The following is a 126669-nucleotide window of genomic DNA, read 5'->3' as shown; positions in this document are numbered from 1 at the left end:
AATGAACCACTGACTTTCTATCGAGCCTTTCCATTCCTTTTCCGGCATGATCATATTTCTTGCTTCCCCAGAAAATATCTCCACCTCATGAATCATGAGCCATGGTACTGGAATATTAAAAGGGGGTCGATGTCCACAAAATATTGCCCTGCAAACGGGTATATAAGACTCCTTTTAGTCTGCGAGGTCGGGATTGGGAAATTGAAAAAGATTTATTTTTTGTAATACAGGTCATCAGAGTCAAGAGGGGGAGTGGTAGCTAGAATGCTGTCTTCTATACCCATGGCGATTCAATTCAATTCATGTTGCAATGTGGCACTGGACTGGAACACCATATGGGATTAAAGAAGTGGACTTAAAGGCACTGGGGTCGATTTCACAAAGATTTAGGACTACTCCTAACTTGAGACATGTCCTAAGAGATATTAAAAACGTGCGGCTAGTCCTAAGTTAAGAAGAGGAGTTACTTGTCAATAGTCAAGATACGACTAGTCTTAACTCCTTGTGAAATCCACCCCTGAACACCTTTTGTAACATTGTCAAAGATGGTGAATACCAACATAGGCCCTATAGATGCATAGAACAACAGGGTCCAATTTCATAGAGCTGCTAAGCACAAAAATCTGCTTAGCATTAAATTTTTGTCCTTGATAAAAACAGGATTACCAACCAAATTTCCACGTGATTTTCAGGATAAGCAAACAACATCTGCATACCAGTAACAAGCAATATGCAACAAATGGAAATTTGGTTGGTAGGCCCCTAATCCTTTTTTTTATTAAAGAAGAAATGTCATGCTAAGCAAATGTTCGTGCTAAGCAGCTCTATGAAATTGGGCCCAAATTTGTGTGCTATCAGCAGATGCATAGATAAGAAAGTCTTTTGTCAGATTCAAATATTTGAGTGAGAATGTGTCTTACCTCTTTCTCAAAAACTGTACTTCAGAGGGAGCAGTTTTTTTTACAATGTTTTATACTATCAACTGCTCTCCATTGCTTGTTACCAAGTAATTGTTATGCTAATAATTATTTTGAGTAATTACCAATAGCGTACTTTTGGTCTGTGGAATTCCTCCAAAATGTTGATGACTATAGGCAGTTAAACTAACCTGTAGCTACTACTTGTAACTCAGGTTGTGCAAGTCCCCCCCACCCCTCAGAACCCCTCCCCTCCCCAATGAAACTGTGGGGAAATGCACTGGTGAATGGTTTGATAAACTAAATGATGTTTTTGCCCCCTCTTGACCCCCCCCCCCCCACCCTAAAAAACATCTCCAGAATGTGGGTATAGCCCTTGTTATTTTTGTATGGTTTTTCACACTTCTTTTCAACCACCCATTTTCACACTACGATATTTCAGTTGACCCACATTGGAGCGCTCAATCAAGGTTGAAAACAAACCCTTCTCATGAGGTGGGTTTTGGAGGGTTTTTGAACCATGCTGTACGAAAAAGAAAGTAGCAAAAAAAGTTAATTTCACGCCAGGCAGTGAGAAAGCATTATGGATTTGAATTGTGTTGACATTCTATGAATTCAATAGATAGAACAGTGGGGCTTTGAATCAGCCCGAACCTTAATATAAAATGTCCTCTTGATGTAAATTCTCGGAATAGCAAATCAGGAAAACACATGAAGGTTGTTTTCATAATGCCTACAGTGTCATTATCTGTGGATTTTTCTTGGTCATGGCCAATGCATTGGGATTGAATCAGACTTGTTTTCCCGATATAGGCCTAAAGAGTCAACATAATGTAAAAAAGTTTGTTTTCAGAGAATTCAACAAACATGGTGCATTCTCAATTTCAAAGTGAATGCAAAACAAAATAACCAATCCCACAGCATGACTTTTCTAGCATCTCTATGGTTGCATGGAGTTTTACGATGGTCAAGTGGTAGACTTGATGACAAGTCGTTAGGCGCTGCCTATTTGTCTGTCGCTCATGCAACAGTCACAGTGCAATGGGAGACTTTCTGGGACGATAGAGGGCAGCAGACTTACCGGGTAAATCCATTGTTCTCAGAATTATGCGCAGGTTCAGAACTACGTAAACAATGGAAATTTACCCGGTATGTCTGCTGCCGCCTAGCGTTGAAAAGTCTCCTATTATACACATGCAACGGTCGTAGGTAGCGCGTGGCAGCTCTGACTCACACACACATACTGAGATCGAGGGTGAGTGTACTGTCCCCGTAGCTACACCGCGCTTAACAATTACTGTCTTGACTTCAAGACTAGTCAAGTGGTTGCAGTAGCTTTAAAAGCCGAGGGTGTTGTTAAGGGGTGGCGTTCTTGTTCAGAACCCTTGCCACAACCCTCTCCCTGAAATGATATGAAAAATGAAATGATATCAAGAAAAGCTCTGTCCTTTATTTAGAGGTTTATATTTTGACAATACAAAAGAAAACCGGAGTAAAAGAAGGACAATAAAACAAGCGAAATTAAGATGGGCTGGACAGACTGCCTCGAGAAATGACAATAGGTGGACAACAAGAATAATGGATTGGGAACCAAGGACAGGGAAAAGGAAAAGAGGTAGACAGAGAAGAAGAGGGAGAGATAACTTCTAGGAGTGCAGGTACAACATGGACAAAAACTGCAAGAAATAGAAAATGGCATTTACATGAGGAGGGCTACATACACTTGATGAGTCGAACACACTTGTGACTGCAGGACTTGCAATCACAAGGTTGTGGGTTCGAATCCCCCAGCTAACCGCTGATTTCACAATGACAAGAATAAATATTGTCGTCTAGTTACTGAACCACAATTTCTTGATCTTGTGCAATTCATAATCATAGATGTTAAACCAATGTTTGTATGAGAGAGATTGGTTGTTGCCAGCTTTGGTGTTTATATCCCCTTGTGGGAGTTTGCCGAGTTCCCTTGATGGGAAGATCATCTAAACAAACAAACACAGCCTAAATGACGATGATTTTGAAGATGTCACTCTATACATTAAGTTGTCTTAATGTTGTCTCTCAGATCTTGCCTGCAATAGTACATTAGTGTACCTTGACATTTAAAAGCAGCATCCCCTTCCAAATGACGTACCAATCTATCATGCAGGAACAGATAGTGTGATGACTGAGATGTTGCAATTATAGATGGCTCAATAAATAAACTGAACTACTGAACTGAACTGTTTCTTTTGAAGGATTATTCACAGCGTGAGTCCGTCCCGGGAAGAAGAAAAAGAAAGGAAGAGTGGCAGAGAGGCCACATTCCTCCCGAGATAATCTTAGATTGTAAAATCTCAATGTTGAATGATCAAATGTATAACATTTTGAGTCTTGCTCAGGATGGTGTAACACAATCTAAAGGTATTCGTTTGACATTTTGATATTTAGATATCAAAATACCAGCAATTTGAATACCAGATACATGTAAATGAATACAAATAGTAACAATACAACATATTTATAAAGCCCATAATTTAGGAGCCTCTATGCGCAATGAAATAAAATATTTAAAGCAATAGTTACCAAAATAAAGATTCAAACAAATGAGTCACTTTAAAATTCAAATAAATAACTGTATGAAATTAGGCTCCGAGTGCGTAGGCCCCGTCATGGGGGTTCAGTGTTTGTTGCAATTCACGTACCCCTCAACTTCCCAAGCGAACTTTTTTTTCTGAGTCTTTTGTTCCATTTTCAATCACTAGGCCTATATATATTACAACAAACATATCAGCAGTTTAGTTGACATAAAGTCAAAGATGCCAAAGAAGTACCGATAGCAAGTAAATTAATTGCAACTTAATGTGAAAGCAAGCTCCCATTGAAACTCGTATCCTCCGCTCAGCCACAAAAGGTCTACCGTGGATACGAGGTCCAAAGAGTTATTTGTCAAACACTTGGCCGTTACTTTTTATCAGCAAAATGTTATTTGCAGTCCTTGGGCACGCTTTCTTTGCTATCAGTTTCTGTTTGCGTTTGCTCTTTGGGTGAAAAATAGTTACTGACAAAAACTAATTTATAATAAGGACAAAACTTCTTTGCACCAGTAATCAATGGCCGTTAAGAATTGGAAGACTGTCTACCGCAATACTTTTAGTGGAGGGTTTTAATAAACTGTTTTGCTACAGGTTGAAAAAAGGGGCTTATTAAAATAATACTGAGTACAAAACTTCCTTTTTTTTTTGAACCAGTCTCTGCACCAGTCTCTACTGACCACTAGCGTCTCTCTTTACCATAGTTGACTTATTTGTCGTCCAAGCTTGCACTGGGTTCTCTCACATATACATATTACACAACACACGGGACCAACAGCTTTATGTCCCATCCAAAGGATGCATCAATAAGGGTTTAGTGTCTTGCTTAAGGATACAAGTGTCTTTATGACTGGGACTCGAACCCAGACTCCGCTGAACAGAAACACCAGAGCTTGAGTCCGATGTTCGAATCCGCTCGGCCATGGAACGCCACTGGGACAATGTCAGGGAAACAAATGATAACAATTCTCAGGAAGCTCTCATGGGCAACTTCTGTTTATAACGCCAAGTAACAAAAATACCAGTTGGTCGTCCACGTTTTTCCAAAAAGAGGAGGATAGGGCCCCATTTTTCTTTATTTCTTTCAAACTTGCCACCAATTCTTCAGTTTAAAGTCACCACTAGCTTTATGTAGTTACAAGTTCTTAAAAAATTAGTAAGTTTAATTAGAAATATACAGACAATTTGAAGGAAAAAAAGGTGAAATAAAAAAGAAAAGGATGAGGGAGGGGATCTGATTGATCGACTTGTTTTATTTTTTTATTTGGATTAAAATGCAAACACCATTTATGTCTCCCTGCCGGTCGGACTCCCTGCTCTTCTACTAGTCTGTTCTTGAGGAAGGTCGATCCACTCTAATCAAGAGATTATCCCTGGGTAATCCCATTGCTAACCCACCATTAGTTTAAAGACTGGACAAATGACTTCATAGTTTGGAGTATTGACGAATTAATCTCTTTCACCTTGCCTTACAGATTAAAGCATCTATTACTGAGTGTGTGTTGCCGCCGCTGCAGCATAATGGTCGCAGACTTTGTTAGCAGAAGTCAGTGAAAATGTCTCATGAAACTGAAGAAAGAGGTATGATGAAGTTAAGATTAATTTTTTATGGTTTCCCATCAGTTGCTTTTACAAACCATTGATTCCGGCTGATTACTTGTTTATAAATCACCTCGTTCCTCGAGATGCCTCTTAATAAGCCATTGTCATTAGATTAAATGTTTAATGATTTAAAAAAAAAATCAGAAGACTTTGACGTTGTGCATGTTCTCTCTTAATTGCTTATTTAAAAGGAAGTTAGGAAACAACTTTATTTTCACACTCATTGACATAATGTGGTGTTAAAACGTACTCAATGTTTGTAAATTTTTTAAAATGACCTTTGTGTGAAAAGAACTGCCATCTGTTTTGTGATATTAGCTACTTTATAACAACAGGAAACTTCAGTGCCTAAAACATAGAGAGTTAACTGGAGCATTTTTCTTACAAACTTCTGCTAAGCAAAAGTGTGCAGGAAACCAGTCAAAATTAAATTTGTGATGGTATTCTGGCTTGAAAACTTATTCTGGTAAGCAAACTGTTTTGTGCTAAGCTAAATTGGGCCCCTGCTCCTTGCTTTTAGCAAGAAGTTATACTATGTAGAAGCTCTGAACGTGCATTATGATAAACGGCCATTGCACCCGAGACCTGCTGTCAAGGTTACTCAATAAAGGCAAGGCCCAATGTCACAAAGCCTGTAAGCATACAAACTTGCTAAGCATAAACTGGTCACCAGCCATAATTCCTCAAAGTATACATTGTTGCATTTGGTGTCCCACAAATGTGTTGCTTAGCAAAGAAATTTGCTAAGCATTAATTTCTGCTTTATGGCAGTCTTATGAAATTTGGAACTGGTCTCTTGTGTGTTATCAAAGATCATGGAGTAATTGGGTGTAATGTGGTATTAGTAATACTACTACCATGGTTATAATAAAGCAAATTTCTTCTTTGTGTTGGGTTCAGCAATTTTGAAACTTTTATTACCTACCAACACTCCCAAATGTGAAAGATGCTATGTCAATTTTTGGCCGATTTGACCCAAAAATTTTGATTTAAAATTCATAAGGTATTTTGATGGGGGTCGAGAAAATTACAAGCTTTCATTTGAGCCATTGCTCGAAAAAGTCCGCCAATTATTAGTAGCAGTGAAATAAAGTGCTCACAATTAGTTTTTGTCGGGATCCCAACAAAATATCACGTGACCAATTCTGATGTGTTTAAGAAACGTTTTAAAGTTTTGTCATGGTTCCTGACCATTAAAAGTAAAAGCTAAACTTTGTTTCATTAGAGCGGGTGATACTCTTTGAAATACCATTCACTAAAAAAAAGTCTATGTGTTAATGTTTGGGGCAAAAAATCTGACATTGCATCTTTAAATCTTATGGATTATTTCAACTGGTTTCATTAAGGATACATGTATGAACCTGCAAAAGTTACCACAATTATCCCCAGACCGTCATTAAACAAAAATTCATTGTTTCACTTAACCATGACCTGCCTAATTTATTGCCATCTTCCTAAGTGGATGAGGTCATCATTTGGAATAAATTGACTCTTCCAAAAACAAATGAGTAAGTTTAACTTCTAATGGATGTGTGTCTAGATCCTTTGTCGACAGTTGATGATGAGGTCAAGAGATAAACTAACAGTGATGCATTCCTAGTGACGTACACAGAGTGCGCAAGAGGACACTTTGCGTTATAATAATATTATTTCCTACAAAACTAACCACTGGCTGCCGAGTGGTGGTCAAAAGTAATTTGATGATCAGAAGCAAAATTTGCGTGGTTTTCAAACCAGGTTCAAACTGATAAGGATGCAGTGCTAACATTAGTGTGCAATGATTCCAAATTATACGTACCAATTGTGAGATGTACTTAGGTTAGGAAAAAGGCCATGACTTACACAAAATGAACATTCTATATTAGAATTTCCTGATAGCGATTGCAATTTTTCTTTGCGAACTGGTGATATTGGTAAAAAAATTGCCAGTTGGTAACTGAAAGCGTGTGGTGTTTCTGACCAGCAGAGTGTGTTCAAGTCCTGGTCTTGACACGTGTGTCCTTAAGCAAGACACTTCACCAATACTGCTTCGTCCTTCAGTTTGGGCTTAAAGCCGTGGGGTGTTGTGTAATTAGTACGTAAAAGAACCCAGTGCACTTGTCCTTAAAGAGAAGGGGTCCGCCCGCTGTTTTGGGGTCCCAGTTGGCTGAAGATTGTGCCATAGCACCTTCAAAACTGTTGTTACAAGATGCTGTGGTCATACAATTAGGGTATACTGAAGCTTAATTTTCACATATCTTGTAGGTAAATATAATTATCACTCTGAGATGTCCTCGGGTGTGATAAAGTACTTGATATAAGAGTCGCCTATATTATTATTATTATTATTAATATTATTATTAATATTATTATTAAGTAGCTAGGTGTGCCACTTCACTTTTTGAATGGACAGAGAAAATGCTGATTTGTTTAATTGTTTACGTTGACCAAACTTGCTGGTTGTAATATCCTATTTGAAATGTAATCCATTGTCGCAATGATGTCAAGGATGGTCTTTCTTCATATCAGTCGATCGTTTCCTTGTAATAGAATGTCAGTTGCGGTTATAAAATATACCAAGAAAACATTAGTCAGTTTTAAATAAACTCTGCCTGACAATGACTAGTAATTATAAAATAAGTTGATTAGAATAACTTCAATATAAAAACGGTAGACTCGATAACGATAAAAATACTTAAAAACTACAATTTACCTACTCCTTTTTTTTTATAGGCACAAAATTTTAAACACATTACAAAAACGGAACAAGACAAGGCCCCAAAAAAGCAAATGGCACTTTTCTAAAACTCAACTGCTCAAAATTTATCATTTAAGTCCTGGGCTCAATTTCATAAAGCTGCTAAGCACAAAAATTTGCTTAGCATGACATTTCTTCCTTGATAACAACAGGATTACCAAACAAATTTCTATTTGTTGCATACTGCTTGTTACCCAGGTATTCAGCTGTTGTTTGCATATTCTGAAAATCACGTGGAAGTTTGGTTGGTATAATCCTGTGTTTTTACCAAGGAAGAAATTGCATGCTTAGCAAATTTTTGTGCTTAGCAGCTCTTTGAAATGTGGCCCTGATGTTACGATCACCTTTCATATACACAATGTTTGACATCATCAGGGGGGAAATGATGCATGTGGCTCTTCCAGGAAGTGTTTCGGAAATCTATGTCCCAACTATAGGGACATCCTTTAGGCTACCACAGAGCTGATTTAAAGGCATGGACACCTTTGGTAATGCAAAGACCGTTGTCTCACTTGGTGTGGTCCAACATATATGCATACAATAACTAATCCGTGAATTTTTTTACGTAATTGGTCAGCGAAGTTGCAAGAGAATAATGACTCAGATAAAACACCTTTGTTGCACAACATAATTTGTGTGCCAACAGATATCTTAAAAAGGCTTCAGGCTTGAAGTTGTTTTTAAATTTGAGTGAGAAGTTCCCTCCTTATATTAAAAACTTTGTTACTTCAGAGGAAGCCAGTTCTAAAAATGTTTTAAAAGTAAGTTTTTATGCTTACAGTATTTTGAGTTTACCAATGAGTGTCCACTGCCTTTAATATTCGATTCAACACCATTGAATGTCATTCGGTGATCTTAGTGGCCTACAAGCTTTTCCTGTCAACAAAACAGTCAAAGAATTTGTATCCTATTTTGGTTTGTATTGTAAAAAGGAAAACCGCTCACAGTTAATTGTGAAATATGTTCACAATAGATAATGACTTTCTCTTTTGTGGATTGGACTGAATTACTTCTCAGAAAATTATGTGAGAAATTAAGTTGATTATAAAAGTGCAACAGCTAGCTGATCAAAAAAAGCATATTGCAAACTCCGATGAACAAGGTTATTCTATTCATGGAAGATTGACTGTAAGTGTTTTTGATCCTGTTATATTCATAAATCAATTACTTGGTGTTCTTTGTAAAGAGCGGCAGCAGCACACACAACGTCTTTCAGTGCGTAGACAATTAAACAAATCAATCTTTTCAAATCAAGGCAATTGTCACACACACAATACGGGAGTGAGCTAAGCACTGGTAATAGCACATAAGGTGATATTGTGTAGTGTCTTGGTTATTACTTGGCCTTCAGAGCCAGTGGTGTCAAGTCATTCATGGGATTTTCTCTCTCTGATGAGCATAGTGAGTTGGTTTTCCCTGCGTGGTACTTCAACTGGCTTTGTAAATGCGAGTGCTTAATCACACATTGCTGGAGTTGTGTACACACAGGCTCGCAGTTGGCCGACTTCTGTAAACAATCTCAGGCAGAGAAATGGGCTAATTTCAGTATACACTATAATCATTATAGAATCATGGTACATAATTATTCATTCGGGAACTTGATGAGTGTGTGAGTGAGGATCGCAGGTTGGTGAGTTTATAACAAGCTTGTCTTTTTAACCTCCTTTTAAACTTTATTGAAGTGCTGGAATTTTGTGGATTTGGCTGAACTTTGGCTAATTTCAGTGTACACTATAATCATTATAGTTGGTCTGATAATCATGGCATAGTTATCCATTCACGAACTTGATGAGTGTGTGTGTGAGGATCGCTGGTGAGTTTGTACTATGCTTGTCGTCTTGACCTCCTTTTTAATTTTATTGAAGTGCTGGAATGCTTTTGTGGATTTGACCATGAAGGAAGAGAAATACTCCATGATTAAACTGAACTTTGGCTAGTTTCAGTGTATACACTATATAATCATTATAGTATTGTCTGATAATCATGGTATACAATTATTCATTCCGGGAATTTTGTGAGAGTGTGAGGATCGCAGGTGAGTCAGTTTGTAACATGCTTGTTTTGTGACCTCCTTATTGAAGTGCCTATGTCATTGATGCTCTTTTATATGTCCATGGTCCAACATTAGTGGAGAATGATTGATGTAAGTAACTTGTTTTTTGTAAAGAGGCTTTTAGTGGACTCTCTTTCATAGCTTTGTGGTTTTATAACGGCTTATCTGTTCGTCTTTGGACTTATGTACTCCTTGGCAATTAGAGCTTTGGTAATGAGCAAAAAACTGCCACTCTGTCGGCACGATTTAGTGCCATTCACATGACAGCTCTATTTAACTTGGGTCCCTTGCTTAATTTAAGCATGGTTGTAAAAGGTAGCAATGTTTGACAAGATTTTGCAAGAGAGCTTGGACAGTAGACAAAATTTTTGTCCTTTCACACGAGGTCAATTTGTAAGATTTAACAACCATGCTACAATTTAGCAAGGGACCCTTGCTATATAAATTGCTCTTGTGTGAAAGGGGCTTAGTCTCTATGGACGAGTGTATGCATGGAGCTAGATCCATGGTGTACGTTGACAAAACTTCTACTGCAGTGTTGTTTATCTTTCTTTGAATCAAGATATGGTACAACCTTGGAAATGTTGATAAAACTACTGCTACTGGTATTGGTATTTTAATACTCTCCTTGAATAAATATATGGTACAGCGTTGATAATGAAACATGCTACTGCTGGGTCATATGTATGTTTTTTATAATATTATAAGTTATCACACAAGCGCGAGTGAAATACGGAAAAATATAGCGCTTCTGCGTCCCATATGGAACGCAGACGCGCTATATTTTCTGTATTTCCACGAGCGCGCGTGTGATAACGTATTTATCTTCAATCAAACTTGGCGTGTGACATAGAACACACAATACGCATGGTAGTGATATTAGCCGTGCAATATAGGTTTTTATCACCACTCCATTCTGCGAATCTGATTGGAGGATTAGCGCGTACTTGAAGATTATATGTTATACAAGCCTATCATGGTAGGTACAGCCTTGGAAATGTCGACAAGTTTACTTGTTGAAATCTTGACTATATCGCGCTTTTGTATGACAACTAAAAAGGGTATTCCACAAAACTATTGTCAAATTAAAGGGTCTGTATATATTTGGTAATGACTCTGGCGATAAAAACTTTGGCCTCTACTTGATTAGAAGTACAACCACTCTGGATAGTACTAGAATGCATTTTGAGAAACTTTTCACTTCAAAGTAATTCTCTTTTTATTCCCCCAAAAAATTTAAAGGAACACGTTGCCTTGGATCGGACGAGTTGGTCTATAAAAAGCATTTCGTTTGTTGTAAAATGCATATGATTGGAAAGATGTTTTAAAAGTAGAGTACAATGATTCAAACAAATTTGCCTCGAAATTGAGTGGTTTTCCTTTTACTTTACAAACTGACATAGTCGGCCATTTACGGGAGTCAAAAGATTTTACTCCCATATATGGCCGACCGTGTTAGTCGACGAGGTAAAAGGAAAACCGTGCAATTTCGAGGCATGTTTGTGTGAATCAATTCTACTTTTACAACATCTTTCTAACCATGCATTTTATAACGGTTACAAACGGTTACAAACGCTTTTCAAAGACCAACTCGACCGATCCAAGGCAACGTGTTCCTTTAAGCTGAGAAACATAACTGCAGTAATGCTTCCCAGATTGTGTATTACAATAGCAGAGTATTTTTCCTGCTTGGGATATAACGGCTTCCTCAGATTTTTCTCGGCAATATCTCAGTCAAAAATGCTACTATACCGCCGTTAGAAATGAAATGTTCACAGGTTAGTTCTTTTGATTTTAAGTTCTATCCAACTATAGGGTCAAAACAAACAGTGGGTTAACAAATGAATAATTATAAAAATAATAATAATAATAGTAGAAAAAAACTATAAAGCGCACAAATCCACAAAATTGCTCTAAATACAAACAATAATCATACACTTAATACGATACTCATAAAAAAGGCCTAAGCTATAGCTTAAGGAAGAAATCTAGAAAACAAATGGTAGGGAAATACAACAACCAATACCACACATCATCCCTACATTTAAAGTGTGATAATTGAAGACATTTTCCTCTGGCAATGAACAACCAATGGTGCTTCAGGCATGCACTTGTCTTCGAATACAACCACAAAGTCCTATTCTTGTGTGTGTGTGTGTTTTGTTTTGAGTGTCTTAGTATGAGGAAATGGATTTGAAGGACTTGTTGTATCATGGAATTGTATGGCCATGGTATGGCAAAGGGGGTACCAAGAGTTACCTTCAGTTTTAAAGGAAAACTCTGCAGCTTTGCAATCAATTGTTAGATATGCTGCGGCTGTTAACATATGGAGCTCATTGTGAATAATGAAATCACTGGTAGTTGCATAACAGGGGGGGGGGGCAAATGTGGGCACTATTCTTTTAAGGGGTTCCAATTCCTTTAGACTTGCACATTATATGTTGTGGGAGAAGATTCCAGTCTCTCAAACAAGATTTTGAACTGTGGTGGATCTCAATAATAGTGGCATTGTACTGACGATAGTGGACCCCTCTTGGATGATTTTATGCGTGGTGGTATAGCCTAGTAGTACTTTTGGGACAAATAATTTGTGGTTCCCCCTACAATGTGGAAATCGGTGTTTGAGCAATGTTGTATTTTGGGATTTGAGGCATTGCATGGTGATGTATCAATATATTTGGTTTGCAGAACACCATGTGTGTATCTACTTGCCAGGTAGAGTTTTTTCTTTAGAGCACTGTAGCTATATATTCTACTACAGCGGAGTAAATTTTTCTGATTTTTTTTGGGGTACTCTGAAAACAACTGTCCTGCTTTTTAACTACTTCCGGGGCTGAAAGTAGAAAGTAGTGGCTGGGACTACTACTTTAGCTCACTATACATAGATGTAGGATCAGTATTAATTCTTGCAATTTTGAAGAAATAAAAAAAGTACTACTTTTGGCGGCGTACGTGTGGAGGGAGGAAAGTCCTCAAGTACTCTCTCAATAGGACATGTTACGACTTGTAACAAATGTTGAACTTTGGACTCGTTCAGTTCCCTTGAAGCAAAGTACATCTGGGCACAATTTAATGGCTCTGCTTACCGCCGAATTCTGCGCTTACGATCACGATTCCCCGCTTACGTGCGAGCGCCGAATATCTGCGCTAGCCTTGTAAGCGAAGAATGCCTAGTGAGGTGGAGTACGCACGCGCAGAAGTCAAAAATCGTCGCTAACTAGTGAAATACGCTTGCCGTAAGCACAGAATTCCGTAAGCGCCGATTCTGTGCTTAATGGTAAGCCATGGGTAAACAGAGCCATGAAATTGGGCCGTGCTCCACCTGTTAATTTGCCCACCTGTGTAATTTATACATCAGCTTACATCATTACTGCCCCATTATCACCACTTTTGCTTCACACCTCAGCAGTGTTTATATATACACACTTCCTAATTTGCTTAGGTTTAAATTTCCCTGGATTGTGTAAATGTTTGTGTTTTAACTCCTGTGGTTTCACTCATTAAATCTTGAACCAATAATGCCACTGTAAACAAATTAGTGTCTGGGGTAAACCTGGTCTGGGCTAGGTCTTGGGGAGGGGGGCTCTGGGGTTTTGATTTAGCAATGCAATGCCAGCTGTGTGCTCTTTTCATAAATGGGGAAACCTGGTTCATGGCTCAATTAAAGGCACTGGGCACTCTTTGTAATTGTCAAAGACCAGTCTTCTCACTTGGTGTATCTCAACATATGCATAAAATAACAAACCTGTGAAAATTTGAGCTCAATCGGTCGTCGAAGTTGCGAGATAATAATGAAAGAAAAAGCACCCTTGTCACACGAAGTTGTGTGCTTTCTGATGCTTGATTTAAGTCTAAATCTGAGGTCTCAAAATCAAATTCGTGGAAAATTACTTCTTTGTCGAAAACTACGTTACTTCAGCGGGAGCCGTTTCTCACAGTGTTTCATATACTATCAACTTCTCCCCATTACTCATACCCAAGTAAGTGTTTATGCTAAAAATTATTTTGACGTATTACATGTACCAGTGTCCGCTGCCTTTAAAGGCACTGGACAGTGGACACACTACTGGCAATAACTCAAACTAATTGTTGGTGTAAAAACTTACTTAGTAATAGAAGATGGAGAGCTGTTAATAGTGTAAAACACAGTGTAAGAAAAGGCTCCCTCGGAAGTAATGTAGTTTTTGAGAAAGAAGTAGTTTCTCACTTGGTCGCCTATTTCAGGGAGTCAAAAACTTGATTCGACAAAATGGCATTCCCGGCGTATAAAGGAAAACCATGCAATTTTGAAGCATGTTTGTGTGGATTATTTTATTCTACTTTTACAACATCTTTTTCACCATATGCATTTCATAAGAAACGGTTTCAAACGCTTTCCATGAACCACATCAACTGAATCAAGACAACTTTAAAAAGTTGCAGTGGTTTTTTCCCATAGCCTTAGGGATTATTAACACATCCCTGATTACTAATGTGATGTGTATATTGACCATTCATCCATAAAGTCAGGCACAGTATGTAGACCTTCACTGCCAACATCTTAGTTGGGTTCCCTGTATCCACAAAAGGTGTTCTTAAAGGCAGTGGACACTAATGGTAATTACTCAAAATAATTATCAGCGTAAAACCTCACTTGGTAACAAGTAATGGGGAGAGGTTGTATAAAACATTGTGAGAAACATCTCCCTCTGAAGTGACGTAGTTTTCAAGAAAGAAGTAATTTTCCACGTAGTTGATTTCGAGACCTCAAGTTTATAATTTGAGGTCTCGAAATCAAGCATCAAATTCTAAATCTGAGGTCTCGAAATCAAATTTTTGAAAAATTACTTCTTTCTCGAAAACTATGGCACTTCAGAAGGAGCCGTTTCTCACAATGTTTTTTACCATCAACCTCTCCCCATTACTCATCACCTAGAAAGGTTTTATGCCAATAATTATTTTGAGTAATTACCAATAATGTCCACTGCCTTTAAGACTACAAATGAAAGTGCCCTTTGCAAAATGGAATTGACCTAGCCCTCTCAAAGATGAAATTTCAGGTCTGTGAAATGATCCCATCCCTTATTTTAAACATGTGTTTTTCTGGCCTTGAGTTTTGTGCTACATCCTAAGAATGTTCTTTTTAAAAACATAATTTCCAAAAAGAATGTATCAGTTTAAGTTATCTGACTCAAGTTATTGTAATCAAAGTCACAAGAATTCACAAGGAATAAACTTGAATTGAATTAACAGAAAACATTTTTGAAATGTGATATTTATTTTTTGCTGTTGGTGTGTTATGTCTGAATAATGCTTTATTGGAATAGATGCTTAAAAAAAAGTTTTTTTATTCACCATTTACTTCAATATGAATAAATTTATTTTGTGTACAGATTTTTTTTTTTTTTTTTACAATTAGGTTTAGTTACAATTAGTTTGTGGGGCAATTGCTCTATGGTGTAGCCTGTTTTGTCACGTCATCATTGTATTCAAAGAAGTATGAGCTTTTGTCAGCCATCGAAAGGTTCCTCCTCAAAACAACAACAAAAGACTTCCAGCCGTCTTAAAAAGTCAACCCAAAAGGAATTCTCTGAAAGCCCCTAACTGAAATCCAGCTCTTCCTCTCAAAAGGTCTTTTCTTTTCTTGTAAGATGCTAATTGAGCCCGACCAGACGGAAAAAAGAATGATACATGTAGCAAAGATTACAGATGCTTATAAGACCTTCCCTGAAGACGATAATGACATCTCCTGAAAGCACCTGTCTGTATTAATATGTCAGGAATTAAGATCCGAAGGAAAGGGAAGCTCTGACAAAATATTTATCAACTGTGTCAGGGCATGCCCTCCATGCAGTTAATCTTCAGAATCAAGGCAAGCTTTTATGCAAGGGAGATTTAAAACAATGCTTGAGGTTAACTTTCTGTTTTCAATTCAATTCCCAAACTCAGATTTATTTCCATACCTCATGAAAATGTCAAAATAATGCATACTCCCATCAAAAGTAGGTCAGTCTATCTCTGGCATTCACAAACAGACCCTATAGAAATTTGAATTTCCAATAGTCACCTTCAGGCGTTTTTCAGAGATTCCAATTAACTTTGGCATACTTAACTGGTCATGATTTTCTACTCAATGTGACATTTCAGATGAATTAATTTTGCACTTAGCGGATACTAATACTAGCATTACTTACCTCTCTAACAAGTAGGTCTTCGGGGTCATTACCAAAGTAAGACTCTTCCTTTAACCTTCAGTCACAAAGCAAACCTCTTTAAAGGTACTGGATACTATTGGTAAATACCCAAAATAATTTTTAGCATAAAGACTTACTTGGTAACGAGCAATGGAGAGCGCATGTTGATAGTATAAAACATTGTGAGAAACGGCTCCCTCTGAGGTAACGTAGTTTTTGAGAAAGAGGTAATTTCTCACTCAAATGTTAAAAGACTTCAGCTGAAGCCTGTTATTATGCATCTGAGAGCACATCAAGTAATGCAACAAGGGTGTTTTTTCTTTCATTATTCTCTTGCAACTTGACCTATTGAGTCAAATTTCACAGATTTGTTGTTCTACGCATGTTGGGAAACCTTAAGAAAAACCTGGTCTTTGACAGTTACCAAACGTGCCTTTAAGATGAACGAGACAGTGAACGAAGATTATAATAAGATGCTTGGCTGGCATTCAGTCTGCTTTGAAATCAACCTCGCGGTATTAAAATAAAAAACCCAGACAGCCAAATGAAAATCCGTCTGCTTTTTTTATGATAAGTCGTTATTAAGTATCTTATATGACTAACAAATTTGGTTGCAGCTATATTTTCAAAGTCAACATCTTATCGTTGGGGAGGAGGAGCGATGGGATGAGAGAATGCAATGTGGAGAAGTTATTTTGTCAAGTTTGATAGGATCTATAAATCCATGTGGAGGAAATGGCTTTACGGTGGAGATGTGAGTAATGGAAATTTATTGACTGCTGTGTATAAATTCCCATTTGGTTTGAATAATGTGCCTGTAAATCTTCATGGTATGTAATTAAAGATGTAAAACTGTCATGGTCCAGCGTTGAAGTAACATGTTCTGTAAAGTCTGTCAATAATGAAGTACACGTGTTCTTTCTTTAATGGGAGGGTAATTTATACTATTGGTCATTACTCAACAAATTGGTGCCCATCAATAAGCTTAGCCATCAACACTTCGTATGTAAGAAGCACCACAGCTGTTCATTATGTATAACATTATGAAAAATGATTCCCTTTTAAGACACTGGACACCTTTGGTAATTGTCAAAGACCAGTTTTCTCACTTGGTGTATCTCAACATATGACAAACCTGTGAAAATTTGAGCTCAATTGGTCGGGAAAATCCAAGAAAAATACCCCTGTAAGAAAAATACCCTTGTCACACGAAGTTGTGTGCTTCCAGATGCTTGATTTTGAGACCTCAAAATCTAATTCTGAGGTCTCAAAATCAAATTCGTGGAAAATTACTTCTTTCTCAAAACCTATTTCAGAGGGAGCCGTTTCTCACAATGTTTTATACTATCAATAGCTCCCCATTACTCCCCTGATAATTATTTGGAGTAATTACCAATAGTGTCCACTGCCTTTGGAGAGAATAGTTCAGTTTTTGTTTCATTGTTTGCACATTCTATTCCCACCATTCTGCATTATGTGTACACATGTTTTTCATGAGCCAATTTGTTCTATGGTGGTCACGGCACTATTTGGTTTGGGTAAATTTGTCTGTAACCCAAATCAAACAGTGTTCTCCTATAGACAATGTGACCTGTGACGTCACATGTTTACAAAAGAGCCACAGAGCCTGGACTTCCTGCCGGCACGATTTGTACACAGCCTAATGGAAGAAAACATAAAATCTTATATTTTATGGAGATTGCACTGTCTTCTTAGTGTGATGAAAGGGGCACATCTCAAAACTTGTCCAGCTTTTACTTTCATAACTCTTGGATTTATGTGGAGATTATGACACAAAATGTCAACTTTCCAATATGACCAGTGCAGTATCTTGCCTGCCAGAATACTCAAAGAATGTACAAGGTCACACTTATTGTAAACAGAGTTCACATGGTCTATAGTGTCAATGTCCACCATATCTCAAAAAGTCTAATTATTACATGTACACAAACCCAAGGGCATCTGATTGGACAGAAGTTGGCCAGTGACCATGTGGACTGTTCCATTACGCCCAAAGGGTTTTGAGTAAGACGAGCCCTCTTACATTTACACAGGTGTAATCATTCATGGAAAACTACCTCTATTGTGTAATACAGTTCAGGTATTTGTAAACTTGGGGTGGGGGGTATAGTTCTCCAGAATGTGAAAAAAATAATTCCTGTGGCTGGAGCAAATACAAACTTAATAAGATCAGGACACCCCTCTACTGAACAATACACAACACCCTTTCTTCAGTCTAATTGATGGACAAAGAGTTAACAAATACAGATTGGTACAAGCCACTTATGGAACAAGGTGATAGGTGATTCTATTCCTGAAGAGGGGGAAGAGCAGGTTGTGATTATCAGAGCCAATAAGGAGGGACTTATTGTTTGTTCTGGCATTAGGGATGAGATGTTTCAAGGGGGAGTTTGTGTTCTTACAGTAGCTCAAGATCTTTGCCTCTTATGATGGAAAGGAAAGAGTTAGTGGGCCCGTCAAGGAGTAGGTCGCTGTGTTGTGTAAATACTAAGCGATTTGAAGGGTGAATTGTTTCTGATGTCCAAGGAGATTGGTCAGTCCGTTTTGCACATCGGATGCTTTGAATGAGGTTTGGTATGTGTACTGTTAGTTTATTTCAATGATATTTTTCCTACTTTATTAATAGTCTGATTTCCGAAACTCAAGGAAATTGTGAATATAGCCTGAAAAGGCTGTTAAAGCCTTAACTAATTGTACATAGGTTAGCCCATTTAGGCTTACTTGATAAAATTATTCTACTTTTTTTTCCAAGGGCAAGATATCATGCCTGGTATTTTTTGTATTTGTGTCTTTCACTATGTATTAATGAAAAGATGTGCTGAATTCTGTTTAAGATGGCTTCTTGGGCTATGAGTCTTTAAAGGGAGGGGGATGGATTGGGATGGGGAGGAATTTAAGTCCAGGTGGGAACGCCTGGGCCCAATTTCATAGAGCTGTTAAGCACAAAATTTTGCTTAAACAAAAAATTCATTGCTTAGTAAAATCAAATTACCGGCCAAGATACCACTCAATTGTTATGCTAAGTAAACAACAGCTAAATACTAGCCATAAGCAATGTATAGGGCATGAAATTTTGGCCAGTAACATGTGTAAAATAAGCGAGCTATTTTCGTGCTTAAGCAAATCTTTTGCTTAAGCAGCTCTATGAACTTGGCCCCTGGTAGTGCCTACAATTAAACCAAAGCAAGTCTCGTTAAACTTTCCACGTGGCAGCGAGAACAAAGTCTAGTGAGAATACGGATGTTTTTTGTCTCTATGGTTGTCTGACATTCACAACAATCGTAACAGTAAACAGTCGCCAGCCAATAAAACCTTGTTTGCTCTTTCTTTCTGCCAAAGGACCTTACAGTCAGTCCTAGCTAAGTAATTAAATCCACTCTCTATACCCACATCTCAGGTAACAAGTCCTTGAGTAATTCTAGAACAGTTTTTTGTTTTGGTCGGGGACCCTGAAATGGTGTAATGGAAGATGCCTTGAAGACGGGCTTGAAGTAACAGGTGATAACATCACAGTGTTTTGTAATCGTTCACGTTCCTAGATATTGCTTTTTTCCTGACTTTTATTACCGCGCCGCGGCGGCCGGCTAACATTAAAGGGAAGATAACAAAACTATTGATATTTTGTTTATGAATTGTCATTCTGCTTTTTGTGATAGCAGAAAATATTGTTTATAACTTTTCGGCTTATCAAAAATAAGCAGGAGTGCCTTGGACTTGGTGCTTGTAAAATTGTTTTTGGGGGCTGGTAACCATAATTTTGGTGAGCAGAAACTTGTTCATCTTGGCTGTTTTGTGTGTTTAAAGCTGCTCTGTTAACTTTGCCCCCCTGCTGAAAGCTGTGTAAACTGTTTTAAATATTGAGTCGTAATGTATTGATGTTTTAGCTGTAATTTTTAGTTCACAAAAATAGCACCATATAATGAGGGGGTTTTGTTTTTTACAAGCTGTTTTTAAGCTCTAACGGATGTACCAAGAAATTGTGTCCTCATTAGTGTTTAGGTGTTTGTGTTACTAATGGCGTGTCATGGTCGAGTGTGCGTACTCAAGAGTGTGGTTCGAGCCCTGGTCTTGACACCTGTGTCCAAGAGCAAGACACTTTAAGGGACACAGGTGCCTTGGATCAGGCGAGTTGGTCTATGAAAAGCGTTTGAAACCGTTTGTTATAAAATACATATGGTTAGAAAGATGTTTTTTAAGAGTAGACTATAACGATCATTCACACAAGCATGCCTAAAAATTGCATGGTTTTCCACATGCCTCGAAGCAGAATCCCTTTAATTAAGCATTTTGGCCTATTGTTACGTCCTTGGGATGGTACAGAAAAGTAAGGTCCTGTTTGTTCCATAGTGTAATGCAGGGAAAAGACTGAACCAAGCGCACTACTACAAGATAAGGGATTTGCCCTGGTGTGTTTTTCAAGCATATAGCTGGTTGTAGCTTGCACTGCATCACCTTGTAAGCCCATACAACAAGGGGTAATAATTATGCATGGGTCTGATAAAAAGGTACATCAAGGGGTCAAATAGTTCAATCTAGGCCTCGTGGAAATATTATGTTTGTTCACAAAAGGAAACTTCAGGGGTATTGTCCCCTGAATAATTGATACAATTTTATTGTACGTGTACTCTCAAATAAGTTGCCGCTATTCAGGCCCCCCCCCTTCCACACCCCCCTCCCTTCTCATTTCTCCTTTACCCTCTCCGGCCGCCTCCACAAACGTCTTACTTCTCCCCCTGGAATCTGAGCAAATTCACAGCTGAGTGCTCATCAGTTACGTGTCTGGACCACAAAGAAATCATGCCAAGTTCAAAACCTTACTCTCTGTTGCCGCCAAGCAATCCACTCAGTCCCAGCATGGAGCAATAAACTAGTTTATTGCTCCATGGTCCCAGACAGAATTACATGTTTTTTAGTTTTTTAATAACGACTCATTGCCTACAAACACACGCATGACTAACCCTAGTGCCTTGAGTTTCCCCCCTGTGAAGTGAAACTAAATATTTTTTTAATTAAAATAAAATTGAAAATTCAGACGTGTGCAAAATTGCTCACTTTAAGGGGGTGTAATATTAGTATGGGAGCAAACGTCATTGACCCAGTATGAAGTATTATTACAAAGAACAAGGATATAGGGTTGTTTTTACATTAAAGGCTCACGTACAATTGTACGATCTCGCTTCTTTGTGAAGTTGTTTACTAACGATAAGCAAACTTTTGTACTTTTCTGTAAGCGTGGCATAATTTTACTGTAAGCCATGCCCATCACCTCATACATCACCTCACACAACCTCAGGCTTCACTGATTTACCATAAGAAAAAGGATAGGGTTGTTTTTACATTAAAGGTACATGTTAAGTACCATCTCACTTCTCCGTGAAGTGTTGTTTACTAACGACGAGCAAACTTTTCTGTAAGCGTGGCATAATTTTACTGTAAGCCATGCCCATCACCTCACACAAACTGGCTCCACCGATTTACCACTAAGTAGGAGTTGCATTGCATTTGGGCTTGCAAGGGTCCTGGGTTCGAATCCCACCCCCCGAGTAACATGCTTGTGATATTTTTTTCCCATGACTTGGGGAAGTACTCAGTAGGCTATACGGTGCTAACATACATTGGTGTATGGGTTAAAAAAAAATTCCCAATCATGGACAAGTTCTACGTCTTTTGCTTGTCATAACCTCAACATGATCTTAAATTGTATCTTTCAAAATGTCAAGGACGACACCATCAAATTCATAACCAATTTATAGAACTTCTGTCTACAATTTTTTCCCTACCTCAGTAAAAAGATACACAGCCTCGCTGAAAAAGACAAGCGTTGAATTGTTTTGACATGTTCACGACGGCGCCATAATTTATTATAATCAAGAACTGCATCGATGGGCTCAAATTACAAAGTGCAGCATTTCTTTTTTTCTCTTCTTCTTATTTTCACAGAAAGGGAGATTCTGTAAAGTATAGTGTGACTTCAGTGAAAACACAAATGTTGATATTAGTTTTTCTTATAAAACCTTCCTTTTTTTTCCCCGCGACCCTAAAGTGCCCTTGTATCCACTCATGCAAATGTGATACTTTATACTGCCCATCAGAGTGGAAACTGAATACATCTCTGACAAGTTTGTTTTGTGTTTGTGCAGTCGGCTTGTTTGAGTTGACACTTTTACAGAATGGTCTGTTTGTGTTTAAACTGCAGCAACAATACTGTACACTACATGTAGAGGTTTGGGTTGGAAAAAAAACCTGTTATGCTTCTACTACTACAACTATTTATTTTTTAAGATTTTAGTAAAACTATTACTCAGAATGGTCACTTAAATTGTAACGTTCATATATCAATATCAGTTGATAAGAACTTTACAATTTTAATAGAAATGACAAATAAATTAGTATCTCGTAAATACTTTCAAAGTTTAGCGAAAAGCATTCAAGCATTCAGAGATCCCACAAATCTCTTTTGCTTATCACAATTGCAGCAATGAACACAAACAATATACAAATTTTCACAATCTGCGCTGTATAATTTACCATTTGTTGTTTTCACTGAAAACTTGTAGAATTTTTTGTACAGCTTAGCCGTGTGGTTTATTGAAAGCCAGGCTTAGAAAATGCAGCTGTTCTTCCCAAAACCAATTATGAAACTTAATTCTCAAAATCATGATTTTTGCACACCCAGATTTTTAGCAGTGTTTTTTTTCTTTTTTTTCGGGGGGGGGGGGGGGGGGGGCGGAGGGGGGGGGTCAAAGTTCTACAAGACTGACTGTCATGGTTGAAGTAACCCAAATCAATATACCATTCAAGTTGAAGGCCAGCATTGGAGCACAATTTGTAGAGCCTTGGTTTGTGCGTGTATGTTATGAATTCAAAGTTTATCAAAAAGAATCAAGTTTAAATAACCATTCAGATTTTCTGTTTGCAAATTACAAAGGCAGTCTGTATATTTATGTACTTCATTGTAAAAGTAAAAACCAAATTAGGATTTTAATGTTATGGCAATGCAGCTTACTAAACTGGTACAGTCTAAAAAACTTAAGTCTAAGAAATCCCAAATGCTTTTCATAACTGAATCTTTTGGAAACCTGTAGGCCCCTACTTGTCAATTCCAGATATGAATTACACTATAATTTCCAACTTGCCATTTCAACTTCTGAGAAAATTGTTACTTCATTGTGTCCGCTGTGAAATGAGGATCCAATTTTGGCAAGACATTTTGTTAAAATGAGGTTGTTATATCAACACATTGTAGTCTACTGTTTAAATATCTCTGCAAATTGTTTGCACATTGATAACAACACTCAGAAAACCTTTTGGAAAACATTCGAGGAACAAAAACCTATTTAGCGAAACTGCCATTCTCTGCTGGCCAAATGCCAGTTAGAAATTTGTTTTCTCCAAGTGGTCCGGCTGACTACTTTAGAGTTGAACAGCATCCCTTTTATGAGAATATAAAGTATGGACTAGCGAACAAGCTGACGGACTAGTGAAATGACAAGCTGAATAGTCTGGCTGGCCAGGTCACCGAAAGAGAAGATAAGGAGCAAACAATGGCAACCTTCTTGAACCAGTTTATAATGAGTCTTGTCTGCCTGTTTGTACTTTTCTTTCAGGGATTGAGGTAAGACTGAGCAGCAGGGGTCCAAACAACCCAAGCACCATGTTTATTTGTCAATGGCCCGGAGTTATCCTTCAACTCTGGTAGCCAGAGGCTTCACTGATCAACAAAACACCTTTTTTATCCCTCCACCATGAGTGGGTGATTTTGTTGGTGGCACGGAGAACAGATTCCCTATCAGAAGAACTTGACATCTTCTTCAACTATCTACCATTATAGTTTGTTGACATTACTTTTGGAGGAAGTTTCCCTTGGCGCTGGAAGTAACGCATGGATGAAATTGTGTGTTTATTTAAGGCAAAACAGCAGTGAAGGAGGTGTCAACAACAACTGTGGAACAAATTCGCAGGCATTTACCATATTCAGCTCAAACTTTTGGAATAATAGAAATTGTTTACCTCAACCCCATCGTGGGTATAAAGAACAAGATGGCTGAGGGTGGGAGGAGCCAATCAGTGATAACCTCTCACAAAGACGAGCCAATCAGACGCTCAGAAAGTGAAAGAACTAGAAGTGAACGAACTTTGGTGTCGTTTGAGAGCTTTGAGTCAACAACTATGTTACCGGACTGTCGTGGATGGCTAATGGAAACTGAGAGTCGGAAACAGTTCTGGTGTGTTGCCGCAAGTAGAATGCTCGGGCTTTTTAGTTCGTCTGAAGCGGATGAACCCATAAAAGTTCTGACATTAACCAACTTTCAAGTGGAGACTTTTGTTAACGATGTTGACACGTCGATAAATGGCGCTGATTACTCGGTGAGTATTGATAAACATGGTTCTAGTATCGCTGCTTCAATACCCAGGAAGCAGGAGTACGCTATCGCTTTGAAACCGCTCTGCAAGGGAGTCGAGCAACACTTGTTTCTGGTCCCATCAGAGGAAGAGCATTTACTGTGGAGGAAAGCTCTTCGAGCTTCTTGTCCTAGCAAAGTACCGACGTTCTCACGGAGGGACAAAATGCTCAAACAAAAAAAGATCAGCTTCGAGGAACCCTGTCGAACTGACAGTGGGTTGGGGGACGACTTAGAGCCTCCGCTAGACCACAGGAAAAGCGAATCTGGAGACTCAAAGATTCAAGAGCCGACGAGTTTTATAAATGGAGCTCTTGATTATGAGAACAGGAGTGATCACGTGAGTAGCAGAGGAAGTTCTTTTGTGTCGTCAGTGGCGACTCTTGACGACTTGGCGGACTCAAACTCCACCAGCGACAGCAGCACATCAGTCGGTAACAACAGCGCCGTGAATATCTCCGAGTTTGACTTCCCAGACATTGAGACGAGCTCCTGCGGGAGGCAATCCCTGAATGACAGTGTCTTCCTTGGCATGTCTCAAGAACTTGATCTGAATCAGTGGAGTGACTCAAAGGACACGGACTGCTTCACTAGCGATGGGGATTCCCTCCCAAACTCCCCACATCCGCGGCCGACTTCATCCAGCATGAGCTCCGCCGGGGACCCTACCGATGGGCCTTGTCGCCCACCGTCTGACCAATCCAAAACCATGATAAGCAAAGTCTCAAAACTCGTTCAACGTGTTGCTCATATGCGACGACCGCGTTCAAACTCAAGTTTGACCCTCGCTCAAATACCCGATTCTAAGATGTCGGGACCGATGCGCAAAAAGGGAAAGTTGCGCTGGTACGTCTTAAGTGGAACCTCCTTATACTGCTTCAAGAGCAACTCAAAAGACGAGGAATCGGAAGTGATTTACGATCTATCCTCGTACACTGTTGCCTTGGCAACAGAAGAAAAAGAAGACAATCGGTCCATTTGCGTACTTAAACTCACCCACTCATCAGGGAAAAAAGTTCTCTTTACAATAAATAACATGGAAACTGCCCAACTGTGGTTTAAGTATACACAGGATGCTATAGAGACAAGTACATCCAAATCAAGGTCGGATAGTCAGAGGTCGACATCCTCCAATCCCGAATCCCAAGGTCTTGGACGGAATCGCTTGTCGCGTCAGAGCTTTGAGGATGGTTATGGCTTCTTCGAACGTCAGAGCTCCTTGCGATGTGTGAAGGATGCTCTACAGAATGCTGTGGCCGAATCACCCAAGGTTACAAAACAGGTAAATTTATCGCTTTAATTAACAAATTTATTTTGTGGGTGGCTTTTTTTTTTTAGTTTTTCAAACTACTTCTTAGATGAAAACACAAAATTACCTCAGTATGTCTTTCAACATATAAAAGCATACCTTTGTTAAGATCTTTACATTTTAAATGGCTCAATCAGACCATTACCAATTTCACAAAAAAATTTCCCAACTATGAAATGTTGTTTGATATCAAGTAATAGATCGCAAGGGGAAACTGACTGGATAAATTTGAGTTCATATTTGGGTAGAACAAAGGACATTTGCCTGGAGCTGGATATGAACCATCAGTGAACTCCTGACTGAATAATGTCCCAACTGAGCTATCAGCACTGAAACTAGTAACATTTTGTGACTGGTATTCTGCTCATTTCTGCTTAGCAGCAAATTCTAAACAACATTATGAGTTTCTTAATGTTTTTTTTCCGTATCTATATTAGGATTCAAGTTCAGGAAGCTCAGGATGTAATGAGGAGAACCGGGAAGGAGGTTCACTGTCTGACCATGTAAGTAATACTGTAAACTAATGCAACCTTGTTCCCAAGGGGTGATTGATGCCTTGTACCGATATTTCCATAAACCCCCTGGCATTGGTTTATTTATGGCCCCTCCGTCCCCTCTCCCCAGAATAAGGTTACCAGCTAATGTCATATGTACGATGTGACTGGTGCCCTGCTAGATTTTGCTTAATATGATTAAGCATCATTCTCTGCTTAAAAGGAAGACATTTGATAAATCACTCTTTGAAAAATAATGGTAATAAAAACTTTTGGTAAAAGGGATTAGGTACACGTTTGGTAATTACTCAATTCAAAACAAATATTAACTTAAAAACTTGGTAACAAGCATTAGAGAGCTGTTGATAGGTTAAAACATTGTGAGAAACGACTCCCTCTGAAGTAAGGTAGTTTTTGAGAAAGAGGTATTTTCTCACTAAAATAATAAAAGACTTCTAGCTAGAAGTCTTTTATTCCTATCTGAAAGCACACAAATTCGTTCAACAAGGGTGTTTTTTCTTTCATCATTTTCTCGCAACTTCATTGACCGATCGAGCCCAAGTTTTCACCGGCTTGTTAGTTTATGCTTTGATGGGATACACCAAGAGAGAACACTGATCTTTGACAAACCTGTACAGTGCCTTTAAAAAAAAAAAAAACCTTTTGGTATTATAAAGCATTTGAATAATATTTCACTTTGAAGTAAAGTGGTTCATGTCAAAGACTTTTTCACTAGTCCACATTTGAAACTAGATGGGGGCAGAGTGCTTTTTAATACTTAACTAGCCAGCCTGACCACTTGAAGACACTTTTGTCTTGTCCTCATGTGTTTTAACTAGCATCAGCGGACCATTGTTAAGGGAGACCGCTGTTGTAATTATGTGGCGTGCATCCTTTAAGTGTTGTCTTATAATAATGTCAATTTCATTTCCTTGTACTGTGTAGTTTATATGTATGAAGTCATTTTGTTAAAGGGATGCCTTTTTGTTCAGTTCGACCTTCAAACAGTACACAGTACAATGTGCATGCCTTCCAATAATGTTTTAAAGTGGACTAATAATGAACACAACTTGTAAACTGACTTTTTTTTCACTGGGCTTTAGAATTTGTTTGCACTTTTATCGGAGGATTTTAATCAATGTTTACCTGTATGTGACATTTTATATTAAAGACACTGGACACCTTTGGTAACTGTCTCAAAGACCAATCTCCTCACTTTGTGTATCTCAACGTATGCAGAAAATAACAAACCTGTGAAAATTTGAACTCAATTGGTGGTCGATTGCGAAAGAATGGAAGAAAGAACGCCCTTGTCGCACAAATTGTTCAGATGCTTGATTTCGAGACCTCAAAATTTAATTCTGAGGTCTAGAAATCAAATTTGTGGAAAACTACTTCTTTCTCGAAAAATTGAGCCGTTTCTCACAATGTTTTATACTATCAACTTCTCCCCGTTACCCGTTACCAAGTAAGGTTTTATGCTGATAAAAAATTTGAGTAATTACCAATAGTGTCCAGTGCCTTTAAAAGACAGATTTCAAGAAACATTAGTTATTTATTATTAAGATATACTTAAATAACAAACATTCAAAAATTAGTTGTTTATATAAAATGTATCAATTGCAGTATTTCCAATCATAATTTTTATTCAAGACTTTTAGACCTTTAACTTATAGATCTGATGGACTATATATTGGTATTTTGTTATCAACAACAATGACTTAACAAATAACAGCGTTTGAGGTCTGCAAACAACAAAAGTGTATCAATCCACAATGTGCATGTGTAGGCCATTCATTCTCTCGCCCCCCCCCCCCCAACCCCAAAGAAAGGGTCAAAATAGAAGTGAATTTCAAGAACTCAAAGTCCTGAATTGAAAAGTAATTATGCTGAAAGTTAAGGGGAAATCCCCTTTTGTAATGAAAACACGACTCAATTGAATAGATGGATACAGACATGTATGTATGTAGGTTGGTTCATCTGAATATGGTTTTATATGAAAACTTGAGCAGGTTGCAATTGGGTACAAAAGGCAAACAATATTGAATGTTTGTATGAATTCGTTTCGTTCGTGACAACACACTGAAGTGACGTGGGCAAAATGTACTTTTGTAGAGCTGAGTGGTTGTTAGTATCTGTTCCTCATTAGAGTGATGATCTAGACAAGCGAATAACTTCGTCTCTGATGTGTTTTTGGAATTCTTGGACTTCCTGTTTCCTTTGGATAATCACACCAATTTAAAAGCATGGTATACATTTTCATATTAATACGTTCACCCTGCCTTTTTGAGGACACATATTCATTTGCTAACTTATGTACCTCTGAGTACTTCGTTATTCCATTGATACATTTCAAATTTGAGACGTTTTGGAACCAATTTGCCAACTTTAACCGGACTATAACAAAGACTGGAGTCATGATTTCCATGGAGGTTTGAATCTAGAACTACGTCTGTTTTCTTCGTCACGGAGCAACAACGAGGACCCTCTTTATTGTTGGAGCCTGTTTATAGAGCAAGTGGACGCTCTGATGAAGTGAACAAATGTATGGTCTCGTCGAAGAACAAGTAGAACTAAACGCAGACCTGATCTGCACCTTCGGTGGCTTTGACTGACAGCTCGTCTGTAGCCAATGACCATTGCCGTAGCCGAAATCACTTCAATAAGACACGGCTTATCAAGCAATTGACTAAGTGCTAAAGTTTGTCATCTTTGATTTTGGGAAAACTGTCACAAACAGGCTCCCCTACTGTCTGTTACTTTGTTACAGGGATCAAATTTGGGGAGAAAATCCTCATGACCTGCAGTGCTTGTAACTCAAAATATTTGTGCACTGGACCAGACATTCTTTTACAAGCAAAGATTCAAAACGAATCTTGTAGAGAAGACAATGAAGAAATTTCAGTTTTAGACGATGGAGGAAAACCCCTGTAGGGAATAATCACGCAGTCGGGTACATGTTTGGATTGAAAAACCAAATGCACTATGCAAGGCTCTCGTCTAATATAGGCTCCTTCCAATCGGGGTCCACAGAAGTGAAAGGCCTGAAGAGAAAGCACTGAGCCAACCTGACCAACAAGATCTTCGATAAGTAGATGATTATTATTTTCAATTTCATTTTTTTGTGTTTTTTACAGGAGAGCGTCACCCCACCAGCGACCCACTGGGCCTCTTCGGAAGATCTCTCGTCGTCGGTGGAGTTCACCGAGAAGAAGAGTCACCCAGCAATCCGCTTCATCATGAAACGCTCCAGTAAATCTCAGCTTCTGAGTAAACGCTCCCTCCGACAGATGCCAATCCCGGCAGCTGATATTGTAGACCCTACCATGACGGGACTACTGAGTGTTTACGTGCAGAACAAAGGCTCATGGAAAAAGTAAGTCAGGGCTCTGTGTGATTTTGTTTGATTTTTTTTCCCCTTGATTTTTCTTAAATGGCAGTGGACACTATTGGTAATTACTCATATTAATTTTTAGCATAAAAACTTACTTGGAAACAAGCAATGGAGAGCTGTTGATAGTATAAAACATTGTGAGAAACAGCTCCCTCTGAAGTAACATAGTTTTCGAGAAGGAAGTCATTTTCCACAAATTTGATCTCAAGACCTCAGAATTAGATTTTGAGGTCCTGAAATCAACCATCTGAAAGCACACAACTTTGTGTGACAAGGGTGTTTTTTCTTCCATCATTATCTCGGCAACTTCGACGACCAATTGAGTTCAAATTTTCACTGGTTTGTTTTTATGCATATGTTGAGATACACCAAGTGAGAAGACTTGTCTTTGACATTTACCAATAGTGTCCCGTGTCTTTAAGAATCTTCCTGTAGCCATGGAGGTTGTGAATGAATGTTCATTTCTTAATATTTCTTGGAAACTAAAGGATTGGATTGAAAGCCAATGACAATCACTTTTAAACACATGGATAATTTACCATAATGTTTATAGCAAACTTGAGAATTGCACTGCACTCTTCCAAACTCCAATGCTGTATCTGTACCCTTATGATTTGTCTGCTAAAAACCGAAGGATCAACTTCAAAAATGACGAGTCATTTCTCTGCAATGCACTTTGATCAACTTAAAGACACTGGACACTATTGGTAATTGTCAAAGACCAGTCTTCTCACTTGGTGTATCTCAACATATGCATAAAATAACAAACCTGTGGAAATTTGAGCTCAATTGGTTGTCGAAGTTGTGAGACAATAATGAAAGAAAAAAACACCCTTGTCACATGAAGTTGTGTGCTTTCCAGATGCTTGATTTCGGGACCTCAAAATCTAATTCTGATGTCTCAAAATCAAATTCAAATATTTTAGTAGAAAATTACTTCTTTCTCAAACACTATGTTACTTTCAGAAGGACTGTTTCTCACAATGTCTTATACTATCAACAGCTCTCCATTGCTTGTTAAATATGATTGTTGCATCACTAATAATAATAATAATAATAATAATAATAAGCATTTATATTGCGCCATCTATAGAAAACTAATCAGAGGCGCTGGAGAGGAAAAGAAACCAAAACAAAGAAGTTTATACAAAGAAAAGGATCAAAAGAGTGCGTAATTACAGTGACTTAGGAAACAAATAGGTTTTTAGTTGCAATTTAAATGTGTCTAATGAAGAAGCTGTGCGAATGGCTATTGGTAGAGTACTCCAGAGGGTTGGTGCTGCATATGAAAAAGCCCTATTACCATAAGAGGTGTGTGTCCTCGGTGTCACAAGAAGACACTTGTTTGATGATCTGAGCATAGAGTAAGGATCTGAGGCTGCGTTGAGGGAAGGTATTGTGAAATAAGTTCATTGAGATAGCCTGGAGGAATGCACTAGAGGAATGGAATAATGTTTCAGTTTATATTTGACCATATTCATTCAGCTTAACCTTTCTGCTAATGGCCTTTTGTTCTGTGTAAGGTCAAAGTACAACAAAAGATCCTCTACTTTACAAAAGAACCAGTAAGTGTTAGGCATTGTCTGAATTACAATAGAGCTATCTGTATGGTGGATCAACTGGGATAATCTATAATCAATGATAGGTTTGTCCTGATCCTCAGCACACAGATCAATGGTACCTGTTTGTAATATAGGGACAAATGAAAGATGTCCTGGATTGGATTTGTGTACCAATAAGGCCATTTAAAAAAAAATACCAGTTGATCGTCCGCGGGGTTTCCAAAAAGAGGATGAGGGCCTTTTTTTTTTTTTTTTTCTTTCAAAGGTGGCTGCCAAGCATTTTGATTCAAATTGCCCACCAATTCTTCAGTTTAAAGTCACCACTTACTTTATGTAGTTATAAGTTCTCAAAAGATTAGTAAGATAAATGAGAAATACACGAAAAAGTTAAAGTTACATATAATGTAAAATAAAAAATTGTAAAAAAAGGATGCGGCCTCAAAAAAGGATGCGGGAGGGTACAATCATTTTTTTTTTTTTTGGGGGGGGGGCCTTATGTGGATCAGTAGGGACTTATGCTTTAAGGATGTCCCAGTGTTTGTTGGGCTCTGGTGTCTGCTTAAAGGCTATTTTAAACATGTAGCATAAAATCAATGTTGTGTGCGTGCGTCAGAGGTGGATGTTGACTTCAGAGAATGTGTCTAAACTGAACAGAATAATAATACATAGATCAAGCTACTGGGAATGAAGTGTACGCCATACAGCCATTGGTGTACAGAAACATACAGCAACCCAACTGCATTCAGTACATGTATGTAGTGAGTAATGCGAGTATGTTGATGGAAAGAACTGAATAACTACACAAGTGGAACTGCTGGAGTTATATTTATGTTGTGATCCGTAACTTCAACAACGACCTAGACGATGGAATACTTGGTTGACCTCAAAGTCTCTCTATCATAGAGTCTCACTTTGAATGGATGTTTGAGGAGGGTCATCAGCTTTGCAAAGAATTAGACCAAACCTTGGAAGTTTTCTCTTACACTGTACTTGGTGTATAATGTTAGGTTTGCGGTAACACCATTGTGATATCTACTTTGCTACGTTGTTGTTGTAAAGAAGTGTTTGGCTATCCACATCTACTATCTCGGAGTAGAAAAGGAGAATATCAATGGAACGTCTACTTTCTTGTAAGAAGTATCCACAGTTATTTTGTCTGCTATCTCATAGTGGAATAAGATAATACCAAGGAACTTCTACTCTCCTGTAAGAAGTATCCACAGTTATTTTGTCTGCTATCTCATAGTGGAATAAGATAATACCAAGGAACTTCTACTCTCCTGTAAGAAGTATACACAGCTATTTGTCTGATCTCAGAGTAGGTTCAGAGAATATCAAGGAACTCCTACTTTCTACAATTGTTTGTGACAAGAAGTGTCCAAACAATCCTCATTTTGAAGGAACATTATCATAATGGAACTGGAGTTGTAAAAAAGAATTTGTTTTGACTTGTGCATTATATACAAGCTGAGGTCTCGATTTCAAGCATCTGAAAGCATGCACATAACTTGCGCGACGAGGGTGTTTTTTCTTCCATTATTCTCTCGCAACTTTGACGACCAATTGAGTTCAACTTTTCACAAGTTTGTTATGTTACGCATGTTACCAAAAGTGTACAGTGCCTTTAAATTCCATGTATAAATCATTCTCTTTAACTTCATCATATCTCCGTATCGTTGTCATGACAATTAGCAACAGATGGTCATACTCTCCACCCCCCCCCCCCAATAATTTTGTATCACAAACAACCGTAGACAAAGATCCATTACAATTTGAAATAATCCACTGTAAATCCAGTTAATACGTTCCCTCTTCATGCATAAGTAATTTTCCATTGTAATTCTAGCTGTGAATATACGCACCTACAGATGATATGCAAAGAACAAAACAACCTTGACTGCATGGGATTCAATTGAATATGGCAAATATTTTTTCTGAAGGACCGTCCGAGCGTTTAGTTAGAGAGTTAAACAGCAAAGGATTGACCATAACACTGTACGGATTTGTAGAACTCGAACGTTCAAAGTGAACATGCATGTTGACTGCAGAAGAAGCCAAAAAGTTATTCCGATGATGTCATTTTTTATGATGGTTGTAGCTGTATGAGTGAGTACATAACATCAGCAACAAACTGAAATTGTTTGTGGATTTTAATTCAATCCAATCCAATGTTGCATTTAACATATTGTGGGGCTAAAAAGCTACTTTAGGCAGTGCACAGATTTACAAATAACTTACAGGGTTTAAAGAAGGTAATGGTGAAAGACTTCTCTTGAAATATTAGTCCATGAAATGCTTTACTTTTTGAGAAAACGGTAAAACAATATAAATTCTCGTTAGCGAGAATTACGGATTTGTTATAAACACATGTCATGAAACGCGCGAAAACAGGAGTGGGTTTTCCCGTTATTTTCTCCCGACTCCGATGTCCAATTGAGCCTAAATTTCCACAGGATTGTTATTTTATATATAAGTTGTGATACACGAAGTGTGGGACTTGGACAATACTGAAAGTGTATAATGGCTTTAAGTTGGTGCGAATTAATTAACAATTAGACCATAGCGTCCAGTAGCGACTTGCACTGAAACGCCTATGGCGGCCGCAAACTTTGATGACTAATCCAAAATGTTTAGAGGTTTGTTATAATTATGCATAGGGAAACACCATGTGAGGATTCTGGTCTTTGACAATTCCAAATGTATACCCAGCCTTTAAGCTTCATTATGAAGCTCATGACATCGGAGTTGAAAATCTACATCTACATGTTGTACCATCAATCGATGTTTAAAGTAGAACACATATTGACTTTCATTATGAAGGATCTCAACTTGTCTGTTTTGTCACCCGATGCCAGGAGTATAATGTTGACCCTCCTCCTATTAATGAATTGATTCGACCTCCTTAACTAATAGGGCTGTCAATTTGCTCTTGTCTGCTTTATTATGTTAGTACAGGGTGTCCCTGTTCGTGAAGACGGCATACTGTAAAAAAAAATAAAAAAATTGCAGAGCTTTTCAGTAGCTGCTTCCAAGTCTATCTTTCATATCTCAAGCCATCAGGGCAAAATTTCATCGCTCACTGCTTGGGGAAGCAGGGAATTTTTCTTGTAGGCTCGGGAACTCCAGGTTACTAGACATTCTCGCTACATGATAGCGCAGAAGTTTGGCGCTTGCAAGGTAAGCGGAGAATGGTGATCGTAAGCGCAGAATTCGACAGTAAGCAGAGTCATGAATGCGGGCTCTCTACAGGGTGCGTTCGTTTAGCTTCCCTGGGTCTATACCTTGCGGTGCTCACTCTAATGAGCCCCTGACAAGAGCTAAAAGAACGACCTCTCACAGCTCTCGTAGTGACGTCGTTTACCTGGGGCCAGCCCCCAAGTGACCCACTCCACAAGCAGGGCACTGGGGGCTGAACTGGGTGAGCCCCTGGAATGACGTCAAAAGCTATTCCAACGCACCGGGGCAGACAGGGGATGACCCAGGGAAGCTAAACGAACGCACCCACAGTGATTTTAGCTTTTGCCCCACTCCAACAAGCACTGCTAAGTAGGGTTTTAAGTTACGGTAGTCCTTGGGGAAAACAAAAGTTGCAGGCCTTTTGGGTATAGGGGTAAGAACCCAAGACTTTTAACGTTCTAGTTGTTGGTCTTTGAAGTTTAAAAGAAACATTTCAATTCTAAAATGAAATGTTTGTAATTATTCTTTAGATATTGGACGGTCCTGAAAGATGACTGGTTGTATTTTTACAAGCGTCCAACGGATTCATCAACCAGTGATATAATTGAAATACCCCGCTATACGATTCAACGAGAACGAAGGATGGCCGACAGCGCACCTCTCACGCAGCAGAGATTCATCTTCAGCGTGACGGATGAAGACGTAAGTATTATTTCTTTTAAAGATGTAAGCCTGTTTCTTTTAGAATATACTGCCCCCCCCCCCCCCCCGCCCTGTAAAAAACATCAGCCCTTGTGCCTGATGTGGCGACATGAAAATCTTTAATCGGTCCCCATATGTAAATTTGTTGACCTTTCCTAGCTGCATGATTACAGCAAATGCAGAGAAAAAATCTGAAATTTGCCAGAGTGGGTCTCAAATACCAGTAGTCATAACAGCAGTGCAAATACTACCCAAGGTCAACAATGATTTGTGTACACTGTCAACAGATAATTCACCAAACTAAATACGCTTTCAGTAATAATAATAATAATAATAATGATGTTGAACATTTCTAGTGCGCCATGTCTGTCAACGATGGCACTCCTGGCGTAAAAAGCAAGAACTCTGCCAATAGAATTAGAATTATAATATTTTAGTGTCCGCATCATAAATATACAGAACTTTAGTTTCCTTTGGCACATTAGAATAACATTATTTTTATTTAAAAGCAAGACATCAAAAGTTTGAAGGCTATGGTTTCTTGGATGAATTTTGAATTGGGAACCAGTATCTGCTTTTCTGAGTAAACCCTATTACTACATTTGGTTTTCCTTTGTGAATTCATACAGGGATCCGATCGTGCCATTTTGATGGCCGATACAGAGAAAGACACCCGAGCCTGGATGAACAAGCTCAAGTCTCAAGCCAAACAACGTCGGAGTACAACGCTGGATGGTCTTAACCTGGAAAGTGGACAGTCCTCTTTGCTACATACATCAGGTGAGTTCGATGAGCAATGTTAAAAAAACAGCTTAAATACTCGTTTATTTTTACACTTTTTGTTTTACTTAATTCATTTTCTTTTATGCTATAAGCTAAGCTACATGTATTATAACTTGTGTTCAATCGTAGATACTATATAAAGCGGTTTGTAACTTTTGTAAAAAGGCACTTTATAAATATGAATTATTATTATTGTTATTATTATTATTAAAAAAATGGAAAATATATCTGTACAGTTGGCATGGAGGTTAGAACCAGGCCAGGAATAACATGCACACTATGTACTCAATTGCTTCTGGCCGTGGCCTTGGTGCCCCATCAAAAGGTACCTGTACCGACTTTTGGCGGGGAAGTTTAAGGCTCCAATAAACATAATCAAATTGTTTCCTGTGATTTTGCCAATTTGCCTGCAATCTGAAATTGTTGTGTTCTCTTGCCAAAACTACAAATTTGTGTTCACAGATTCCCGCAGTACACCTAAAAAATGGCAGACAAACCAAGCTGAGATTCACAAGCAGAGATTACTGCATGAATTAGTCCTTCAGCAGAACCAGGGTGGACAACAGAGGGCAGCAGACCCTTCTAAGGTAAGCTCTATTCTAAATCTAATAAGATCAAACGAACTGTGATTTTCAGCATTTCAATTAAATTTCCTCCCTACTGTGAGTGTTTCTCTAGACAACCAACTAGTGCCTCACTATGCAACAACAGTTTCATTTTGAACAGATTGTCCTAAGAATAATGTTTTGTACCCTTACACCTATGATGAGCACTGTAAAGACGATGTGACCTATGTTTATATTCAAATTGCCCTCTGTTGACAAAACACTGTATACGTCATGTTTCGCCGGGCAAAAAGATGCGTAGTCATGGTAAGATTGCATACACTTTCTAGCTGGCTGCCAAAACACAAAGGTTTTACCCGGCGGTATGCACTCGCGAATCATGTTATGGTTTTCGAGTGACGTCAGAGGTCACATCGTCTTTTATACTCGGTACTTTCCCAGAGGCAAATCACTAAGAAGGGATTTGAAGTCACAATCTTTGCATTGCTAGAGCAGATGTCTAACCACTAGACCACCAAGATACTCATGCTCATCCAAGGCATTTTTAAAACCTGCAGTCAATAAATTCAAATTTGTTTATGTTTCAGTCCGAGTTGGAGAACCCAGAAGTAACCAAGAAGAGAGCTGAGATCCTTACCAAGTACCAGAAGGCCAACGATAACGAAGAGGAGGAACAAGTGCGCCTGATGACTCTTCTCAATCGACGCCGGATGTCTGCACAGGTCAAGAAGGACGTCTTGGAGAGGACGATGGCGAGTAGAGCCAAGAAGAGGATGGAGAGGATCGGGAGCGTCGAGGAAGCCTCCATGGAGGAACAGATCAGGACCTTGAATGCGAGACTCTCTGGGATTGAGGCGGAGATGCATGCCAAGAGCTTCCAGAAGAGGAGCCGCGTTCAAGCCCTGAAGGATAAGGAAGACTTGGAGCTGCAGCTGCTGGAGCAGAAGGAGAGGCTGTCCCGCTATCGACTGAAAACTCACGACGCTCTGCAGAGCACCTCGGATCTCAACAGCACTCTCGACGAGATGGATGAGGATACTGCTGATTGTGGTGAGGATTCAGCAGAATCCCCAAAGAGGCGGGAATCACCATCGTTGCTGGAGGGAAAAGACGATACAACAGATTGTAGAGACCGATCACTGGGGGAGAAAGTCAGCCAGAGGTTGTCACCATCTGTGCAGAGGAAAAATGCAGATGATGACTCACAAACTGATAAATCGCCAAATACTCGCCGCAGAAGACTTCTGCCTGTGCTGCCTGATAAAGCAGAGCCTAAACTAAACTCAGCTGGGGGAAAGGGTGACGTACCCGGCAGGTCAAGCCATCAACAAGAAATACTCAGTAGAACTTGGGAGAAATCGCCCAGTGTCAATCGTAAATCGCTGTCAGAGCTTGACTATTTGCGGCAGCGAAGTTTGAGTGATGTCTTGGAACGGAAGTCTCCAAGTCCGATACACAGTAGAAAGATCAGCGTGGAAGGGCGGTTATTGCCACACACGAATAATGTAACCACCTCGAAACTAAAGGCAAACCACAGGAGCGACTCGGTGCCCCATCTGCCACAAACCTCCCCGGAGGTTAGTAGGGGACTGAGGACAATGAAACACTCGATATCCAGCTCAGACATGAGCCACGCAATCACGAAGAGTCCAGGCCAGAGAAGGGGTAAGGAGCATCACGGCACCGGTGCCCAGAGCTCGCCGAAACCCCGCCGTAAAATCAGCGTCCCGATCAGGATGCCTTCTATGGACAACTTCTTCAGCTCCTCCTCAACGAAAGGAAACAAGGACAAAATGCGGAAGATCAGCTCTCACAGCAGCTTATCCAACATAACCAGAGGGACACACAAAGTGCTGCCTCAAAACGGCGACACCAGGAGCCTTTCCAGCTCTTCATCGTCAATCCACTTGAGTACACCTACTTCCAGCGGCTCGCCAGATATCAACGGGAACGTGCATCACCGTGGTAAAGGTCATGGAGGTCAAGTAGAGGAAATAGATCCAGAAGTCTTACGGGACATTGAGGTAGGTTAACATGATATACAGAATTAGGGGTAGAGCTATTAAACAAAATAGTCACAGACAATGTTTTGTGTGATTAGCCATTGTACATGTTGTGTAATTGAAGTATCAAACATTTTGGAATTTGGACTTAATCCGTTTTGCGAGTCAGGATAAAAGTAGTGACAAAAACATGCACAAAGAGGAGCATGTAAAAATATCCTTAATTTTTGTTTATTAATTGACATCAGCTGTTAAAGTTTTCTCTATTTGTGTTTACAGAGAGTATTTGTATTTGATTTTACATCCAAATACCACATATCCTTTTAAGCCGCACAACAAATTTCCCTTAATTTCCCTGCAGCATTTATTTTTTAAAGGTATTTGATAAACAGCTGTCCAAATGGTGTGAATTTGATGGTAATTGCTTCTTATCTTTGTAGGAGTTTGAAATGATGGCACGCAAGGCACTTAGGGATGCTGGATGGACCTTCAGACTGTAAGCACGCAAGACACTAAGGGATGCTGGATGGACCTTCAGACTGTAAGCACGCAAGTCACTAAGGGATGCTGGATGGACCTTCAGACTGTAAGCACGCAAGTCACTAAGGGATGCTGGATGGACCTTCAGACTGTAAGCACGCAAGTCACTAAGGGATGTTGGATGGACCTTCAGACTGTAAGCACGCAAGTCACTAAGGGATGCTGGATGGACCTTCAGACTGTAAGCACGCAAGTCACTAAGGGATGCTGGATGGACCTTCAGACTGTAGTAAGAGGGCCTGTTCAGACGAAGTCTTGATTGGGGATTTTGTATTGGTCACTGGCAGAGTGCGCAACATTGACTGTTTGGAATGGGAGACTCGGAGGGACTGGGCAAGTCTATATACCTAGATTGAAACAGCTCTGGATAGGCCTACTTATCTCCAGTAATTTGTGTTGCGGACAGTAATTTGTGTTGCAATATCGGCGACTACATTGGCAGAGTGCGCAACATTGACTGTTTGGAATGGGAGACTCGGAGGGACTGGGCAAGTCTATATACCTAGATCGAAACAGTTCTGGATAGGCCTACTTATCTCCAGTAATTTGTGTTGCGGACAGTAATTCGTGTTGCAATATCGGCGACTACATTGGCAGAGTGCGCAACATTGACTGTTTGGAATGGGAGACTCGGAGGGACTGGGCAAGTCTATATACCTGGATAAAAACAGCCAGGTTTTTTTATTTCCAGTGATTTGTGTTGCGGCCGGTAATTCGAGTTGCGATATCGGCGACTACATTTTGTTTACAAAATGAACATCCTCAAGACTCGTTCAGATGCTTCTTTAATTTCAATTTGTGATGTCGTCCTGAATTGAAAATTTTGATGCAAAAGAGAATGTACATTCTTTTCTAAGGAAAAGTATCCAACTTTGTTTTATACTCATCATAACTGCTTCAGTGGTGTATGAAATATTCTGTCACGAAGAAGCGTTCAGTGTTATAACATATTAAATTTATTTTCATCGCAAGGCTAAATACATGTATGTAGTGAACAGAATTCTATGGAAAACAAGAAATACTCTTGCTATCTTTTATCCATTATCTTTGGGTTTTGTGTCACTTTCCTCTTTAAGAAACTGTCTTAAATTGTTCACTACTTTTTATATGTGAGGTTCAAGTATAATCAAAGCTCAATCACGGTTCTGCAAACGAGACGGAATTTGTAGTGGTAGAATGTTCTATGTGTTATTGCGCTTTCAGGAAGTCAACCCCCAAAAAATTTGGATTGATTAATTTTATTTCTTACTTTTTAAGTTATTGCAAGACAATGTTTCAGAAGCATATTTTGGAGACTTTATTATCTTACAACTTTTTACGGTCAGAGATTGTTAAGTGGCGTGTCTTGGGCTTATACATGGGTTAGAGGTAAGAACATTTTATCACAGGTATGGCAGTTGTAGATGTAGTTGCTTCATAAACAGTTATGTAGGTATAGTGCATTCTGCTCTGCCAGCCACACTCCTAATAGTGGATACCCATGCCTACATCCTTACGGACTGTGAAGGGGGTTTATAACTCTGTTTAAAGGAACACGTTGCCTTGGACCGGTCGAGTTGGTTTTTGAAAAGCGTTTGTATTCGTTTGCTATAAAAATGCATATGGTTAGAAAGATGTTTTAAAAGTAGAATACAATGATCCACACAAACAATCCTCGAAATTGCACGGTTTTCCTTTTACCTCGTCGACTAACACGGTCGGCCATTTATGGGAGTCAAATTTTTGACTCCCATAAATGGCCGATCGTGTTAGTTTGCAAAGTAAAAGGAAATTAAACCACGTAATTTCGAGGCAAATTTTTGTGGATCATTTTATTCTACTTTTAAAACATCTTTCCAACCATATGCATTTTATAACAAACGGTTATAAACGCTTTTCAAAGACCAACTCATCCGATCCAAGGCAACGTGTTCCTTTAAGTCCACGGAGGTGGCAATGTGCCCCTAGTGACAGTTGATTTAGGTCAACAGCCCAAATTAGTTACTATAGCCCTCGACTTTGAGTGCTGGCCTCGTGGTGTCAGGCAACGTCTCATTACAACACATTTTTGTTAAGATTTGCACTTTTGTATAATAATGGGCCAAATATTTAGGTACCATTGCAAAATGAGAGACCTCCCCCGACGCGCCACTGTATTGATGTTCTTCTTCTTTAAAATCATATAGAAATTTTATTACTAACTATTGCCTCTTTTCTCTCTATTATCTGTAATCTACATTGTAAAAAATATAAATATGTAATTATTGCCAAATCCTTATATTATTATTGTGCTATTTTTATAAGGTGTTCCTTGGTTGAGTGTTTCACCTGAATGGCAGATTGTAACAGCTAATTCTTAATTTAAGATGTTTTAAGAAATCTGGAGTAAACCGCCATCTTGAAATGTTATTTCATTATCACATGAGTCAGCAGTAGCTGGTATGATTAAACGGGAAACACATACAAAGTTCATTTGTCCATGACTTCACTTAATTTTCCTGGATATGATCGACAAAGTCAAAAGGGTTTGGTCTACATGTAGATCTCTATCCTGTCTGCAAGTGTGATGTAATTCCACTGTAAGCCACGCCTACTTCTCACAAACTGCCTCCACTTATTACCGGAAGCCCGTAGCAGTTGCATTGAGCTCAGTTTTCTTTCATGGGCAAGACAATTTAGACCTTATTGCAAAATCGAGAAGCTATTGCAAAATCAAGACCTTTGCAAATATGAGACCTTATTGCAAATCGATGACCTTTGCAAATATGAGACCTTATTGCAAATTGATGACCTTTGCAAATATGAGACCTTATTGCAAATCGATGACCTTTGCAAATATGAGACCTTATTGCAAATCGATGACCTTTGCAAATATGAGACCTTATTGCAAATCGATGACCTTTGCAAATATGAGACCTTATTGCAAAATCGAGACCCTATTGCAAAATCAGGACCTTATTGCAAAATTTAGACCTTGTAAAATCGAGACCTTATTGTAAAATCGAGACCTTATTGTACAATCGAAATCTTATTGTACAATCGAGATCTTATTGTCTAATCGAGACAGTGTGCACTGATGCAACAATGGTACATGTACAAATTGGACTGGTCTTATGAAATAAAAAAACACACACAAACGACTGATTTATATAAAAGCTTTAGTACCATATAATACAATGACTTTCCATTCATTATAAAAACTTGCTATATAATTACACATTCCAAAGAGGCATTAAATAAACCACATTGCTACGAAAGACATCACATTTAAAATTCTTAAACATAAATGCTATAAAATGACGATTATACATGTACATTGTTCAAATAATATAGTTCCCTTTTGACGTCGGCCATCTTCACAGAAAAGCAAATGTTTTTTTGAACTGGCAACTATAAGCAAGTTCAGTGTGCACCATGGTTAACTTAAGGTTGACTTTTTTTTTACCTGAACCCAGGCTGGTCGACCATTGGTTGACTACTGTGGCTGACCAGTTGGAACCAGCCTCTGTACAATGGTTCCTTCCATGGTCCCGATAGCCTGTTCTATGCTAACATGATTGGGTAAAAGCGCAGAAGGGAACCAGTGACACTCTAGCGGTAAGAAGGCAATGGAGTGTTAAAATACTTTGGTATCGATAGTTTAATAGGCTTCCAAATGAGGCGTTTGAGTGCGTGCGTCACTGCGCTTTTACATTGCTGGTCAGTGAGTGGTCAATCACGGGTCAACTAAATGTGATGGGCACTCGAACTCAGTGCACTGTGGGTTATGCGTAAATACTGTACATGTACATGTAGATTCCAGAAATGTTGTGGTATTCTGTGGACCACTTGGCTGTGTAGGAATATTAAAGGAACATGTTGCCTTGAAACGGACGAGTTGGTCTATAAAAAGCGTTTGTAACCGTTTTTTTTATATAAAATGCATACGGGTTGGAAAGATGTTTTAAAAGTACATGTAGAATACAACGATCCACACAAATTTGCCTCGAAATTGCGTGGTTTTCCTTTTACTCTGCTAACTAACACGGTCGGCCATTTTAAAAATTTGACCGTGTTGGTCAACGAGGTAAAAGGAAAACCGTGCAATTTGAGGCATGTTTGTGTGGATCATTTTATTCTACTTTATTAACATCTTTCTACACATATGCATTTCATAACAAACGGTTAAAAATGCTTTTCAAAGACCAACTCGACCAAAACCCAAGTTGCCTGTAAAAATGACGTCTATTCAGGATTCTTTTCCTAACCACAAGCTCACCAACAACAAAGTCTGTGTCGTTGTGTCCCTGCCATTTTCTCTTCAACTTCTGAAACATTTGAAATGTGTTTTTTTGGCACAGTACATGTAGCTTAGAAACCTCATAATTGAAGTGAAAGTCGAGGTTCAAAAATTGCCCCCAAGTAGCTTTACGATTGAGTGTTTTTTATTACATAGCGTACATGTATGGTTGGTTCATTATCTTCAGGCCCCATGGAAACCGTCCACAAATAAACAATATTTTGCTTTTAAAAAGGCAGCAATTAAATCTATACACCAACATACACATAGTAATTCCATATACATTTGAAGAACAAAAAAGAGATTAAGGCCAGATTTTCATTAAATAAAAAAAAATTACTCTTCATAATTGTATTGGACTGGATTTTGTTAAAAACAAATCACCAGTCTGGAACCAAAGATGCTTAGTAGTACTTACTAGTCTGTATAAAACAGGGGTACTGACTAGACTCAATGGGAAATTGGTAGCTGTGACCTCATTTGACCTTTAACAAATACTGCACAGAGCTACAAGTAGAACTAACATTTTGCTTAAAAAATGTCTGCTAAGCACAAAATGAGCGGGATACCAGTCAATGACCGTATTTGTCACAGGGTATTTTGGCAGGTAACCTTAATCTAAGCATAATATAAACTTTGCAAATTATGATTGACCCAAATTATTGAGGTCAAGTTAGGTCACAGCTACTAGTTGACTTTTAGAGTTTCGGTACGAAGTAAATAATTATTGTTCAGCCAGGATGAACTGTCACTGATATTGCCAGAGCCAAATTTCCAAGAGCTCCTCCTGAAGTAGGACAAATGTTGTCTAACAATTTTCTTCTAAGCACAAATGAGCAGGATACCAGTCATAGACAGTACTCGGAAAAGCTATTGGCTGGTAACCTTATCTTGGTAAGCATAATTGTTTTGTGCTTAACTACCGTTTGCTCTTAAGCAGCTCTATAAAATGAAGTCAGAGCCACTTTTTCATGGAGCAGTAAATAGTGCTTAAAAATTTTTTTCTTGGCGAAAGTAACCAGAATACCAGCAGCAATATAGTACATGAGACATGCTTTTTTTGGAGGCATGGTAACTTTATTCTGGTAAGCATTATTTTGTTGTGCTTGGCAACTTTTTGTGCTTAATAAGCTCTATGAAATAAGGCCCTGCAGATAGATCTGTGTTTATAGACCATGCATGGCATGTACACATATGTACACATTACATAAACAATCACCAACACAAAGATTGTGTTTAGAATTTACATCTACACTTAGCCATACATAATAATTATCAAAAGATGTGCTGTACAACAAGTAAATTTAATAATTTAACCGGAAAAATCTCCCTGTACAATAATCCCCCTCATCTGTTGCCCTTCTTAATTCTTCAAATAAATTAACCCCTTTAAGCCTGGCACCTAATAAATACCTAAAACAAAAGCCTGTCCTCTCGGTCACGCTTTAATAATGGACCATGTCTTCCAAGCAGGCTCAAGGAGGACGGAGCTCTGCTATCTCCCAGGAGCAATCTCCTACGAAGGCCTCCAACTCAATTTTGCCAGGTTTCGAGAAGACCGTCTTTGCACCAAGTCCAGGCCTTGTCCAAGGCCCCCCCCCCCAAAAAAAAAAAAACCCCAACATTTTACAAGCAATTGTACTCAATTGTAGGGTCAAGCATTGGTATTTGACAATAAAATGCTGATCGAGTCTACATGTACTTGTTTGGTGAGAAAAAAAGCAACAAATTGGCCTGGTGTTTTCATCAAGATCTTCATCCATGTTTTACGAGGCTCTACAATACATAACAATAATATAAATCATGCTCTCTTTAACATTCTCATCAGTTCACTACATAATAGGCAACAATTTTGTTTGTTCTAAACACGTGTAATTTCATAAAAACAATTTAAACAGTCAGACATAATTATACAGAAAATATTAAAAATCAAAGTAAGAATTATACACCGCTCTACAAAATAATTACACAAATAATGACATCCGAGTAAAAAATAAAAGAACTTCCGTAAAATATATATAAAACAAAATCACTGACTTTAAAACAAATTTTATTTACAACAAAAGATTTCAAAGTAAAAAAAACGAAAGCGAAAAGAAACTGAGAAGTACTTGGAATTTTGTTGAGAAGAACCCCTGAAAATCGGAATGGAACTTTGAAACAAGGATAAGTTCTTGGATTGGTTAAGTTGGCACTCAGTGACTTTGTGCTGGACCCATAGAGCTATATATATTGACTAGAGCGCTAACTTGCTCTGCGTTTTAAACCCACCCTGGGCGCAGACATGTTTGATGTGTTGCGTGAATTCGGAATTTTAAGAGAACACACAAGTACACATTGCCGCGATTATTTTACATTCGGCGTGTGCGCTTACGTACGCAACTGTCCACTCGTGTACGTCCGCACTACGAAAATTGTAACTTCGACTTGATTGCCGTACTAACAAAATTAAACGCGCCTTTTAATCATGACGCACATGACGCTCGCAGTTTGTGCGCTGATCAGCAGATTGTGCGTTCAGATTTACTGCATTTTTTGCTTCGATGGCACATAAAAAAGAACAAACGCACTATCATGCAAATAGCCGTACAATTGCCGTACAAAATTTCAAGCTTTTGTATTGGTTTGTACATAAACATGGATGCGCCCACACGGCTTCAAAACCTTAGTGCGTGTATAATGGGGTGTTAGCGCTCTAGTCAATATATATAGCTCTATGGCTGGACCTTAAATGTACAATGTATTAAACAGGACCATTTGGATAACCCTGACCAAAGAAGTGTTTGCAACTTTTAAAAACATTACACTGTAGTTAAGAGTTGGCGCCAAAGTTGTGAAATTTCTTAAAATAGTACATAATATATATATATTTTACTTAATCTTTACCCCAACCTACCTTGTAGAACAAAAAAGATCCTGAATATTTTTTTATTTTGTTCTTATTAAAACACAATTTCAGAAAAATCAATTACTGCTCCTTGAGCACCCAGCAGGGTGGATTATTATTATTATTATTATTATTATTATTATTATTATTATTATTATTATTATTATTATTATTATTATTATTATTATTATTATTATTATTATTATTATTATTATTATTATTATTATTATTATTATTATTATTATTACTGTCTGGTGTGTATTGCAGCTTAAATAAACCTTTGGAACCTCTTAGAGAGTAATACGAGCGTGGATGACCTAAGCAAAGTCATAATACAGGCACATAATACTCAGTGCGATACAAACATTCACACACAGTGTACAGTACATGTACGCATGGGGTTGAGTCGTTTACGACCTTTTCGGAGCGAAAATTGCGACTGCTTTGAGCAAGGCTTGTCTATATCTGCTCACATCCAGGATATATATGTATACTGAGCCATTGTGATTCTTAATTTAAAGTTTTTAGGGATGCCACAAAAGCCCAAGCAATCATGCGAGAATAAATAGAAGTTCTTGATCCACCAAGTTAAATATAAAAAAACGTGTGAACTCAATTGTGAAATAAATTCAAAAGATTAACCATTGATGTATGCAATGGCAAAAGTACTGCAATTGTCGATGATCTCACTTGAAGATGATTTAATTTGGGAGGCTATAATCATCCTTACTCACAGCTAAGAGCTGAATTGCGAAGGACGCGGTTCGAGAAACACGCATGCAAGGGCGTCTTTGGCAGCCAGCCACGTCAACCCATTATGACCACGGAGCACAGCCAGAGATCAAAAGTGTATGATTTTTCCCAAGGGAGGAAAACCAGACGGTCTGGAAAACCCCCGTGGCACAGCAGAGAATGAAGGCACAACTGAACCCACATCCCTGGCCGGGTATCGAACCAGGATCATCTTCGTGAGAGGCGAGCGCTTCACGCACAAGCAAAACCATGCCCCTGTGATAATGGCTTAATGAGTCTTCTACATTTGATAGTTCCAACAGGGAGTGAGCATCATTGCTGACAAGAAAGTCTTAAACTGGGATCCAAATTTTAGAAAGGTTAGTTGTCTCCTGGGATTCAGACTTAGGAAAGGTTCTTTACACAAGAGAAGAAGAAATAAGAGCGGAGTTTCTTTATGCATGGAAACAAACAAAAACAGCTGATTGTCTTCACACCACGCAGACTTGAAAAGTCTGAAATTCAGATAAAAGTCTGAAATTTCTCATCCCTGTCAATTAAGAAATTTTCTGTTTACCTTTAAGCTGCAAAAATGTCATTTGGAATGTCATTACGATTAAAACAGTCTTTATACAATTCATACATGTGTATACATGTATAAATTCATTACAAAACTCTCGTTTGCTTATAACCTTTGACCTTCATTAAAAGGTCCCACCATGATTGTCCTGTAAAACGAATGGTATTCAAATCTTATACATCTTCAATTACATTCGTTGTGACTTAAAAAATAAGTTAACTGGGAACCATACCAAAATATTGGCAGTGTCACAATGATCAAATTAGTCTGGCCCCAGAGCCTCTTTTAAGCATTTTGAGGTAACTTTTAAATGTAAATGTTCAAAAGTTACTTTAAAAAGTTACGCAGTTCTTGACCCAATTTTCATGGCCCTTCTTACCAAAAGCAAAGAAATGAGGTTTACTGAAGCGTAATCCATGGGTAAGCGGGGAATTTTAGCTTGTGCGTATATGTACTCCACGTTACTAAGCATTATTCACTTACACAGCTAGCGCAGTAATTAGTAAAGAATGGAAATCGCAAGCGCAAAACTACTTCTTTTGAAACGCAGACGCCACGTTGCCACTCCAATAAAAAAAAATTGCATTGCTTAGCAGGAATAATAAGCTTCTCTATCAGGTAGACTCGTCTCTTTTACCTATAGAGTGGAAAGATGGCAGCATGACATGTTGAAATGGTGAAGTAATAGTTGCCGACATCATAACGGAATGCGGGGGAATTTAACTTACTAAACGAACTAAACTTCCTACACATGTTTTTAAAAAGTTTTAAAATACTGAGTGCATTGCATAAACCAAAACAACAATCTGGCAATCACTGATTGTTCTCTGGCCGAACCGAATAAAAAAAAAAAACTCATACAAAACAAGCATTTACTTTTGGATATGGCGTTGTATGGAAGCTTTAAGACAGAGTTATAGTTGGTCGCGCGATGGAAATTATTGACGCGCGATAAAAAAAAAAAGATACAGTTTTTAGGCCTCAGCGATGACTATAAACAGTGTTTTTTAGGATCGCGCGTCAAGATTTCCATCACACGACCGTCCCAAGACCGACTATCAACCGGCCTTTATACAAAAATATCACCTTACTACTTTGCAAAGGCGTGGACACGATGACCTCTATTTACTGTTCATCTGCTGGAACATCTAGAAAACAAAAGAGAAAGGAGAGTCACGGTGTTGTTTACTTGTTGTTGTTGACAGTGTTGTGGTTGACTTAGACTCGAGTCAGACTCGAGCCGCCAATTTCATTGACTTCTGACTTTATTTTGGGGCAAAAAAAGGCTTGTTCTTTTCTTGACTTGAGCATAAAATAGTAAACCTGTGAAAAATTTAAGCTCAATTGGTCGCCGAAGTTGCACGATAATAATGAAAGTAAAAACACCCTTGTCACACGAAGTTGTGTGCTTTTAGATGGTTGACTTCGAGACATCAAATTCTAAATCTGAGGTCTCGAAATCAAATTCGTGGAAAATTACTTCTTTCTCGAAAACTAAGTCACTTCAGAGGGAGCCAATTCTCACATTGTTTTATACTATCAACCTCTCCCCATTACTCGTTAACAATTAAGGTTTTATGCTAATAATTATTTTGAGTAATTACTAATAGTGTCCAGTGTCTTTAAAAGCCGGCCAAAATAGCACTCCATAAAAAAATTTTGTTTCTCGTCCAAAAATGAAATGTGAATTAAGCTTGGGTGATACCAAGATATTATCGAATATCGTGATACTAATTTGGAAACGATTTCGATATCGGATCGATTTGGTTTTAATCGAAATATCGATATATTGCGATATATCGTGATATCGATTAAGCATCGCAATAACGCGGTGTATTTCCTAGCTGTTCAACATCTTGCACCCCATAGGTTGGGAGTAAAACCAGAAGAATAGATCATTAGAACACCTCTCCTATGCTATGACCGTCTCTTCTACAACTTTCACTGGGAGTTTGAAGACTGATGATGTCAAATTTAATTAATCGCGTTTGTATCGTATATCGCGAAATGTTGTCAGCGATATATCGTGATTAAAATAAATCAATATCGCCCAAGCTTAATGTGAATTGTTTCTCACCTTGAGTTTATTTTGCACATTACCAGCCGACTTTGACATAACCTCCATGCCAGGGGAGATCGTTGCCGAATCTTTCTTTGCCGATTCCGATATCCCATTTTTGGCCATCTCTGCTGAGGCAGTATCCTGGGAAAGATAGATGAAGAAAAAACAAACGGGGGGGAAAAAATGCATTAGTTTTTAGAACCGATTGTGTTATTATGGATGACGATAGAAGTTTGTCTTCTAAAGATGTATTATGAAATGACAAACTACAATTTTTTTTTAACTAAAAATGATTCATGAAATTACAAATAATAACAAATGGTTAGTTTGGTCAATGTAGGAAACTAATATCTAATTAACACTATTAATTAAATAATATTCTAAAACAAGTACACAGTAAGAACAAACAATCATAATTATATCAACCATGTCAACTGAAATAATATACATTTTTTAGCATGCTACTGTACATGCAACTAACAGCACACTTCTTAATAAGGGTACATTTAGGATGCATTTATCATTAAATAACTAAATACGTTGTACATGTAGATATTGTATCAATAAGAGGACTGTATGACACAATACATTTACGAACAGAAAAAAAAATACACGATAAACCCATCTAAAATTAAGGTTTTCATTTTACATTTTAAAGGCAGTGGACACTATTGGTAATTTCCTTCAAATAATTATTAGCATAAAACCTTTCTTGGTAACGAGTAATGGGGAGAGGTTAACGGTATAAAACATTGTGAGAAACGGCTCCCTTTGAAGTGCCATAGTTTTCGAGAAGGAGGTAATTTTCCACGAATTTGATTTCGAGACCTCAGATTTAGAACTTGAGGTCTCGAAATCAACCATCTAAAAGCACACAACTTCGTGTGACAAGGGTGTTTTTTTCTTTCATTATTATCTCGCAAATTCGATGACCGATTGAGCTCAAATTTTCACAGGTTTGTTATCTTATGCATATGTTGAGATACACCAACTGTGAAGGCTAGTCATTGACAATTACCAATAGTGTCCACTGCCTTTAAAAACAAAAACAAAAAACATTATCATCTTCTCTTCAGAATATAAATGTAATGAAAGAAGTAAATGGATTGAAATGTTGAAACAATGTAAACAATTTCAATAAAAATATAAAATGAGATTACGATACAGCCTGGAAAACAAAAGTCATACTCAAGTTGAGGTGAAATAATTTGTGAAACAAAAGCAGCTTCAACTCTCTCTTTTAAAGACATCCAAAGATGTCGTCAGACTCATGTGATAATGGATGTTGGTTTACATGCAAAACTACACACAAACATGAAAGCGTTACAGGAGTGAATAAAAAAGTTATCCACCAAAATTCACAACATGCACACATTATTTTACAAACTACACGTACATGTACCCAGAAATACACCACTTAGAGCTTCAATGCACCAGAAAAATAAAATCCACAAACTTTGACACAGAGAACGCAAATAAAAATTTGAAAAAAGTTGTTCTCTGTTTGGTTTTTCGAGAGTGAACTTACTAAACTCCAGCTTTTCATCGCGCAGAGGGACAGACGATCTCTGCTTCGTCTGTTAAACGCGGGCTCCTTAAACGACAGTTCCCGTACCATTGACATGCGGAATTGCTACATGGAGGGTTAAACCATGGCAACATGAGTCCAGAATGGTACGATGCAAGACACAAGATAGATTGCTGTTAGTCATTTATAATCATTCATCAGACATTTAATTTAAGTGGTTATTCAGGTTAACATGGTAAAGCATTCAAAACAAACATGTTTCAGAATGAAATGAACATACATCAATAAGGAATTAACAACAATTATAGCCTACTCAGTGAATTAGAAAATGACAAAATACATCTCTGTAGCTGTTAAACTTGGCGTGCGTCCGTGAAAACTACCGACAGTCACAGTTATGAAGCACCTTTTCATTCATCACAGAACGAACAAAGAACCAAGAGCAGGTTCTGATGCCCACTCTTCGTAAATTTGCAATTTATCTTTTGTCTATTTTTCGAAAAGAAGAGACCAGGGCCCAATTTCATGACTCTGCTTACCGCCGAATTCTGCGCTTACAATCACGATTCCTTGGTTACGTGCAAGCGCCAAATTTCTGCGCTAGCCTTGTAAGCGTAGAATGCCTAGTAACGTGGAGTACGCACGCGCAGAAGCCAAAATTCACCGCTAACCCATGAAATACGCTTGCCGTAAGCACAGAATTCCCTGCTTCCGTAAGCGTCGATTGTGTGCTTAGGGTAGGCAGAGCCATGAAATTGGGCCCAGGTCTCTTTGGTCACATGGTTCCTGGGCGCCCTTTCCGTTCCAAATGCAGCACAACCCAACGCTCAGTCTAGTTTGGCAACCTGTGTGTTCACACATGCACAGTTTTGACCAACAATGCTTGTCATGACAAGTTGTCATAACTCCGACAATACCATGCATGATATTTGGTCCTTGCAAAGGAGTAGGAATTTGTGTGAGCGTATGAGGGATGACCTGCAAATGTCCATATTATGGTGCAGGGTTGAATACTTTTCAGGCCATTCAATCCACAGTTTTTCCTATGTTTTCCAGGGCAAAAATTAAAAAATATGAAAATCAGACTTAAGTCGGGAAGAACATCATAGACCTTTTTCGCAAATACCATTGCGCAAGCAGGGCAAACTGTTGAATGAGGTGCATCGTGGGATAGCTATGGATCAAATTTGATTACCAGCTAGACCACAATGCACCTAATTCCTAGCCTTACGCGCGCGTCGGAGTATTTGCGAAAAGGTCTATGCCTGCGATAAACAATTCTGGAAACTAGCCGTTCTATAAGCGCCCTCTTAGCCTTGTTGAGGTATGGCGGATACTATCATAGGAGTGCACCATGTATAATACAGACAGATTTCCCCCAAACCTAATAATGTCGTAGCATTGTATCCGCCATATCTCAAAAAGGCTTATTGGGTCACACATTACCTGTTTCTCTTCAATCCTCATGTTAGCTTCGCCTCCTTTAGTGAATCGTTCAATCTCCATGTTGATGAAAGCGAGACGGTTGCTGCACTCACTCCAAGACTGTTGAGCTTTCTTCAGCTCTCCCTCGATTAACTCCTTCTGCTTGGGATCCGTTGATTCCATCTTTTGAGATCTAATAACGAGAAATGAAAAAAATCATCTCAGATCAGGGTGAAATTTCATAGGGAAAAAAAAAAATGTTAAAACCACTCCATGTTGGTATTTTTAAAAACATTTGGGTTAGGAAAGGGATTTTACAAGGCATGTTTTCGGGGGGGCATGGTTGGCTTGTACATGGACGTAAAGCACTCGCCCTCTCACCAAGGTGACCCTGGTTCGATACTCGGTCAGAGCCATATGTGAGTTGAGTTGTGTGTTGGTTCTCTGCTGTGCCAGACCATCCAGTTTTTCCTCTCTCGGGAAAAATCAAACACTCTCTCAGGTTGTGCTCCGTGGTCATAATGGGCCAACTCGCCCTTGCATGCCTCCTTCTCGAACACGTTGTAGCTGCGTCCTTCACAATTCAGCTCTTAGCTGCAAGTAACACCCGTTTCAGACAGGCGCTCCAGGGTCGCGCCGAACCAAATTCTGAATACAGTTCATGAAAAGTTTGACGTCTGAAACAGTTTAGGAGCGACTGAACGCCCTAAAAGTCGAAAGATCGACTGTTGCAGTCGGTTCGGAACGACTCTGGAGCGCCTTGGTTTCAGACGTTGATCTCGTCATGAGCTGAACCTAGTTAAATGTTAGGTTAAGTTCGCCTGTATAAAACCAACATTTAATTGGGTCAACCCAGAGTCTCTCCTAATCTATTTGGTTCGGCGCTCCTCTGTGGCTCCTCTGTGGCTCCTTCTGTCTGAACCGGGTGGTGTAAAGATGATTAGCCTCCCAAATTATTAATTTTATTATTATGTTTTTCTAAACCTTGCAAGGTAACCTCCATGTGGGTCAAAACACTGGCAAAATAAACTGGTTGAAAATTCGATGGCGTCGTGTAAGACTCACCTCAGATCGATCTTCCTCTTGGTCACTTCTCGTTTCTTGCCCTCCACTTCTTTCCGCTCTATTTCCAGGCGGTCCACATCCAAGAGGTGTTTCTTGTCAGATTTCTCAAACTTGTTGATGACTGCAAGATAAAAACAGATGATAGAGAATCAGCATCTGGGAGAAACCCTTGTCGTTTATACACATACAGTACCTGTACATGCTGCACTTAAATACATCCTGTACTTACATATGTTGTGAATGGCGCTATTATAGCAACATTCGGATATATAATTACCGGATAGGTGAGTCGCACCGCTCTGAAGCCTAGGGGGTTTGGAGGAGCTCTAAGAGACACACAAGCAGACGGGTTGGTTTCAGGAATACATTGTATGACTGGCGTGGCCAGGGCTTGCATGGTGCTTGGTGCACGCCCCGGTCACGCCTGACTGGTTTATTGCATAACCTCAGTGGTGCAATCGCACATTACAGCACATACATACATACTGTACATCAGGCATTTGTATGGCACCCATAGAGATGGGAGCTCTTGAAAAAAGATCACACAGAAATAAATACAAACAAAGAATGTATTGATACAGGCATGACAGGGGTCGATTTCACAAAGAGTTAGGACTAGTCCTAACTTAGGACTAGTCCTAGGAGATAAACAAATTGCATGGATAGTCCTAAGTTAGGACAGGTAACTGGTCCTAACTCGAGATAAGACTAGTCCTAACTCTTTGTGAAATCCACCCCTGGAAATACAAAAACTACTGTATTGACCCAATTCACCTGACGGCATCATCATGTTCAGAATAATCTTGGATAAGCCATTTTGGTGTCAATGTCAAGGAGTGTTATTCAGAGAAGTGAGCATTTTAGGCGAATGCAGCGTTAACACGTAAACCTATCGACCACCAACATGGTGAGCGTCTGGCATCAGTCGCTGCATGTGAAGCGCGTGCAAGGAGTCAATACAAGTTCAATATTACATGAACAATGAATGGGTTTTGAGTCTAATATTGAAAAGCCGAAGTGTGTTGGCTTGTTACAGGGAAGGCAATTCCAGAGCCGAGGAGCAAGGGCTTGAAACATCTCTCTTTGGTTACTGCTCTCCTTCTTTCAAGAAAGTCTGAAAGCTGTATGAGATTTTGAGGAAATCTTGACACCGGTGTGGCGGCCTGAGAGCTCCGGCGTACTCAGAGCTCCGGGTGACATCACCGGGCATTTCTGCACGCAGTAATCACAGTCTAAGATCTCTGGCGTGCCAAGCTCTCCGGGATGACGTAGCATGCTGTCGTTGCGGGCGTGAGTCTCCGTTGCTCTGCTATACGATACCAACCTATCGCTTGCTGTGCCCAGGCACGGCAAGACGTAATACTACCGTATTGGGTAATCTGGAACTCTGAGTACCTGGAGCTCCGAGACCGCCACATCGGGAATTTAAAGCCTCTATATTCTTAGTGGGACAGGAAACCATGGTCCATATTAAAGGCAGTGGACACTATTGGTAATTACTCAAAATAATTATTAGCATAAAACCTCACTTGGTAACGATTAATGGGGAGAGGTTGATAGTATAAAACATTCCATGAAACAGCTCCCTCTGAGGTGACGTACACATTGAGTTTTCGAGAAAGAAGTAATTTTCCACAAATTTGATTTCGAGACCTCAGATTTAGAATTTGAGGTCTCGAAATCAAGCATCTGAAAGCACACAACTTCGTGTGACAAGGGTGTTTTTTTATAGTTATCTCGCAATCTAGACGACCACTCGAGCTCAAATTTTCACAGGTTTGTTATTTTATGCATACATGTATGTTGAGAAGACTGGTCTTTGACAGGTACCAATAGTGTCCAGTGTCTTTAAGTCCTTGATTTATACAGTTCAGGTTCATGATGATCTTTTGTTCAGCAGCTTCCCTTTCAAATCTGTCTGCCATAATTCATATAAGACAAACCTCAAGTACACAAAACCCGTCCAAGACTGTTTTTTTTCTTCTCCTTACCCGATTGTCTCTTCACAATCTTCTTAGCAGCCTCAACCCTGGCCACTTCCTCCTCTTCTTCTTTAGCCTCTTCCTTCGCAATCTCCTCTTCCTTCTCTTTGCTCTTCTTATCCTTCTTGCCCTTGTCTTTCTTCTTCGCCTTCTTGTCTTTCTTACTCTCAGCCTCTTCGCTGTCCTTCTTGGTCAGCTTCGGGGAGGAGGGCATTTTCTTTTTGCCAGCTTGTTGGACAGCCTGTGATTTTGACGAGAGGGGATTAAAGAATGACAACAAATAATGAGAAGAGGAGGAGATGGTCCAGGGGCGGACTTCACAAAGAGCTGAGATTTATTTTAACTGTGTATAATCTTAATTGCTAAGCAATGTTTGAAGTCACATCTCACAAAGTTTATACTGACAACTCATCTTCAGATGAATCTTAGTGCTTTGTGAAATCAAGCCCAGGATCACTGACTTTTAAGACTAAGTGTAACTGATGATTGAACTTGTGACCTCTAGATTGGTGGGTTTATGCTCTGTCTCCTTTTCAAACTAGAAGACAAGTGATCGTGGAAGTTGGGGATTAGGGATGAACCCATGGCATTGACAAATCAGGGAAAATCATTGATGAAACGAGAACAAATCTTATTTCGTGTTGAGCAATGAAAAGGCAAACAAAAACGGTTCTCTTCCACACAAAAATGTCACAATGGATGATGAATGGATATGAACCCAGGACCCCTGTATTTCTTCACTTGTACTCTACCATACCTTTTCTGATGACAATGGAAATATGGAATTTTTCCTAACTTAAGCCCGGTTCACACCTTCCTGCAAATGCGAATGCGATGCAAATTTTCCTGCCACAAAGTTGGGCTGATGTGCTCAACTCTTGCAAAACATTCACAGTGAAAAAAAAGGAGCTGTGAGGTCAGCTTCGCTTCGCATAAAGCATTCGCAGGAAGTAAGAACCTGGATTTAGGCTTCCTTCAAGAAATGTCCCATTTGAATTTTAACAATCGCTCATCTGACAAGGAAAAAACATTCCAAACAAAAGTGGAGACTTGAGCAAACAGACATCCACAAGTGATTACACATACTGCTATGTGGTATACAGGTTCTTGTATCACATTACAGATAAAATACAATATTGTTTAGCTCATTTCTAAAAGTTAAGTATTAAAATATGAGTGAAATAGATATTATATAGTGTGTAAGTTAATGATTGTGTTAAATTTAAAAGAGGTAAGCGATTAAACTACTTTCTAAGTTATAAAGTTTGAACTTTTAATTAAAGCTGCTTTCATTAGTATGTTATGAAGCCAATGGTGATCAAGACTGCTGATTGGAATGAAAATAGGAAGACAATTACAATGTATTACGTTAAAGTATGATTGCAAATGAGTGGTCTTTAATCATGGACTAAAGTGGACTCTAAGGCAATGAGGACATCAAGACGCAACAAAACAAACAACAGAGTACACAATCTTCTGTCTGGTCATGATTCAATGGGAGACTTTTGAGACAATGGTGGCAGCAGACATAACTGTCCTGCGGCTCTGAGCGTGCGTCTACATGCTAAGTATTGTGTGGGGAGGTCTGAGCACGTGCACTTTGAAAAGGGACTCTCCATAAGTCTCCCATTCCTTCGGCATTGATGTGTGGGCTGGAACAAGTTCCTCGCCGTGAGTGTGACATATTTTGGAAGAACTTGGCCCAATTTCATAAAGCCTGTAAGCACAAAAACTTGCTAAGCACAAACATATCCAAAACAAGCTACCAAAAATTGCTTAGCCAAGTCGTTTGCTATTCTGCTTAACAGCTTTATGAAATTTGGCCCTGTTGTACTGTTAAAGCACAACATACAGCACTTACTAGGTTGGCAAAAACTGTCTTAAATTCACAGAGTTTTTGTGTAATCAACTGAAACGTTGGCTTTTTGGCTAACGTGTGTACAGCATCCATCCAAGTTAGTTATCCTATTAGAGAAAACAGTATAGCTACAAGCTGCTTGCAACTTCTTTGCTCTCTAGCAAGTTTAAGCAACTGATAAAACAAACAAAACCTTTTGGCGTGAAAATTTTGTGGGTTGCGACATTCTGTTTTTGCGCTGAAACAACAAAACTATTGTGTAAAATAGCCAGCAAAAACATGCACAAACAAACGTAAAAGGACAAAAACAATTACAAACATCCAAACCAAAACATATTTTCATAAACTAGCGAACAGTATAAACAGACAATCAACCAATCAAAGTTGACTCTAGACACAAAGATGAAAACAGCAATTCTGATTGGATGGAAACTCTGTCGAATTCTACGTTGATTATGAAATGTTGTCTGGTAGCCATGAGAGAGCTACACCAAACTCACTTTCAAGAAATTATGTTTTTTCTTTTCAGGCTTAGGGGACAATGGCGGAGAAAACACAGCGTCGTCTAATAACTCCAGGTACAGATCTTCATCAATGACTTTGACAGCATTGGTGAACTAAAGCATGCAACAAGCAAAAGGAGTAGCGACAGAAACAACCAAATAAGAGCTTTTAAACAGTTACAAGCATTTTGAACACAAAAGCAGGCCCTAATTTCATGGCTTTGCTTACCTTAAGCAAAGAATCAGCGGTACTGTAAGCAGGGAACTCCTTGCTTACAACATGAACAACTAGCAGGGAACTTTTGCTTGTACGTACTCCACGTTACAAGGCATTCCTCTAATACACAGCTAGCACAGAAATTCAGCGCTTGCACAGCAAGCAGAGAATGGTGATCGCAACAAAATTCGGCGGTAAGCAGAGCCATGAAAATTGGGCATAGATAACATGCAAAGCAATTGTATGGTGCATGTAAATGAACATACAAGACTCCAGTAAAAGGGACCACTGTCACTGGGTTGTTCACAGGTCCACTGTCTGGGTCCCTCATAAAATCCTAATTAAAGGCAGTGGACACTATTGGTAATTACTCAAAATAATTATTAGCATAAAACCTTTCTTGGTGCCGAGTAATGTGGAGAGGTTGATGGTATAAAACATTGTGAGAAAGGGCTCCCTCTGAAGTGCCATAGTTTTCGAGAAAGAAGTAATTTTCCACAAATTTGATTTCGAGATCTCAGATTTAGAACTTGAGGTCTCGAAATCAACCATCTAAACGCACACAACTTCGTATGACAAGGGCGTTTTTTTCTTTCATTATTATCTCGCAACTTCAATGACCGATTGAACTCAAATTTTCACAGGTTAGTTATTTTAAGCATATGTTCAGATACACCAAATGTGAAGGCTATAGTCTTTGACAATTACCAATAGTGTCCACTGTCTTTAAGAGACATAACTGTAGTGACTAGGTTAGCCCTAGAACGGATTTAAAAAGGTGCCTCTGCAAAAAGAAACTTAAACAAAAACCTTTCCATTCACTGCAAACAAATTGATTAAAATATTATTAAAATTAACATAAAATACAGGCCGAAAAAGGTTGTACAAAATCATACTTGACATACATTAAGTCATACAATATGTTTTCTAATAAACACTTTTCAATAACTTTTTTTAAATAATAGCCACTTTGAATTCCCATGCCAAGAATGCAAGGGCTTCAAAATGACTAACAAGAGTCTAAGCCAGAGAGGCTACATTTAATATAAATGGCCATTTCCGAACTAGTGGCTGTGGCTAGTGCTAATTGGGTTGTTGTAAAGAACAGTCTTAAGCCAGGTTCATACTTTCTTTGCGGATGCGAATGCGTCACAAAGTCGGAAAAAAAAGTTTAAAGTGCTCAACTCGTGCATTCGCTGCAAAAACAGGGCTGTGTCAAAATTTGTATCGCATTTGCATTCGAAGTATGAACTATGCTTTATGCTTCAATGTACATGTATGTTAACATGGTGGTTGGTTTGGGTGGTCAGGTAGGCGCTGTGGTATCTTTGCTCGCCTTCCACCTCTAGGGCCCAGGTTTGAATCACACATGGGGGCACTGCATTTGGGAATTGGGTTTTCAGTCCTTTCCTGACTGCATGGGTTTTCCCTGAAGTATTTCCACATCTAAACTAAAACTTCCTTCTTTGTCTTCTCTCCATTGGGTTCTTGGATAGTACAGCAATTAAGTTTGCTTTTCTGACAGTCCTTGGCGAAATCACAACCCGAATAAATGAAATGAAATCCAGCCACAGTTGCTAATTCAAAATTGGCCTAAAAACTCAAAGAACGAATAGGTAATCTGCCATGCTGTTACAGGTTTTTTCTATTGATCACGCCAACTCATTTATTTTCTAAAACGCTGTCTGTAATGTTATTGGTCAACTCAGCTTTGCATGCAATGCTCTTTGTTTGCATTATTATGATTTCAGCTTCTACTATTGGTCAATGTTTAAACTCTAGAATGATGTGATTGGTCAAACAGCTGTGCATGCATTATTTTTCAGAAAAGGTGGATAAAGTTTTTCAAAAACCATCCTTGGAAAATGTTCACACCTCGGAAGTTACATGTAGCTCCTAATTTGACCAATATCTTAATTAATTTGATCTTATTTTGGTTGATTTTTTGTTGCAATGACCAAACATTTATAATAATTAAAAAGGGGTTAATTTTTACTTGTTTCACATTGCGTAAAATTGGTCCAAACATGTACCCATGCAGTCAAAAATACTTCAAACTGTCAATGGACAATGATATCCTGCTAATTTTTTGTTGATGTTTTTTTTCCGCTAATGAAACAAATCTGCTAAGTAAGAATTTCTGCTGTGGGTAAGCTTTATAAAATTGTTCCCTGAAGCTAAGGCAGACAAAATCAATGAATCTGAGATTTTGCCAAGACGAGAAGTTCAGAAGAGGCAGATTGTCCTGGATCTTGCTTCTTGCCAGCCTTGAAGTAACCATTAAGCTTTTGTTAAAACTCAAACTTGATTATAGCTACATTAGTAAACAGAACTCATGCAATCTTTTCTAGTAAATTTGTTTTTTTCTGTTAATATTTTGTGAGTCGCAAAATGCAAAGAGGCTCCATCAATGTGGAGTTTAAAAAAACAAAACTCACAACTTTGAAGTTTTGATAAATTGATGGTGCTGAAACTTTTTTCCCGGTCGGAACTTGTAAGTGTTCCTCTACTGGTACGCAGTTTTGATATTCGGCATAGTCGTAAATATCTTCCTTCGGGATATCTTCCTTGTGTTTTGGCCGCTAAAACCAGAAAAATTACCTTTATTTTATTTACATTAAAGGCAGTGGACACTATTGGTAATTACTCATAAGATTTATTAGCATAAAACCTTACTTGGTAACGAGTAATGGGGAGAGGTTGGTAGAATAAAACATTGTGAGAAATGGCTCACTCTGAAGCGGAGTAGTTTTCGAGAAAGAAGTAATTTTCCACGAATTTGATCTTCAGACCTTTCAGATTTATAATTTGAGGTCTCGGAATCAAGCATCTGAAAGCACACAACTTTGTGTGACAAGGGTGTTTTTTATTTCATTATTATCTCGCAACTTTGACTACCGATTGAGCTCAAATTTTCACAGGTTTGTTATTTTATGCATATGTTGAGATACAGCAAGTGAGAAGACTGGTCTTGGACAATAACCAATAGTGTCCAGTGTCTTTAATTTGTTTACCGGGTACTTACTTGTCTGTTCTACTTATATATGCTGTTAAAGAGTCTGTACATTGGTAATAACTCTGAAAATTAGTGTTGATAAAAAATGACTTGGTAAAGTATAGCAGCTTTGGATAATATACAGTGTAATGCATTGTTGAGAAACATTTCACTTCAAAGTACTGCAGTTAATGGCAAAATGCATGTACGTGTACGTGATCCCAACAAAATATATTATACACATAATGAATGTTTATGAGTGCAATGGTGCGAATATGTTCATGAGTTGAAAGATGGAATGTTCTATTCAATGAGGCGGAGCCGAGTTGAATGGAACATTCCAGCTTTCAACGAATGAACATTTTCGCACCATTGCACGAATGAAAAACATTCATTATTTGTTTTATATAACATCCAAGTAGATCTTTGTCATTTTGATTGAAAGATACAACTTTTAAAACAAACAAAGCGTAGGCCGACAATTTTTAATTGTAGAAGCCGAATGCTAGTAATGTTACTGATATGCCTTGCAGTAACACTGCTGCGTTACCAAAGACACGCGCACGCAGTGATGTTTTTACTCAGCTTTTTCGTTCCATCCGAAAAGTACCGTTGCACGCTGGCAGCGTGCAATGGTACTTTTCGGATGGAACGAAAAAGCACGGTGAGTGACTCAGTGTGTATTGGTACTTTTATTTGCTATCACGTGACGGACAATCCTCCAATCAAATGGCAAGGATCTCTTGGGTGTTATATAAAAGAAACTATTTTTAGTTGATGTGTATTCCTATTCGGGATTATTCTTCCTGCGTGGACAAATTTAGTCTGGATTCTCAGCGATATCTCAAAAACACGACCAGCTTTTGAAATGAAGTTTTCATGGGTTATAGTTTAACCATATGTACATGTACATGTACATGTATAGTACATGTACATCTAGGATTGAAACATCTGAAGGGTTCCAAAATCCAAACGGATACAAACCCTTATCACAGCATTTTCACTTCTTTTTTTAGGTAGAAATTAAAACAAATTACAGACACAGAAATATATGCTCACCATAATAAAAACTAATTGCAGCATTTTTGGTTATACTGATCGTACGCAGCAGTGCTGATGAAAGAGATTTACAAGTTGGTGTTGCACAAACCACCCAAGAGGGTGCCACTACACTTGTACATGTAGATAAACAATTGCTACTTGTCTGGTCAAGTGGCGAATATGACCTACAATGTAGGCTTACACAGATTGGTATAATTTTGCTGAAAACAAAACGGTCATATTCATAATACATGTACTTCAAACCTGTAGTAGATCAGGGAAAAGAATCCCAATGAAATATAAATAATATTAAAAATAATAATAACAGGGGAAAATTTCATTCGGCAATTCTGCAAAACAAAATATTTCAATTGAACAGATTTTTGTGCACAGGAGTGAATGCTGATATTGAGTAGCAAATGATGATCTTTGAGTTGCAACTATCACATTTTGCGTAGCATTTTGCTCTGCTATACAGGGAAAACAATCACAAAAATATGACATTCTTGTAGAGCACATTTCAGTTCTAGGAGAACTCTCAATGACCTTCACAAACAAAATACAGGTAATCTACAAATTAGCTCAACCATTTGAAACTACATCAAATATTGTGAAAACAGGTAAGATTTGAGAAAGCTCAGTTGTAAAAATGAGTTAATCGAAGGCAATAAGGTGTTACAAATTTGCAGAAGCAATAATATGACTGCATTAGGTTTGAGTTATGTATGAACAAAATTGATCCTATGGAAAAAAAAAGGAAAAAAAAAACAGAAACCTTGTGCCCAAGCTAATTTTCTACAGCCTTAACAAATAAGCAGAGCGAAAGAACTTTGGGTTTGAAGTAGGCCTACAACTTTGCTAAGCGAAAATTTGCAGGAAACCAGTCACAATCCATGTCCACCACTTGTTTGACTGGTAACCCATCATGTATGTGCTTAGAAAACCTTTCTGTGCACTAAGCTGAATTTCAAAGAAACTTCAGACAATTTTAACCCTCCTACTGTCTGACCTATCAATACCATCCACTGCGGTCTTGAATGCTACATGAACTATGCCAGACAGTAATATCATGTGGTGAATTCATCTGTTCGGTACACAGTCAACCCTCCTACTATCTGACCGTTTAATATCATCCACTGCGGTTGTGAATGCTACATGAACTATGCCAGCCAGCAATATCATGTGGTGAATTCATCTGTACGGTACACAGTCAACCCTCCTACTGTCTGACTGTTCAATACCATCCACTGCGGTCGTGAATGCTACATGAACTATGCCAGACAGTAATATCATGTGGTGAATTCATCTGTTCGGTACAGTCAACCCTCCTACTGTCTGACCGCTCAATACCATCCACTGCAGTTGTAGTGAATGCTACATGAACTATACCAGCCAGCAATATCATGTGGTGAATTCATCTGTTCGGTACACAGTCAACCCTCCTACTGTCCGACCGTTCAATACCATCCACTGCATTCGTGAACGCTACATGAACTATGCCAGCCAGCAATATCATGTGGTGAATTCATCTGTTCGGTACACAGTCAACCCTCCTACTGTCTGACTGTTCAATACCATTCACTGCATTCGTGAACGCTACATGAACTATGCCAGCCAGCAATATCATGTGGTGATTTATCTGTTCTGTACACAGTCAACCCTCCTACTGTCTGACTGTTCAATACCATTCACTGCAGTTGTAGTGAACGCTAAATGAACTACATGTATGCCAGACAGTAATATCATGTGGTGAATTCATCTGTTCTGTACACAGTCAACCCTCCTACTGTCTGACCGTTCAATACCATCCACTGCTGTTGTAGTGAATGCTTAAATGAACTAACTTAATCTAGAAAATGCTAGATTGAAAGTAGTAGGAGGGCCATCTGAAATAAAGCATGAAGTATTTTGGAGAAACTTTACAGTATGATCAAGTTTGATTTATATAAAGCAAAACGTAACAAATTTGTTTTGGCAAAAAAAAACAAATTCCGTTTTAAAACAGAGGAACCACATCCCTGATGACATCAACAGAAGACCATCTTTTATGATTCAACCACTGCTGCAGATTTAGAGCTTTTACAGGTGATGTTAGCTTGATCAAGCGAACAAAACAAAAAAAACTGCTTTTCGCAATTTTCTTAAACAAACTCACAATTTTGAAGTTTTGATATATGGAACTGGATTCTGTTTTTGGTGACGCAGGTTCGGGAGAAAGTTGTACATCGTCGTAGAACTCATCCACTACTGGCTAGAGTTGGACATAAAACTCCATTTAAAATAACGTGCTAAACTTTAAAAGTTATACAAAAATTTTACAGGAGAAGAAAGATCATTTTGGAAACCCTGTCCATAACGGAATGGCCACTTGTACATTCCATGGCATCTCCCGGCAGGCAAGAGTTAGTCCTACAATACGTGCAGGAGAAATTTCACATTTCCTATAATTACTGTGTACAACATGAAATTAAGAACTGGGGTTAAAAAAAAGGGGTTAAATCGTGTTTTCTTAAACACAATCTAACAACTTGCAGCGTACAAATAGGAAACTCTAACAATAAAGTTGATCTTTCTCAGGCCCTGAATTTCATTCTTTAGAGGACAAGCCTGTTTCAACTATAAACACTTCCATTGTAAAATCTACAGAAAACCTTTTAAAGCCATTGGACCCTTTCGGTACAGAAAAAAATAAATAAAAGTTCACAGATTTACAAATAACTTACAGGGTTTACAGAAGGTAGTGGTGAAAGACTTCTCTTGAAATATTATTCCATGAAATGCTTTACTTTTTGAGAAAACAGTAAAACAATACGAATTCTCGTTAGCGAGAATTACAGATTTATTTTAAACACATGTCATGACACTGCGAAACGCGCGGATACAAGGGTGGGTTTCCCGTTATTTTCTCCCGACTCCGATGACCGATTGAGCCTAAATTTTCATAGGTTTGTTATTTGATATAGAAGTTGTGATACACGAAGTGTGGGCCCTGGACAATACTGTTTACCGAAAGGGTCCAATGGCTTTAAGGGGCACAAAGGCCAAGATCAGGGCAACCAAGGCTCTGTCCTCCAGTATTCTTAAACCAGAACTTTTTATTTTATTTTTTATTGTGATCAAGTAATGTGGTAGCTGAGTGAAAAACAAAACAACAATTATCTGTCCCCCTGTACTCTTAAACCAGATTTTTTTTTTTTTTCGAAAATTGTGATCAAGTTATGTGGTAGCTGAGTGAAAAACAAATCAACAATAATAAAGACAAGTGTTTTTGATACAGAAGAATGCATTATGTTTAAACTATTGTACCAACAACACACAATATATGTACATGTACTTGTACGTTCAAACAACAACATTCAATAAACATGCGCTGAATGGAGAAATTTCTTGGTGATTATCATTCACAATAGAATAGAATATTGAGATTATAACAAAAGAATGGATCTCCTTTTTTACCTGGTCTGCTGCGCCTTCGCCTCCCTGTTTCTCAAAGGCCTTCAAGATGTCCGAGACCATCCCTCGCTGTGCGGTGGATTCCTTCCGCTGGCCCTGGGTCATCTCCTCCATGAACTTCTTAAGAAGGTGGCCCATGTCTAGAGGATTCAAGGCCTAGAAGATAAGAAAAGGAGCAGTAGATAGGGTTATAGATCAATAACAAAAAATTAAAAAAGGATGACCCCAAAAAACTTACTTAAGAATAACAATAATAACAACTGTATTTCTATAGCGCCTAATAGCTCCAAAAGAAAGTCTCTAAGTGCTCAGAGGAACAAAATAATAATTATGTATATGATGAATTGAACAGAAATGTTTTTTAGAAGAGTCTTGAAACTTGAGATAGTAGTGGCTTGTTTGACGTGTAGTGGGAGATTGTTCAATAAATGAGGTGTAGAAAACTTGGTGAGAAGCAGTGCAGCTGTTGAAGGTATGAACTACTTTGAGAAAGAATTCCCGTTGAAGTAATAATGGGTTACATGTGTAAGTAATTTTTCACCCCGAAACATTTTGCTCTACAAAATGTACTTGCTACATGTAAGCAAACATCGGTGGGTATCCATTGCAACCCAATGTACGATACATTGAACTTTAGCTGGTAACCCAATCTCGCTTAGAAAGTTTTTTCTGCACTCAGCAGGGCCAAATTCATGGCTCTGCTTACCGCTAGCAAAAATATAAAAAATAACATTCATTTATCGACATATTTTACATATTAGCAGGGAATGATTACTCGTGCGCACACCATGTCACTAGGCATTTCGCTTGTACAGCTAGCGCATAAACTCAATGCCTGCAAATTAAGCAACGAATGGTGACCGTAAGCGCATAACTCAGTGTTAAGCAGAGTCATGAAGTTAGGCACAGTTTTTTGGGGGTGATAGAGTTTCACACATCTCCACTTCTCAAGCAATTACACTGGCTCCCAGTTGCCCAACGCATTCAATTCCGTACTACATGTATGGTCCACACATGTAAATCCCTCAATCACTGTGCCCGGATTATCTCTCCTCTCTCCCTTCACTCGAAACATGTTCTTATTCTCTTCTTCTGGTAAATCACTTTCAGTTCACAAAACCCATAAACTTGCAGGTGACAGGGTCTTTTCTATTGCTGCTCCCCAATTATGGAATTCTTTACCTATCTAAACCAGAAACTCCAACAGTGTCCCAGCCTTCACACATGCTCTCAAATCCCACCTTTTTCCCTCATCATAGCTGGCCGACTTTGTCTGTGTTCTGTCTTTTCCCCTTCTTTCTTCAGCGTCTTGTATCCTTTGGCAATTTGGCGCTTTACATGTACAAATACAGTTGTTATTAATATAGGTTTTCTCAGTCAATTTCGGAAAATGAGCAGCCAAATTAACCACCAAGCTATTCTATTTCGCGAATGCTACTCAGAAGGGTCATTCGATATCGTTTCACGATAAGTCCAATTTAATGTTGCATCATTCAATTTAACAAAATAATCATTCAATTTAACAATTTATCAAAGCAACATTCAAATTCGCAGACGCTTATTTAGGCGTGTGTGTCACGAAAAAGAATGAAGCTACGCTAAATTGAACACAGTGCTAAAGGAATTTGACTCGACTCAACACAAAATTGAATGGCAGAATTCTGAATTTGAAACTCAGTAAAAACATGAGAGGCAGAACAGCTTTAATTTGAACGCATGAACATTAAATTGACTGCTCATTTGCCGAATTTGACCGAGAAAACCTATAGTATTATTATTAATTAAAAAAAAAGTTACCTCAATATAAATGAGAACCTCGCCGTCTTTCATGATTTTCATGGATCCTTTTCTCTTTGCCTCCTTCTGTCCAGCCAGCATCATCTCTCGTCCCTCCAGCGGAAACTTAAACTGCGAGACGTCTCCGTCCTCCGTGTAGCACGTCAGATAACCTTTCTCGATTGTGATGAACTTCTTCCGCCATTTTGACTCGCCGTATTTTGCTCCCATCACATTGATGTAACCTGTGAGAAGTGGATAATTGTTGTTTAAAAATAAAATGGGTAATTCCACGTAAACACAGAGATCGCACACGCCTGCATATTACATTGTAACTACTCCTACTTTTTGGAAGCACACACTCATTACCACTTTTATGCTTCTTCACTGCGCTCCTCGTTTGGTTTACTACGCCAGAACAGTAAATGACACAACGAACAAAGGATATATGCTTTTCACGGATCAGACTTTTGAGTCATCGCTGGAGTTTGTCTGTGGAGAACATCTTCCTTGACACCAAGGGTTTGCTTATTATTATTAATTTTTATGCTTCTCGAGATTAGTAATGATATTTTATTCAGACAGCATGGGATGTAGACTTGCATGCACGAGGAATGCACTAAATAAAGTGGCTACGCCATGAAAGAATGTCTTCCTTCTGTGCAAAACAAAACTGGATTTTCTCAATTTTTTTTACAAGTCTCAAATTTATTTGAACATTTTGGGGACCACCTTTGTTCCACATGCATTGCTTTAACGCGAGAAGAAAACGGGTCCCAATGTTCCAATATGCACAAGACTTACACAGCCTATCGTATTGACCCAAGTTTTTAATAAAAGATTATTTTACACTAACCTGATAGGTAGCCTTTGTCATCAATGCTGAGCTGTGGAGACATATCTTTGCCCTTTTTCTCTCTCTTGAAGAAATTTGCAACCGTTCCAACAACTGTCAAGAATGAAACTTGTGATATTTATACATTTTAAAAACATTTTAAGGCCGTGTACGAATTGGCGACTTTGGCTACAGCTACAGCTAGGGCGCGCGCGTCTGCTGTTCTTCAACACTGATGACTGAGAGACGCGCTGATCTAGCCGTAGCTGTAGCCAAAGTCGCAAATTCGGACACGGCCTTCCTTGAATAATGTTAAACATCATTCAAGTTCATAGTTGGCCTCGCGGCCAAGACTTTTTTTAATTTCGTAACCTGAACGGGTCAGAAAAGTTAGTCTGGAAAATTTAAGCATGGTGCTTCACTTCATGAAGGACTATAGTTTCATAGAGCTGCTTAAGCAGAAAATATTGCTGAACATTTGTCTGCTTAGCAAAAAAGAGCAAGATACCAGTCACAAACTGTACTTAAGCGACGTGGTGTTTTGGCTGGTAAGCTTAATCTGGTAAGCATAATTTTGTTGTGCTTAGCTACTTTTTGTGCTGAAGCAGCTCTCTGAATGGTGTTTGAAGCTTTGCATGGTGTGGAGAATAAGAGTAACTATAAATATAAATAATATGCTCGTCTTCAGGAGAAAGCAGAGTATACTGTTTGAAACGCCGAGATCAAACTGGCTCTTTTCAGAGCCACCACTCCTTCAAAAGAAAAACTCATGGTTGTACCCGCGAATTTACTATTCATATTTATCATTATAGTTACTCTTATCCAGCTCTATGAAATAGGGCCCTGGCGTGAAGCAATAACAAAAAAGAAGAACGAGTCTTCGAGGACCACTTCTTGTTTTTTTGTTCTTTTTTTTCAGGGCGAGTCTCACCTTTGGCTGTGAGATCTTCGCTGGTGGTGCGTGTCGACGTTTCGCTTTTCTCTACGTACCCCGTCGATGGGACAAGCTCGTTCCCCATGGTAGCATAGTTCTTCAAAACCTAGAAAATGACCGAATGAAATAATAAAACAATAACAGAGTCTTACATGTATCAACCAATAAGGTAACCTAGGCAGTTGGACAGAGAAAATTATTTTCAAGATCCGTTTTGAAACTGTTGAATTATGATGAGACCGATTCATGTATCAGCTTATAAGGACGTTAAAGGGAAAGTACACAGTTGGTAGTTACTCAAAACAAATATTACCTTAAAAACTTTCTTGGTAACGAGCATTGGAGAGCTTTTGATAGTGTAAAACATTGTGTGAAACGACTTTCACTGAAGTAACGTAGTTTTTGAGAAAGAGGTAATTTCTCACTAAAATAATAAAATACTTCTAGCTAGAAGTGGTGGTTTGAACATCAGCTGGCGAAGCCTAGAGCATAAGCCAGAGCCCAAGCCGAGGTTTAGGAAGGCCCCAGAGCGCTTGACCACTCTGCTACAACTAGCAAAATATTAGTAAATCAACAGTTATACATTGTAATGTGGAGCAATCCAATAAGACACGCCCACTACAACAACTGCCTTTCAACACAGTTCCATGGATGGTTCCATCCCATCGTTCATGAACAGCGCACTCCACAACGCATCTGGTTTGCTTTTTTTTATGAATTGAAAAAAAAACACGTAAGTATTTATCGGTTTGACGAGTTTGCTCTGAAGTGTTAACTCTGGGCCTAGTGATCTCCAAACGCTTATTAGAGCCGCTACCACGTCGCCCTCTTGTGACCCCTATAAACAAACAAACCTCGATCCATTTATCGGCATCCTCCTTGGATTCGGCACTGAACAGCTCCGTCCCTCGGTTGGGATGGTTGAGACTGAACACATTCTTCCTCTTCCCTTCCTGTCCGACGAACGACACGTCAAATCCGAACAGAACCATGTCCAGAGCATGTTTCTTGGAGTCGTAATTCTTGTAGCCTAACAGATGCATGTCCTTAGCGAGACAGTACCGTTTGTCCCACTGCCCGAAGGATTTCTTGGAGATGGTTTTCCCTTTCCCTTGACTGTACAATATTCCGAGATGGTCCACTTTGGGGTCCTTTTCATATTGCTGCTTAAATATGTCAAACTTGTCCTTCTTCTTTTTGGCGTTGGCGTTGGCATCAACACTACAAAATACAAACATAAACAAATTGGGGTAACAACATTATGAGTCATACAGACCTGAGTCACACAGACTGTTTTGTACATACACGGTGCTCGGCTACTGTGGTAGTAGAAACATCCTACAGTTGCATTCAGTCCTACTTCCCTTTTATCCACTGCTTCTTGTCCTCAGCGAGTACCCTTATAGCTCCTTAAATTTCTTTTTAAATTGTTTGTGGTTGACGCATGCATTTGATTCATACATTTTGTGCTGTGAATTGTACCTTACATGTACATGCTTTAAAAAAAAGTTTTTGCCTGGTTTGGTTTGTATAAATTTCTAATCTTTTAAAGACACTGGACACTATTGGTAATTGTCAAAAACCAGTCTTCTCACTTGGTGTATCTCAACATATGCACAAAATAACAAACCTGTGAAAATTTGAACTCAATTGGTCGTCAAAGTTGCGAGATAATAATGGAAGGAAAAAACACCCTGCACACGAAGTTGTGTGCTTTCTAATGCTTGATTTGGGTACCTCAAAATCTAATTCTGAGGTCTTGAACTTCCAATTCAAAGAAAATTACTTTTTTCTTGAAAACTATACTTCAGAGGAAGTCGTTTCTCACAATGTTTTATACTATGAACATTGCTTGTTATACCAAGTAAGTTTTTATGCTAACAGTTAATTTGAGTAATTACCAATAGTGTCCACTGCCTTAAAACTATTTCTGATTTGGGGTTGAACAAAAAAAAATGACTGGATGAGCAGGAGTTGAGTAGTTATTTTTCAGGGATGCGGTTGCCATGGCTACACTTACTCTACTGTTTGATTCCTCTGGATTTCATCTTCATCGTAATCTTCGTAATCAGTGGATCCCCAACTGTCTTCTTCATCTCGGACTACAGAGGAAAAAACACAACAATCAAATTGTCTATAGCAGAAGCTAAATTTGCAAAGGGGATAAATAAGTTTTTTTTTTGGGGGGGGGGGGGGGCTGTGTGTGTTTACCCTTACACCAATGTGTGTAAGCACTGTATACTCGGTACTTTCCCGAGTCCTGTGAATTAAAATTGTTGTAAGTGGTGTTTGAAGCTTTATATGATAAGAAAATAATGTTTTAGAAAGATGTTTTAAAAGTAGAATACAAGGATCCACACAAATTTGCCTCGAAATTGCGCGGTTTAGCTATTAATTTGCGAACTACATGTAACACGATCTGCCATTCATGGGAGTCAATGGCCGACCTTGTTAGTCGACGACGTAAAAGGAAAATCCACGCAATTTCGAGTGATACTTGTGTGGATCATTGTATTGTACTTTTAAAATATCTTTCTAATCATATGCATTTTATAACAAACGGTTATAAACGCTTTTCAAAGACCAACTCGTCGGATCCAAGGCAATGCGTTCCTTTAAGGCTGAGGACATGATTGAAAACAAAAAATTTTGATACTGTAACAGAAAATTAGTTGTTTGAGTCAAACACTTGAGGACAAATAAGTAGCTTACAATTCATATGATCGGGCATCATTTCATAATCGGACAGTTCTTCTTGCGGCTGAGACGACGAGCTAGAATTGAAGGAGATAAACGTCCCCCCACTGTCCGTTGCTTCTGGCTCGCTACTGGCTGGCATGGATAGGTGTGGCATGGTCGATGACTTCACACCATACTTCTTGACTGGCGCCTAGAGAAAATCAAATCAAAAAAAAAAAACTGTTGAAGATTAATTTCTTCTAAGGTACAAAAATCAGGCAAGTAGCAAAATTTGCTGACTGATTTGTATGTACACATGGTGTATGCTTCAATAGATTTTTAAGACAATTTCAATTCAATCAAAACTTTTCGTATTTTTCCCAAGAGCAAACAATATCAGAAATCAGACTAAAGTAGGAAGAATATTATGCTAGGAAAATATACATGTATGTTTTCTTTAAACCCATATCTGCATAACTACACGATTTCCCGTAGAACACACAACCGCTGTTAGCGCCCAACTTCAGGAAACTCTAAGATGAACAAGAAGTTAGTGTCTGTCTTTATTTCCTCATTATACTACCGGATATGAGATGGGCAAACTATATATCACATTATAAAGATAATAGACCCTTCCCATGAAGTATGCTACATGTAACTACATTCACGCATGCGTACAGACCCTATTGGTTGGCAAACGCCATAGAGTTGTGCACTAAGCAGACGGCCAATCGTGTCTGCTTCACGCACCCATTACCCGTATTCAAAACAGCCCTCATTTTGCCAACCAAAATGTTAGTGCGCACGCGCTATGTGCAATTTACATATTTCATAGAAAGGGTCTATTAGGCGCTCTTTCCATTTTAATGATATGTATGTGTATTTGCATCAGGTCACCTCAGTGGTTTCTTTCCCTACCTTTCACCTCTATGGAGCTCAGTTCGAGTCCCATCTCATACTGGAGACCTTGCATGTGGATTGGGTTTACAGTCACTACCTGTTTGCCTGGGTTTAGCCCCAATGGGATGATGGTCAAGGGTTTTGCTTAAGGACCAGGACTTGAACCCAAACTCAGCTGATCAGAAACACACGAGCCTGAGTCCAGTGCATTTCTTTGACCGCTTCAGCCAGGACAAGCCATTAATCGAAATTCTGACATGTATTTCTTTATTCTAGAGTTGCCTGATCTTAATCTTTCACCAAAAACTGTCAATTCACGGATGTAACCAAAAATTATCTACCAAGGGTGCACAATTCCTGTTCAACACTGTTTTAAATAAACCAAAAACACCACAAAGATAATAACTTGCAGGTTAGGATCATTGTCTACATCCTCAATTACGACATACGATGCAGAATAAAAATTTGCAAAAACATTCGGCTGAAAGTGAAACTTGACTGAAATGTTTGATTTTGATAGCAATACTTATTGGATTTGTAGGAGGATCAAAGAATATAAGTATCAAAGGTCTTGTCCCAAACACTTTCGCTTTTAAAGAAAACTATTCTTTTCCTCATAGGTTCTCACTTATCAACTGTTTTTTCATAGTTGGTCATGAAAAATCCTTCGGAGCACCACATCAGCTCGGGGCTGTTTTACTTCTCAGGGAGCTGAGAAAGATTAAAAAGGGATGTTAATGGCCCAATGATAAATTTTAACCATGCTAAAATTTGTCAAGGGACCCGGAAACTAAATTGCGCCGGTGTGAAATGGGCTTCAAAGTCTATGGAAGAACTTTTGAAGACTTTTGAAGACCAATGCCTCTGTGGCCTACATATATATTCCACGCCTGCTGATGTGGTTTTTAGTAGTCCATTTGGCAAATGCATGAAAATAGTGAAAAATTATCTCCAACTTCCAAGTGGAAAGCATCTCTACTTTAAGCCAGTGGACACTATTAGTAATTGTCAAAGACTAGTCTTCTCACTTGGTGTATCTCAACATACATGTATGCATGAAATAACAAACCTGTGAAAATTTGAGCTCAATTGGTCGTCGAAGTTGCGAGATAACTATGAAAGAAAAACAACCTTGTCACACGAAGTTGTGTGTTTCAGATGCTTGATTTGAGACCTCAAGTTCAAGACTTGAGGTCTCAAAATCAAATTCGTGGAAAAATTACTTCTTTCTCGAAAACTACATTACTTCAGAGGGAGCCGTTTCTCACAGTGTTTTAAACTATCAACAGCTCCCCATTAATCGTTACCAAGAAAGGTTTCATGCTACTAATTATTTTGAGTAATTACCAATAGTACTAGTGTCCACTGCCTTTAAAACACCTGAAAATAGTAATAGTGAAAATTGTTCTCCAAGTGGTCCGGCTGGCTGGTTTTGGAAAGCATCTCTACTTAAAATAAAAAATTGACTATAGTGAAGGAAGCCAACATAGAGTTAGATAGCTCAGTTGGTAGAGCGCCGGCACGTTAATCCGGAGGCCAACCCTGCTCTAGTAAATTTGTCTTTGTTCAGCCCCAAATCATTTAAAATTAACCCAGTCTCCATGGTCACTTTTGATAGTGAAAAAGCTGGTACTAGTGAAATAGTAACCTAACTTGTCCCCCTTGCTAGTAAAGCTAAGTAACCCTGTATTGAGGCATTGCATGGTGAGGTATCAATATATGTATTTGGTTTGCGGTAACACCATGTGTGCATGGTGAGGTATCAATATATGTATTTGGTTTGCGGTAACACCATGTGTGTATGGTGAGGTAATGACCCATTTCACCTGACGTCATCAGCAGAAAAATCTTGATTGCGCCATACTGGTGGGCGATTTCACTGTGCGTTTTCATATATAACTCTATGCTGCGCGTCATGCAGTAAAGTGTGCATTTTAGGCGACGCTGCGTTAATACACGTAAACCTAACTGCCAACCAATATGGTGAGCGTGGCATTGGTCGCCGCGCGTGATGCGCGTGCAAGGGGTCAATAGTTGTTTGGTTTGCAGTAACACCATGTGTGTATCTACTCCGCGGTAGTAGAATATAGAAAAGACAGTTCTCTACAGAACAAACTCTACCTGGCAAGTAGACACACACATGGTGTTACTGCAAACCAAATAAAGACAGCAAAAAAAGTAACGCGGCTGTTGTAAAAGCACCTATAATTTTAAAATTGTTACTCTTATTCTAAAAATGAAAATACCATGATTGATCTCTCCTGTGATTCAGCGTGAAGCTAATAGCGGGAATTTTGAAAAGCTGTTCTTGTCAACAGGAGTTACTGCAACAATGGAAATGGGCACTTGTCACCTGTAATCACTTACCGCGACAACAATACTCGACCAATTGTAACAACGAGGTGTCAAAATCACCGTAATTAAATTTTCCGTCTCCTGGTATTTTCAATTTTAGGATATGAGTAACAATTTTAAAATTCTAGGTGCTTTTACAACAGCCGCGTTACTTTTTTTGCTGTCTTTATATATTAATACAAATAACCTTCTGAAGCTACAAAAGATAAAGTTACTTTTACAGGTTTTTCTGGTACGAAATCATCCGGATCTTCGTACGCCTCCATATCATCTATGACTCTGATTGGCGGGCGTTTGGTGGTAGGCACAGGCGGTGTCTGTAACTTTGTTGGCGGCTCATAGAAGTTGTCGATCCTATAACGATAAAAGTACACACAAAATAAGATAACAGTTTTTTTCTCAAACAATGTGATTTTCGGTTCAAATTCATCCATTTATTCTCACTATATGGCAGTTTGATTTCAATTTTTTTAAACCAATGAAATATATTTGCTCTTCCAAAAAAAACAAAAAAACTTTCTTACATGACAGTATGAATAGAGACTTCAATTCCTAGTATACAAGAAATGCAAAATCGGGGTATACTGTAAAGGATGTCTATTTGGAGTAAACAAAACCAACATAAAAGGGAAACAAAATTGCATAATGTACATGAACATAGCATAAACTATACAATCAGGTACAGGCAATGCACGTTCTTGTATTGACCCCTTGCAGGAGACAGCAAAAACACCTTATTGTGATGATTACAGGTGAATTGGGTCAATACAAACGTATTTCAAACAATGCATGCATTGCAAATCACACAAACATTTTATCAATTAAGAACTGGGCCCAATTTCATAGAGCTGCTTAAGCAAACAATTTTGCTAAAGCAAAAAAATCCTTGCCTAGTAAAATCAGATTACCGGCCAAGACTCCACTCAATTGTTATGCTAAGTGAACAACAGCTAAATACCAGTCACAAGCAATGTATACATGTATGGCGTGACATTTTTGCCAGTAACATGTGAGCTATGCAGCTCTATGAAATTGGAACTTGGTTATAGTTAGAATTAAACACATGCACTTTGCTTTAACCATAAAATAAGTCAGTTTCATGACAGCTCTACATGTATAATGTACTTGCATGGGAAAATAAACAGTTAAGTCTTATACCAAAGTGCATTGATACAAAATAACAAACTGAGTACTGAGTAGAAATTAATACTGAGTAGAATTAATGATTGCCATTAGAAACCCATCGGAAAAACATCAGGCTAGATTTTCTCGTAGAAAAAAAGTTGAGCTAGTTTGTCTTTGTGGGTTATGTTCGAACAAAGTAGTTTTAATGATTGCCATTTTAGAAGCCCATTGGAAAATCATTTAGCTAGATTTTATTTGTGGATTTTTTAAATGGTTTCAAAATTAATTGCCAGATGTAAACTGAGCTGATTGCGAGAAGATTCACATAGGAGAATCAATGAGCTACATCTAGTTTTCTTTATGGGTTCATGTTCGTAGAACACAGTATTTTTTTTTTTCACTTTGCCTTTCACTATTGATTTGCAACGTCTCAGGATCCTCTCAGATATAGTCGTGTGGAAGTGTCCAAGCCGTGACACTTGTGTCCTTAACCAAGACACCATTGCTTCGTCCTTCGGATGGGACGTAAAGCCGTTGGTCCCATGTGTTGTGTAACGCATGTTAAAGAACCCAGTGCACTTGTTCGATGGTCTTTCCCAGGGCTTCTGAATGATAAAACCATACTCTCTTCTGTAAAAGGGTCAAAACCCCCCCTGTTTTGTCCGCCATACCACTCTTGCAAAGAGCCATATGGCCGACAACTCTTTTGAGTGAAAGAAGGGTATTTTCAACTCGATTTAGAGTGAAACTCGTTCCAATTTCACTAAAACGAGTGAAACTGGGAGCAAACCTCTTTTACAGAGATAGCCAAGGAAGAAAAATAATTCAAAAATTCTTCAAATTATTGACCTTTGGTCTGATCATATGATCATTTCTTTATAGTACGAAAGTACGAAAGTTTTACCAATAAGATCCAAAATAGAAAGAAATAGTTTAAATAGGGAGAAAACTGTTTTATCTCGCACTATGATGTTGATCGGTATCGATTTATAACACCAACAGGATTAACTTCAACAAGATTATGTCATAAAATCATGTAACACATTTCCAGCGCACATTCCCACTTCAGAGGAGTTTCATTTTTTGCCCAGATGGCATCCAAAGTATGAGCCTAATTTGTTACATGATTTTATCATCAAGGTGCCGGCCTGGCTGTTGGAACATGATCAGGAATGTTAACACAGCTGTAATATTATTTTTAGGTTTTTACCCATATACACCGATGTGTGTTAGCACTGTATACTCAGTACTTTCCCGAGTCCTGTGAAAAAACACAGCTGTAATGTTACTCAATGTACTGTCAGCCGCTTTATACTGTCCACCAACACTGTTAAAACATCTTTCAAACTATAGAGAGCCATTGCACACTGTCCGATGAACATTTGAGACTTAATTTGCATATTATTGATTACAGTTATACACACTGGGAGAAAAATGGCTTCCTCATCTTTATAATAGATTAAAAGATAAAACCAAGATACAGAAGAGTTTTTTTTTTTTTTTTTTGGGTGGGGGGGGGGGGGGCTGTGGGTGGGGGTGGCTGAGTTGAAAAAAATACCCCTCCTCTTCCAATGCCTTTATTTTTAATTTCTATAAGTAGTCTTGTTATATATGTATTTGGTGTCAGAACGGGGACTTGAACCCAAACTTTGCTGATCGGAAACACCAGAGCTTGAGTCCCATGCTCTTTATCGCTCATTCATGTGTACATGTATGTTCAACTTTCTCTTTTTCCCTTTTTAGTTTTAAAGGACACAAAAGGTAAACTTCACAAAACCAGACACCATAAACCGGAAACTTGTTCATTGTGAGGAGTTCAAGTGTGAGGCACAAAGGAAAAGGTAATGGTTTAACCATGGAGAAGGTCGACGACTTTCCTTGTATATTTAAACTGACGCATTCAAAGCGAAAACCACAGGAAATGACATACAAAAAAAATCCTTAAAAATGAAATAACATTTCCTCTTGGCGTGGAAATGAAGTTCCTTGATTCTGCCAAATGTCAACAGGTTTACAGACTCTACATCACTTCAATTAGATTTCTGCTTAAGGTCAAGGGTCAAATATGTTCATCTCTGTGATGGCAATTTTGGACTCTTTCAAGAAAATCTGATGGTGAAAGATTGAACAGTGAAAAATCCTGATATCAGGAAAAGTCCTGAGAAAACACATGCCAGATACTAATTTCAAAGAGGTGCTGCTCTCTAAATGTAAAAGAGTGAAAAACACCACTCTTTACATTTTGAGTTGTCCCTTGTAATATGGCTCTTTAAAAAATGTGGTGGTTATTTCACCGTCTTTTAAAGGGGTTTCACTCCAGGACAGAGTGAAAAATCACTCAAAAAATTGCAAACTTCAATCTAAAAGAGTGGAAGACCACTTGAAAAAGAGTTGTCCCTCGTATGGCTTTTCAAAGAGTGCGTTTTCACTCTTTTGCATTTAGAGAGTGCATATTTTCCTGCTCCTAGAAATTTCATTACAATGCTCAGCCAGTACAGTTTACCAGTCAAAATGCTACACAATGCCCATGGATTCCTCGAGACTGGTTCCCTTTGTTATCTTTTGCTAAGCAAATACCATCGTTAGCAACTTGGATTATCTGTCAGCTCAGTGGTATCAATATGAGAACAGAGGTCATCGCCTTGGTGAGATTCCAGTTTTAAGCAGAAAATACTGCATTCCTGCTTAGCGAAAATAAGCAGGACACCGGTCACAGCCAATACATGTGACAAGGTATTTTGGCTGGTAGCCTTATTCTGATCACATTATGTTCTTTTTCTTTGTTACTTTTAATGCTTAAAATACACTATATATGGCCCAGACCCTAGTTCAAAGTGCTATGAAGCACAACAAAAGTAGCTAAGTACAATAAAATTGTGCTTACCGGAATAATGCTACCAGCCGAACTAACATGCCACAAGTACAATTATCCTGCGGTATCCTGCTCATTTCTGCTTAGCAGAAAATTGTTAAGCGATATTTTCTGCTTAAGCAGCTCTATAAAATTGAGAACAGGTCTGTCTGTGGAGTTGTAGCAAACAAGCATGCAAGAACCAACAATGCAAAGACGAGGACAATTCTAACATGCATGCATTCACAAATTTCACCTGTCAATGGAACGCCCCCCCCCCCCCCCCCCCACCAATTGAAAAAAAGTTTTTGTTACAGTGGACAATAGTATGCCAGCCATAACAATGTAAGATTCGGATTGCTATTTATTGTAACTTTCCGACAAGACGAAGTACACAAGTTGCTTCCTTGTTTGTACAAGCTACAAATTCCCGCTCAAATACCTTTGTTCTGAGCTTCATTTTATTTCCGCACATTTCCTGGCCCACAGGGTGTGACTATCATCAACAACAAAAACCAGTAATGGTAAAAGCTTCATTTTCAGCCAAGGAATTAAAAAAAGATCTAGCGATTTTTGTTGAGGAAGTGTGAGGTGCTCCATTGTGCACCTTGCCAAAAGGGCTGATGCGAAAAGCTACACCATAAAAGAACAAGTACAAACTGTCCAACAGGGATGTTTTCCTATGTTATTTTCAATGAGTTTTCACTTTGTTTTACTTCAACTGCAGTGTAACTTTTTGTTACATTGCATGCGTATTTATCATTGTGTTCGGTTTGCAAAACCCGGCGGTAATTGAACGATTCTGAATAATGCAAGGATCTTCAATTGGGCACAAAATTGAAAATTGCAAGTCGTGTAAATTTGGTTGCCTGTATTTTGGCTTGGAAAAAGCTTTTAAAAAACATAATTCCGGCAAGAGGTAAATTTTGCATAAAAGTGTTTTTGTGTCCTTTAGTGGTACATGAGTAAATATTTGATACAAATAATATGGGGAAACTTTATCGACCATAAGCCCACTGACTAAAAGTTTTCCCCTTATGGAAAATTTGTTTTAATTTCTATCGGACCACTTCAAGTGGCACAAAATGAGTGACAAGAGGCAACGTAGGCAATTGCCACCGTTGTCTTTTTTTTTCTCAGGAATTTGGGGGAAGGGCGAGGGGCATCATGCATCATTGACTGTGAATTTCTAGAAAGAGGAAAGTCACTTCACTTAAAAGTTGTTCGTTCAACACGGAAACTCCTTGACCACCATTGTCTTAAGCCTTGCCTAGCGAGGGGGAAAAGTTGTTAGCAGTGAAAGAAAAGAGGAAAGAAGCTGTTATCACAACAACAGTGCACGGAATAAGGGCAGAGATGCTGAAGAAAATAGCAGTTAGTTGCAAGTCAACTATTTCCAGAACGTCACACTATTAAGGCAAGTATAACCAATTTAATACGTCATGAATTCATTCACTGCAGATTCGTAATAAATCTGCAGTGAACTGTTCAATCGCAAAAGTGCTTCTTATCTGAAAAAGGACACCTACACACAACAAAAAGTCTAATTTACTGTCTTATGTCATGGTTGTACATGTACATGTATGATGAATAAAATTTTTGCATAAAAAAATGGAAAACCATGAATTTTGATGAAAGTAGATGTACAAGTACTGTAGATCCCAATATGTACACCATCTTAGTTTAAGGGCTGTCTTTCGAAAAAATTATGTTTGAGTAAATATTTTTAACTTCAAGTCTTGCGGTTTTGTGGATTTTCTTCCCAAATTCCAGCGGCAAAAATCCCATTGGTTTTAAACACAAAAATTATGTTTGAGCAAATATTTTTAACTTCAAGTCTTGCGGTTTTGTGGATTTTCCTCCCAAATTCCAGCGGCAAAAATCCCATTGGTTTTAAACACAAGAGTTGTCAGTTGAGGTTTCCTAGCTGTACCATGTGTACTGTCCGAATATCGAAAAACAATAAAACAAACCAAAGCTTGTGCTCTAACTTACATACATGTACGAGAACTAAGACGTCACCATTGTGTCACTTGGATTTAAAAGCAAAGTATACCTTTGGTTTTTGGCAATGTTAGATTCGTTTTAATCCTAGATAATTGTAGAATACACTCACAATACTACCCTGTGAACCTTTCATTCCAAAAGGTTGAAGCGTTTTTGAGATATTGCCAACAATCTGGAGCAGTTAGTTTTTGGCAATGTTAGGTTGTTTTAATCCTAGATAATTGTAATGTAATCGCCTACAGTCACACTAACCTGTGAACATTTCATTTCAAAAGGTTGAAGAATTTTTGAGATATTGCCCAAAATCTGGAACGGGCGACTTTGAGGCGCTAGGTGGCAGCAGACTCACCAGGTAAATTTCCATTAATGACGTAGTTCTGAGCATGCGCACATTACCGAGAACAGTGGATTTCACCTGGTAAGTCTGCTGCCACCAAGCGTCCCAAAAGTTCCCCATTGCAATACACAATCTGAGCAATGTTTCATGCAGAAACATCTCTGAGATTGAAATGTTTTCGAATCCCTCTCTCCTCTGAAACCACATTCCATTAGTAGCTTAGGGGGGAATTGTTTCTTAAAGGCAGTAGACACTATTGAATAATTACTCAAAATAATTATTTGGTTTTAAACCTTTCTTGGTGACGAGTAATGGGGAGAGGTTGACGGTATAAAACATTGTGAGAAACGGCTCCCTCTGAAGTGCCATAGTTTTCGAGAAAGAAGTAATTCTCCACTAATTTGATTTCGAGACCTCAGATTTAGAACTTGAGGTCTCGAAATCAACCATCTTAACGCGCACAATGTCGTGTGACAAGGTTTTTTTTTCTTTCATTATTATCTCGCAACTTCGATGACCGATTGAGCTCAAATTTTCACAGGTTTGCTATTTTATGCATATGTTGAGATACACTAACTGTGGAGGCTAGTCTTTGACAATTACCAATAGTGTCCACTGCCTTTAAAATGTTACACAATGTACAACATCAGCAGCTGCAGTGCTTCTCACCAAGTACAATGTACGCGTTGTTATGATCATTAATTTGTTGAGCAATTACCAAAGGTATACCCTCCCTGTGTTTCAATTTTGTTGGTTCTACAAAAGTTGATGATTCTACAATGGCTAATGATATCGTACTAATTGCACATCAAAGATTTATAAAAAAAAATGCAGTGTGTAACAATGACTTACGATGCACTGTTGTCTGTTTCTGTAGTTTGTTGTCCAACTCTAACATTGTAGTAGCTGTCATCCTAAAACAAACAAGAATAAATGAAACAAAATTCAGAGGAAATTTGAGGTTTATTAATTTTGTCATCCTAAAACAAACAAGAATAAACCAAACAAAATTCAGAGCAAATTTGAGGTTTTGTATATTTAGGACAAAGCAACTATTGTCACGCAAATGTCTGGGGCTCAAACCCACACTCTGATGACCAGAAACACCAGATCTTGAGTTTGATGCTCTTTGAGGGACATGTTGCCTTAAATCGGGCGAGTTGGTCTATGAAAAGCGTTTGCAATCATTTGTTATAAAATGCATACAGTTTAAAAGTGTATGGTCACATGTATCGCTATACGTCGTGAACTACATTTCACAAGTTGTAAGTCAAGTTTTTGACTCCATAAAATGGCCGACTGTGTTAGTTCAACTCGCCCGATCCAAGGCAACGTGGCCCTTTAACCGCTCGGCCACAAAACGCCACAGTGTTTGACCTCAGCGATGGGGCCTGTGCAACTGGGCTCAATTTTAATGGGTTTAGTGCGGTTACAACTACAATGTACTTCATATGGCATAGTGGTCAAGGCAGCTTTAAAGACAGTGGACACTATTGGTAATTGTCAAAGACCAGTCTTCTCACTTGGTGTATCTCAACATATACACAAAATAACAAACCTGTGAAAATTTGAGCTCAATCGGTCGTCGAAGTTGCAAGATAATAATGAAAGAAAAAACACCCTTGTCACACGAAGTTGTGTGCTTTTAGATGGTTGATTTCTTGACCTCAAATTCTAAACTTGAGGTCTCGAAATCAAATTCGTGGAAAAGTACTTCTTTCTTGAAAACTAGGTCACTTCAGAGGGAGCTGTTTCTCACAATGTTTTATACCAATCAACCTCACTTCATTACTCGTCATCAAGAAAGGTTTTATGCTAATAATTATTTTGAGTAATTACCAATAGTGTCCACTGCCTTTAACATCCTTTGAAGTCATATAGAGTTTCTGACTCCAAACTAAACCTCAAATGAGTAATATTTTCACCCGATAAAAACATCATACATGTAGCTTCTGTCATGGAGTTTCTATCTCCTTGTAAAAACAAAACTAAATTTGTTTCAATGACCTGTCCGAATAATATTTACTCTAATAACAACATAACATTTCAATTGAAGTTGATATGGCATTTTTGGTCTTATGAATTTTGAACAGTGTTTTTTTCTCACACAACATTGGCAAAGGGAAACAAAATTCAAACAAAAACAAAACACTACAACACTTCAAAACAATAATGACATATCGTAAAGGCCATATCATCACAGTGAATGTACAAACGTAGTTCTTTTTCCCTATCCCAATTGAGGACTTCTCAAAGTATTTGCAAATAATGTTTTATAGTCAAAATATTGGTAGTCGTAAAAAGAAAGGCTTAATCTGCTATCCAAAAGCTCACAAATGTTTAAGTTCGCACATCATGCAGACAAATACAGTGTATTGTTTCCCTCTGAAAGTATAGTTTACTATCTCCCTGGAAGACCCCAGAAATCAGTTTCTTATTTTAATTGCCTCACATACACAAAAACAAAATCGCTTATTTGATGAAATTTTCACTAGTTTGGTTGTACCAGGTCTAGAAAAACACAGAGGCCACATAGGTCATCAATTGCCCCTATCTTGGCTAATTGCCCCTATCTTGGCTAGGTGCCCCTTCAAAAGTGTCCCATATACATGTACATGTACACTTTCAGATTTTACAATGGAAATGCTCTTTGCAAATTGAAAATGGCCTGTTATACATTTTTGAAGTTGGTTCACCAACTGCATTAAGACATTGAAATATGTATTTTGAAATACCCGTAATAAGCACTATAAGTACATGTAAACTAAATAGATTTTAATTTTGTTTTTTACCCTTGTACACCGATGTGTATTAGCACTGTATACTCAGTACTTACCCGAGTTCTGTGAAAAAAATCACAGACACATTACTCGGGTGGGATGCAAACCCACAACCTTATATAAATAGATTTTCACAGCTTATTGTACAATCTTTTTGAGCATGCACAAGGATTTTGAAGAATTTTGTTACTTGTGTTGGGAACAAATTTATCAAATCTGCTGACTTGAGCAGGTTGCATGCAAATTGATTACATCACACTTCACCGACCAATCAGATGACAGAGTTTACTCCACACAAGCGCATGCGGGGACTAGATAATTTATTCAAATCAAGACCTTGCTTACTGCACTGGTGGTGTGTGCTGATCTCGCCAACTCTCTCTGCTTAGCGATGAAATCATCACCGCTCTCCTTTTTTATCCCATTTGTTGCCGCTGCCACAAAATAAAGAAATAAATCGAGAAAGAAATTAATAATACATGTATTATTTGTGTTTAACCCATAATCAGATATAAAGTTTCCTCCCATGCACCATTTATTTTAATGATTATTTTTAAAACTTCACGAAGGCAACAAAGGTGATTGCCTCCATGCCCCCTGGTCATTGCCTCGGTGCCCTTGAAATTCTCCAGTAGAAATTTACCAAGGAGAAAATGCCTTGGTGCCCTTGCCCTTTTAAAAACAAAGCATACAGGCCTGCAAAGCTTGTGGGTCTACATCTACTTTCACAGGACTTGCCACTTCCCTGATTGCACCCATCTACTTGCTCCACAATTATTAGGGGCAACCGAATAACGAACTGTCCCCAGCCTTCCTTTTGGTAATTTTTTTTTACAGACACACACAAATGACCTTGGCTTTCCCAGTACTGCATATACATGTAGCAAACTCAAGACTGTTACTTCACGAAGGCAATGAAGGCAATTGCATCCATGCCCCCTGGTTTTGCTCCAGTAAAAATTAACCAAGGAGAAAATGCCTTGGTGCCCTTGCCCTTTCAAAACGAAGCATACAGGTCTGCAAAGCTTTGTTGGTCTACTTTCACAGGACTTGCCACTTCCCTGGGGCAACCGATAATGAATTGTCCCTACATGTAACCTTCCTTTTGGAAACGTAGCAAAGCTTGTTGGTCTACATGTACTTTCACTGGACTTGCCCTTTCACTGGACTTGCCGCTTCACAGGACTTGCCTCCATGCCCCCTGGTCATTGCAATTTGCTCCAGTAGAAATTTACCAAAGGAGAACATGCCTTGGTACCCTTGCCCTTTCAAAAAACGAAGCCTACGAGCCTGCTGAAGCTAATTGTTGGTCTACGTTCACAGATTGCACCCATCTGTTTGCTCCACAATTTAGGGCCAACCAATATTGAACTGTCCCAAGCCTTTCTTTTGGCCTTGGCTTTCCAAGTACTGCATCATAGCATTAAAATTAGCAAGTTTTGTGGACTAGACATCTGCTCTAGAATGCAGAAGACTGTCTACTAAGATCCTCTAATGAACTGTCCCAATAGCCTTCGTTGTGCAGTTGGTCTATAGCAAGCTTTTTTGTCTACATTCTAAAGAAAAATGGCTTGCAGAACCACATCGCATGACTTGCCCCTTTGCACCCATGTTCCACAATAGGAGCAACCAATAATGATCGGTCCCTATAGCCTTCTTCTTTATTAAAGCCATTATACACTTTCGGTACAGAAAAGAAAGAAAAAAGTTCACGGAATTACAAAGAATTTACAGGGTTTACAGAAAGAAGGTAACGGTGAAAAATTGTTCCATGAAATGCTTTACTTTTTGAGAAAACATTAAAACAATATCAATTCTCGATAGTGAGAATTACGGATTTATTTTGAACACATGTCATGACACGGCGAAATGTGCGGAAACAAGAGTGGGTTTTCCCGTTATTTTCTCCCGACTCCGATGACCGATTGAGCCTAAATTTTCACAGGTTTGTTATTTTATATATAAGTTGTGATACACGAAGTGTGGGACTTGGACATACTGTTTACCGAAAGTGTATAATGGCTTTACCATACAGAAACATACAAATGACCTCGGCTTTCCAAAATTAGTAGGAAGTTTTGTGGTCTAGACATCCTGCTCTAGAATGTAGAAGACTGTCTATTATTTAAATCCTATAATGGATTCATGATTTCTCTCTTTGCAGAGTCAAGAATGACATCAAGTTTAGTATTCCCTGATGTTGATACAATGTATTAGCACCAGATGTATCTACTGTATATCCTGAACCCTAAACACTTCAGATACATTTTATCAGCCTCAGGCAGCAGCACAAGGTACTGGGCCAAATTTCATAGAGCTGCTAAGCACGAATAATTGCTTAGCACGAACATTCTTCCTTGATAAAAACAAGATTATCAACCAAATTTATATTTGTTGCACATTGCTTTTTATTGGTAATCAGCCGTTGTTTGCTTAAATCCTGAAAACCACGTGGAAATTTGGTTGGTAATCCTGTTTTTATCAAGGCAGAAATGTCATGCTTAACACATTTTTGTGCTTAGCAGCTCTTTGAAATTGGGCTCTGATAGCAAGGGTCCCTCATGACCAACTGACACAAGCAGTCGTTTTGTCAGAATGCAAAACATTTGCATGCCGAATTTAAATTGAGTATAACATGCAATGCGCCTGTGGCAGTTACAACAGGAGTCTATGGGGAGAAGAATAAATAAGCAGTAAGATCAAAGTTGTGATATCGGTATGAATTCAAATAATGGACAATGAATTTAACCCTCTGGCTTCTTAGATTGAGAATCTTGCAACTGCCTGGCTGGCTGCTGGATCCACTTGATGAGATTTTCCAACCACAATGTGTCGGCCTTTATCTAGTGTTGGTGAATTTAGACAATTCGCTGCGATCCAAAACTTGCTGGGATGCAAGCTGTCCTCCAACTTTAAAAATCAAAGGTTGGAGGGCTGTGGAGTGGGAATCACAAAGCCTTTACGGCGTTGGGTCAGGGTTCACCTTAACACTCGGAAATTCTAGAAAGTGACACAAGAAGGTTTTCTTGAAATAAGACATTTTATTCTTTCTCAAGGATACCTGTAATGCTTACATACAATGTACATGTAGTTGTCAGCATTTCATTCTGAAATCAATTTTCTCAAAATAAAAAAAATGACCTTGGAAGTTCAAAAAAAAAATTACAAAAAAAATGTGAAGTGGTATTTGATACCATAAGATACATTTGTACAAACCTGTGGGTGGTTCAGGAGGGGGCGATGAGGGTATGGTACAATGTTGCTCAATATAATCCTGTATGCTCTGGTTGTACTGATTGACCTGAGCTTCCAGGTCACTGGTTAACCTGATCGTGGTCAGGTCGGTTAGGAAGCGCTGAAACCCCGGTAGAAGGTCCTCCAAAGCTGCAAGAAAGAAAATCAAAATGACAACGTTACAATTTTATTACCAAAGATCCTCAGGAGTCACTCTAAAGGGTGGGTCTATGACTTTATTGTAGGAAAAAAAAAAAACAATGTCCACAGATTTACATTAAACTTACAGTTTAATACTAATGATAGGAGAAAGCTTCCCTGAAAATACTACTTGCCGAGGTGCTGTAATTTTGGACAAATGAGTAAAACAATGTCATGAAAATAATTTTCGTCTCAGTGATCATGAGACAAAAATAATTTTAGCATGTAAAAACGTATTTTCATGACATTGTTTTACTAATTTCTCAAAAACTACAGCACCCCAGCAACTAATATTTTAAGGTACGCTTTCTACAGTATCATTATCTTCAAACGGTGTAAGTTTGAGGTAAATCTGTGGACATTGTGTTTTGTGTTACAAAAAGAACCCAAAATCCTTTAAAAGAGAGCTACGTGTACACTTAAACACATACACAACAGGAGAGCAAATAATAGTTGCCTAGGCGAGGAAGTCCACCAATAAAGTTGCATTTTACCTCTAAAAGGCTATCAAACAAAAGTTTGTTTTATTAAAATGCAAATCAACTGAGCAATCGCAACAAATCAAAAAGTAGAGGCTCACATGTCAATGAAGTTCAAGTTATAATGTGTACACTTTACCTACATGTACATTAACAACCTTATGACAAATTGCTTTTACAATACCTGCGACTACAGATACTGTACAGTACATAGCCTCAACTTACTCCATTATTATCCTTGGATCAGTCGAGTTGGTCTATAAAAAGCGTTTGTAACCATTTATTACAAAATGCATAAGATGTTGTAAAAGTAGAATACAATGATCCACACAAACATGCCTCGAAATTGCACGGTTTTCCTTTTACCTTGTCGACTAGCACGGTCGGCTTATTAAATGGGAAATTCTTTAGTCCCATAAATGGCCGACTGTGTTAGTTCGCAAAGTAAAAGGAAAACCACACAATTTCGAGGCAAAATACTGTGTACATGTACGTATGTACTTTTGCTGGGTAGATTTTGTTCTTTGAGAACTTGTCTTGCTATTAATTTTCAAAACAATTTGTCTGCATTTATAACGACCATCATTTTCGGTTGGAAAGTTTACACAGCTACCACTAACTTTTATTCATACTTTAAACACATCACGTCTTGTTACTGAGCTCGGGGTCCTATTTCATGAAGCTAATTCAGCAGAAAAATCTGCTTAGCAAATTTCCTGGCTAAGCAAGAAATGAGTGGGGTACCATTTGCACCAATGGAAAGTGTTGGGCTGTGAACATATTTTGCTAAGCAAGAGATTTCTGTGCTTAGCAGATAATAATGCATTTCTGCTAAGCGAAAATAAGCAGGATATGTAAATACCAGTCAAGAATTGTACGATGTATGTGACATGGTACTTTGGCTGGTAAAGGTAACCTTATTTTGGTGAGCATGAATGTATTGTGGTAAGCATGAATGATGTGCTTAGCTACTTATGTGCTTTCAAAAGCAGCTCTATGAAAGTGAGCCCATCAGCTGCAACTGGTACATCACTGTATTGTACACCCTAACAATGTTGTACTGGTGTTTAACATTTCTGAATGCAAAAGTTAACAATGTAACAGCAGCAACACTGGATTGAGCTTGAGGAATTCCAGTTGTGTATAATTCTCTTGTGTCAGAGAAAGTCATTGTGCCAGAAATCAATACAATCTAAACTCGTAAATGTTGAAAGTTCACTCAGAAGAAAAAAAAAAGGAACAACAAATTAATCCTTGGAATTTAAACGAGGAAGTACATTGCGCACTGTAAATGGGTGTTAATGCCACGTAGTAAAACCACACGAGTTGATCAACCTGGGGTTTGGGGGGGGGGTGTTCAAAAAGAGGAGGATGGGCAATGGTGGGGGCCTTTTAATTTGATAGAAAATGTTTTTGAGGAAAGAGATAAACCATGATTAGTATTGTCCATAAAGGCCGGTTCATAGTCGATTGCGCAAAGGCCACACGATGAAAATTTTGACATGCAATCCTAAAAAACATAGTTTATAGTCATCGCTGAGGCCTAAAAACTGTGTTTTTAACGATCGCACGCCAGGAATTCCATCGCCCGACCATCGCGCGACAAACTATATAAACCGGCCTTTAGTACGCCAGTTACAAGCCTTGTAGTGAAGTTTCATCTTTTGAGCTGGCAAGGCTATTTTCATTCAGCAAAGAGCACTTCTGCCAAAAAATCTTGAAGTCAATGGAGAACTTTTGAAGGGGCACCGAGGCTCAGTGAACCTTTTTAGAGCCGTGTTATTTCACGAAAAAGCTCAACATTTGTTCCATCCCGGAAACGGAACCTTACGCCCAGAACGTCACCGCAGTCTTTATAAGAAAGTGACAATAAACTTCCTGGGGCTTAATAAAGAAAAAAACAGCAGACATCGGTTTGAAGCCGCTATCTTTCAATATGACCTATGACATTCAAGTTTGAATAGCCACCTTTTCAACGCGAGAATTACACACCTTTGTGTACATACAACACACACAAAAAATAGTTTCGTGGGAACAACTTTTTTTCAACGAGGAAGTAAAGGAAGTTATTTAAATAGTGTGTAAAATGTATTTTACCGTGAATAGTGTGGGACAGTGGCAAGGATTTTCGGTAATAAAATGTGTGGGTGGTTTTATACATTTATTTCACAATGTAAAATACATTCCTCATATTAATGTCAAATGCAGAAAAAAATATATGATTCCACAAAATGTTTCAAATGCGATTCAAAAATCACTACATGTATTTGCTACAAATACTAGCATTCAATGTGCACAAAAGATAAATCTAAATATTTCGCTGGGATGCAAAATTGCTGAATGAAATTGTTTCCTTGGGGAGTCCATAGTGTACGATCCCAAGCTGCCTTAAAGACACTGAACACTATTGGTTTGTCAGTCTTCTCACTTGGTGTATCTAAACATGCACAAAATAACAAACCTGTGAAAATTTTAGATTAATTGGTCGTTGAAGTTGCGAGATAATAATGAAAGAAAAAACACACTTGTCACACGGAGTTGGGTGCTTTCAGATGCTTGATTTCGAGACCTCAAATTTTAAGTCTAAGGTCCCGAAATCAAATTCGTGGAAAATTACTTCTTTCTCGGAAAATACTCCACTTCAGAGGGAGCCGTTTCTCACAATGTTCAACCTCTCCCCATTACTCATTACCAAGTAAGGTTTTATGCTAATGATTTTTTTGAGTAATTACCAATAGTGTCCACTGCCTTTAAGGGCAAGGTCAGGACCGGGGTATCATAGGTGCATCCATAGCATTTGTGTAACTCCAGGATAATTTTAAAACATCAAGTTTAAACTGCACCATTCAGAAAGTGTTTTTTTTTTCTCGAAAAAATGACTGCATTTAATACTTTCTAAATTGATAAACTGCTTTTGCTTTTGTTCGAAAACCAGGTTCATGAAAAATTATTAATATTATTTTTACATCACAAGAAAAAAATTAGTCAACCTGCAATGACTGCATTTAATACTTTCTAAATTGATAAACTGCTTTTGCTTTTGTTTAGCTTATGATAATATTATTATTAGGTCATCTGTACACAGGGAATACCCAACGTTAAGACACAGTACCTCATCAGTCATAGTAAGCTACAATCCACTGGTCGGACAGGCCTCTGTATGCTGTAATTAATGTACCTCTTTTTGTCACAGCGGTTTTAACGGGGCGCGCCGCGTCTTAACGAGATCACGTGCCAGGCATGAAACACAACACTGCATATTGAACCCACTGTCTCTAATATGAATACAATTTGAATAATTTATTGTTTCAAGAGCTCGGATTGTGTTCTCGAACGACTGGTTTGGGTTTTAATTTGACGAGTTAAATATTGCATTACAAATGATCAGCAGGGAAACCATGCATTCATGCATGCAGTCAATTTAATCAGAATATAAATTTCAAATACAGAAAGGGAGTAATATTTTGAGGGATCAAAGAAATATTTGGCTAGATCCCTTTTAAAATTATCTTCTGTTACGAAGCGACCATCGTCTAAATAAATAATTTCATAATAGATGTGAAATTTGCATCGGGGATAAAGAAAATTAATTTGGTTTTGTTTTTACCCATACACCGATGTGTGTTAGCACTGTATACTCAGTACTTTCCCCGAGTCCTGTGAAAAAATATCACAGGCATGTTACTCGGGTGGGACATGCCTGTGATATTTTTTTCACAGGACTCGGGGAAGTACTGAGTATACAGTGCTAACACACATCGGTGTATGGGTAAATAATTTCAGTTCCCAAAGCTTGGTGCAATGGAAACATACTGAGAATGTATAGGCCTACATTTTACATTCACACTTTTGAATGACAAATGGCTGCCAACGGCCATCTACCGAAAACCATCTAAAATAAACCAAAAATCCAATCATCTGAAAAATCCATCTGAAGAATGGCCACCTGATTGTGAAACATAATAAGGTTGAAATTTCAGTTTCATTTCAGTGAAATAACTCACAGCCATATGATATGTCTAAAAGCCCACAAATTTTATGTAATAATTTGTTAACATAATTTATGTGTAATCATTGTTTTCTAATAACTCACCCCATTTTTGTCTGCAATACGCAGGATGAAATTTCAATTTCAGTCAGTGAAATAATTCACAGCCATACAACAAAAATGTTGTCTCAAAAAGCAAAACAAATTTTATGTAATTTTTTGTAATTTTATTTTACAACTGTGTACTACTAGTCTTTTGTAAAAACGATTTCATCACATTTTCTTCTGCAATCTGCAGTTGAAATTTCAATTTCATGCAGTGAAATAATTCACAGTCATACTACAACTGTTCATCTCAGACACGTGCGCATAAAATGTACACAGAGTCTACGTGCACAGAATGTATGTCCCGCATCCACTACCCACTGGAAACAAAGACATCCTCGCTGGAGAACACCCCGCCAGCAGAGATGAGGCAAGCGATAAATTGCCTCAGGCCATGTGAAAAAGATTAATAGTTTCCTGTGCCGTGAGGGCACAAAACAAGGCACTTGAGCAAGATATTAATTAGGTGCACACTGTATACTCTTTGTAAACCCTTATAAGGTGCTAAATAATTGGGTCTCAAAATTCATCACTGCAATTACCTATCTTTCTGAAAGTTTGTATATATACTCAGTGCCTTGAGTACCTTGTTTGGTAGATAAGTGCGCTATATAAGACTTCGATATTATTATTATTATCATGGAGCCCTTGCTAATAGACCCTTCCCATGAAATATGTAAATTGCACATAGCGCGTGCGCACTAACGTTTTGGTTGGCAAAATGAGGGAAAATCGCGCTGTTTTGTACACGGCTAATGGGTGCGTGACGCAGATGCGGTGGCGCGTCTGCTTAGTGCACAACTCTATGGTGTTTGCTAACCAACAGGGTCTGTACGCATGCGTGAATGTAATTAGCATATTTCATGGGAAGGGTCCATTCAATAGGTCCTCTTTAGGTATACAATGCAATACTACATGTAGCACTCGAATTAGATGAACTTTTTCTCAAAATACCTACACTTGGTTCCAAGTCTGATCATGGCTTTTAGTCTACCCGAAAACCAATACATTATTGCCTGAAGTAGCGCCCTCTTGTTCCTTATATTTACAATTATGATATGGAAAGGTTTGCGGTAACACCATGTCATGACTATCTCTAAATGAGTTGTGTGGTTCTGAAAAAGAACTGGGCCCAATTTCATGGCTCTGCTTACCGCCGAATACTGCGCTTACGATCACGATTCCCCGCTTACGTGGAAGCGTCGAATTTCTGCGCTAGCCGAATTTCTGCGCTAGCCTTGTAAGCATAGAATGCCTAGTAACGCGGAGTGCGCACACGCAGAAGCCAAAATTCGCCGCTAGCCCGTGAAACACGCTTGCCGTAAGCACAGAATTCTCTGCTTCCGTAAGCGCCGATTCTGTGCTTACAGTAAGCAGAGCCATGAAATTGGGCCCTGTTGGTTTCAACTCAACGTTTCTATCTGTATGCTCTGATCTTCTTCTGGAAAAAGCAATTATTGTTACAATATTTAGGAATTTCTGAACATAAAAACAAGAAGTTCTCAAATGGCATTGTACATTTTGCAGAACGTAGGCCTGTTCCTAAAATCATATGTATAAAAGCAAACATTTTACGTGGAATTCTGAAAAGTGCGGGATACCCCTATTAGGCCTAGAATTTTAGTCTGATGCACAAGGGGCTCAGCCTCGACCTGCCATATTAGTGTATTCAGTACATCGAAATAGAAACCCGGAGAACGCCGAGTGTCTCCTTGTGCGTACGGTTTTGTTGTGAGACCATTTTTATGGACACGCGTACGCCATTTTTTACGCGTGTATGGCAAAATATTTTGCCATACAGTAGACGTCCCATTGACCAATGAAAACAGCAGAAACGGTCTATGTGCGATGCCATCTTGCCGTTTTGCCATACACGCATGTCACGGGGTGATCATTTTGCCATACACGCGATACACCGTTTGATCAATCATTTTTAAAACTACATGTAAAACAGGTGTAAAACAGATCACTGAACAAAAGTCAACCAAAATATTATCAACTTGTTTTTCAATTAAGAAAACACGAAACACAATTTACTATTTACAAGGTCAACTCTGAATGTTATTGAAATTGACTTGGATGGACAGACGGCTTATGGATTGATCATGGTTGATGATTGTGTGAAACATGATCCGAAGGAGACGGGATCTCTGCTCCGTATGGAACTGTTTCTGTGTGGTACGGTTCCAGATGGTGCAGTTGACCATTTCAAAAATAACTTCAAGAAAATTATTTCAAATTTAAAAATTAGTAATTGTACATTGTACATAATGTTCTTATGTTTGGAGTTTAAAATAGTCAGCCCTTAACTATTTTTCTTGTGTTTATACCCTCGGTCTTTTTGGTTGGTAAGTTGTTTGCAACAGCTAATTCTATTGTCTCATTTAAAATATATATAAGGAACCTGATTTTATTATGGTGTTTTGTTTTGTTTTTTCCCGGTTGAAATTTATCTCTGTCTGGTGACGTCCGCATAATTTTGTTTTACCATTATCGACTCACCTACTGTACTCTTGTTAGCGCTCATTTGGAAGTCAAATGCCCATATATACCAGCTGTGATTTATTTGCTCAGACCTTTACCTTGGCTCTTAGGCCGTGTCCAAAACGACGACTTCAGCTACAGCTACGTCTAGATCAGCGCGTCTGTCAGTGTTGAAGAATAGGCAGACGCGCGCGATCTAGCCGTACATAGCTGTAGCCGAAGTCGCCGTTTCGGACACGGCCTTACAATGTACAAATGTAAGGGCGCTGCTAGGAGACGTTGCGTGTCATGGCCAAGCGGTTAAGAGCACCGGATTCAAGCTCTGGTGTTTGATCAGCAGAGTGTGGGTTCAAAACCCGGTCGTGACACTTGCAACATAAAATTGGGGAGGTAGTGCTTTCTGCTCTACCGGCCAGGCTTCGGACTGATGATACCCAAGCCTACATCGGTATGGACTGTAAAAGGGGTAACCCTGGTTCAGCCCTAGGAGTAGGTGGCAACGGCCTCTGGAAAAAAATATTGTAGCCCACACCTTGGAGTGGCCTTCCGGCCTTGGTTTGTCTGGCGACTTGCAGAAATCAAATCAAATAAAAATAAAACACGTAAACTTGGGTTTGAGCCTTGCAGAGGGCACCACGGCAAAAGTGCAGGGCACTACATGTATATACAGCAATTGCTGTGGGGTGCCTGCTTGCTACCTTAAATGGAGACTGAGACAAAAACAGAAAAGGGAAAACGAAAAGTCTCCATTGACATCTGGGGTGCTCCACAAGGAATTTTGTGTACAAATTCTGTGGGAGGTTTTTACACAGGGCAAAGGAAAGAACAAAAGAGGTCTCCACAGGGATGTAAAGAGCAGAATGTGTTAGAGGTCTAAAGTGTGGAGCAAAGTTAAAGCCATTGGACCCTTTCGGTTCAGAAAAAAAAAAAAAGTTCACAGATTTACAAATAACTTACAGGGTTTACAGAAGGCAATGGTGAAAGACTTCTCTGGAAATATTATTCCATGAAATGCTTTACTTTTTGAGCAAACAGCAAAACAATATAATTTCTCGTTAACGAGAATTACGGATTTATTTTAAACATGTCATGACACGGCGAAACGCGCGTAAACAAGGGTGGGTTTTTCCGTTGTTTTCTCCCGACTCCGATGACCGATTGAGCCTAAATTTTCACAGGTTTGTTATTTGATATAGAAGTTGTGGTACACAAAGTGTGGGCCTTGGACAACACTGTTTACCGAAAGGGTCCAATGGCTTTAAGGTGATGCGGTGTTCACACACTTACCATACATTAATTTTTACGTTCAATTTTATTTCTCCCAGAATCATAAAAATGGCCTTGAATTTCACCTTCATTGAGAGGGCAAGGCCATTATGTTTTTAAAAATACAAAGGGCACCATTGTCAAATTGTCAAGTCAGCGGGAAAGTTTTTAAGGAGCACAAAGGCCAAGACCAGGGCAACAAAGGCCATATTGGGATAACCCTGTTCCAGCCCCAGGAGTAGGGTTACACGCCCCTGGTGACAGTTGCTTTGGGTCGATACCCCAAATCAGCTACTACAAAGTAAACGTGTAGCTCTCACCTTGAAGTGGCGATCAGGGGCCAATTTCATAGAGCTGCTTAAGCAAAAAATTTGCTTAAGCACGAAAATAGCTCGCTTATTTTACACATGTTACTGGCCAACATTTCATGCCATATACATTGCTTATGACTAGTATTTAGCTGTTGTTTACTTAGCATAACAATTGAGTGGAGTCTTGGCCGGTAATCTGATTTTACTAAGCAATGAATTTTTTGCTTAAGCAAAATTTTGTGCTTAAGCAGCTCTATGAAATTGGGCCATGGCATTGTGATGTTCGACGATTTCTCATTTTACAAACATGTTTGCTTACACGTATTTACAATTGAGTACATTCTGAAGTCTCGCTTCTGCTTTGTATTTCTATGTTTTGACGTCCTTTCATCAAAACGTTTGTGTAAATAAATTGAGGTAATTCAGCCAGCCCCAGCGATCTTGTTGTAGAACCATAACAAGAGTGGATTGTAAACATGCACATTGTACCGTACACAGTTGCTCTTAAATGCTTTTGTACACAGTGCAAGTGTATATGGACAGTTTCAGTCATGCTCAGAATCTTGAGTGCGATAGTCAAGTTGAGTCATTACATTATGTGGAGAGTCGGAGAAGTGATTTACACCAAGTTGAGTCACTATAAAAAGGGTTTTTTAATTCATGTCCTCACAGAAGATTTGAGTGAACAAAGAATTTTTTTTTTAATCCGCAATTGTTTGCACCTGGCTGATGGACGAAATCCTGACGATATATTTTGTTTTATTTTTTTTTAACTACCATATTTCATTTGTGGATTATTTTGTGTTCCATAACTGGAAGCTTCTAGGCCTTTAACTTTCTCAAATTTATAAAAATACATTGTAGCTAAAAACAATAATTAAATTCATTTTTGGGGTTCAGCCTACATCCATGGACCTGCACAATGTCACTTTATTAGAGGACCAGAATTAAACAGAGGCCATCCTCATTGCCCTGGTCTTGGCTTTGATGCCCCTTCAACCATTTACCTTTATTATCATTAAGATTCTCCATAAGGCTCTTTGCAAATTGAAAAATGGCCTTGCCTACTCAAAGATGAAATTCCGTTCCTGCTTCAGTGCATGTAAAATGTATCATGAATCTATACATAGCATTTAAAGGCAGTGGACACTTTTGGTAATTACTCAAAATAATTTTTATCATAAAAACTTACCTGGTTACAAGTATTGGATAGCTGTTGAGAGTATAACACATACATGTTGTGAGAAACGGCTCCCTCTGAAGTAACAAAGTTTTCAAGAAAGAAGTAATTTTCCACGAGTTTGATTTCAAGACCTCAGATTTAGATTTTGAGGTCTCGAAATCAAGCATCTGAAAGCACACAACTTTGTGTGTTAAGGGTGTTTTTTCTTTCATCTCGCAACTCCGACAACCAATCGAGCTCAACTTTTCACAGGTTTATGTATGTTATGCATGTGTTGAGATCCACCAAGTGAGAAGACTGGTCTTTGACAATTACCAATAGTGTCCAGTGTCTTTAAATCACCCAAACACACTCAATAATGTGTATCCATTAATGTACTGGTTTAAGTGTATTAACCCATACAATGTACATGTCCACTGGACTATTGTTAATTACTCAAAATAATTGTAATTACGTACTCAGTAACAAGCAATGGAGAGCTGTTAACAAAACATTGGGAGAAACAGCTCCCCCTGAAGTATTTGTAAAGTAGTTTTTTTTAGAAAGAGCTAATTTCTCATTCAAATATTAAAAAACTGCAGGCCCATGAAGCCTTTTGAAGGCAGACAGATTTGTGCAACAAGGTGTTTATTTTCTGTTAATATTCTATTGCAACTTTGATGACCAATGAAGTCCAAATCTTCACAGATTTGTTATTTTAAATGCTTACTTGTTTGGGATACCACCAAGTCAGAATACTGTTCTTTGACATTATTTTACCAAAGGTGTCCAGTGCCTATCAGGGTTCTGCTCAGGATTTCTTTGGTAGTGGTGAAAAAATGTTTCCCTGGAAACCATTGCAAGATGGATCAGTTACATGGTAGAGTATATAAATACTCAAGTCAAAGAAGTTCTCAAAATTAATGGTTTCGGATATACCATTTTTAATGTTAAATACACAATTTTGCATTTTGTTGAAAACCTAATGCAAGTAAATTGCAAGTGTAATTCAATTACAATTTTGGAAATGGTGGTCGGAAACCGAGGGAATTCTTCCAACGATGTTTGGGAGACTGGCACCGACCACTGTGGGCAAAACCATACATGTACAAAACCTTTAAAGGAACACGTTGCCTTGGATCGGTCGAGTTGGTCTTTGAAAAGCGTTCTGTAGCCCTTTGTTATAAAATGCATATAATGAGAAAGATATTGAAAAAGTAAAATACAATGATCTACACAAACATGCCTTGAAATTGCGCAGTTTTCTTTTTACCTCGTCGACAAACACGGTCGGCCATTTATGGGAGTCAAATTTTTGACTCCCATAAATGGCCGAACCGTGCAATTTTGAGTGATACTTGTGTGGATCATTATATTCTACTTTTAAAACATCTTTCCAACCATGTGCATTTCATAACAAACGGTTTCAAACGCTTTTTTATAGACGAACTCGTCCGATCCAAGGCAACGTGTTCCTTTAATGTAGGCCGCCTATACAGTGCAAAGTCTTTCTCTATGGCATGCGTATGTTAAGTAGTATGACATTATCATCAAAGACATACTTGCATTACACAGCATTACATGTTCACACAGGTGTAGGGCTACATGTACCTGTTCACCTTTCCTAATCCTGACAACACAGCTCTGTTTGCTCACTAGGGTCATTGCTCCATGGCTATGATGATGCACCCTTGGTCATATCGCTGATCGCTGATCGCCCGGCAGTAATCCTACTGCTGACAGGAATTCAATACATCCCTAAGTATTGCTCGTCCAACGAGTGATAAGATAGAATCTCTTCATTCCATTTGTTAAGAGGGGTGACCCCCGGCGCTAAGTAGTCATCAACGTGTTGCTATTTGATGTATAATGAGGGAACATGATGAACATAATGTAATGGTACACGTTGTGTACTTTAAAGATACAATTTACTAGTCACAAACATGTACACTACTTTGTACTGTCATCCTACAATTTTACTGATTCATAAACAAAAACATTTATCAGAGCTTTTAAAGGCACTGAACACTACAAACATGTATTGGTAATTACTCAAAACAATTGTTAGAAAAAAAGCTTGTTATTAATGAGCAATTGAGAGCTGTGAGAAAGGGCGCCCTATGAAGTAACGTAGTTTTTGAGAAATAAGTAATTACTCACTAAAATATTTGAATTTAACTCGAGACCTCAGCTGAGGTCTCGATTTTAAGCATCTGAAAGCACACAACTTGTGCGACAAGGGTGTTTTTTCTTCCACTATTCTCTCGCAACTTCCAACTGAGTTCAAATTTTCACAGGTTGGTTATTTTACGCATGTTGAGACACATGTACACCAAGTAAGAAGACTGGTCTTTGACAATTACCAAAGGTGTCCAGTGCCTTTAAGGGTTCTTTACCATGCATACACATGTAGTATCAATCCAAAGTCGATACAATTACAATTAGTCACTCATAATTCAGATCTTGTTTTTTTTCCTAAGGCAAGAAACTCACTGCCAGGGTTGCCCAAGGGGGGGAAAAGTTTCCCCTGGCAATGTGTCAATGGCTAAACAACATGATCAAGTCCTTAGAAATAGTATACTAGTGTAAAAAATGTAGGCCTAGCCCTAAGTTCTGAGGTCTCGAAATCAAATTCAAATATTTTAGTGGAAAACTAAATCTTTCTCAAAAACTACATTACTTCAGAGGGAGCCGTTTTTCACAATGTTTTATACTATAAACAGCTCTCCATTGCTTGTTAACAAGTAAGTTTTTATGCTAACAGTGATTACCAATAGTGTCCAGTGCCTTTAACATTTTTAAAACCAGAAAATTTATTAAATCATCTTCGTGCAGATGAACAAGTCCATGGCAGTCAACATCTGCTTTCTTAATCATCTAGCCTCCTATCCCAGGTCTTGGCGATTCTTTTCAACTCATGGAAAATGTTAACTCTTGGTTCCTAAGCAGCGCTATGAGGCTACTGAACCATATGGATTATTTTTCATTAAAAAAATATTGATCATCAAAGCAGAAAAAGTAAACAGCTTTGTGCTGAGATTTCAGATGACTTCATTGGTTTTTTAAGGGATGTTTTTACTATTTAGTGGTATAAATTTAGAGATAAATTTCTGGAAACAAAAATGAAAACAAGGAGTTCTCAAATGGCACCGTACATCTGCAGAAACGAGGTCTGCAAATTTTGCAGACCACGTTTGTAAAAGAAACCTGGATTTTAACACAAACCATAGTTGGCATGTTCGAATCCTGGTTGTGGCAGTTGTGTCCTTCAAGCCATTGGACACTTTCTGAACAGAATAAAAATTAAAAGTTCACAGATTTACAAATAACTTACAGGGTTTAAAGAAGGTAATGGTGAAAGACTTCACTTGGAATATTATTCCATGAAATGCTTTACTTTTTGAGAAAACACATGTCATGTGAGATATTCTTTCCACTAAGTTTATAGACTGATTTGTACTTGACACCCAAGGCTTTGAATTGATAATGTTAGAAATGTTGTTGGCTTTGTGCTCTGGATGTTATAACGTAAAAAGCAGTCAGTCACATTACACAAAAAGGACATGGTAAAAAACACACTTGTCACAATTCAAAAATTTCCTATATCAAAAAGCTTGCGAAAGTGTTACTATGTACCACACAACTCTTATTACACGAGTATCCAACAGGATACTTATTAATGGTCAGCAACTTCAACTTTAAGGTATACGTGTACATGGCAAAACCACGGTCAGTCGCATTACGGTCAGTCGCATTACAGTTTTCCAGACACTGTAGCCACGCCTACATGGAGCCCAAGCTGAGTTCTTATTTGGACAAATTTGGTTCATTCCTTGTCAACAACAAAAAATAAATTGGTTTCAAATGTTAGCTATAACTTGTAGGTGTAAAGAAAGTTGTGACAAAAACTTGATTTGTTGGTGTCCTGTCCATGTTTGCTTGGAATTGCCATGTACATTCCTGTGTACAATGTGCATCTAGTGATGATTGGTCTGTTGATTTTCGTGTACTCCTCCGAAATTTTGGAATTTAATACCTCATAATATTGGCCAATGTAACTCCCACTTCCCATTTCAAAAAGCATTAAGAGCTCACTTGTTTAACCCTGGTGTTTCTGGTCCACAGAGCAAGCACCACTGTTTACCTGGCAGTGTCATCAAGGTTTGTACAGTGAAAGTTCACTTATGGGACATCCTTGGTTTCAAATCATGCATACAATGTACACAAAATGTTTATACAATAAATCCCGTTGGGGAATCAAAGTGCATGGTACATAGGCCTATTTATATTAGCTCTGTAGGCTGAAAACTAAATAATCCGCAATAACATGTTTCCAGTTCTGAGTTGGGGTTTTGAACCAGGGTCAAAAGAGGTGACAGACAATTAAAGCCATTGGACACTTTCGGCAAACAGTAATGTCCAAAGGCTCAACTTCGTGTATCACAACATAACAAACTTGTGAAAATTTAGGCTCAATCGGTCTTCGGAGTCGGGAGAAAACAACGGGAAAACCCACCCTTGTTTCCGCACGTTTCGCCATGTCATGACACGTGTTTAAAATAAATCTGTAATTCTCGTTATCGAGAATTGATAATTGTTTTAATGTTTTCTCAAAAAGTAAAGCATTTCATGGAATAATATTACAAGAGAATTATTTCACCATTACTTTCTGTAAACACTATAAGTTATTTGTAAACCCAGGTGATTTTTTATTTTTTTTTCTGTCCCGAAGTGTATAATGGCTTTAAGGGAGATATCACTATTTCCTTCTAAAATGCAAGAGCTTTAGCAACAACTTTACATATTATGCCATTCAATCTATAGGCTATTACATCACGCACACTGAAATCTGCTAAAATATGTTGAATGTCATGTAAGTCCACCCATAGAGCTTAGTCCTTGCTCTATGGTCCACTTATTTCAGCTTGTTAGTGAGACAATTTTTTTTCAAAATATGTCATAGTAACAAAATAATTTATGGACACTAACGGTTTCCATAAGCTGTCATAAACCCCAATCAATTTTGATTTAAAATACTAGGTTCGCATCCTAGTGTTTTAAATCAAAATTGATTGGGCTTTATGACAGCTTGAGGAAACCGTTTATCCTGAAATGATGAGTGTCTGTTTAAAAATATCACTAGTAGGCTTATTCAGTTTGTTGGAAAAGTGTGTTAATCACTTATAATCCCTCTGAATGTCAAATGGTGCTTGAAAAATAGAGTGTGCCAAATAGCAAAGAAACTATTACAAGTGTTCTTCAGGTAAAGTGCAGTCTACTGGCTATGAAGTAAAAAACACCAAAGGGCTGGCAGTCTTAATTCCCTCCATCAGCCTGGTGACAGTTCAGTGCGCAAAAGCGTCTTTAAAAACATAAAATATGGACTTGAAAAGTGAAAAAAAAACTGGCAGAGAACAGTCCAGCCGTCGATTTCACCAAACTCTCCTAACTTTGGATTAATGTTAGGACTTAGGAAGAGTTTTAAGTTCTGTATTCATAGACGTTATGGCACATTGAACCCATCCTACTAAGTTAGAACGGGTTGCTCGTCCTGACTCAAGGTAGGATTAATCCTAGCGTTTTGTGAAATCGGCTGCAGGCATGCCAGGGGCACCAGAGTAGTGAAATGAAGCTATAATCCCCAGGCCTGATACTTCGTAGAGGCCACCCAATTGCCTCAATTGCCCCCTGGTCATTTATTTATTTTATTTTATTTATTTTAATTCTTCGGACAAAACAAAAGCAAAACAATAAAACAAGCACAGGCCGTCCAGGGAAGGGCAAAAGTCCAAAAACTGTCATCAAAAAAGATGTGCTCTCCCAGATCTAGTGCCCTTGAAATGATCCAGTATAAATTTTCAGTTTCCTCAAGCGTGCCCTAGTTACCAAGGAGAAAATGCCTTGGTGCCCTTGCCCTTTCAAAAACGGGGCATACCAACCTGATCTTTTATTCATGCATGGTGTAACCTGGTCCTGCTGGATAGTCAGCGAACAAGTTTAAGGGCAAACCCTGACTGTCAACAGCTTTGATTCAACAGTAATTTTAGCTGGTAATTCAAATACTCAACACAGAGTATTTTGGGTTTTTTTATTAGTGTTTAAAAATACATGTACATGTATACGTGTATGTATGTAGATCTAAATTAATGACCATGTGCACACCCATGGCTAGTCTTGGAAGCAAGTCGGTAGATGTTAAGTGCGGTGTAGTTACGGGGATGGTACACACAGCCTCGATCCCAGAATGTGTGTGAGGCAGTGGCAAAAAGCTACCACGCGCTACCTATGTACATGTACGACCGTTGCATGAACGATAATCGCACTGTGACTGTTGCATAAACGGCAGAATGCGTGTTTGGGGCAGCGTAACGAATTGTCATCAAGTCTAACCCCATGGCTCGATACTCAGTATTAAGATCAATACCAACGACAGTTTATAGTTTGACTTCCCGCTTCCTGCAATATAACACTGACAATAACAAAGTTTTGTTTTTATAGTAGCAGGACTTTACACTACCTTAAATGTTTCAAAATATCACCTTACAGAGGAATGATTTTTGACAAAGGTGAAAATTCATGGAAAATGGCTTGTGGACCTGGGTTCCCAGGAGTTTTGAAGCCAAGGTCCCAGGGGCTTTGAACCCAGGTCTGCAGAGTGACTAGTCTCTGTACATCACTACAAATCTTTTGGGAAATGTATTTCACAGGTTCGTTCATCTACATAATACTATTTGTAGCAGTGGAGTGCAGGAATTCTTCACATTCTGTAAAACATCACAGCTAAGTTTTTTTGACAAGCCGACATCATCTGAGTTCAAAGTTGTATTTTTTTTTTTTAAAGTCTGCAACTCTGAACTTACAAGGAAATGTCTGAAATTGATCATCCCCCCCCCCCCAAAAAAAAAAATAAATAAAAAAATATTTGACTGATCAATTTCAACACGGCTGAGTCCTCCATATTTCATGGAGTTGGGTTTGCCAGCAAAGCACAACGTAAACAAATAGAAAACCAAGAGTGTATTTAACAACAGCATAATGTATGACATTCAAAGAATAACAACAAAAGGCTTAAACAGTCTGCAGAAAAAGTGACCTCACTAAACATGTGCGCTAGTACTTTTCTCCCTTTTTGCAGTGAGATCATTTGTTGGTGAACTGAGGCGGATGCACAGTTCATTTCCCTTGAACTTAGGGCATCACCAAATTCATAGCTGTTTTGACTGTTTTTTCTTCACCCAAGCAGCAACAATGTAAACTTTATTAAGGTGAAAATCCATTGGTGCCCTTGCCCTTGCCTCCAGGGCCCAATTTTATAGAGCTGCTTAAGCATAAAATTTTGCTGAAGCAAAAAAATCCTTGCTTAATAGTAAAATCAGATTACCGGCCAAGACTCCACTCATTTGGTATGCTAAGTAAACAACAGCTAAATACCAGTCACAAGCAATGTATTTTGCATGAAATTTTTGCCAGTAACATGTAAAATAAGCGAGCTATTTTCGTGCGTAAGCAACATTTTTGCTTAAGCAGCTCTATGAAATTGGCCCCAGTAGTGAGCACACTGACATGACTGAAGAGTGAGCAGTGTCTGTATAGCCTCGAACAGACCATCATAACTCAGTAGTTGCTAATGGAAGCATAGGGGCAGCAGGTATGAGGAGATGACCCTTTGCGCAAGGAATGAAATGTTCTTCATCCATGGTTTGCCACTCTCCACAGTCACAGGTGTTGAGACTAGTTACTATATATAGTCTGATTACCCCTTTGTGGTCCACACCCTGCGGTTAGGGCGAGGGTTAGGGTTAGCGTAGGGGCTTGGATTAGATTAGGACGCATACCTTTTTCAGGGGTGTCGATCTGTCGGAACATAGCTACATTGTACTCTGTAACCACAGTTCAGTGAAGACTGGGTTGGAAGGCTTCAAGTTCTCACATCAACAATGTTTTTAAAGTCGAATTCAAGTTATCCATCACCATGCAGGGCCTAATGTCATGGGTCTGCTTACCGTATTAAAGCAAAGAATCGTCACTTACGGAAGCAAGGAAATCTGTGCCTTAAGGGTTAGCGGGGAACTTTGGCTTGTGCACATGCGTACTCCGAGATACTAGGCATTCTACGTTTACACAGCTAGTGCAGAAATTCGGCGCTTACGGGTAAGCGGCGAATGGTGATCGTAAGCGTAGAATTCGGCAGTAAGCAGAGCCATGAAATTGGGCCCTGATCACCTGTATGCATACAGTGTGTTGTTGAGATTCAAAACAATACCAAAAGGCGTTTTAATAAGCGCGAAGTTGTCCTACATCAAGAAAACCACCAGACCCCTGCACACTGTTTTTCAAAGCATGAAAAGGGTTTTCATTTGAAGTAAAACAAAATCTGGGAAGCTTCCATTTTAAAAGGTTTTCATTTTACACAGTTGTCTTACATGTATATGATCGTGATATTAACACACTGTAAGCAATCTCTTTTGATACACCACAACTCCTAAAAGATATAGATTACAACTGCAAGCCTTTCCTTTTTAAAGACAGACAGATTGTGTTCATACCACTGATTATAGCACCTTGTAAACCCTTAAATGGTGCTAAATAATTGGGTCTCAGAATTCATCACTGCAATCTTTCTAAAAGTTTGAATATATACTCAGCGCCTTGAGTACCTTGTTTGGTAGATACGTGCGCTATATAAGGCTTCGATATTATTATTATTATTATTATTATTATTATTATTATTATTATTATTATTATTATTATTATTATCTCTGAAGACGGGACACCTTTGGTTATCGCCAAAGACCAGTCTTTTCACTTGATCTCAACTCAACATTTATGCATAAATAACAAACCTGTGAAAATTTGAGCTCAATATTGGTCGTTGAAGTTGCAAGAGAATAATGAAAGAAAAAACACCCTTGTCGCACAAGTTGTGTGCTTTCAGATGCTTTCATATTTTAGTAAAAAATTACTTCTTTCCCAAAAGTCTAAAACTACGTTACTTCAGAGGGAGTCGTTTCTCACCATGGTTTTTATCAACAGCTCTCCATTGCTCGTAACTTAGTAAGTTTTATGCTAACAATTGTTTTGAGTAATTACAAATAGTGTTTATAGGGCTAGTGGTTTAAAAAAAATTACAATGCAGTCGACTCTCATAACTTACTTTGTCATAGTTATTTTGAGGTTGGTTGAACAACAGAAAGGATTGGAAAGAATATTTTTACTCTATAAAAAAAAAAACCTTGACACATGTATGGCAGGATGGCAATGACGAGACAAGTTTTATTTTATTTCATTACCATGCCTAACCCAACTTTAAGTTTTAACCTCATCCTGTTTAAAAAATCACAAATTTATGTTTCGTTTGTGTAAAAGACAGGATATGAAATCACTTTATCAGGGCTTTAAAAATACATTGTCATAACTGAACCTGGGGAGCAGTCAGTAATTGTATGAGGTACCAAACCTTATTCTACAATGTACAATGTACCTTGATTGCCTCAGTTTATTGTAATACTGTCATTGCTTATTTGTCACTTTGACAAAATATGAGATTGGTCACTGAAAAAAAACATCCTGACAAAAAAAAAAAACCAGTTCAATCTGAATGGTCAGTGATTGTAAATTCAAACATGCACAAGAGCTGCCGGCTGTCCTCCAAAAGAATGTCAGTCTGAAATACTGACAAAATTGAGGGGAAAAAGGCATTGATAAAATACCCCACAACAGTGCTGTATTTTGATTGCCTCAATTAACATAAGACTTAAAAAGCACATTCCCTTCAACATTAAATGTGTCAAAACTGTTTGTTTAAATCACACTTCCATTAATGTATTTCAAAAAATCAAGATTAAACAGTGTGCACTGCGTTTAAGCCGAAAGGGTACGCCAGGCGCTTAAACAACAAGAAATATTTCAGACAGGACAGTTTACAAGGTTCTACTGCGCATTCAGCAGCAACTGCCAGGAACACCGGGGCAAACTTGTCTTTGTCTAAGTGTAACTGAGTTTAAATGTCTCCCCGAAGGACAAAGCAAGTGTCAAGACTGGGATTTGAACCCACACTCTTGAGCTTGAGACCAGTGTGCTCGACCACTCGGCCACGACACGCCAATAAAACATGACTCATCCCATTATTTACAACGTCAACGGTCAGTGTAGGTTTGTATAGTGGCCTATGTGTTGGGCCCTTGCCTTAATTGCATTAGGAATTTGCAAAAAAATTACAAAATTACACACACACAAAGAATCGATCCCCTTAAAAAAAATACTTGTTGTACAAAAGGTTGAACAGAACTCTTTTCTGAGGCCCATTCTTTCAAAACACAGTGTACTGCATGCCTGTATGGACTTTGTATTTGAAAGGGCAAGGCAACCAATGCATTTTATCCTTGGTATTAAGGGCACCCTATGAGGAATTTGTAAATTTCTACTGTAAGAGCATTTCAAAGGCACCAAGGCAGAATACTTATGTAGCAATGTCCAGGGGGCATGGAGGCAATCGCCTTTGTTGCCTCCGTGAAGTATTAGGCCTGTACTACATCACATATGAATGGTACATTGTATGCCAGGCCAGGAAACTAAGGCATTTTGCTCCTTGGTATAAAGGGGAACCATGAGGAAATTGTGAATTTCTACAGTCAGATCATTTCAAGGGCACCAAGGTGATACCAGGGGGCATGGAGGCAATCGCCTCCGTTGCCTAAGTATCAGGCCTGCACTACATCACACTTTTAAAATGGTACAGTAGCCTATGCCAGGCCAGGAAATAAGGCATATTCCCATTAGTATAAAGGGCAACTTATGAGGAAATTGTGAATTTCTACTGTAAGAGCATTTCGAGCATTTCAAGGGCACCAAGGCAATCACCAGGGGGCATGGAGGCAATCGCCTTTGTTGCCTCTGTGAAGTATCAGTCCTGTGTGCTATACAGTACCACACATGGACGGTGTTGCATGCAGGATTACAAGCCAATTTAAGCGCATGGCAAAGTGCCAAGCTTCAATATCAAGTGATCCCATGGAAAGTTTCTTGGTAATTGAATTACTTCCTGTTAATCTGCAATAATTTCCTCCCAGTCCCTTTTCCTGTCGCTCAAAAGGCTTCAAGTGGTGATGACAGCATTAAAACTAGAGTCAGAGACAATGCGAACTGATTTCATAAGTTATTTACATTAAAAAAAGGAGACAGTTCATGATCTGGATCTTTTGAAAAATAAACACACAATTGTTTCTATACAGGATTGACTAGGCCTATTTATATTTTGATGATCTTTAGTTTCAACATGGAGGAAAGAGATTCCTGTACGGCTTTAAGGTTTGTAGTCGCCATGCAGGCCTGAGCGCTTCGTTTTTTGAAAAGGACGAGAGCACCAAGGCATTTCCTCCTTGGTAGGCCTAAAGGGAACCCTATGAGGAAATTGTAAATTTCTACTGCAGAGCATTTAATTCAATGGTACCAAGGCAATTTTTTTTTATGCAAGTCGCGAGACACACAAGGCCTGAAGGCCACGTCAAGGAGTGGGCTACAATTATTTTTGTCCAGAGGCCGTTGCCACCTACTCATAGGGCTGAAACAGGGTTACCCCTTTTACAGTCCATACCGATGTAGGCTTGGGTATCATCAGTCCGAAGCCTGGCCGGTAGCGCAGAAAGCACTACCTCCCCAATTTTATGTAGCAAGTGTCACGACCGGGATTCAAACCCGTTGATCAAACACCAGAGCTTGAATCCAGTGCTCTTAACCACTCGGCCATGACACACGCACAATGACCAGGGGCATGGAGGCAATCGCCTTCATTGCCTCCATGAAGCATCAGGCCTGGTGGTGGCTCCAGCTGAGGCTATGGCACTCGAATATTCGATGACACCAGGTTTTTTCTGCCCCCCCCAAAAAAAAATTATATATATAAATAAAATAAAATGCGTGTCTGCTTATTATCATAGTTGGGCCTCAAATTAAACCCACAGTCCACCACTTGCTGTGATGTCATGCGCTTTTGCAGTGGTGCCCTTTGTAACGTTTCAATACAAACTTCCACCTTCCTCATTTAATATAGAAGTGCTGCCCCTCACATCAGAAGAAAAATGCTGGATGCCCAGGTTCAAAAGTGAAGTTCAAAGCCTATTGTAAGGGTGGTAGCTTTTAATGGACCAGAATTTGTGTTACAAAACCAGAACAAAAAGGAGAACAGAATCTAGTATAATATACACAGTGTATCAATAACACTTTTTTTGTGTTTGAACAATCACTATTGAAGAAGTTACACTGTAGGCCTATATCATATCTTATCAGTAAAACACACAAAATTGGCTCAAAGCCAAACAGGTGTGCATTTTGACCTAAGAATTAAAGATGAGGTGGAGTATTTTTTAGAAACAATAGACCTTATGCATATGACGTCATTTCAGTACGGCGCCCCCGCATTGAGGTCAAAAGGAGGTTGTTCATTGGCCAATCTATGTGCGTTTCGATTGTTTCGTCAGCGTTTGACCTCAAAGATGGCGGCTGGATGACGACAATGCATAAGGTCTATGTATAAGACAACCACTTGTCCTGTCATTGTATACTGGCCAGACACTGAAAACTCTGGCCTTGGGCCAAAGGTCCAATGTGGTAATGTTCGAGCTTTGATATACTGTGATACTGGGATCAGATTGGTCCTGAATATACAATGTATCACTATGGGGGACTTTTTAGACGATTCGTTTTCAAAGTAATGAATCTGTGATCTGAGGTCTCGAAATCAAATTTATGGAAAATTACTTCTTTATAGAAAACTATGTCGCTTCAGAGGGAGCCGTTTCTCACAATGTTTCCATTTATTCTATCAACCTCTCCCCTTTAATAATAATATTACTTGTTACCAAGAAATGTTTTTTATGCTAATAATTATTTTGAGTAATTACCATTAGTGTCCACTGCCTTTAACACTACCTAACAATAGCATTTAACAACATCCACCTGGCGATGTACAGCACAATCACAAACGATTGGAACTGTGTGTAATTAAATAGGCTGGATGCACAAGAAAATACTAACTGTAAACTGTTACTGTGTTGTTGTATATAGGCCAGCCTACTTTTACTTACCATCCAATTTATTCATCTTTGAATTTGATGCCTTTCCAAGTTCCACTGCGTGATTCCAAAATACAGTGCGTGGAAGTGTGCTTTGAGTGTCAGCTGCAAACTCATCGGTTATAATATCCTGGTCTTTAATGCCTCGAAATCGGCGACATTATCTGATTATGGTGAAAAACAAACCCGTTTTCCTGTCACCAGCCATCGTGTGTGTGGATTGAGAAAGTCAATAACTGTGTGATGTTTATGCGCAAACCCCTCCTCCCTCGAGCAGGACCGAGTAAATATGAAGACGCCCAATGAAGAGAATAATAAACGCCCAATAGAGACGAGCAAAAAAAGGAATTCCTAAAGGTGATTGTCAGAAAAAATACAATTAAAAAGATAAGGATTGCGACTTTGAAGTAGCCCAATATAAAGCCCAATATATTGCTTACAAAAACGCGTGTGAAAGAAATGCAGAGATAATTATTATGATGATGATGAGATCTGAGTGGTCACGTTGTATAGCGCCACCTTGTGACCTTCTGATAGTAGCAACAAAAATACATTATTAGACGAATTTTTTCAAACGTCATCAACTGTACAGTTATTTTAACGATTTTAAAAACAGTAATTTTGATATTAACATTATTGATCTTTTGTTATTTGACATAGAGTTGTGCGAGACAAAAAAACATATAAACGGGACCCAAAATCTACAAAGTCAATCAGGCATTCACATGACAGTAGGATTTTGACTGGGTGGTCTGGAGGAGGTTGAGACATCCACAATAATTGTCACTAATTTAGAGAGTAATTTGCTTTGTAGAAGGAAACATTTTCTTGTGCGGAGAAAGAGGTCGTCGCAGTCTGCTAAGATAATCAACTCGCTTATTTTTACCTTTGGATTATTTTGTTTATTTAACAATTTAAGAAGATGATTCTTTTTTCTTCCATAATAATTATTGTTCATTACTAACCTAACTCAAACTACAGAGGGCGCTACTACATAAACAGTTCAGTGGTCACTCGTGCACTTGTTGATGAAGTACTGCAGTGAATGTGCAAGAAGTTATTTAGTGATTGAACTTTGGTTCCTACATGGTTCCGCCTGCTGAATAGCAGCAATGAGATCTGTTGTGTTCGTTGAGCATTTGGAGTTTGATTTTCCAGGAAATGTGTTTCCCAATGCAATCATTTTGGGAGATGTTGACAATGACAATGTGAGTAATCCCTCCCATCCCATCATAAGGTTTATCGCGATTCAGAACCGCAATGCATTGTGGGTAATAAGATGGGGCAGTTTGCTATGCAGTGTATGTTGTCATGTACCTTTGTGTGGGTTCAACAGCGCCCTCTATTGATACTTTGCTATTCGCGATAAGCCTTATTCATTAATAATTAATTCATTAAACTCAATCAATAATTTATCATACACATGCAATGCATGCATATGCTAGCTGCAGCTGACTGACATGCACGTGGCTGTTGTCAAAAATAAATATGGGGCTACGATATGCATAACCCTCCATCCTTTGCGACCGTTGAGAGGATCGAGGCATTATTATCGCAATTACCTTGGGTGGTTAGAACCCATGACCACCGCAATGTTGTAGGCCTATTGCATTACTACTTGTACCCTAGCTAGGAGTAGGACTGTAGTATGATGATGTATGATGAGAGTTGTTCCGATATCTCCTAGACGATAGCGGAACGAACCTCATCATATAGTTCTAGCTAGTAGGACTAAGAGATGCATTATGGAGCAGATATCTGATATAAATGACCCCACTGTTTTGATTTGAGTTGACACGGATGGCAAGGATATTCTTTGATTTATATTTAATCACAAACTGCACTACATGTCTGTTAGACTGGGCCCCTGTCTTTATCCGCAGGGATAAAGACGAGTCCCCGCCAATAGCTCCAGTGATTCAATTGGATACTCATTGGATACGTGCAGTGACACGAGCTTTCCATGCCCAAACACCGCCTGTCGTCGCGTATCTCTATGTGAAATTAGGGAGGTTAAAGGTCAAACTACACGCCGGTTTTTGATGCCGGTCTCTGGCGTTATTCACAAGCCTCGAACAATGGCGTCAGACGTTCAGGCTACATGTATGTCTGGTTACGTAGCCTCGTTTAACCTGGTTAATCTCTACCAAGAGAGGGCGCTATTACAATAACATGTAATATCAACACACCCACTACTACTCGACCACACAGTGTTTCTGTCGCGTGTTCATATCCTATATTATTACTATTAGCAGCTGTCCTTGTCTTCCTCTTTTCATTTTTTTTTTCTTTTGGCCTGCAGGAAAATGAGTTGATTGTAGCAAATGTTGAAGGCCAACTGACTGTATTCAAGGGAAGCGATACATTGCCATGGGCAAACTGCTGTAATCTAGGCATGGTAGGTCATTTCTTGTTAGCCCACTACAGTGGTTGACACAATTTGGTTCCAACACCCCTATGTTTCGACACCCCTATTTATTTATTTATTTATTTATTTCCTCAAAACCTCCAAAAATGGAGAAGATAAAAAAGATTTATAAAAAGTACATCCAATATACAGTATAAGGGATATTACCACATAAATAAAGAAACAGGAAAACCCTGACACTCTCGGACGACCCTCAGACCATCAAAAGATTGTCAGAACGATCTGAGTAGCCGACCGAGAGTATCAAGGTCATCACATTAAAGAAACTGATTACGAAACAAAACTGGTTTTACACTATCACAAATACCATGGTTGACGCAGTTTACATACTTAAGGTCAGAGTTAAATTTCCGCCTGCAAGATGTTCCGCCTGCTATGTTCGGACACCCCTAACGTATTTCCCAACACTGAAGCCCGGTTCATGCTCTCTTCGAATGTGAATGCGAAAAAAAATTCAATGTCACAGCCCTGTTTTTCGCTGCGAATGTTTTGCAGGAGTTGAGCACATTTTAACTGATCGCGAATTATTGTTTAACGTTATTTGACGTACAAATTTGTATCCCATTCGCAGGAAGTTTGAACCGGCTTATCTCTAACCCAACCCTTACCTAACACATGCAGATCATGAGGGGTTGTCGGAACATCTGGGAGGTGTCGGAAAATAGATTAGTCACCACTTTTTAAAACAACAAAGCACAAGAGTTCATAATTTTCATCAAACCCAAGAAATTCAAGACGGTGCCATATTTTACAAGATTTTGATAACACTACCTGAGGGTTATCCGACCTGGCGAATGTGATAAAAGTTTTGTCTTTGCTCCCTGTTTAGATATCATGCATCGGGATTGGCGATATATGCAGCATGAAGAAGAACTGCCTTGTAACCATCAGTGCAGAGGGTGTATGTCACATGTTTTCACTCAATCCTTCCTCCCACAATGAGGTATGTATAAGCTTATGGGGTAAAAATAAATAATTACAAAAATGTTGTTGGGGGTTGAAAAAAAAAGTTCTTAAAGTCACCTGGAAATAAAAAAAAAAATCTTTCAAACATAAGAGTATATGCTTACGAACAATAAAACAATTTTTTTAGTAACTGTTTGTCACGATTTATATGTTTAAAAAATATATAAAGTTGTTTGGGGGGCTGACTCCGCCTACCCCTTTTGTGACGTCAATCGAGGCAGACTTTGCCTGCAATGCGTATATTAAACACACGTGCAAAGTACATGTACGTCCAAGTCGTGAGTTGGTACATTTCCAAAAGTGTTTTTCTGCATTCAGCAGCAATACACCTGGTCGGCATTGCCGGAAAAAGACAAAAACAAATTTGTTTGAAACGTACAAACTCACGACTTGGTCCGTACATGTACTTTGCAATTGTGTTTACTCTACGCATTACAGGCAAAGTCTGCCTCGGTTGACGTCACGAACAGCGCCCTCTAGGGTCGGGGTCTACTCTTAAAGTTGTAAATAACATTAAAACCTTCGTTAACTGTTTATTCACATTCCACTCATCAAAACACATATATTACTGACAAAAGCTATATTTTGAAAAAATACCACTTCCAGGTGACTTTAAGTTAAAGTGGGACATGAAGGTGCGACCTCCTGATTAATGTGCCAGCACTCTACCAACTGAGCTATCGAGCCCCAATGTAGATGATAATAATAGTAATAGTAATAATAATAATAATAATAATAATAATATTAATAATAATAATAATAATAATAATAATAATAATAATAATACAGCATTTATAAAGCGAACTTTATCTGTGTGACATTCAAAGGCGCCGGTCTAGAACAAGAAGAAAATTTCACTTGATATGTTCGTCGACTAATCGTACCTATATTGGCAAATATCTTTGTTTGGGAAGGCTGTCAGAAGCCATACAATCGGAGTAGCCAGGGATCACAACAAAGCTTTCAATACAACCTGGGAAGCCACAGCCAGGGGGGATCACCTTAAAAGGAATGCAACTTTTTGTTTCAAATATCAGTATTAACCTATAACGGAAACTGATTTGGTAAACTTTAAATTATTTGGGGTTGAACAAAGAAACACTTGACTTGAGCGGAACTTGAACCTGCATCGCTCCGGATAAATGTGCAGTAGTGCATTTTAGGCGAGCGGCGTTGAGACGTTTACCCATAGTTTTTTGTGTGCATTTTGACTCCTTATTAAGGCACTGTACACGTTTGGTAATTTTCAAATTTTCCAGTGTTCTCACTTGGTGTATCCCATCATAAGCATAAAATAACAAGCCTGTGTAAATTTAGGCTCAATCGGTCATCGAAGTTGCGAGAAATTGATGAAAGAAAAAACACCCTTGTTGGACGAATTTGTGTGCTTTCAGACAGGAATATAAGACTTCTAGCTAGAAGTCTTTTATTATTTTAGTGAGAAATTACCTCTTTCTCCAAAACTATGTTACTTCAGAGGGAGTCGTTGCCGGCTTTCTCGAACACGCTGTAGCCACGTCCTTCGCAGTTCATCTCTTAGCTGTGAGTAAAGGCCAAGTCACACTGCAGTTATACCGAAAATGATAACGATCATGACGCAAAGAGAATGCATTCTATTGGTTGAATTGCTCCCCGCAGAATACGCCCACGCTTATTCAACCAATCATGGGCCTGTGTGACAGGGCCTTAAGGATGATTAGCCTCCTAAATTATTATTACAAATTAATCCTATTTCCTTTTGTCCACAGGATGAGAAGAAAAAGGCGTCCGACGATCCATTCAGGTTATCACCGTGTCACATCCAACATCTACCGGCCAACATCAAAGTGGTGCTCATTGAAGATATAGGTCAGTGACCCCACAGTCGTGACCTTGGCCACATTTTCACGAAGCTGTTATCAAAAGTTTTAGTTTTGGGCTTCAGAGCGTTTTCCATTTCAATTTTCATCACGCTGTTAGCCATAAACACAGGAAAAGTCATGCTAACCGTCAGGATTTCCGAAAGTGAATGAATGACGCAGAAATGTAAATCTATGGTGAACGAAGAAGCTGTCGCTGTGTATAGTCCGGTTCATACTTCCTGCAAATGCGAATGCGATAAAATTTTTACAGCACAAATTCGCATTGAATAATTCGCAGCGGTTGAGTTGTGCTCAACTCTCCTGCAAATATCGCAGCGAAAACAGAGTTGTGCTGTCAAATTCGCACCGCAAATTGAAGGCCTAAAATGTTATTTGAAAAGGTTTGCGTTTTGAAATGAAGTGTCTTGTTGGGTACGTCACAAATAAAAAAAATTATGTTTTGTTTTATTGGCTAGGATCATTATTGGGATTATAAGTTTTTTTAACTTGCAGATGGCGATGGCAAAATGGAGTTTGTGGTCGGACAAACAGATCGTGTCGTACAAGCTTATCGCTGGGTGGAAAATCAACCATCGGCAATGAATGTGAGTCCGATAAAATGACTTCTGATTTCTGACAGTTTTGATTCCTAACTCTTATTCTTGGATCCTAACACACTTTTCTTGTTAACCTTACTACTGTCTGACCATTCTTTTGTCATGCATTGTTGTTTTTAAGAATTCATAAGCCCAAAGATAAACTGCCCTCCAGCAGGGTGTAACAGTAAACCTTCTTACTGTTTGGTCATCCAATTTTGTTCATTGTTGTTTTGAATTATGCATTTTACAAATAGATGCGTCGCCAACCAGCAGTATGATATCATAGTGAATGATTTACACAGAACACAATTAACCTTCCTACTGTCTGACCATTCTTTTTTTCATCCATTGTTGTTTTGAATTATTCATAGGCCTAAAGATAAACTGCCCTCCAGCAAGGTGTAATAGTACACAGTTAACCTTTACTGTTTGGTCATCCAATTTGATTCATTGTTGTTTTGAATTATGTACTTTAGAAATAGATGCGACGCCAACCAGCAATTATCATAGTGATCGATCTAAACGGTACAAAGTTAACCTTCCTACTGTCTGACCATTCAATATCATCCAATGTGATTCGGAAGTAAAGTAAAACTATGCTAGCCTGTTGACATCATGTGTTAATAATAATAATAAATTATAATACAATAATAATTTGTATTATTAATAATAATAAAAATAATAGCCGTTTTTTATATAGCGCTTCCAACATTAGTATCCCTGGTCACCAAACCTTAATTCATTCCTTAAATCATCTCAACTCCCTTGGGAGAATAAAGCCGTGCTGCCAAATATAAAGCGCACCAAGCTAATCATTCACAAGAACCATCTCTGCCCTCGCAGGTACCCATTATGGTTAAGTGTCTTGCTCAAGGACACAAGTGTCACGACCCGGATTTGAACCCACACTCCGCTGAACAGAAGCACCAGAGCTTGAGTTCGGTGCTTTTATCCGCTCGGCCATGACACCTCATTTGAATGCATCTACATTTAATATTGCCCACACAAAACATTCCTACTGTCTGACCATTGATATCATCCATAGTTGATATAAATTATAGACAAACTATATATTTGTATCAATTTTCTTTCAGGACTCCTCTTCCATATTTGCACCCGGAAAACTTGTTTTGCTCCAAAAGTGGCATCTAAATGGTCAGGTGAGGTTGTTTGTTTGTTTGTTTGTTTGTTTGTTTGTTTGTTTGTTTGTTTGTTTGTTTGTTTGTTTGTTTGTTTGTTCGTTCATTCGTTCGTTCGTTCGTTCAGTCGTTCGTTCGTTCGTTCGTTCGTTCGTTCGTTCGTTCGTTCGTTCGTTCGTTCGTTCGTTCGTTCGTTCGTTCGTTCGTTCGTTCGTTCGTTCGTTCGTTCGTTCGTTCGTTGGTTGGTTGGTTCGTTCGTTCGTTCATTCGTTGCAGAAAATTTTGTGCTTTAAGATGCCTAATAAGAGACTTCTTTTTTCTTGGACTCACCGTCTGCACCTGTTCGTAGATTGGTTCTCTGTCCCTCGGCCGGCACCGAGATGGACGTCCGAAACTCGTCGTCTCACAACCCGGCTGTAATTACGCCGAGTTGCAGTGTAGCTGGGTCAAAGTTCAAGATGAAGAGGTCGCTAGTGGTGCTTATAGGTTGGTAAATCATTCATTAATGTTTGTAAGGGGTTATAGGCTAATATGCATGTGTTTTGTATCTACAGGACTCAGGAAGGCACTGGTACATGCAGTGCTTATCACACATCGTTGATACTTTAGAAGACCAAAATTATTATTCTTTATCCCCGACATGACATTATGACATTCATTAAAAAAATACTATTTTTCACCCGTAAAGACAAAGTATACCTTTGGTTTTTAGAACCATTTAATTGCTTTAAACATGTTAAAGGAACACGTTGCCTTGGATCGGTCGAAATGGTCTTTGAAAAGCCTTTGTAACCGTTTGTTACAAAATGCATATGGTCAGAAAGATGTTTTAAAAGTAGAATACAATGATCCACACAAATTTGCCTCAAAATTGCATGGTTTTCCTTTTACTTTACGAACTAAAAACACGGTCGGCCATTTATGGGAGTCAAATATCTGACTCCCATAAATGGCCGGCCGTGTTAGTCGACGAGATAAAAGGAAAACCACGCAATTTCGAGTGATACTTGTGTGTATATATATATATGTTACTTTTAAATTATCTATCAAACCATATGCATTTTATAACAAACGGTTGCACACGCTTTTCAAAGACCAACTCGACCGATCCAAGGCAACGTGTTCCTTTAATCCTATGTTATTGTAGACGTACAAAATATAGCTGACAATTTCATTTCAAAAGTAGGTCACCTGTCATGTTTTTGAGATATCGCCGAAAAAAATGGAGCGAATATGTCCACGCAAGAAGAACAATCCCTAGTAGGAGCACATTCTAAATCAGATTTAAGTTTTTAAATAACCACAGTACTGCAAAGTGAAATGTTTTCTAAAAAATGCTCTATACTTTCAAACGCTGCTGTAGGCCTGTGCATCTAACCAAATATTTTTCATGCCATTAATTTTAAGAGTAATTATTACCAAATGTATTCCTTTCCTTCAAACAATGCTTTAAGGTTTTTTTCTTCTTCTTTAAATAATTATAGCAGCAAAGGAGAATCCTATGTGAAGTGGCATCCGATCTCCAATAAGAGGGCGCGAAACTCTAATGTCACCACGGAGCTGGTCGGCAGAGTACGCCAGTCGGGTAAGAATCATGTCTTGCCACAGGTTCATCCAAGTTCTGTCACATGAAACCTATCATACGTTAATTGAACTGGCTACCCATCAGGGGCCAATTTCATGGCTCTGCTTACCATAAGCACGCTTACGGAAGCAGGGAATTTTGTGCTTACGGCAAGCATATTTTACGGGTTAGCAGCGAAATTTGGCTTCTGCGCGTGCGTACTCCACGTTACTAGGCATTCTACGCTAGCACAGAAATTCGGCGCTTGGACGTGTGCGGGGAATCGTGATCGTAAGCGCAGATTTCGGACCCAGATCCATGAAATTGGGCCCAGGTCCCAGATTGAATACAAAATACTCCTTCTCACCTTCAAATGCATCCACGGTCTAGCTCCTCCCTACCTATCTGAACTTATAACTATCACGCAACCATCCCGCTACTCCCTTCGCTCCTCTCAAGGCATCACGCTAAACCACCCATCTCCCAAGATGCTACCCACACTTGGTGATAGAGCCTTCACTGCTGCTGCTCAAAAACTGTGGAATAAACTACCGATATCGCTTCGTAATCAACAATCTGTCAATATCTTTTTTTTTTAACTGCTTAAACCTCACCTATTCTGTTAACAAAATAACTTTAAAGCGCATTTTGAACATGTTTATGGAAAGTGCGCAAAATAAATAAATTATTTATCATGAATTTGGATAACTGATTGTTTTTGATCCAGGGTGTCACTGTAGTATAATACAAGAATTTAAGGCCTCCAGTGCGATGGATGAATCTAAAAATTGAACCATGTCTTCATTGAATGAAAATGTGAATTTGTAATTTGATACATTTTATTTGTAGCTGAAGACACGGACGATGTGGTTCCGAACAGAATGGCTATGTGTACACTAGACGGTGAGTAACATAGATAATCATATTTTAACTAGTTGGTGTGACACTGCTCTAGAATTGTAAAAGGTCTTGGGTTTGAATCCCACCCGAGTAATATGCCTGTGATTTTTTTCACAGGACTCGGGTAAGTACGGAGTATACAGTGCTAATACACATCGGGCAATTCTGCCAATGCGATCAGCATTCTTCTCTTACAGGGCAAGAAAACTGCAGGACTTGCAATCACAAGGTTGTGGGTTCGAATCCCCTAGCTTACCAATGACTTCACAATGACTAGAATAAGTATTGTCGTCTAGTTACTGAATCACAGTTTCTTGATATGTGTCGTTCGTAATCATAGACGTTTGTATGAGAGAGATTGGCTGTTGCCAGCTTGGCGTTTAAATCCCTTTGTGGGAGTTTGCAAAGTTCCCTTGATGATGGGAAGATCAATCAAACAAACAAACAAACAAACAAACAAACAAACAAACAAACAAACAAACAAACCAATTAAATTTCTGCGCTAGGTGTGTGAGCGAAGAATGCCTAGTAACATGGGGAACACACATGTATGCGTTCAGGCAGAAATTCCCTTCAACCATTGAAATACCAACTAGGTAAGCATGGAATTCCCTGCTTCTGTATAAGTGCCTATTATTCACTTACTGTAAGCAGAGCTATGACATTGGGCCTAGTTGACGTGTACATCTGCAAGTTCTTTTTGGAGAGACTTATCGTTCGTAACTTTCTATTAATTCGTATTAATTGCTGACAGCCAGATGGCAGACGTTTTTATCCACCCGGACTTCCCATTGTGTATCGTGCACAGATACGCTTTGTTTCAGTCATACACAGAGTGACAACAGGCTCTGGAAAATATGCCTTGTCAAATCCCTTTCCTAGTTTTTCTGTTTAAAACACGTTGCTGATTTGTTTTCCCTTATTATCGTCATTGTTTCTTGTCATCTCAGGCACCTTAATGATGCTAGAAGAAGATCAAATTCTCTGGTCACTACTGGTTGACCGTCAGCTTTTCTCACTGACAAAATTTGACATCAATGTAAGTATTTAACAAACTGATTGATTGACTGATTGATTGATGACGTGCATGCATGTAGACCATGATATTGCCCTTACTGACGTCATATTTCAGATTCGAATCACAAACACATTAATTTCCATATTTCTATGAAAAACAACCTGATGCTTTCTGACTCTTTCTCTCTATTCATGTATTTTCACTTGACTGTATAGGTTACACTTATATAGCGCCATAAGCGGAGTTGTGCGCTTTATAGGTTTTCATTATTGTTATTAATTTATTATTATTATTATTATACACTTGTTCATGTGCTGTGTTGTCATTTAGCCTTTGAGATAGTATTTGTACAAAATGCCATGGACCCATCAGTCACAGCGTGTATAGTGTATAGTGTACATTACATGTATGTTTAACTGAGCAATGTTGTCACACTTTGTATTAAATGTTGTTGACATGAAATGAAACGTATCTAAAATGAAATATTTGTGGTATTTCATGACAGTGTGACGGTCAGGATGAAGTGGTTGTCTGTGCTTGGGACGGTTGGACCTACTTAGTGGATCACAGCCAAGAGTCAGTTCGCTTCCACTTCCAGGAAAACGTCTGTGCATTTTGTGCAGGTAATGTATGCCTTCCAATTGATAGATAATTCTTTTGTGGCGTGTCGTTGTCCAGGCGTCTAGCTGGCTGAGCGGTCAAGTTAACCACACCAAAGCTCTGGTGTGGTCAGCAGCAGGGTATTGGTTTGAATCTCGGTCAAATATTCAGAAATTTTTTGTTTTTGGAGTAACAAACACAATGAAATTGGGCCCAGGTCATAGCATCTTCCAAGTGACCAACAAACAGATTGATCTGTGGAACTGATGTTTAAATTTCACAGGTCAGTACAGTAGTACTACAGGAACCAACAGGCCGTGCCTCGTTTACGCTACATTCAACAAACGCATCTATCTCTACTGCAATGTACAATTACCCAGAATTCCATCCTCGGATCTGCAGCAGGTTCTGTCGGAGAACAAGAAAGTTCAGGAGAAGCTTAAAGAGCTGAAGATTGACGGTTGGTAACAACCCCGCTACTCCATGTTCCCATTTTGTAATCATTATATCAGTTTTAAGACCGATTTTCTACCTTCCACCTGATTGAAAAAGTAGAAAAGTTCTTTTCAGAGCAAATTAGTCTTCAGAATTCTAAAATCTACTCAGCCGCAGCAGAACAAATAGCAAGACAAGTTCTCAAGGAACCAAATCTACACAGTAGATAATATACACACTGTGTTACCGCAAACTAAAGTTATACATCGATACCTCACCATGGAATGCCTCAAAAATAACACGCCTTTTATGTCAAAACGGTTAAATAATTTTGTTGTATCTCCTCCGTTTTTTTTTTTTCTTTCAGCAAATGATACCAGCAAACTTCGGGAGCTTTACCAATGGTGTTTTTATGGCAACCACGCAAGATACAAAGCAGAGGATCAAACTTGAAATTGAGAAGAAATTGAGAAGAACATTATATTATATTTGTACATTTTTATGCGCCTTTGATTTGTTATTTCTATAACTGGGTAATTCTAACAATTTTTCTTTTTTTTCAACAAGAGCATGGATTAAAGGTTTTATTCAATTTAACTTTGTGAGTGGTGTGCCCAGGCCAAATAGGCATTTCTTACGAAACAGTTTTTTTGAGAAGAACATTATATTATATTTGTACATTTTTATGCGCCTTTGATTTTGTTTTTTTCTATAACTGGTTAATTCTAACAATTTTTCTTTGTTTTCAACAAGAGTATGGATTAAAGGTTTTATTCAATTTAACTTTGTGAGTGGTGTGCCCAGGCCAAATAGGCATTTCTTACCAAACAGTTTTTTTTTAAATATCTACAATTCATAAGTTGGAGAAGATGGTTCTGAATATAAGAGGCTATAAGAGAAACTGAACTTAACAGTTTAGTGAGCTTAACGGGAAGGAGGCCGACATTCTATTGTTTTTAAAGCAAGCATTCACCAAAATACACCAAAGCAAAATCTAAAATATAAAGTGATCTCCCACACTTGAACTGATTGTTATCCTCCAACCATTAATAAACAACACAAAATAGTATTAATAGTTGTGACACTTGTGTTTTTAAGCAACGTCCTTCGGATGGGACATCAAGCTGTTAGGCCCATGTGTTGTGTAACGCATGTAAAAGAACCTAGTGCACTTATCCAAAAGGGAAGGGGTTCGCTCCGGTGTGCTTGGCTGGATTGGCAGCATATTGCGCCACAGAACTTTGTAAACTATAGCATGGTGCTAAGGATTAGGTCTCATAATTCAACTTTGTCCTACTCACCTTGCAGTAAAATACCTGGTGCTTTGAATCCTTTGGGAAAAGGCGCGTTATAAAAACGGTTATTACTATTATTGTTAATACAGTCAGTTATAAGGGCCAAAATTAATCATGACACAAGTTTACAAAACTTGATTTAACCCGCCCCCCATTTTGACAATATTTCTTTAGTAACACAAAAAGTTAAACACAAAATAATAACCACAGAGAGCTCTAGGATAGTGTTCCTTCCAGATAATTAATAGTTCCCACAAAAAATAAAGATATCAATATAAACCACAAGGGAAACTGAACTGTTTGGCTTCTGACTGGCACCCTCGAACAAAGATATTGACAAAATAGGGACACCGCCAATATAGGGCTAGATATCTCAGTTGGTAGAGCGCCGGCACGTTAATCCCGAGGTCGTTGGTTCGAATCCCACTCTAGTCAATTCTTTGTTCAACCCCATAAATCATTTGAAAAAAATAAAATAAAGAGAAATACCTACAGAAAGTAAACGTGCTGTCTTAAAAGAGAAAGTGGAAAAAGGGAATGAGTCCGAAGAACGCAGAAACTTGACTTTTATTGTAAATATGCTTATTAAAATTTTCCGAAATATCAAGGGCGCATATAGAAATATTGAAGGTCAGATGGTAGGAGGAGTGACTGTGTGCTGTGTAGATGCATTCACCTCAAGATATTATGTTGCAGGCAGGCATGGTTCATCATTCAAAACCACTGTGGATGATGTTGAATGGTCACACAGTAGTAGGAGGGTTGACTGTGTGCTGTGCAAATATGCAGTCACCACATGATAGGCTGGCATAGTATATATCTATCATTCAAAACCACAGTAAATTGGATTGAATGGCCACACAGTAGGAGGGTTGACTGTTCAGATGCTATCACCTCATGAATTCATATTGCAGGCTGTTTTTTATGTATCAATCAAAACCTTGGTAAATTTGATTGAATGGTCACACAGTAGGAGGGTTGACTGTGTATAGATGCATTTGAATTCAAGTTCTGGTGCAGTCACCGGAGTGTGGGTTCGAATCCCGGTCGTGACACTTGTGTACTTGAGCAAGATACTTTACTATAATTGCTTCTCTTCACCCAGGGGTATAAATGGGTACCTGCGAGGGTAGAGGTTGATATTGTGTATGAAAAAGCCACAAGCGCCTTACAGGCAGCTCAGGGCTGTATACTCCCAAGGGAGCTTAAAAAGATTAAAGGGATGTTATTGGCCCAATGACCATTATTATTATTATTATTATTATTATTATTATTATTATTATTATTATTATTATTATTATTATTATTATTATTATTATTATTATTATTATTATTATTATTATTATTATTATTATTATTATTATTATTATTATTATTATTATTATTATTATTATTATTATTATTATTATTATTATTATTATTATTATTATTATTATTATTATTATTATTATTATTATTCGCCTCATGGTATTATATTGCAGGCTGCGAGTGTATCCATACAGTGAATTCGACTGAACAATAGTCATACTGAAAAAGATTTTGTTTAAAAACATAACACACAAAATGTTGATCATCCGAACAGTCCTGATCGACAATTCAATTCAATAATTTAATAATTTATTTGTCCATTAAAAAGATAATGGAAAATTTAAGTGTCAAAACATTGATAAAAAGCTCTAAGACAGAACACTTAAAAAATACAGAAGAATGATTAAACTATGATCATACACATACACTGACGGAAGAAAAGTTATAACATGAAAGAACCAAACAAAAACATCCCAATGCAAAAACTACCCAACACGACAGGTCGCCGTTAAACAGCGCTGGTTCAAGCTTCAGCTGTTGTTTTTACAAGCTTGTGGACCCTGATTAAATTATCTGATAGTATGATAGTATATAAACAATTAGATCAGCATGTGCTATAAATCGTATCTCATTCTTATGTTGCGAAGCAGCCGTCGATTTCACCAATTTCTTCCTTACTTAAGGATTAATCTTAGTAATATTATGCACGAGGTACGTCACAATGCTAATCCAAAACGAGGGGGCGTAGCCACTGCAAGTGATGGGGGGGGGTCCGTACGCCCATAGCCTCTTTTTGGGTAAGAATTATGACGTCATGCTCAAATATTAAGAGAGGCGTATGACGCATTGAAACTCGTCCTATATTAAACTCGATATAGAATTTATCCTAGTGTTTCGTGAAATCGGCTGCGCAGGGCCGGTGCTCATAAAATGATAACTGTATAGTTTTTATAATCTTTGTGAAAAGTTGTAATCTGAAAGCTTGCAGAACAACTAGTGCCTTTAAAGGATTTGATTACTTTTTGTAACACAAAAATACAATCTACACAGATATACATTAACATTTTAAAGATAATGATAGTAGAAAGCTTCCCTTAAAATATTACTTGCTGAGGTGTTGTAGTTTTTGAGAAGTGAGTTAAACAAGGTCACGATCCATTCGTCAAGATTCTATGTTTTCAAAACTGCTTTAGACATCCAAACGCTCCGAACTTTCGGTGTTAGATTTTAAATTGAAACTCGCAGATTAAAAGTTGTCAATTTATGTTTTAGACAATGACAGAACACAACTTGCGCCGTTATAGCTACTTTGTGAAAAACTGTGTGTTGCTCATTCTTGTGCTGTTGTCGTCTTCAAAGTGTCGTTGCCTGAAGTTTTAGAAATTCTTTAAAATATTGATAATTCCCTGAATTGTTCGCAGTAAGAACTGTAATTGTAATTTAAATGTGTATAAGGATGAAGCTGTGTGAATGCCTATATGATTGAGTACTTCAGAGGGCTGGTGCTACAGATGAAAAAGCCCTACCATAGCCCTATTGTGTAGACTAGAGCACAGCAGTTATTTGAACATAAGACAGTAGTTCCATAATAGTTTAATTTCCAAACGGGATTGGAAAATAAATTGTCACAAAGGCGGGGATGAAATTCTTCAGACTTTTATCTGAATTCAGACTTTTTATGTCGGCTTAGTGAAGAAAATCAGACAATCGTTGTTTCCACACAAAACAAAAACCCAAAGAAATCCTGCTCTTTGGTCTACTTCTCTAGTGCTTTCCCAAAAGCTCACTGTAATCTTATCAATCAAGTTTCAGATCTTTTTGTTAGTAATGGCTCTCACCCCTGCGGGGTTCATACTTCTGGCAAGTTGCGAAACAATTATCTTTTGTTCTAATTGATAAACAACTTGCTCGTACTGATTGTACATGGTGTCGGATAGTCCAACTGTAGGGGAAGTAAACAAATAGATAGACAGGTATATAGACAGACAGACACGGATAGATAATACATTTATTTCAGTGTTGCCGATTGTGTAGCAAAACTAGATTATTGCTCAATGGTTAAAAGGAACACGTTGCCTTGGACCGGGTGAGTTGTGAAAAGTG

The 126669-nt window shown here is 38.5% G+C and overlaps 3 protein-coding genes across 13 annotated transcripts; 2 read left to right on the top strand and 1 right to left on the bottom strand.

Moving 5' to 3' along the window:
* Positions 1-16673: 16673 nt before the first annotated feature.
* LOC117302317 lies at positions 16674-38991 on the top strand. The gene is made up of 9 exons (XM_033786212.1): positions 16674-16809; positions 23684-25760; positions 26225-26290; positions 29419-29657; positions 34945-35116; positions 35746-35896; positions 36362-36486; positions 37053-38489; positions 38909-38991. The coding sequence occupies exons 2-9, from the start codon at positions 24117-24119 to the stop codon at positions 38966-38968; spliced, it is 3894 nt and encodes a 1297-aa protein (XP_033642103.1). The 5' UTR covers positions 16674-16809; positions 23684-24116; the 3' UTR covers positions 38969-38991.
* Positions 38992-48291: 9300 nt separating this feature from the next.
* Positions 48292-110826, bottom strand: LOC117302300 (actin filament-associated protein 1-like). Of its 8 annotated transcripts, none has more exons than XM_033786182.1 (21): positions 110486-110826; positions 87390-87557; positions 84510-84607; positions 82246-82307; positions 80263-80319; positions 75289-75427; positions 71852-72029; positions 71160-71241; positions 69994-70360; positions 69137-69245; positions 68227-68319; positions 67392-67615; positions 65598-65750; positions 64297-64392; positions 60544-60687; positions 55537-55768; positions 53546-53666; positions 52502-52673; positions 51056-51160; positions 49543-49668; positions 48292-48613 (listed from the first exon to the last, which is right to left on the bottom strand). In XM_033786182.1, the coding sequence occupies exons 1-21, from the start codon at positions 110499-110501 to the stop codon at positions 48587-48589; spliced, it is 2769 nt and encodes a 922-aa protein (XP_033642073.1). In that variant the 5' UTR covers positions 110502-110826; the 3' UTR covers positions 48292-48586. The 8 variants fall into 8 exon arrangements, with proteins under 8 accessions (XP_033642073.1, XP_033642074.1, XP_033642075.1 ...); XM_033786183.1 differs by having other exon boundaries at positions 75295-75427; XM_033786184.1 differs by having other exon boundaries at positions 84519-84607.
* Positions 110827-111040: 214 nt separating this feature from the next.
* LOC117302337 (KICSTOR complex protein ITFG2-like) lies at positions 111041-122956 on the top strand. 4 transcript variants are annotated; one of them, XM_033786243.1, is made up of 15 exons: positions 111041-111059; positions 111455-111681; positions 112776-112871; positions 113731-113844; positions 115616-115715; positions 116222-116313; positions 117402-117467; positions 117796-117932; positions 118931-119031; positions 119860-119913; positions 120861-120949; positions 121434-121551; positions 121812-121988; positions 122331-122428; positions 122624-122956. In XM_033786243.1, the coding sequence occupies exons 2-14, from the start codon at positions 111586-111588 to the stop codon at positions 122414-122416; spliced, it is 1326 nt and encodes a 441-aa protein (XP_033642134.1). In that variant the 5' UTR covers positions 111041-111059; positions 111455-111585; the 3' UTR covers positions 122417-122428; positions 122624-122956. The 4 variants fall into 4 exon arrangements, with proteins under 4 accessions (XP_033642134.1, XP_033642132.1, XP_033642133.1 ...); XM_033786241.1 differs by lacking the exon at positions 111041-111059 and having other exon boundaries at positions 111408-111681; positions 118934-119031; XM_033786242.1 differs by lacking the exon at positions 111041-111059 and having other exon boundaries at positions 111409-111681.
* Positions 122957-126669: the final 3713 nt, after the last annotated feature.

This window comes from Asterias rubens, chromosome 18, assembly GCF_902459465.1.
Source record: "Asterias rubens chromosome 18, eAstRub1.3, whole genome shotgun sequence".
Lineage (NCBI taxonomy): Eukaryota > Metazoa > Echinodermata > Asteroidea > Forcipulatida > Asteriidae > Asterias > Asterias rubens.
The sequence above is the reverse complement of the archived record's forward strand: the minus strand, read 5'-3'. Positions and strand labels throughout refer to the sequence as shown.

Coding starts and splice junctions, on each gene's coding strand:
- LOC117302317 (XM_033786212.1), top strand. CDS start 24,117: ATGGCTGAGGGTGGGAGGAGCCAATCAGTGATAACCTCTCACAAAGAC. Junction 26,291..29,418: donor GAGGTTCACTGTCTGACCAT/GTAAGTAATACT, acceptor TGTTTTTTACAG/GAGAGCGTCACCCCACCAGC. Junction 29,658..34,944: donor AACAAAGGCTCATGGAAAAA/GTAAGTCAGGGC, acceptor ATTATTCTTTAG/ATATTGGACGGTCCTGAAAG.
- LOC117302300 (XM_033786182.1), bottom strand. Junction 84,608..87,389: donor CCCTCCTGAACCACCCACAG/GTTTGTACAAAT, acceptor ATTTTGTGGCAG/CGGCAACAAATGGGATAAAA. Junction 55,769..60,543: donor TTTATCAAAACTTCAAAGTT/GTGAGTTTTGTT, acceptor TCAAAATCACAG/GCTGTCCAACAAGCTGGCAA.
- LOC117302337 (XM_033786243.1), top strand. CDS start 111,586: ATGAGATCTGTTGTGTTCGTTGAGCATTTGGAGTTTGATTTTCCAGGA. Junction 115,716..116,221: donor GGTGCTCATTGAAGATATAG/GTCAGTGACCCC, acceptor TTTAACTTGCAG/ATGGCGATGGCAAAATGGAG. Junction 120,950..121,433: donor TGACAAAATTTGACATCAAT/GTAAGTATTTAA, acceptor ATTTCATGACAG/TGTGACGGTCAGGATGAAGT.